Source organism: Parasteatoda tepidariorum, chromosome 4 (assembly GCF_043381705.1).
Source record: "Parasteatoda tepidariorum isolate YZ-2023 chromosome 4, CAS_Ptep_4.0, whole genome shotgun sequence".
Lineage (NCBI taxonomy): Eukaryota > Metazoa > Arthropoda > Arachnida > Araneae > Theridiidae > Parasteatoda > Parasteatoda tepidariorum.
The window spans coordinates 84,362,925-84,507,103 of NC_092207.1; the positions used below are offsets into that span (position 1 = coordinate 84,362,925).

Here is a 144,179-nt window from a genome sequence, read left to right on the forward strand (position 1 = left end):
AAATCTCTAGGTTAAAATTCGCTCATATGGTAAACGATACAACGCATTCATTTGCACTTTTATAGCTGAAAGAGGTATTTTCAAAATTATAAAAAATTTCGCGAATTTCTTATAACAGTTTTTCAATCAAATTAAAGTGAAATGAATTTTTAAAATCAATTTTCAATTGCTCTTTATTTCATCGTACGTTTATTAAATTATTCTTTTATTTAAAAAAAGAAAGGTAATTACATTCAAATACCTCTTTCAATAAAACAGTTAATATAAGTTACACTCAAAATACTTTTATTTTGACAGATTCATAGTTTTTGAAACTTTATCATCTGAAATGCATGTTTCAAATATGTATGTAACGAATATTCGGCCACTATTCGGTATACGGCAAAGTATTTTTTTTTTCTTTCTTTTTTAAAAAAAAATATTTTTCAATTTTTTTTTCCTTTTTTTTTAACAATTTAAATAGCTTTAATTAAAAATAATCTAAAATCATATTTTTTACTATATTAGAAATAGTTTTTGCACTTATTTGTTAAGGTATAAGACTTCGCTGACAAATTTATGTTTTGAAAGACAAATGGAAAAGTGAAATTCAAATAATTGAAACTAGATTAATTTATACTGAACCACAAGTTTTACGATGCTGATTCTTTTTTCTTTAATTTTATTCAAACAAGTCATTTCTTGAACAGTTTTTGTTTTTAGAATAAAAATAACCTTTTTTTTCCTTTTTGGTTTGGCTATTTTTTTTTTTATAACGCGGCATTTTGACGGAGAGTTTCGGATAGACTTAATTCTTTTATTGTAACTTTTTTCCTGTACTGTGAGACATAAGCCGGTAACATAGAAAACCGTGGTTTTCAACGTTAAACTTATATTTTAAGAATAATATATTTTTTCTATTTATCTTTTGCTTTTTAAATTTACTGTTCTTTTTATCAGCGTTTTTAATATGACACAGATTTTTTTAAAGAGTGTTTCTAAGGCACGTTATTCTTTTATCGTCATTTTTTTCTAAAAATACGGCTATGCAAAAAAACTGTAGTGAGATTTTTTGCGCTAAAATTTTCATTTAAAAATTAAGAAATATTTTTGGTTTGGTTTCTAGTTAGCTTTTTACTTTTTAAAAAACTTGTTTTTATCGACGTTTTTATTTCGACGCAAGAGATTTTTTATTAGACTTTTTCTTTTTTCTTGAAAATGCAGTAATTAAAAAATTTAGATGTTCAGCTTTAAAATTTTCTTTCGGGAATTAAGATCGATTTTTATTTTTTCTATTTCGCTTTTGAATGTAATCTTTTGTTTTTATGATAGCGTGGTATTTTTAAAAGTGTTTCTGATAGACTATATTTCTTTTAACGTTTCTTTTCTCTTAAGGAAAAGAATCTTTTTATGTATTAAAGTTTTCTTGTAAGAATTAAGAAGAAAAATAAGTTTTTTTTCCATTTCTCTTTTCAACTTCAGTTTTTTAAAAATTTTTTATAACTGTTAGTCAGCTTTTTATTTATCTTAAATACTTCTTACAGATAACTATTACTGGTTTTTCCCCCCTTTACCCCATACTAGTTTTTATTTTATTTTTTATTTCCAATGGCAAGTTACAAGACACCTGAAATCAGGGCCCGACTTAGACTAATTGGGGCCCCCTCTACTTCATTACTTCAGTTATGAAGAACAGAACTTTATGGAGGTATTCAAATTTTTACCTCATTACAAATACACTCTATAACAAAAAAATCGACGCACCAAGAAGCAATCATCCGATTGCTTTGAAATTTCGAACAGATCAGGCTGGAATGATGCCGACTGGGGACGTATAGTCTTTAGCAACGAATCCCGCTTCCAACTGTGTCCTGACGATCATCGAAGACGCGTTTGGAGACGCACAGGGCAGAGGGGGGATCCTGCCTTAGCTATTGCACGCCACGCCGGCCCTCAACAAGGCATCATGGTCTGGGGTGCCATTTCCTTTGACAGCCGGACCCCTTTGGTCGTCATTAGAGGTACACTTACTGCACAGCGGTACGTCGACGACATCCTAAGACCTGTTTTGCTACCGTTCCTTTTGCAGCGCCCTGGGCTGGTTTTTCAGCAGGACAATGCCAGACCACATACGGCACGTGTTGCTATGAACTGTCTGCAAGCTTGTCAAACTCTTCCTTGGCCTGCCAGATCACCAGATCTCTCTCCCATCGAGCATGTCTGGGATATGATGGGAAGGCGATTGCATCTGGCACGGAATGTTGATGACCTCGTTCGACAATTGGATCGAATTTGGCAGGAAATACCGCAAGAGACCATCCGGGAGCTTTATCGGTCTATGCCCCGCCGTGTGGCAGCTTGTATCCAGGCTAGAGGCGGGTCAACACCTTATTGAACTTGTTACTGCAACTCTGCAATAAATTATTCAATTGTTCTGAAATTTTAATCATTTACTATTCTGTACATTGCCTTCCTATCCACCAATTTTCGTTTCAATCGGACAACTTCTTGTTGCGTCGATTTTTTTGTTATAGAGTGTATATAACAAGAAAATTGAAGAACCTAAAATAGCTGTTAAGTCTCCTCTCCCCCCTCCAATGGTCAGACGAAATATTGTTTTGTCCATTTCACAGATTTTCTGACAATTCTATGTCCATCATGCCGAATGAAGTTTTCTGATTGTTAACTTTGTCATCTATCTGCGAAAAATTTATATCCTTGCTGGCATTAGGGTGGAATTCAGTTAAAGTTTTGAAATTATGATGGCTCAATTAAGCCAATCAGAAGCCTGTATTTTTGTAAATATATTGCATTCTGCGATATGTAAAAATGCAGACTTCTGATTGGCTAAATTTGTCCACTGTCATTGCGAAAATTTAGCTGAATTCCGCTCTAGAAAGTCATGAATTGACGAAATGAAGATTTTTCGTGTTGATACGATAGATTAATAAAGAAGCTAACATAAAACTGACGAATTTTACACTGTACTGATATTTTGTTTAAAAAAGTTTATTAAAGAAGGAAACGTAAAATAAACTTTCTATTCGATTTGGGGGCCCCCTCTGATGTGGGGCCGTGGGTAACTGCCCCGTGTCTTAGTCAGGCTCTGCCTGAAATCACAATCAAAAACATAACAAGAACAACGTGATATCAGTAAATCTATAAGCTTAGGGCGGCTCTCGCCACCCAATAACGCTCCCAAATTGAAATATTAGGAAGAGCAGGGCAGATGCGAAGATGACATAAGTTCGTTTCCTCTTTAAGACCACAAAGATTACATAGAGAGTCCGATGTGACATTGATGGAATGAAGATGTTTACGGAGGCAATCATGCCCAACAACAAGACGAAAAATTACAACAGATTTCTCTCTGGGCCAATCAGGAATTTTATGAATCTATTCAATCCATGGTTTACCACTATTTTTATGCGTAAGATCCGGGAAAAAGAAGGTCCTAAAAACCCTCCTAACAATAGCCTTGACGGGGTGATAAGGGAGACTAGAAATTGTCGTTTGCTGGACAGAAGCTCCTTTCTTAGCCAGGAAATCAGCAGCCTCATTTCCCTGAACACCACAATGGGCAGGGATTACCCCATACTAGTAAAGATAGCTACGTTTTTATTAATTTTTAATAATGATTAAACTTATTTAAACAGGGCCCACGCTAAGCATTCCTAGCCACATGCGATAAAATCATAAATTTAGCGAATAAAATTGTGTTTTGGCGAAAGTATTGACAAATGATTGTTTCCGTTGGAAAGAAAAATATATATTTAACTCGATCCTCTAAACTACATCAAAATGAATTTTTCTAAAAAAATCAGTATTTTTTATTCGATTACAGTAATTTTTGCTAGATGCGCCGCATAACCAATTAGAATTGGATCTAAATAATATAAGCCTGAAACAAACTACCTTAAAATAGTTTTCTACAGGAAAAAATTCAGATTTTCACTTGGCAAGGACTTTCGAAAATTGGCAAATACTTTTGATATTTGGCTAACTATTTACTGGCTAATAATTTGAAATTCTTAGTGTGGGGCCTGTATGTATATATATAATTTATTAATGATTTTTTTACTATGCAATTTGATATGTGCCGATTTTTTTTGGCGGAATATTCTGTATTCGGCCAAATCAGTATTCGTTACATCCCTAGTTTCAAACTTCTAAATATTTCCTACATTTATTTAGAACAAATCATTTTCCCTCTTATAAGAGAATAGAAAACACATTTATTGAATACAAAAAAGAAAAAAATAATAACTTTAACTATTTACTTAAATGACGATAAAAAATCTTTAGAATCATAAAAACATGGAAAGTTTCACGCATGTTAAATTACGCCTTTTAATGTGCCAAACTTTAAATTCTGAAGCAAATCTATCCAATAATTCTGAAACAAACAGAAACACAATAAGACAATTCAAATTTAGCAAGTAAATAGTAGAAAAATTTTTTTGGTGTAAAATGAATCAATCTTTTTCTTTTATGGATACATTTCGCTCTCCCAAGATAGTGAAATTTAACTGTTAATTTATAGATTCGCCATAAGCTTTCATACATTAAAACTTTACCTGGGATTAACTAAGGTTCGATGATTAGATCTTTATTTAGTGTATAGATCATCCAAAATATATTTTGCATGATTCATACTTTCAAAAAAGCTTTTTTTCCTTTATTGTCAAATTCTGCAGGAATTAAAATTCATTTTTAATTAAAATTCATTCAGCTTTCAATTTTATATATTATCATTACAAAAAAAGTAATCCACGCCTATTATTATAGTATAATAATAGGCGGAGAAAATAAATTAGAGAAACATATATTTAGAGCATTTTCTTAAGCTATAAAAAATTTTGACCAATAACTACAGTTGGTTAGCAGAAAATTATTTTCAATTGAATGGAAATATTTTAATTTGCTTCAATAATGTGTTGTTCTCAATTTCATCCATACAAAGTTTCAAAATGCTCGTGAGGTTGCAACAAAAATTGAGGGCATTATGATTCAGAACAATTAATATACAGAAAAAAATTAAGTTCTTTATTAAAATTAAATTTCTCAGGAACTATTCAACTGTTTTTGAGCAAATTTTTCATTTTGCCATGAAAATAACATTCTTAAAAAATGATGTAAGAAATTGCATACCTTACAATTGAAAAAAATTTCTACAATTATTAAATAAAATAATAAAAAATATTAAATTTTTTTTGTTTTGTTGCATGGATTAACTTTTTGGATAAACAAATTTTATAAATGTGTGCAAAAATTTTATATAATTCCCTTAAGTTCTCGAGATATGGTGAAATACGCAAAAAATAAAATTAAGGGGTCAAAACTTTGGACCATTCTCCTGACCAAACTATTTTGACCATATTTCCTAAATTATGGCTACTCCCTATATTTCAGAGGTCAAAAATCAGAATACATCAAAAAATAGGTATGCTTATTCAAAGTAAGTACGTTTTTTTGTCTGATTTTGTAACTTAAAATATGGTCTGCACTAGTTATCATATTTAAGATCACCCCCTGGAGCCATCAAGATTGATTTCTAGAACGGAAAGATCCGATTATTAGAACAAAAATTATTCTAAGTGCTTCATTTTTTTTTCTTTTTGTACTGCACTCTAGTGCTGCAGTCAAATGAAAAAATCTTGCTATATTTTACTGATTGTCTGGCCACATGTCAGGTAACAGAAAGTGAAAATGAAATGTTCCATGTGGGTAAAACATGTACAATCAAATATTTAAAGTGTAAATTTAAAAATAATTACTTCAAGCACAGTTTGAAAATAACTTTTTAAAAAACTGTTTAAAATTTAAGTATTTGATGAAGTAATTAAATACAATAATCATTTTATTATACATTGAACAATTAACTCAACAATAAACTCAAAACTTTCATAAATAAAAAAACAAAATAGTCAGATTGAGCATAAAATTTTATTTGAAGAAAATATATTTTAACAGTGTATATTTCAAAATAAATTAAGTTTAAAAATATCTTTACAGTATTCAAAATAACAAGTGATTTTCTTTAACACTTTAGTACAAAACATAAACATCTCTTTTTACAATTTACAAATGAGTATTTTTCTCTTTGTACACAAAATAATTTATTATAAAAATAAATCAACTATCGAGACCTAAAGCTCGACTAATTTGAAGCATGTATTTTGGCTTAAGTGGTAACAGGTACTGTCGTTCATCAGGTATCCTTTCACACTGTAATATAAAGAAATTATAAGAGTTCCAAAAAACAAACAGAAAGTACCTGGAAAAGAAGCATCCAAAACTATGGCCAGTGTCAGATACTGCAGTGTTGCGGAGGTTCGATCCGGCAGACACATTAAATTCCAACCCAGTAGCCACCCAAAAAGCCTTAACACAATAACACTTGCCTCAGGTACAGATTACTCCCATCCAACCAATTTTGTTTTCGGAGGTGTATAAGCCATTCTAAGTTTTTGGGAACATAGCTAACTTGCTGACAGTTATGCAAAGTGGTTTCATCAGTAGTTAAGATCTTTTTGCCTGAAATGGTACTTCTTTTCTCATCAACTAGAACTTTACGTTGTGCTTAAGCAGCTGCTGATTTTAATTATGTACAGGCTGTACCTTTTTGGTTCATTTTATAAATGATTTTAGATTTATGTAATTTTCTTGAGACTTATTATATAATTTATCTTTAACGAGTCTTCATGATTAGAAGAAATACAGTTGCATGACTAAACTTATAGACTTCAGTAAAATACCATGAAATAACCTTTTAAAATAATACCATGCAAACTAATTGAATGCATCCGTCCTTGACCATTAACTTAGTGGGGTTTCAAACTTTTTGCATTTTGAAGGGCACAATACTTAGAGATAAACTATGTGACTTGGGACAATTCCTCCCAAGAAGAATTTTATTTCATTTCATTTTATAACTGGCGTTGAACAGCTGACCCAATTCTGAGTTTACAACTATCAGTGTTCAACTCCATAGCCTTGTAATTTTGAACAAAACCCAGAAGACAAAGGAACTCTTGGATTAAGCATTGGGGCAAATTAGCCTTTGTGGAAGAAATTTTTAATGAACTAACCCACACTTGTATTGCATGGCAAAGGGATATTAAACCATGATTCACCTACCACTAAGGATATTTTACGTTAGCACTGTGGTCGGAATGAGCCGGGAATAAATTCGTATCCACCAGCCGTCGATTCGAACCTTGGCCACCTCATTAGGAAGTGAATGCTCTATCCCGAGTCACTATAACTCCCACAATAAGAATTAACAGATTTATGTCCAGTTAAAATTATTTCCATGTAAATATTTTCTTGCTCAATTTGTTTCTATAATATTTTATGAGACATTGAATTACATCAGACACCTCTCCTGGTGCCTTTCTTGGCCAAAAAGTTTAATATTTAAGAACTACCCATTAGAATATAGCAAATTATTTCATGGTTTATAAATCTGTTCAAATGTAATTGGCAAAAAACCTGATTCACAGTTTTCCTTATCAGAAAATTATCAATCTTATTTCAGAGCCTTTCATATTCAAATACATATGTTCAGATGAAACTGAGCAGGCACAATTTTGGAAACATCTGGTCATGGACAATTTCAGTTACTTCAAAATATGCATACATGGAACAGCATTGCTAAATCCTCACCAATGAAACCTGTGGAATTGGTTAATTGCCTTTTAAGTCATCCCTTACTAATATACGTACAAAATGGAGGAAAGAGCTAAAAATTGACTCATACTTAAGAAGGGGCAAGAGACCACCCAAAATTATTGTGTGGGCCACAAGTGACCCCTGCTGTAGATACCAATTACTAAAGGATCAAATCTTAGATAAAGATTTTTAGATTAATCTTAGATTTAAGATTATTCGCTTTGTTTAAGTAACAATAATTAGAATATATGCTAATTTAAGAAACATAATAAGATAAATATGCGAAATACAGAATATGTTAGAAGCAGGGCTTGACTTATAAGGCCAAAGAGGTCTTCTAGAGGCCTAGGGACCTAACAAATATGTAATCCCCTAAATGTTACAAATATTTTTGAAAGTGGGATTTTTTTTTTTTAAATCATCAATTAGTCATCATCAGTTTATATTTCAAATACAAAAGTTACTAAAATATGGGTCATTTTCAAACTTTAAAAAAAAAAGAGTAAATAAGGAGTGGTATAAATAAAAAAAATTAAAATAGTCCGAAATTTTGATTTTAATACAGAATTTGAAAACTTTTCATAATCTAAACTAAAATCAGTAGCTATTACAGAAAATCAGTATTAGTTATCACAGATAATCAGTATTAGTATCAGCCATCCATGGAAAATATTTTACTGCCAAGATGGCATGTAATATACTTACATTTGACTGTGTATTGTTGTTCTTTACAGAAGGTGGAATATCAGGAATTAATTCAACTTGGATCTCAGTATGCTCTTTAGTAAAATCCCATGGTTTCTGCCTTGTTTGATGATGTAGAGGAAATATGTGTCCTTCAGTAGTAAAAAGATAATGACTGGCCATTTTGTTCACTGGATTATCAACATCAAATAGCTAAAATAATATCACAAATGGTAAGTATGATTTCATTTCTTTTTAATTTTTAGTTAGCAATAAATATATAGTAAATAAATATAAATCATAAAGTAAAATTTAAATAAAACCATTGTTTATTTATTTTTATTGCCAAATTAATTAGCAATGAGTCGTAATTTTTTTTATAATGCATTTCATTCCTTATGTCTAGTTTTTGTTTCTTTATATTAATTACTTTTGAAATCAAATGGTATATTTATTTTAAGAGATGTTTGAATTAATCAAAACTATTTACTTTGTGAATTAAACTCTTAGTTTAAAATTCAGTTTTAAGATTATGCTTATTATTTTATACTGGCTAAATCTATTTATTTTAAGATTAAGCTTATTAGCCAGTATAAAATATTCGATTGCCAATGATGAGCTAAAAATTTTAATGCCTTGTTTTACATAATAGATCCTTTATTAACGTATGGAAATTTAAATAGAGTTGTAATGAGGAAATTCAGGTGTGGTTGAAGTTATAATGAAGATGAAAACTGGATCATAATTACTAAAACTCTTATTTAGTAGTATTTGTAGAGCTCAATATACAAATAATAAATTTTATCCATAAGACTTTATGTCAAATAAATTTTATATAATAATATTAATAAGGACAGGCCATTAGAGATAAATCCCCCATGACCTGCCTAATCAAAAGCCAAATTAAAAAATAATTGAATTGTTCCCAACAGACAGTTAGAATAATGAGAAGAGATCCATGGTTGGTGATTTATCAAAAAATAACATAGCCAAAAATAAAGCCAACCCCCCATAATCAATATTATAGGTATAGGACTCAATAATTTAAAAAATAATTTTAAATATAAGCATAAATCAAACAAAAAAGCCAAAAATAACTGGATGACTAGTAATATCTTGATTTTAATTCGAAGAAATGAAAAACTATTTTAAAAAAAACAGAAAATATCCATGGGATATTATTTACAAAACAGCATACAACACTATAGTTTCTGAGCTTAAGAACTTAATTAAAACAGCAAAATCAGAATATTTCAAAATCAAATTTTTAAATTGTGATTCAAATAAACAAAAATGGGATCTTGTAAATAGTATTATTGGTAATCAGAGCAAATCACCTACTTTACCTGATATTTTAAACGACTATGAATCTTCTGATCAATTCAATAAATCATTTGCAAATGCCTACAGTACCTCAAACCCAAATTTAAACAGTTTGCAAATATATATTTCACCAAGTTTAACCTCGTTTGTTTTCCTAGAATTGAATGATTGTGAAGTACTTCACTTAATAAATTCTCTTTCTAATAAAAACTCCTTTGACTATGACGGTATTAATGTAAAATTAATTAAACTATTTGCTCTCAATAATATAAATTTTATAACTAATTTCATCAATACCTCAATCAAGTCATCCATATTTCCAACTTCTTTAAAAAGAGCAACCATAACTCCTATTTTTAAAACCGGCGATAAAAATTGCCTATCAAACTATAGACCAATTTCAATATTACCTGTTTTTTCCAAAATCATTGAAAAAGCTCTAGCTGATAAAATGTACAATTATTTAAAACATACAAATTTTTTCTCTGTTAATCAACATGGATTTATTAAAGGCAAAAGTACAGAAAAAGCTCTTTTGGAATTTTCAAAATTTATTCATAATAGTATTGCCGAAAATAAGACAACAGTAGCTATATTTCTTGATATATCAAAAGCTTTCGATAATGTCAATCACAATCTTTTAATTAAAAAATTAGAATTTGCTGGTTTCAGAGGAATTATGTTAAATTGGTTTGTTTCATATCTTTCAAACAGAGAACATAGAGTTAAAATCCGAAGTAATTTTAGTAATTATATTTTTTCAAACCGTGGTGTTCCTCAAGGATCTATTCTAGGACCCTTATTGTTTATTATATTCATCAATGACTTTTGTCAACTCAAACTTTTTGGTAAGATAATAACGTATGCTGATGATTCCGTAATTTTGTATTCTTGCACTGATTTAAATCAACTAATTTTTCAAATTGAATCTGATTTACGCATAATTTCAAAATGGTTTACAATAAATGACTTAAATTTAAATCTAAATAAAACTAAATATATTTATTTCAGTTTAAGAAAATCAGAATTTAACTTAAATTTAAAATTTCACTCTCTCTCCTGCAAAAGTACTAATGAAAATTGTCAATGCTATATTCTACAATCTGTAAACAATATCAAATATTTAGGACTATATATCGATTCTAATTTAAAATGGAAAACACATATTAACAATTTAGTTAAAAAATTGCGTTTCGTTTTAGTTAAATTTTATCACCTTAAGAATAAAATTCATTTTAATTTTGTGAAAGCACTCTATTACTCCTGGTTTTATTCTTTAATTAATTATGGTGCAATAATATATGGCGGTGAATATAAAACTAATTTACTTCCTTTAATCTCAGTTCAGAATAAATGCTTCAAGATTATTAATTCTCTAAATATAAATAATTCAAGTGTAACTACTACCAATATATATACAAGAATTAACCTATTACCATTTCGCCATAATGTATTTTTTCGTATTTTACTCTATTTACACAACAATAAATTAATATGCAAATTAAAAACTAATGTGTCTGAAAGGAGACCAACTGAAATGTATGAGATTCCCTTCTTTACAAAAGAAATTTCACGAAAACAGTTTTTTTACTTAGCACCTAAATTATATAATAAATTACCATTTCAGTTGCAAAACATCAAAATATATTCTTCTTTTAAGCGTGCTTTATTTCAATTTGTGATGAACATTGACGATTTAGATCTCTATTTTTCACTTTAAAGGAAGCATTTGATTTTTTATACCAGTCTTGTGCCAATCCAAATTAATTTCTTATGTTACCTTTGTTATTTTTTTCTATAGTTTCATGCATTTTTTTTTCTATTATTACAGTATTCAACAATATATGACGTCTTATGATTAGCAAAATAATTTATGATTGTAATAACCCCCTTTTTTTTTCTTTTTTTTTAAATTTCTATTTTAAATTTATTGTATTACTTTTCTTTGTCACCTGGACAGGATTTTCCTTTTGACGACGAATATATATTCTTTGTATTTATGTGTTTTTGTTCCCAATAAAGTTATATATATTTGTTTAAAAAAAAAAATACCTTGGCGATCGCGAATTGCCAACAAGACTGTGATAAGTAAGTGTGGAGTTATAAACAGATTTTTTTTCGATTAGACTCGACAGTGAATTAATGAGTTCACATTCGTATTGAAATAAAAAGTTAGCCGTTACATTGATCAATAAGAAAATAATAAAATATTTAATGTTCGCTTTAAATAAAAATTAACTAATTGAATTATTTAATTATAATTCAATTAAAAATTATTAAAAAAAATAAGTTTAAGTAATTAAAGAAATTTTAAAAGCTAGGAAATATGTAGTGCCTATAGTGCAATCACAAGAACACATAAAAGTAGTAAAAAATTTTGGGTTGGAATACTTTATACTTCAGATTTCATATGCCAAACAAGAAAAAACACCTTGATCATTTAGGCAATCATCCCACTGTTTTACTAATTTGAATATACTCATTTGGTAAAACTATATGAACTATATTTAAAATTATATGAAATATATAGCACTTTTAACCATAAACATATATTAGTTTATTAATTAAACATATTAAATCGGATCATAGTTTAAACATTCTGAGTGTATTTTGTAAAAAGAGTTTTAGATAATTTAATAAGTTTATATTAATAAGTTTATATTAATAAGTTTCAGTACTAATAATTTAATAAGTAATAACAAATTAATAATTTAATAATAATTCATACTAGTTAATTAAATAAGTTTTAAATACTAATACTAATATTTGCTATTTACATTACTTTTTTCTATGTTGAACCAAAAATTCAGTGTTGTTTGAAATTTTAATAACAATGTTCAAATAAATAATCCTTTTTAAAAATTTTATTTAAAAACTAATTCTTAGAATATAATCAGCATTAGAAATTTGAAGGGTAATAGAATATTTTAATAATACCATTTTTTAAAAAAAAATTAAGATAGTCAGTCAAAAACATAATAGTTGTAAAAATATTAAAGATCAATAATTCTAAAAATATTAATCAAATATTCTTACTAAATATAAATATTTGCAGGTCTCACTTAAAAAGAAACTTTCCATTCTATCTTCCAGAGTTTTATCTTGTACATTGTGGATAGTAGCATAGCCGCACCTATATTAACATACATTAAGAAATGGAAAACATTTAAACAAATAAATAAACGAATTGTAATTAAATTGGAAGTACTTAACAATAACGAGAAACCAATCAATTGTTTGAAAATGTGCTCCCCAAAAAACCCTTTCAGAATTATTTTTTATTTAGCAATGGAATTTTCCTCAAGCAAGTTTGTTAATTATATCACAGGATAAAGATAACACACAAGTGACCACTGTTTCCCTATGTTTAAGTAATTTAGAACATATTTTTTTCTTAATTTTTAAAATAAATTTTTCCAGGCTAATTCAAGTTCAATGCCAAAATGCCATGAATGAAAAACATGAGCAAATTAGGATTAGAATTGTTTGTTTGTAAATGTTGCACTGGGGCTACACCAATAAGCTTTTGATTTTAGAATCGGAAAACAAATCCTGTAAAAGAAAGGCAGTCTGTAAAAGAATAGTGAATTTAAGCTTTGAAATATTATTTTAAACTTATGTAAACTTATGTATTTCAAAGTTATGTTATTTTAAACTTATTTAAGGAAATGTTTTCAACCATTTCTTCACATAGCTAAATAAGCTAGAAAAATTTTATATCCTTATTAAGTAATTTGAGCAAAAAAAATTTATTTTTAAAAGCAATATATCAGTTTTTTGTTTAATGAATACTAAAATAATAAGATTTAATATTTTAATTGACGAAGAAATGTTTACGATGAAATTTTAAGGTTTTTAAAACATGAACAAAATATGGCCTAATAATAATTCACAAAAAAATTAACTTTTTAAAATTGATATTCATCAAGAGACTTTACTTTCAACTTCTAAATTTTGAACTTCTGAACTTTGCAACGTTATACGTACGAGGATATATTGTTGGATATGTACAATTTTAGTGCATGAATAACTTCTAAACATTTTTAAATACAGTCCTTAAATTAGTTTTAAATATTTTAAAAATACTTACTTAGCTTTTGAGTATTTGTTTAAACTTTCAATAATTTCTTGTCCCACATGAAAATAGAATGGATTTTTAGTAGCTTGGTATAGTAAATAAGTAGATTCAATAAGTTCTGGTCGTAGAGGATAAAAAGCTAAATCTGGACTTATTTTCTGCCAATTGAACCTTTCAGGTAATGCACCAAATCTTCTCCAAATAGAATAATACAGAGCATGAGCACAAATAGCCTCTTCTATATCACCAGTGAGGACCTAGTAATATTTTCGAGGTATTTCAAAAATTCATAAATTTAAAATTGAAACAATATTGAAAATGAAATTAAAAATTAAATTTTTCTATAAATACAGTAAAATCTTGAAAATAAACATGAAACTTTGTTATATGCTTCATACTTTTCAAAAAGTTTTGTATACAGCATACATTCCTTATTTAAATTTGATTACTTTATTAATTGAGAAGATTAAATACTGAAACAGAATTAGAAATGAATTTCAAAGTTAACTTTTTCCTTAAATACAGAAGAATCTTGAAAATAAGCATGAATCATTTAATGTTTTGAGTTATTGGAAGAGTTTTTACTGAATGTAAATATGATATTAAAACCCAAAACATGCAATGATGGAGAAATGTAATGTGAAAATAGTAGTGTTAGTGATTTATTTATGTTATTTCTTTTTAAAATGTAGAGAAAAAATTAAAAAATTTATTTACTCAAAATTTATTTCCTTTTAATCAAGCTTCTTTCATTTATTTAATTATTATAAAAGAATCACTGTCAAATCTGGCAACATTTGACACTAGTTAGTGGTTTCCAAGTGATTGTTTGCAAAAATTACTAATTAAACCACTCTCTTTTTATAAAAGGGTTTTTAAATTATAGAAAATATTTAACCTAAACATTAATTTAGCTTGTTAAAAAATGAAACACAACTTGGTTTCAATAATCTAGAAATCGGTTAGTTATTATTTCTAATTATTATTATTATTAAATCGGTATTATTATCGGCATATTATAATAGACAACATTTTTTGCAATCATACAAATGGCAATTATGTCAGATTTTATAGGCTATTGAAATTGCAGAAAAAATAACACTTCTTGACAGATTTTTATCTTTTTCAAGATGACATTTGGATTCACTTACTTGAACACCAGCAAAAGCAGCCTGTAAAGAATCTATCCAAAGTGTGAGAGTGCTACCATCAATCATATTTACATTAACGTACATGGGATGCCCTCCAAATCCATGATTGCAATGAGGTCGACTAGTAACAATAAAAAAATACTTGTAAATAAATATAACACATTTCAGAGAAATATTCGTTCTCAATTGAATAAAAATAGTTGCATTCTTTTAATTTTCATTAAAGCAAAGAATTTATAAAAACCTATCAAATACGACATATTCTTAACTACCCTGGAAGAGGTGGGGGAAAAAAGATAATCCAAAAGCATCTATATTATAAAATTTGTACACATTAAAGAAATTGATTACATGTAAAGTTAATAAATATTTAGATATGATAATTTCCATTTTGTCCCATAAAGTTAAGAGTGAATAGCAAATAGTTTGATTATCAAGCAAACATGTTCATTCTGTTATCAAATATGCTAATAATTTCATAATTCTATTTTTTTTTTCATTAGAATATGAATATTTACATATGTTACCAGGTAAACAATGATTATTGCACAAATATATTCTTTCCATTAATCAGATGCTATAAGCAACAAAATCAAATCATTATTAAATCTATATTCCTTTTTAATTTATAGAAATTTTCCAAAATTTAATTTTTTTTAATAATACATCAAGCCTAGATAATTCTTAAATTCCATAACCCACATATGGATAATTGAGAGTGCATTGTAAGGTAATTTGTTATTGAAATTGATAAATTTCTTAAATTTTTTTTTATTATTATTTTCAAAAAAATTTTTTAAACTTATCATTCGCAATTTTTTTCTTCTTTTTTTTTCTCCTTAGAATATCTGTAGAAATTTAGAAAGACCTGCAGGTAAACAGTTTTCATGAACAGTTTTATTTTATATCATTATTTTTGTGCAACTACTATAAAAAATTTAGTAAAGCTGAAACAAAAGTAAGAAGCATAAAATGTAGTTATTTCAAAATATAAATAAAGAAAATAATGACTGAAAAAAATAAATTGTAAGTAATATTGGCATTCATTTTCTTAGAATAATATCTTAGAAATTATCTTGAAAAAGAGGGACCTTTTTTAGTGAAATTTCAAAGTAGTTCAGTAATCTTGTACAATGTCCTGCCATGATGTTTTGATCAATGATTAGCAATAGAAAAAATATAAATATATATAAGAAATTCATTTGAAAATATTGAAAAACCATGTAATAAATAACTCCATTTGGTATATTCTGCACTTATTGCATATTTTCTGTAACACATTTTATAACATATAGCATAACCCCTGTAAGTTAAGTTACTTAAATCTGCAGTGTACATAATATACTCCTCAATAATCTACTTATAAATAAGTTGACCGTGAAGTCCAGCTTAAATCCTAATCTGTTGTAAATAAGGGTTTGAATGGTGAAAAATGTGCAGAACAATATTATCAATTTCATAGAACAACTTCAAATAAATCCAAAAAATTTCTCTCAAAGAATATCTCAGATATTGAAATATTAGATAATAATAGGTAAATATTAGATATACAGTACAGAACCCGTTATCCGGAAATCAGAAAACCGGAAAACCAAAAAACCGGAACGAAATTCGATAAATTTTCTTGCTATTTAAAAAAAAAAAATATTTTTTTTTCCTCATAAGATTTTGGGATTTTTTTTTTAAAAATATGTTTACCTTACCATCATTTTATAAATAATCATTAGTGTATTACTTCATCGTTTTTTCTTCTTTTTAAGATTACTTCCAAAAACTTTTTTTTTTTAGTTGGGTTTAACAATAAAAAAAACGGCTTTTTGTAGCGACTCAGAAAACCGGAAAAATCAGTTATCCGGAATAGCGATGGTCCCGATCGTTCCGGATAATCGGTTCCCTACTGTATTAGATAATAGAAACATTACAGAATAGAAATATTAGATGATGATGATTAATATAGATTTTGAAAATATTGGGTAAAAAGAAACTTACCCTTTTCTCATATAACGTTTAATAGTGTAATAAGTTTCATTGAACATTCTGTAATCTTCTTTTTCTCCAAATAGGATATATGACTGTAAAATAAGATATCCTCATAAGCACACTATGATTTTATCTGATCATTAGTACAAGATGCACATTTTCAAAAACTACTTTCGTGGAAGAGGCAGGGTCAGAAGATTCTTTTTTGGAAACAGGATTAAAAATCAATTTAATAGGTAAGTTTTGAAGTAATTGAAATGTTAATTTATAGTTGTAAACTTCAGGTATAAAAGGCAAGCACAAACAAACAAAATATGCAATTTTGTCCTTTTAACTCTTGTATATACCAACTTTGTCATTTAGTAGGTTTTGACTTGTTAATGGAGTTTTTACAAGAGTGGGACAGATTCCTGCCGTCCGTCAGTATTCTCTGTAACTGCAATCTAATGGATATATTATTGGTTTCAACTTCATAAAGGAGTTTTTACTGGAATTCAAGAGATTACTGTTATCAATACTCCCTATTACATACTTAACAAGAAATGGATCTTAATTTTATATTAATTTACAATTTTTATTTTGTGTGTGATGCGCTAGTTTTTAATCTACCATTGAAACATCATGCCTACCTCTACTGCTGCAAGATGTTTGATGCAGAAGTTACCTATCATTATGATTAGCCACAGTTGAATGTTATACATTGATATTAAAGAGTTTTTTTAAAATTAATTATTGGATTATATTGGATTTTTTAAAAAAGAAAATCTTGTTGGTCAAGAGAATTATAAAGTTTAAGGCAAAGAGTATAAAAAGGAGCTCTCCAAATCATTTCAAGCTCTCCAAGTATGAATTGAATGTGAGAAAATGCTCAGAACGGGATGCTATACCAGAAAAACAACTGCCAGATAATTCTTTCATTCCATCTCCAAAAAAAATTACATGGTTGATACAAACAAATTCTCAAGAAATATCTTGATAGTGCAGTGTTGGTAATAAATGTTTTGTTTCTGCCAAAATGTAGCAGACTAGACATAAATAAAATCTAATGAAATTCCTCCTAACCCCAATTCCGAGGGTCAAAACACATTGGAATGATCATTGATTTAAACCGCTGACTTCTAGAAGGTGGTCGGGAAAAAAGTAGGGTACAAACTCCCTTTATACACAAGCCACATCAACTCTTGGGAGACCAAATTACATTATGTTTATGGAAGCTAGCCTTCCTTCTCCATGTATATTCTTTGGTTAAAGTTCTCTGATTTCAAGACCGGCAACATGATAATGACAATGTTGTTAGCATTGTATTGTGCACCAGCTGCTTTTACTTCCCAGACAAGCTAGTACCCATAGATTTAAAGTTGGGTGAGCTGTAAGCTGCCACTGATGACAGAATCCTAGCCCTTCATGGCAACAACTCAGTAGTTTAACCAGTGTGCCATTACAACCATCATTTACAGGCAATAAAAAAAAATTGTACAAGCAATAAAAAATATAAAATTGCAAAAATTATTTGAAGACCTTAAAAGCAATATTAATCGACATCATAAAACTTTTAATGGTATGCAATATTAAACAAAATTATGTATATAGCAATTTTATTATAAAAAAAAGAAAATAGAAATCAAAATTTTTTTTAAAAATGGTTTTAAATAGTACTAATTCTTAATTAATAAATCTCTTATAAGTAAAGGGAAATTAGTTTTAATATAAATATTAAATTTCAATTGAAGTATGAAATTTTTATGGTATTTTTTATATAAACTGAGACAACAATTTTTTCTAATTGTTTAAAAGAAGGCTTTTTGTACTTTGAGGAAGGATCCCACAGTAAATTTTGTTCAGCCTTGGTCATAAATGTTTCATAATAAAGTCTTTGAAAATTGTCAAAATTTAGAGTAGAGATAGAGTGGATAAAAATCTTGCCCATGCAGTGCCATAATAATAGTAACAAAAAGCTACATAAAATATTAAATTAATGATAAGTTATATACTTTCAATAGGTATTCATAAAATGAATCCAAGCCAGCTCCAACACCACTCATTTGTCCTATCCATTCTCCAGATTGAACATCAACAACATTACCTAAAATTGAAGATCGCAAGCTAAATAAAGTACAGTCGTCCCCATTTAATTGCATATCGGATAATCAAATAACCCGCTTATATGAATAAAATTTAATGGAACCAAATAATTTTATATGAAACTAAGGTTAAACTTCCCCGTTTAAACAGATATTTGTTGTTTTTTGTCCCTGCCTAATTGGATAAAGAAGGGATATGGAAATGAAAAAAAAATTATTATTTCTGAGAAATGTTTCACCAGCTAAAATGGAATTTCCATTTTCAGTTAAGATAAGGATACAATAGGTGGTCACTTTAATAGGGACTTCCCGTTCATTAAATAAATCTTGTTGCCAGTTATACATTGAAGAAAACGAAGAGGGTTTTACCCCTCTTTAACTTATTTCATTCACACATCATTTAGAATTTAAAAAAGGTACAGAGTGATTTGTTTTGTGGTGAAGCTTTGTGATCCCCTCCTGGTACGCTATTAGCATTGACAAGAAAAAGTTTCAAAAGCCTAACACACTAGTTTACAGTGTGTCTTTCTCTTAAGTAGAATAACCATTGCTTAATCCAGTGAATACTCTGAGTTGGCTGCAAGTTCAGCTCAAAAAGTTTCGATTTGAATTAATCAAGTAAAGAAAATGAACTTTGGAAACAAAAAATTCCAAACTAAAATAGTGCATTAATTTGGAATTAATTTCTCCAATTTTGAGGATTAGAAAAAAATAAATAAGTGAAAATAAAAAATCTGAATGTATTTTAAAGGAATACACAAGTCATTAAAGTCTTAGTAGAAACTGAAAGAGAAAATCTAATTTTGATAAATTGACGAATTAAAAGGGTATAAAAACAGTCTTCAATTATAGATTTTTTTGGAAGGGATCAAATAATATTTTAGTACCTATATTATACTTTTCAGTAACATTTATTTATTTTAATTTAACTTTAATTAACATTTATATTTTATGATACTAACACATACAGCTTTAATTATAATTCATTATTGATCATTAAACTGAATTTATTTAATCAAAATGCTTTATTATACATTAAATACCATTAAAAAGAAAAATTTTGAAAAAATTTAGAATTTAAATTTGAATATTGTACTCCCCCTTTAATCAAATAACCCGCTTAATTGCATGGATCTGGCTGGAACCCAGGGTATTCCTTTAAGCGTGGTTGATTGTAACAGTAAGTTATCATAAAATACAAACACAATATACAGCAAGATATGATATTAAACACAGAGCTTTTACTTTTCAACAAACTTTAAAAGAAAAAAACTCATAGAATGTAAAAAACACAGAAATAAATACATTTTACAATATAAAAAAAAAATACAATATAGAAAAAAAAATACAATTTAAAAAAAAAAAAAAAAAAACGTTACAACTCTAATGAAAAATTGGTATTATAACAAAAATTAGGTGGGGTTCTCCCATCTACCCATGAACTACCCCAGGAAGAAACTTGCTTATCTTACAAAACCCTTGTTTAAATCCTGTTTAGGAGAATTGGATTCATAGAGTATTCTTTGTGCTAAAGTTTAATGAATAAGATTTTCACAAATTATGTAATTTCAAAGGAAAAAAAGAATCTCAAATTAAACAAATTACAGCATAACATTTCCCCAAAATTTAGCTTTTTTCATGTGATTCTTCATTCTCTAAAGCACTATAGCCTGTCAAATGTCAACGCAAACTCGATTAATTTTTATCGTCTGATTTCAAGCAAAGCACTTCTAATTTTTTTTTTAAATTTTAATATCACCTTCACTGCAAGCCATTTAAGTGATAGTCTTCTTCACCTTTTAGATTTGTAAATATGGGCTGGCGTTTATATGTTTTGTGAAGTTTTAAAAATTTAAAGGAATTTAGTTTTCTCCAGCTTTGCAGAATTTAAGGAACTTACAACTTTCAACAAAAAAAATACAAAAGAATCTTTAAAGAAATACTTCTCACAAAAGAATTCAGCATACCAAAGTATCTGTTTATAACCTAAATGTAACTAACTTAATGTAATTATCTTAATGATTTAAATGTAAGGTATGCCCAAATGTAAAAGAAAACCTTAGCTGTAGCGACAATGCATCAAATTCCAGTGATTTAACGTGTGAGCCAAAAAATACTATGATTTGGTGATATTTCCTATTACGCATGCATAATTAATGGCTTCACCCTAATGTTCTCCTTTTTAAAGAGTTGTTTCTGCAGTTCTTACACTATAGATTTCTTCAGATCAGCACAAAGAGCAACTAACTTAGTTCTTAGTTCAGAAAGAGAACATGATTCACAAATTTATTGCAAGATGGAAGAGATGTGTGAAAGCAGTGTCTTGCATGGTGTATCATACTAGATGATGTCCACTTTCTGAGACTATCTCAAAATAAATTTGTGAAGCATATGCTTCCCTTCATAGTGAAGAAATTAGATGACTGAAAGTTGTGCTAATCTAAGAAAATTCATCATACAATGAACCGTATGAACAATGCTGCACAACAGTTAGCTATGCTTTTAAAACAAAGAAGAACACTACACCATTAAATATCTATCAGTGAAATTTGATTGATACATCTAAAGACTCCTTTACATTTGGGCACCCCTCATACTAACCCAGCAATCCAGTATTATTAGACCTCAATTGCCAAAGAGCTCTCACTGCTCTTCTAGCAACACCTTCATACACAGGATCTTTCAATAGTCTACTAAGCATTCCAAATTCTAAAAGCATTGATCCAGCTCCAGCAGTGCAAGTGTGAGTAGACACATCTTCAGGAACACCATGCCGAAGATTGACCTGAGATTCAAAATAAGATTACGTTTGGAATCGTGGAATATTATAAATTCCTTGCTAACATTTAAAAATCACAGTTTCAAAATAAATAAAATAATTAACTGTAATACAATTAAACCTCAATTCTTCATATTTTGCTCAAGATCTTTTTACTAAGTTCAAGAAAATTCATAAATGGCCTAAGAAAATATGATTTAATGAGTAGAAATGAGTTTGATCATTGAAATGTGGTTAGTAATGAGTAGAATTTTTTAAGTATGAAAATGACAGTGTATATATTTTATTTAGAACCTTTGCTAAGTTAAGGAGAAGCAATTCATATATAGCAAAAGAAAATCTGGTTCATTGATTAGAAGTGAGTTTGATACCAGATACCATTAAAATGTGATTAGTGATAAAAGTGGAATTTATTAATTATGAAAACGAGAGTCATGTGACAGTGTAATGTGAAATGACAGTGGAATTTATTATTGCTTAAGAACCTTTGGCTAAGTTCAAGAGAAACAATTCATAAATGGCCTTAGAAAATCTGATTCATTGATTAAAAGTGAGTCTGAGAATTTGAATGTGATAAAAATGTAATTTTTTAATTTAAAAAAATGATAGTTTGCCTATTTTGTGCAAGAACCTTCAGCTAACTTCAGAGAAACATTCATAAGTGGTCTAAGAAAATCTGATTCATTGATTAAAAATCTGAGCATTAAAATGCAATTAGTGATAAAAGTGGGATTTTTTAAATTATGAAAATGACAGTCGACATATTTTGCTCAAGAACCTATACCTAATTTCAAGAGAAACAATTCATAAATAGCTAAGATGATGTGACATTACAGTGCATATAATCATTGAACTATGGCTGATTAGTAAAAGAGGAATATTTTAATTAAGAGAATTTAATTTTAATCTTGTTGAAATTTTAAGTTAGACATAGTTTTTCTTTCTGATTAGCCCTTTATTTTGACAAAGATAATTAAAATAAAAAATGTTGGTTAAAATGAATAGAAAATGAAAAAAGGGTAAGAAATAATTGCTTACTCTTGGATATGGTAATCCAGTTTGAGTATTTTCAAATGCAGGCAAAAGACGACTAGCTAATTCGTGAGCTAAATCAAGTAAATCATTGTTGTACCCAGAAGGTATTAAATTTCCAAAAGGCTGTTTTTTATCAGTTATTAGAAGATGAGCTGATAGTAAAGATCCTAAAATCCTATGAGGGAAAAAAAAATTTAAATCACAAAATAAGTTTACATTAAGCATCTTTATATAAGAAAAATGCATTTTTATATGAGTTAAAAAAAAATTGCTTATAAGAGAATTTTCAATAAGTTAAAATGTTAATGGCCAAAATGTTAATGTTAAATTACGAGTTAATGGCCTTAAAAGTTTTTTTATACAAGTAGAAAACAATGCTGAAGTTTTCTAAAGCTGAACTAATAGTTTAATTTCTAAAAAATTTAATAAAAAAAACACTCTTATTGGATGTTTTATATCTTGTTTCGTTCTTGTTTCTTTAAACTTTTGATCAAAAATAACAAAATTGATCTAAGATTAACTTTAGTGTATATTTTATTTTAAACAATGGCTAATTGCTATTATGCGAACAAATTTTTTTTCAAGAAATTTTCGGTTCTTTTCTAGTTTTGAAGTTTCTTAAAGATATATAAAGATCTATGTCACCATTATAGGAAATTTGAAAAACCAAAGAATTTTAATATGACTTAATTTTTGATATTAAACTAGAGCTACACTTATAGAGCATTGGCAATGATCCGAGATTTACTCTAGAAAGCATTTAAGGACATTATTGGTGCAATCTACTGTTGGTAGATTGTAGAATTATATCACAACCATTCCCACACCCAAGAAGTTTTTGGCCTTAAAAGTGCTGGAAAATGATATAAGGCTGGATACTTATTCACTAGGAAACAATCAGGAGAAGTGTAATCTGACCAAATACTTTGCCAACGGCCCAGCTTAAACCAGACATTTAATATAAGTTTCAAACTACTAAGCAATTACAGAGTTGCTTTGAAATTTAAAATTAATTTACCAAGCATTTATAAATTTCTATCATTTTTGTAATTTAACAGATAATATTTTGATTTATTGGCTCCATTATAATAAAAAAAAATAAGATAGCTTTAGCAGATATATTTTATTTAAAATAAATATGCTGATTCTCATTTTTATATCAATCAGTTCATTTACACATAAACAATAATGTTAACCTAATAGAAAACTTGCACAAATTACAAAAATAATTATTAAAAAAGTTAGTAGACATCTATAAAAGTTTGGATACTTTTAACCATATCAAAATAAAAATAAAATTTTCTTTTGTTTGCATGAAAAACACAGTTTTTATAAATATATAAATAAAAGTTGTAAGTTATCTCAAATATTGTTCATTAAGTGATATAAAAATATAAATACATATTAAAATGTGAGTGTCCAATGCATTGTGTGGAATTTTTCTACAACTATTTTAGTTTTACTTCCATTCAGATTCCTTTCTAATTCATATAAAAATAATATGACATTAGACAGTATTGGAATAAACTAGTATGACATAGTGAACTTCCTTTTAAATATGCATTGCCAAAACAACTAAAACCATTAACATTAAAACCATTAACATTGCCATTAACAACTAAACTGTATTTAAAAGATAAGTAAACCAAATATTTACCTAATGTTTGCTTCAAACACTTGTATAGTATTATCAGTATCAAATGATACATTATCAATGATCAATTCCACAGCTCTTTTGAATTCACTAGAATTTCCCATAATCTAAAGAGAAGAATAAAATAAATCTCTTAAAGAACTAGACCAAGTCAATATGAAAACATAAGTTCAGTATATAGGCAAATAATTTAAATTCTTAAAATCCGTTTATAAAGAATTTTATACAATAACCACTTTACGAAAACTTAATGACAATTTATTTCAAACTCTTTGCAATGCAATCTTTTAACTAATTTATTTTCCTGCTGTTAGATGTGAATTATGCATAGATTAATTTAAAATAGTAATTTAATTTCAAAGAGACAAACTTATTTTAAAAGAATGTGAATAAACAAAAGCAAAATATTCTAATGAATTCAGTAAATGGATACCGTGACATTTAAAAAACATTTAAAGTTGTTAGCTTTTTGCACTGTTTTATAGAAAGTTTATTCGTTCTTTTCTCCTGTATATTATACTGAATATTTTCTGGTAGCAAATTCTTGTACATTTAACTAACATAATTATCATTCAAACAAAATTATGTGTCATCATTTTTAAAATCCATTAAAAATATGAAACTACGCTAAAAAAAAATTTCATGACTACAGATGAATATATACAAATGTTTTAGTTCTCTCAACAGCTTTTTAATTAAACTTGATGAAAACATTAAATATGTAAACATGAAACATCTTTTTTTAATAACTACATTCTTAACAGACCCTATCCATGACAAAATTTAAACCTTTGAAAACAGTTTCTTCTGATTTGTGATGGATCCTGACCTTTTGGTTCAGAGTCACAAAGGAATGTACTATTTGTCAAAAACAAGCCAAAAATGTTTGTTACTTTTGATGCAATAAATCTATTTGAAACAGGATTTTATACATAAATTAACTTAAAGGGAAAATCTGATCTGATATAAGGCTGAATCTATCAGACAGTGAGCGAAACTCTGAATTTCCTTATTCCACTAGACTGAAATATTTCTCAATAAGAGTTATTCAGATATAATTTATTCTTAACCGAGAACTATTTGATTTGTTGAATGAACTTTGCATTAATTTCATTTTAGCTATTATTTTAATGTTATGAATGAAGAGCTTAGTGGAAGAACCGGCCAAGTGACACTCTAGTGAATTTGAGTAAATGAGTGCTAAAGTTTATATGTTTCTCGTTCTTGTTTTTTTCCATCAATCTTTATGTTTTTAGTATGTTTGTGAAGGCATAACTCATAAAATTTTTGGGGGCTTATTTATTTGATTCTAACTATCTTACAAAGGAAGATTTCAATGATTTATGTGCATAGCATTTGCTGTTAGCATGGTTGATTTATAATATTTTCATCCAATATAATTTTATTTGTAAAGATTAAATAAATATACATATATTTAGGCTTATATTCATAGCATAAAATTTTAACAATCTTAATTTGATACAAACTGGTATCAAATTTTCTCTAAAAAATGAAGCATTTTAATTTATAAAAAGGCATATTAAAAAGTTTTGGGTTTTTTTCTATCAAGGTAAACTACATATTCTTGATTAGTTATGCGATTCTCAGTTTTCAAACTTTAGGTTACCACTTTATGAATTTCTGCTGTTGAACACCAATCCACTCAGTGGATATGCAGCTTTGTTTTTGATTTTCAACTTCTTAACCTAGAACCTTGAAGACAAGAAACGCCTGTTTAAAAAACAATGTCACATTCACCTTCAAGAAGACTTCTAAGTGAAACTAATCAGCATTTGTGCAAAATGGAGGTAAGAACAATGAAAACCTCTTATGGTTAGCCTGATGCTAATGGAGCCCTGATATGTTTCTACCAAATTTGCAATAAAACAGCAATCGCTGCTAACAGGGAGCAAAATAAAGTTTGGCTATCTATCTCTGTGTTTCCATTCATATGTAGACTTCATTTGTCCCCACTCATCCATTCCGATTTTCATGAAAAAGTTACCATTTGTTTTGTCAAACATATAAGTTTGCTCATAGTTTTGGATTTAAAGCTTAATATTTTAAGCGAGCGCACACATCTTAATGATTGTTGATCGGCCCCTTCCTATTTACAATTTAAAAATTATAATCAAAAAAGTAGAAAACTTTTTGGTAACAGATATTATTAATATTAGTTAATTGGTGCTGCTTTAATATGTACTCTATATACTAATGTACACATCACGATACCTACTATGAGTACAGAGGAAATAGATTTCTTACACAGGGTGCACAGCTAAATCATTCAACAAAAAATAAGCACCTTTTAAATACTTTTTAAGCACTCAAAAAATATTTTTATTTACTACATACATTAACAAACTGCAAAATAATTTTCAAATACTTTACATGACCATGATAAAATAACTAGTTACAGACAAATAACTTTTTTCTTGATGATATTAGCCACCATATAAAGATCAAGAGATTTTTCGGTTCGATATCAGAGAGTCGAAAATGACGCCTGAAATTGAGAATATCTTGCAAAATGCTGCACAGTTGCACATGAGAGTGCAAAAATCTCACCAAATCCAGCTCAGTAGACGGACACGAAAGTGTTTCATGAAACATGTAAAATGATTTGAGTTTTCATGTGCTATGGACCGTTAGTACGCTGAAATGGATAGTGGTTGAATGAATTGTGAAAACGTTGAATAGAACGTTGAATGTGCAGTGTTTTCATCATAGAAAAAAAATGGGTGAGAAATTCTCACCCTTTCTCAAAATCAGGGTGAGATTTCTAAAAATTAAAAAAACACAAGCTCTTGAAAAAAAATCATTTCTTTAATTATAATACATTTTTAACGTCTTCTATTTTTGAAAGTATTGAATATTTTTGGTGCATCATCATAGAAGATTTTGCCTTTACAAGGTATTTGTCCATCTTACATAAGTGCATAAAAAATTTGAACGTCTTACATGAAGAAACCTCACCTACGGTAAACCGAGAAATGTGTTCTGAAAGGGGTTACGTGGTTGTGTTCTGTTGTTCGAAAAGGTTCTGAACAATACTGGTAAATAGGGAAGCTAGATAACGGGGCAGATGTTCAAAATAATGAAAGATCCAGGAAGAAAAGTGAAACCGATTTTATTCTAAATGGCGTAATTTGAAACTTTTTCCAAGATGCGAGAAATTAGCGAATTTTTAAATTAATTTATAGAATGAGCGAATTTCTTGCGGTAATCATTTTTTAATGCGAGAAAAGAAGAAAATATGTGAGATTCTCGCGTTCTCGCTCTGTAGTGAAAACACTGATGTGGGAAGCACGGTTTTGTATAATACGGGTCCGCAAATCGACGTGGTAAAGAAAAAAGTATCACTTTCAAAAAGGGAAATTAAGCACTTTTTAAAAACACCCAATGAAAAAAGCACCTTTAAGGGCTTTTAAAAAACGAAAATAAGCATCTTTAATAACTTTTTAAAATCGCTACGCACCCTGTTACAGCCTACTAAATGGGATAAGTATGGAAAAAAAATTGTTGATTATCAGGGCCGGATTAAGACCTCTTGAGGCCCTAAGCACTGAAAATATTTTGGTGCCCCCCTCTAACAATTAAAAATACATCTATTAAGTCACGTGTTAATTCTAAATATAAAATCAAATTTTTTTAAAAGAAAATATTTATTCAAATAAAAAAAATTAAAATATGATCAATTGAAAACTTTTCAATTAATATAAAAAAAACTTCTGTTTGTGCACATGTACCATGTGCAAAAAAGCAAACACTTTGAATTACTTATGATCGAAAGTTTGAACTTTTATATACTAAGACTCAAAATACTTTAGAAAAACAGACACATCTTTTTCTAAAAAAAAGCATAACTTTTTTTTAAATGGTTCGAATTCTTGACTCTCGAAATATATAGCCATACCACGAGAATTTTTTCAAACGAACAGAAAAATTTTAGCGCACAAGAATAAAATTCATTTTCCTAAAAATAGTTCCTTGTCAAAAATAATTTTTAAGAAGTATTAATTATTTTATATTATTTTATTTAAGAGAATAGACGAAAGAACTTTAAATTGAAAATTTAACAAATGTCATTTTAAATGACAAAATACAGAATTTAATGTGTATTAAATCAGTCAATTACAACTGAATTATTCAATTTAAAAAAAGTTATATATTTAACATTTAATTTCTCAAGAGCTATTCGACAGATTTCGTTCAAATTTTGTGTTTTACCATTTACATTTATGTTCTTTAAAATTATATAAAAATTTGTATATTTTTAAATTGAAAATTTTTCTGACCATTAATAATAAATAATTTTAAAAAAAACTATTTTTGTCGGGAAAATATTTTTAGGTAAATGAATTTTATTATTAGGTATAAAATTTTTTCAATTCGTTTCAAAAGTTCTCGAGACATTGCAAAATGCATGAAAACTGAAATTAAATAATGGAGCCCAAACTTTCAACCTAAAAAAAACTTTTGGGACCTTAATTTCCTTATTGCGAATATCATCCATATTTTGAGGGACAAATATCCAAATTTAACAACATACATATAGATATGTGTATATATATAGGTAGAGGAAGCACGTTTGCCTGACTTAAACAAATATTTCTGCACCATCTAATTAGCATATTTTAAGATTGGCCCTTAAACCATTTAGATTGAGATCTAGAACCTAAGTTAAAATCCGATCATTAAATCAAGAGTTATTCAGGTTTTTTACTTTTTTTATTTTACGCACTGTATATAATACAACATACTTTTACAAATAATAATGCTTTTCATTATTTCTTTTTCCTTATTAAACCTAATATATTAATAATGATTGGAAGAGAAATGAGGGGAAAAAATTGTGATGAGAAAATTTATAAATGCAACAATTATCATAAATGATCCTATAAAATCTGGATTAAAAATCATAAATGAACTTATTTCATAATAACAACTCACTCTAGATTGCATCTGTGGAAAACAGAACTAATTACCTAATAAAATTATTACTATTTTGTTTAATATTTTGGACATTCTCTTAATTAGGTAGCCTGTCAAAGGTACAGAAGAGTTTAGGAGCAATAAATAACTAACNGGCTTATTTATTTGATTCTAACTATCTTACAAAGGAAGATTTCAATGATTTATGTGCATAGCATTTGCTGTTAGCATGGTTGATTTATAATATTTTCATCCAATATAATTTTATTTGTAAAGATTAAATAAATATACATATATTTAGGCTTATATTCATAGCATAAAATTTTAACAATCTTAATTTGATACAAACTGGTATCAAATTTTCTCTAAAAAATGAAGCATTTTAATTTATAAAAAGGCATATTAAAAAGTTTTGGGTTTTTTTCTATCAAGGTAAACTACATATTCTTGATTAGTTATGCGATTCACAGTTTTCAAACTTTAGGTTACCACTTTATGAATTTCTACTGTTGAACACCAATCCACTCAGTGGATATGCAGCTTTGTTTTTGATTTTCAACTTCTTAACCTAGAACCTTGAAGACAAGAAATGCCTGTTTAAAAAACAATGTCACATTCACCTTCAAGAAGACTTCTAAGTGAAACTAATCAGCATTTGTGCAAAATGGAGGTAAGAACAATGAAAACCTCTTATGGTTAGCCTGATGCTAATGGAGCCCTGATATGTTTCTACCAAATTTGCAATAAAACAGCAATCGCTGCTAACAGGGAGCAAAATAAAGTTTGGCTATCTATCTCTGTGTTTCCATTCATATGTAGACTTCATTTGTCCCCACTCATCCATTCCGATTTTCATGAAAAAGTTACCATTTGTTTTGTCAAACATATAAGTTTGCTCATAGTTTTGGATTTAAAGCTTAATATTTTAAGCGAGCGCACACATCTTAATGATTGTTGATCGGCCCCTTCCTATTTACAATTTAAAAATTATAATCAAAAAAGTAGAAAACTTTTTGGTAACAGATATTATTAATATTAGTTAATTGGTGCTGCTTTAATATGTACTCTATATACTAATGTACATATCACGATACCTACTGTGAGTACAGAGGAAATAGATTTCTTACACAGGGTGCACAGCTAAATCATTCAACAAAAAATAAGCACCTTTTAAATACTTTTTAAGCACTCAAAAAATATTTTTAATCACTACATACATTAACAAACTGCAAAATAATCTTCAAATACTTTACATGACCATGATAAAATAACTAGTTACAGACAAAAAACTTTTTTCTTGATGATATTAGCCACCATATAAAGATCGAGAGATTTATCGGTTCTATATCAGAGAGTCGAAAATGACGCCTGAAATTGAGAATATCTTGCAAAATGCAGCACAGTTGCACATGAGAGTGCAAAAAGAGTGCTTTTTTCTTGATGATATTAGCCACCATATAAAGATCGAGAGATTTATCGGTTCTATATCAGAGAGTCGAAAATGACGCCTGAAACTGAGAATATCTTGCAAAATGCAGCACAGTTGCACATGAGAGTGCAAAAATCTCACCAAATCCAGCTCAGTAGACAGACACGAAAGTGTTTCATGAAACATGTAAAATGATTTGAGTTTTCATGTGCTATAGACCGTTAGTACGCCGAAATGGATAGTGGTTGAATGAATTGTGAAAACGTTGAATGTGGGAAGTACGGTTTTGTATAATACGGGTCCGCAAATCGACGCGGTAAAGAAAAAAAGTATCACTTTCAAAAAGGGAAATTAAGCACTTTTTAAAAACACCCAATGAAAAAAGCACCTTTAAGGGCTTTTAAAAAATGAAAATAAGCATCTTTAATAACTTTTTAAAATCGCTACGCACCCTGTTACAGCCTACCCAATGGGATAAGTATGGGAAAAAAATTGTTGATTATAGTAATTTTTTACTACCAGGAGTTGATCTAGAGCAGGGGTTTCCAACTTACGTGAGGCCGGGAGCCACAACTAAAAACACAAATCAAATGGCAGGTCGCAACTTTATCAAAATTTTATGTAGGACTCTTTTATGTTTGAAGGAACATTAAATATTACTGTCAGATTTTTACCAAGTTCTATAAAACAAAACTATTGAATTACAAATTAAAACAAGAAGTAGATTTTTAAAATGTTTAATTGTTATTAACAATATTTTTAAAAATATTAAATAAATAATAAAAATTCGGGCTACAATAACTTCAATTTGCACCTATGTATTAAACAATTAATGGGCAACAGATATCTAATTGTTAAGATACAAAACTTTAAAAAGGTTGGTATTAAAGCTTATATATTAGCACACAAAATGTTCAATGAGAAAATTGAGGTTTGTCTGCTGCAGCCACCAGAGAATAGATAGTTGCATTTTAAATTTAAAATTTACAAATGTGTGTGTTAATATTTTAGTGCAAAATTAGTGGTTTCAAAAAGTCAAATTTTAGAATTTCTTCGAGAAAATTTCTGATACACACATGCTAATTTATATTCACAAAATACAAGAAAAGGAAATAAAAAAGAACAATATATACACGATAATTTTTGTATTTGAATAAATATTTTCTTCGATGCAAAACCTGAGAAAAACTTTTTTTTGCGCGGTTGGTATGTTAAATTTCACAGAAACGAAGAAATTAGATTTTTATTAGCGAGAAAAGTATTTTAAACCCATTCAGATTTTTTACAAAAATTGTCCGCAAGAAAATGACAGTAACTAATATATTTTAGCTCATGGGCCACAAAAAAAGGCTTCGTGGGCCTCCAGTTGGAAAGCCCTGATCTAGAGTAACAGAATTATATGGAATGATCGTGTTCGCATATCTCCTTTTTACTTCGTGCATGATTTTGCAATGTTGATCATTACTGATTTATTTATTAGTTAGCTTTATTTCAAAAAGAAAAATGAGTATTGAGCTAGTAACAATAATAATAAACTTAAAAAGTTGCCTAAGTATAAAATAATATCTATTTTTAAAGCAAATTTGCTTTGAAAAAAAATTAGTTGAAAAAAATTACAGGGCAGTGTGTCAGAAACAAACTAATGCAAACCAAATACAAAAAAATTTTATGGTGAAGCTCTTTAAGGGTTGTTTTTTCTGGTCTTTTTTATTTATTTATTCGTAAAAAACATAAATTCCTACTTAATGTATGGAAGCTGCCATTTGAAGTTTTTCATTTTCACCAATTTTAGCGTTCGATGTGAAGCGAAAGATTTTTTAGGTTTGTTTATTGGCTATTTGTTGCCAAGTCACTTAGCCCACTCTTCCATCCACTGAATACTCAAATAATTCCACTTAGCCTGTTCTTCCACCAAGTATCTTCAGAATAAATAGATTTGAAATATAAATGAAGGTTGCATATTTAAATAAAGCAAAAATAAGAACTTTCTCTAAGAAATCTCAATTTTTTTTAAAAATTTAACTTAGCCAGTTCTTTCACTAAGTTCTTCAAATGTTTGTACTGTGGTGATGTTTTATGATTATGTTTCTAGTTTTCAGTTATGAACTATACTGTAACATCAAAAACTAATATTTTATCAAATTTTGTCTTCGTCCTTGTTACACAGAATATAAAAGGGGTTAACCAATTTCTTTGGGATTTTAAAAGGAGTTGTTTGCAAAGAGAAATACATTGGGAACAAATAATATAGATTAAATATCAAATCTTTTTTCTTAAAAAAAAAATAATAATTTTCATAACTTGTCAGAATTTAATAATTTTATACACTTACCGCTAAGGTATCCAATGCATCAATTAGAGTTAAAGAATAATCACCAAGCACATCATTGATATTTATATTGGACCTGTACATAGAAAAACAGTGTTTTTTCACTCACTATTTTTATGTAAAATAACAAAACACGACTATTCAAATTATTACTTAGTATTTAAAACTAACATACATAAGAGTAGAATGCAGAGATGCATGGAACAAACTTAGATGTTCCAGAAAAAGAAGCATATAAAAGCTATTTAAATAAATAAAACACACACACATTGGAAAGATGTTTATTAATAAAATTCTCAAATGATATTTTAAATTCATTTTTAATGTAAATAGCAGTTTGCTCTAAATACTAGTTTAATGCTCTAAAACTTTTTTTTTTTTCTAATTTTAATATTTATTATAAAATATCTTCTTTGAGTCAAATATTTGTGTGTTTAGAAGCTAAATTTCATATAGAAGTTAATAAAAATTGATTAGTGAGTTTTAAAAGTTAAATAGTTTTAGTGTATATAGCTTTAGAGTTACAAGTATCCTTCTTATTATATAAAAACACTTTTGATTATAATTTTTTTTATTTAGTCACAGTAGGTAATGTTGCTTCCATTCCATAATTATTGAAATAAAAAATTGAGGGAAAAAAATAGTTTGACTGACTGATTACATTTATTGCCCAGTAATTATTTCATATTTTATATTTCATATTTATAAAATGATCAATTTAAGTTTCTGATTAAGTATACAGATATTGGAAATTATTTTTGTTGGTTTACTTCATTGCAGAAAAGTCAAGACTACAACTTTTAGTCAAGACTAAAATTTTTCTATGGTAAAATTGTATTACTTTTCGAAATGAAATTTTACCTTAATAATTGGATGCTCCTTTTTGCATGCCGTTAAAGTATTAGAATCAGCTTTTGAATATTGAGTCACTGGATCATTAGAAAGACATTTAATACATATATTTTACAGACAAAAATTTCCTAATTAAAAATTTAAGGTCTAATTTGTTTTATAATTATAAAAAATATAAACAGCAATAATTTATTAGGTTAAAAAAAACTAAAAATTAAAATTTTTATAATTAAAAATAAATGCTGAAATCATCTCATTCAATCATTCTCATTTAGCAGTTCTTGAAAAAAAAAATTTATTTCCCAATTGTTAAGTTTTCAAAATTGCTTGTAGAGATAAAATAGAATTTTTTTTTTTTTTTGGTCTGTCTTATAGTACAAAGTTAATTTTTTTCACAATGAACCTTGGAACAAATAATAAAAGAATCGTTTTTTAATGCTTATACAAACTATTTGTTAATTTTAAAGCTATTTTTTTTTTAAACGGAATAACTTTTTTTTCCTTCTGAAACACATGGCTAAATAAAGAAAAGAAAATATCTATTAGCTGGATACCAGCCTAGATTTAGAGAAAATTTTCTTGCTTCGTGCATTTTGCAACAGCTGGTAATTTATTACTTCTACCAACATTTAATTTACACAAATTTTTATTACATTTAATTTACACAAATAAAATGAAACACATACAATAAAGATTAACTGCTTCATTGTCAGGCAATTGCCAAACTGAGTATTCCGCCTCCTGAATTTATTAATAGTTCAAAGCTTTTTTGTTTGTTTATTTCTAACAATTAAGAAGTGCAAAATTTTGAATCCTTTGCAAATCAAGCTATAATGATAAAAGTAAGTATCACTATTTTCAATAAGTATATTACAATATTTCAGTATGAATGTATATCCTTCTATAAGAATACATGTATATAGGTTGCAAAATCAATAGCAATCATTTACAACATTCATTTATGAAGGCAATTATGTGAAAATAAAATATTGTCCGCTATATGCCATAAATTAAAGAAAACAGTAGGTTTTTGACGGTTTTTACCACTGTCATGTCAAAAACCAGTTTTTGACGGCAAAAACCCAACTTTGATTTAAAATAATATTCAAATTAAAATGCAAAGACTTCCATATCACTACCTCTGTCCGTTAGTCTCCAAGTTTTGGCGATTAGCATTAGTAAACAAAAAAATTTTCAAAATAAAATCACAGGAAGGTACTAACTAAAAAGATTTCCATGTAAAAGCCAACTTTTTGTATCCCTGCAAGAAACAAAACAAAATGGGACCAATTCAAAGGGTATAATTCGTAACTACATTTTTGCCAATCTATATATATTTTTCAAAAAAATTGTGCAAGTTTAAATCCTTTTGGCAATTGTAGTTGTTTCAAAAAGGTACCAATGTAGACATGTTCTCAACAAACTTAAAACTTAGTGATTCCGCTGAAGCACTTCAGCATGGCAAATTCACCTGTGATCATAGACGGAATGCAATAAAAAAGTAATAACATAAGATCGTGTAATTGTGTCCGCATATAGAACCTGTAATTTTCTAAACGCAGAAAAAAATAATGACAGAACCACAGGTTTTTCATTTTTGGTGTGGGGAAATTTAAAAAAGAAAAAAAAATTCTTTTTTACCACTGTATTACCATTAGAAGCATAAAACAATACCCAGAGTATCAATTATATCGTTGCTTTTCCTTGATAATAGTCTTAGAGTGGTGGTATGTAACGTCTTGATTAAAAGTCTTGATTCTTTAAATACAACTCTTTTCTTTGTCTATCAATAGCTGAAAAGCTTATAAATGCACATATTAGTTAGATAGTTAAAGAGACAGAGAATTTATTGACGGTTCCATAATACAGATCATTTGAATCTTTTTTCTTTAAATCTTGAAGTTCTTCCCCCTTTTTTTCTAAGTTTAAGTTTTTAAAAATAACATTTAAAAAATTTAAACATAAAATATTAGCTCTTTATGCATATCTTTAAAACTATACTGTTTATAATTGGGACCTGCTTTTGGTAAAAAAAAATGACTAGAAAGTGACAATTTTTGATTTTGAACTGAAGATTGGTAGTTCCCAGACTCGACTGAAATCACTGACTTGTAACGACCCCAGGCAAGCAACTACAATTTCTTTTAATTTTTTTGCAAGTGCAAAATCACTCTGATGCCTGAGCTATTGCAGTTGGTATAAACAGAAACTGATATGGATGTCTTCAAATAGCAGATTTTAAATATATCAATCATTTCTCTCACATATAACTTAATAAATGCTTTCCCTTACAGCTAAATTTAACATAATAGCTCTAATCACTAAAAAAACAATACCACAAGAAAAATTATTTTATTAAATCATAAAATTAAAATAAAATTACGGATTTTCATAGTCTGGTCCTCTTCCAGTGCAGAAGATAGGATTCAATTCATCTTTAGGAAATGCATATTCCAGATAGCTGTCATAACCAAATTGAAACATTTTTCTAGCTTCTTCTCGCATAAGCAGTCGCTGTGAATTACTAAATGTTCCATACTTTTTAATATACTCATCAGGTGTTTGTAAAAAAATATTATAATTATTTTTCACTTTATCAAGAAGAGTCCAACAGTTTTCAAAATTAACATTTTTGTCAAGACTGCATGAATAAGTTGCATAAGTTCGAAAGGGAATTAAATATAAGCAAATTAAGATCCAAGCTGAAATGTAATTTAGCATCTTCGATCATCATTACTCTTATTCCTTGAAAAACCTGCAACAGATTTTTAAAAATGAGAAAAACAAATGTAAAACTCTTCATTTATAATACGTACGTTAATATTATATTTACTAATTTTATAGCACAAGTAAAGTGAGCAGTATAATTAATTTTAAATTAGATACTCCCAATTTTCTACAATTCAACCTAAAAACAAACAAGACAAAACTAAAAAAAAATTATTTTATTAAAAAAAATTTCTTGTTTTTAAAAATCATGCATCTAAGCTTCGTCCCTCTTCATTTATAAATTTTACTATTCATTAAAATAAAGCAAGTAAAATAAACAGCATTAATATTAAATTTTAATTATAGAGGATTTCATATAAAATATTTAAAAATTCATAAGACAGAACTGCAGAAAAAACATGTATATAAAATATTTAATAAAATATGTATTTATGAAACTGAAAATTATGTTCTTACAAACTAAACATTAGCTATTCTTTAATTTTAAATAAAAATTAATAATCAGACATCAACGATACGTGTGATATGGTTTTATTTATTTTCCTTCTGCTGTTATCGAGAGACAGTGTTGCCAATTTAAGCTTCATTTTTTTATTTTAATTAAAAATATTATTGAAGATGAAGTAAAATAAATTATTTTAGAGTGATAAGAATAATCAAATAGAACATAAAATAAATTAGCCTCATTAAAGTGCTTGGTATATTTTTCCTGTTTTTAAAAAGTTATATCTGGAATTAATTTTGAAAATCGGCTGAAGGGCAACACTTTAAACCGTGCCATCGAGCATCTACGTCCTGTTTAGTACATAAACGATAGTTCAAGTTCTAATATTATTTAAATGTGCTCCTAATTAAAAACCAAAATATTGTGTTTATTTGAACGAATGTTTATTTAAAATTTTACCATTATTTGTTATAAGATATTTATTTCTATCTTTGGTGATTACAATATTCGTTAGTTTAAGTGCATCGATTGTGCAGTGCCTTTTTCTAGTATTTGTGTTATTGTTGATATAATTTTGATATTGAAATATTTTTATGATTGTTTCTACTTATTTGATTATGGTGTGTGCTAATCTAATCTTTGCTGTGCCCAGGTGATTTAAATGATTTCTAATTGTGTTTCTTTATTGTGTGTTAAATACTGCAGAATTGGGAGTTTATGTAAAATTAAGTGATCTGTGATTCATTTTGTTTTTATTATCTGTGTGAAAGTGTAGTTACTGCATTTATAAAATGAAAAGACAACAGGAACGTGATTCCCCTGTTAAAACTAAACGGTCCCATTCATCTATATCGCGATATGATGATAGTCCACGGGACCGATCATCACCGGATCGCAGGGAAAGGCGCGGTTCTAATAAATCGCCAAATGAACGGCGAGGACGAACGAGAGATTCTTCTAATGAGAGGGGCATTACTATTAGCCGCTCTGGCAGTGTTATTGGCAGAGATTCATATGATGATTATCCACGCAATATTAAATCAGAACGAGCTCCACCGCCTATGTCTAAAGTTTTGTGTGTGTCTAATTTAAACCATAAAGTAAATGACGCCTCAATTCGTGATGCATTAACTCGTGAATTTAATCGTTTTGGTGAAGTGAGTGTTAAAGTGTTTCATAGTGGTAGTGAACGTGTTGCATATGTGTATTTCAGAACGTACGAAGATGCCCGTGATGCTCGCCATTCTAAGGCCCGGCTTGTGCTATTTGATAAACCTGTGCAAATCGAACCTGTGTTTGACAGAGGTGCTACAGGTAGGAGAAACAGGAGTGTTAGTCCTGAATTTGGTAGCTTACGTGCTGTTTCTCCTGCTCACTCATCAGCAAGTAATACTAGTTTGGGACGCCATACATTGGGGGGTGGGAGGCAAAATGCTATTGAAAGAAACCCTGCTTATTCCCATCCTCGTGATGGAATAAGACGAGAAATGCATAATGATTTTCACCATCATCCTCCTCACAGACGTGACGACTCTAAAAAAGAAAAATTTCCAAACTATTTACATCATGTGCCCCCTGAAGAAGATGACAAAGCAACTAGGACCTTGTTTGTTGGTAATTTAGAAGTGACCATTTCGGAGGCTGAACTCCGTAGGATATTTGAAAGATACGGTGTAGTTGAAGACATTGATGTAAAACGTCCAGCTCCTGGCCTTGGAAATGCATATGCCTTCATTAAGTTTTTAAATTTAGACATGGCTCATAGAGGCAAGGTTGAAATGTCAGGCCAATATATCGGTAAATTTCAGTGCAAAATAGGATATGGTAAAGCTACTCCAACTACTAGAATATGGGTTGGTGGTTTAGGTCCATGGACATCTCTCTCACACTTAGAAAGAGAATTTGATCGTTTTGGTGCCATCCGTAAAATTGATTTTGTTAAAGGTGAAAATCATGCCTATATTCAATATGACAGCATTGATGCAGCTCAGGCAGCTTGCCAAGAAATGAGGGGTTTTCCTCTTGGTGGACAAGACAAAAGACTGCGTGTTGATTTTGCTGATCCTGGACCATATAGTTATTACCAATCTCCTTCTAGAACTGGATTTCGAGATGAGGAAGGCTATGGCCCACCTCCAACATCAAAAAGATCAAGTTTTAGAGGTGATGGTCCACCTCCTGATGATTACTATTCCGGAATAGAAAATAGTTGGTCTAGAAATAATGTGTATGAAAATCAGCAATATGACCCCGTGTACGATAGGTCACCTAAATTTCAAGGTCGGGATTCGTGGGGACTTACTGAACACGAAGAAAGGCACGATTACCGTGGAGGTTGGAATCGTAATCATCAGGGTTGGTGGGATGACCATTCTAGGGGTGGGAGAAATGATAATTCAGACCGTAGAAAACGTGGTCGTTCACCAGAAGTCGATGAATCCGAACAACTTGGTCATGATATGTATTATAAGAGACCTAGGTCACACAATGCTGATCGCGTTGATTATGATCATCCACCTCTTGGCAAAGATACTCTTTCACCTCGACGCAATCGCAGCAATGGTGGTGTTAATCGCCGTGCATCGAGAGATGGCCATTTGACTTCGGATGGACGAAGTGATTTTCGTAAGGATTATGAATTTGATACAAAAAATGACCGTAACAGACGGCAGGATTTTGATAAAAAGAGACAAGGCCATGATTTAAAAGATGGTGTGACAATTGCGGACAATGTAGATAATCTGCAAGACTTAGCAAAATGTTGCCCTGTTGCTTGGCAAGGGGCACTTGTGTTAAAGAACAGTGCTTTTCCTACACGTATGCATGCATGCAGTGGAGATCCATCATTAGTTGATTATATGATGAAAGATCTAGAACTCCCCATGTTACGTATTACTCAAAGATTGCGCTTAGATCCCCCTAAGCTAGATGATGTGTCTCGGAGAATATCTTCTGCTGGACCTCACGGCCATTGCCTTTTACTAACGTTTCCTGGTCCAATTCAACCAGGAGAAGATCAATCTGCTGCTGTGCAACAACGACCACTCCGGAATCTTGTATCATATCTTAAACAAAAAGAAGCTGCTGGTGTTATATCCTTGCCTTGTAATTCAAAAAAGGATGGCAAAGACGCAAATGGTGTTATGTATGCTTTTCCTCCTTGTGCATTTGCTTTAGAATTGTTAAGACGTGTCGCTTCAAACCTAACTTCTGACTCCTCTAAAGAGGATCATTTGGTAGTGGTGGTAGTTAAGGGTTCATCTTAAATTACAATTCCCAAAGTTTTAGCCATTTCTTATATTAACGAAAAAAAAGTGAAATTGAGTGTTATTGTGATCTTTTTGAATTGATTATTACAAGTGCTTAGTTATTCATCAGAAACATTCAGTGCCACACATATGAAGGTTTATTGTATCTTTGCATTAGTTTCCTTTTCCTTATGAATCAGTTCGTGCAACTTTTCCAGTTACATTATATAGTTTATCGTGAAAATAAAATATGCTGGTTTGATGTATTAATTTTCAATCCTAATCTTATCAGCTCAATTGATTGTGCCTTTTTTTTTTAAATTAAGAAAAGGTAAGAACTTCAATCCTATTAAAGTATGAATTATCAATAATTTAATTTGTTTTTTAACATACTTAATTTGTTTTACTTGTGCTAATACTTATTTTTTATCAGTACAAAACGAATCGTGAATGGTCTCACATAATTAATGTGGCAAATGCTTGTGATTAATAATTGGAGGAAAATATTGTAAATATAACTGTCGAATTGGTTGTTAACCCCATATGTGTTATGCGTTGCTTAAATGACACTAATTAATTTGATGATAGTGATATGTACATATATTTTTAAAATAGGATTGACAATCGTGGTGTGTGAAAATGCTATTGATCATCTGCTGTAAAAAAAAGAAATTTTTTCATGAATTTATTTACATTATTAAAATAATAATTAATATGATTCTAAGTTATATTCTTCATTTTAATGTTCTATTAACATTTCTTATGGAAATTCTTTCTATATTTAGCTGTTTGAACAGTATGATATATGATATCCCTGAATTTCAAACTTAGCAATTTCTTTTATGTGCAGCTTTAAGCTCACACTTTCATGAATAAGGATGTTTAAAATTTCGTCAAATTTTATATTATTACATTTATGTTCTTAGAATTATTGACTTTCTCTATATAATCAGTTAATAATATATCTCCTAAATTAAATTATACAAATATTTAATTGTTTTTGCTGCCTTTTGAAAGCTTGTCTTGAATAGCAGAATTATTAAAAACTAATCTTTCATTATGGTAAATTAACTAATTCTTTAAAATATCAGATCTGTAAAAAGCAATGAATGCTTATAATAATTTAAAGATTGTATATAATTTTTGTCAAATCAAGTTTTTAGTTTTCATGCATTTCTTAATACTAAAACTTAGTTTAATTGAAAATTAAATGTTTTGAAATCGTGATTAGTTATAATTTTATTTTAATCCACTAAGTTATAACTTTCTTTTATTTATAATTACTTTAATTATATCTGAATTAATGAAAGAAAAAAGTTTTTGGGACAGTATTTCTTTTTTCAAACAAAAATTTGTTCTTTCTTCATGGTGTAAAGAAATAATTTCACACTACTTAGTTGGAAAAAAAAACTAATTGTTAACTTAAACATATTAGTTGAAAAACGCTCATATTTGTCATTTGTGAAATTTTCTTAAATTAATGCAGTATGCTCTCAAAGTTGAAGGAATGCTAAAAAAAATTTTAAATACCAAGTTCAAAACTAAATACAAAACAAAAATTCTAAAAAGTAGAAAATTATATTCTGAAATATTACTCTAAAGGGTAGAGTTAGGAAGCATAAGAATAACTACTATTAAATTATAAGTCTAAATAAAACAATGATAATTTTATTTTTAAAAGTAAGACGAAATAATTATGCACTAAATGGAAAAGAATTGGTTTGCAATAAACTTACATTGTGTTTTTTTTTTTTTTTTTTTTCAAATNCAACAGAGGGAGACTCTATTGTAAAAAAAAAAAAAAAAAATCAGCATGACAAGTTTTTTGAGAAAAAACCCTTCGACAAAGAAATTCAAATTAATATTAGATGGATATGTGATATCAAGGGGAAAAATATTTTTTTGACATACCAAGGTTTCATAAAAATTGAGAGTATACTGTGTAACATTTTTCAAAAAGTTTCTGTAAACAAAAAGAAATTTATATGTATATATTTGCAACAAAAAAAAAAGGAACTTAGAGGATCTTACTTTTCAAGAACTTTTTAAACTATTCGGAAAAAAAAATTTGATTAACGTAGTGCAAACAGTTATACACCTTTTAAATGAAAAAAAAAATGTTCATGAATATGAATTGATTTCAATAAAAATTTATTACAGATAAATTGTGATTCGAACATTTTAGCTTACTAGAAAAACATAAGTAATGTTCTGCCTGTGGATTCCAACTAAATTTAAGTTGTTTCATTTTCAAAATTTTGTATCTTTAGATGCACAACTCAAATGCATTAAATATTAAAAGTAGTATTTGTATAAAGTGTGCGCTGTACTTATTATATGTTTAAGAAAAAGATTTGTTACATGTCTATAATGCTACACAATCAAGCAATACAGTTAAAACAATTTTTTATGACAGAATGTATAACTTGTAACCCTTGCATCTCAATTACACGAGGACAGTCTTCTGAAGTCAGGAGTCTGAAAAAAGGCTTATAAAATGTACACCATTCTTGAAATTAAGAACTAGATCGTGTTGTGATATCCTAAAAAGTTACCATGTGATGCGAGGTATCAACCATCATACCCTGAATCGAATGTGAAAAATCAGGTTTTCGCTCCTTTTGTTATGTTACGCGGTTGATGCCTGGCCTGTTTATTCATAGATATTGCACTTTATTTTGATAATTTTTTTTTAAAATAACATAGTGTTTACGCCTGTAGTTCATGTCAAACTTTGGTTGGTCAACTTCAGAAGACCAAAAAGCTGGATTTTTTTCTTAAAAAAAAGAAATATCTGTTACAAACAATGATGTAAAATGATTGCGATTTTAGAGTTAAAATATTCCTTCAAACAGTTTTGTCGCTATGTTAAACCTACATGAATTATATATATTTATTTTATCTTCATTCTATTCAATAACTGTTAAAAGGCAAATTTCAAATTTGGTTTTGCTGTAAAGTTTTTACCACCAATGTTTTTTTATGATATAATTTGAAAAAATGGGAGAGAAAACCCTTAAATTCAAAAACATTTGGGAGGTAGACCCACAATATGTTTGTACTGCCTCTTCAATATAATGGCATTTCCTTTTATGCTTGTCTAGAAATATATTTATACTGTTTAACAAATTGTTAGACAAACAGATTTTAAACTTCTTGTTTTTTTGTTTTTTTTACGCCAACTCACACCAAAGAAACATTTTCAAAAAGACTTCTATAGGCATGTAACTGATCTGTTCCAATTTATTCAATTATTGAGATTATATAGAATTTCTTAAGTAGATCTCCTCACACTATTTAATTAACTTAGTGGATTAAAATGTTTTATGGACCAAAAAATGATTCAAGATTGTTATCGTTTCTTTTGCATAGTTTCTTCATGCTTGAAATTTTTTTTAATACTTTTTAGAATACATTTTTTTTATTTAAATCAGTTTATGACTTAATAACTATAATAATTTAATTAAATATTTGTTATGACAGCATGTAAAAAGATGCCTTTAAATTTATTCTAATGATTGCTTTAAGACATTGATTTGTTAGAATTTTGTTATTATGACAATAATAAATTGTTACCGACTGAAATATTCAGCCATTTGTTGATTTTTAAGTACTATAATTTGATTTTATTGATAATATTTTCTGTCATGTGTTTTGTGAAGTTTAAATTCAATTTTTTGGAAAGAAATATGTTTTTTCTTTAATGAAATTTTTGCATGTTCTGTATCTATTGAAATATGTAATGCCTTGATGTTAGAGTAAAAGTATCTCTACCTATGTTTTCTATTTAAGAATTGTTTATTCAGTGAACATTAATCAATTTTCATATTAATTAATCGATTAAAAATAATCAGTTTTTAAAATCAAGATTTATAACTGAAGAAATTTTAAGTGCATTTTTTTTTTTTTTTTTAAAGTTTTTATCTTCAAAAATTCAATCAATTTTTAAAAAGTTTTTTGCAAACCTTTTTATCTTCATATACAATCCATGGTTTAAATTGCAATGAAAAAATTTCATTGAAAATACTGAGAACAATTTTAATTCATTTATTAATTTTTAGCATTTGTTTGCCAAAATTATTATCTTAATTTTCTTAATTATTATCTTAAATTTCTTTTCTTTAAAAAAAAAAAAAAAAAAGATTATGGTAATGATTTAAGTGGGGAAAAAAAAGTTACTTGGTTAAGGAAGGTTATTTAAAAGCTGGATAATTTGGAATTATGTCCTTTGGCAAATATGCCTTGCATTTGCTAAACATTTATGGAAAATTCAGTATTTCCACATTTTCATGGGCCATCCCATAAATTTGCTTAATGGTTGCCAGTACATAAAATATTTTATAAAATAAAGAAGCAAAATACCAATGCAATATAAACCCTGTGATATATATACAATCATGGAATCAATGTTCTTTATATTCTTAGAATTCCTAGTGCCTAAAATAATCTCAATTTAGTTGTACTCTCCCCCCCCCCNCCCTCTTATTTTTAGCTCAAGGATTATCAGATATTATGGTTCGAAATGTTGTCACTAAATTGGAGGTTAGGACAAGTCTTATTTTTCTGTCTTTTATTATTACTCTTTTCTCAACCATATTAAATCACTTGTAAGCAGGGTTTCTTGATTTAAATCAATTCATTTTTTGTTAAAAACATTATCAATTTAAATTTAAAAACATTTTAAAGAAATTACCAATTTAATAATTTTTTGTATAATTTTAATCTAAGATTATTTAATTTTTTTTATTTATTTTTATAGCATTAAAACTTATTATATATATTGCAATGTTAATAAATTTTGATTATTAATAAAATTACATTAGTTACTTTATGTGAAATAAGCTACAATAATTTTGAAATAATAATGTAAAAAATTTTATAAATCTCAATGGCTTTTCAGAATGTAAAACTAAGAACAGCGTAAAAATAAACTGATGTAGTTCTTAAATTCAGATTTTTTAAGTTGGAAAAAGGAAGATACTGAAATTAATTTTATGATTTGTTTTTTTCTTCCCATTTTATTTTATTTTTAAAAAATTTGAATTATCGATTTGTCTGCATTATGCAATTTTTTTTGCAGTAATATAGCTTGAAATGTATTATGATTTATCTTAAATAATATTTCAAATATAACTATTTTTGTAAAATTATTATAAACTGAAGTTTTTAAAATAACTTTTTTTAAAAATCAAATCAATATGATTTAAGTAATGAATAATCTGTCAATCAAGTAAATCGGAATTTTTTAAAAATTATTTATTTGTTTATATTAAATCACGAACCCTGCTTAGTAGGCAAATTTCTGATAGCAATTTTTTGTTGAAATATTTAATAAGGAAAAGTTAATTTCAGAGATGCTATTTTTAGTTTAATAAAGACATCTCAAAGCTCAATTTTTATTATTTATTTATTTAAAAGAAAAAGGAAGCAAACACTTATTTTTCAGGGTGCATAGCATTTTTGAAAGGTGCTTATTTTCGTTTTTTAAAAGCCTTTTAAGGTGCTTTTTTCATTGGTTGTTTTTAAAAAAGTGCTTAATTTTCCCTTTTCCGAAATGAGATTTTTCCTTTGCATGTTAATTTTTGCTACTAATTATGCAGATAGACGCTGTTCACATTGTTCTATTCAACGTTTTCACAATTAATTCAACCCCAGTTCTATTTCGGCGAGTCGTCAGTCCGTAGCATATAAAAACGCCGTTCGATTTACATTATTCAAAAATTTTGACAATTGTCAAGAGCAATGCTAAATGTTTTTTTTTATTTTTTAAAAGGCAGTTAAAGCCATCAATTGTCAAAAACTTTCCAACCTTGCCTAATTATGATATTTTTAAAGTTCTTAAAAATGTTATTTGAGTGCTTAAAAAGTGCTTATTTTTTCTTGAATAATTTGGCTACGCACCCTGTTTTTATGTGTTCAAGAAATCCTTTATTTTAAATGAGGCTCTTTGTTATGACTTTTTGTAAATTAAATTATGTCATTGATAATACGAAGTCTGCTTTATTATCTCTAGGAATATTTTGGGGGAAAGTGTAAAAAACTTTCCTTACTGTGCACTGTTTATTCATAAATAATATTGAAAAACATTGTTGTTTTGCAAAGAAAGCACTAACTTCCACAAGAAGGGTTCCAACTTCCTGGTGGTAGATAGTTTAATTTCATCCATATATTGCAATAATTCTTTTAATAAAGTTTTACTACTTTCCTACAAAGCAGTCTTAATTTCCCTCAATGAAAGTGTGTACATTCTTGACAAAAGTGTATATGACACCAAACTTACATCATTGAAGACTCTTAAGTGTAACAGATTGCATAAACTTCAGCAATTTGAGATAATGCATTCCTATAGCCTTTTTTTTCCCCTTCTTTTAAAAATGCCAGGTGTCTTTCATATCTAAAATTTATCAATAAGTTCTATTATTCAATTCTAGTATGTATTCATTTCTTTTTCTCTTAACTGGCTCAATGAACTTAAACATGATGGAATTTTTCCACAGATTCTTTTTAGTGCATATTTTATTTCTCCAACATGATCTGAAATTAAATTTACGTACTTTTCTTGCTTGATTTTCAACCTTAATAATATTATTATGCTTTACAATTTTGAGTTGGTCACAATTTCATTTTCTAAATCACCTGGACTCAGGAGACTATGCTGCCCAAAGAAAGAACATTGATTTTATAGATAAAACTTTATAAATTTATTTTTTTGTATATTGAGTAAATTTGAAGAAGATCATTTTAAAATTAATTTAAAATGCGTAACTACTTACAGCTTGTAAATTAGTTTCAATTATGCAATGTTATCAAATGTGAAACATTTCTTTAAAAGTTATGATTTTCTTTTTTTCTTTCAAAAAAATTTATTCTTAGTGAAATTAATATGTAATAATGAATGGCAATAATAATAAAAAGAATAAAACAGTCTAGTGAAGCAGAGTACTCCAATCAATCTAACTTTAAATTTTAAAAAAATAACTTCAGTATGTTAATCTTTATCTGTATAGATTTTTTTTCCTTGTACAGAAAGATTTTTTTTTTAAATGTGACTCTAACTATCAAAAAGTTATGATTATTGTAAACCACGTGTTTCTGACAAGTGGTTTCAACAAGATTCATGTTTCATTTATTGTTCATTGCAGTGGCTTGATATTGCCTTTAAATAAAAAAAAATTTAAGCAATTCTTTCAATTTTAGAGTTATCTCTTATGTATGTAATTACTAATCTGTGTCTTAGTTTATTTTTGAAAATTCTACGTCAACTGACAATGATTTGTAATCAGTTTAAGTTGTAAATAATCTAATTATTTTTGCTTGACACTTTCTTTCTTCAACTTAACATATTGTAGGTTCTATTATTGAATCTTTGTAATTTCCACCAAAAGGGCTCATTACTATCTAGTTGGAAAACATGACTAAGTTACAAAAGGAAAGTAATGTCTTGAAGACTTCATTAACTACTGCAAAATTTTATTTTTTCCAGTGCAAGAATAGGACAGTGTTTATTTTAAAAAAGAAATCAAATTATAAATTATTTATAGTTGGTGAGATCGAAAGAAGTTTTTGATGCTGTTAGTTCGTTATAGACTACTTTTCTGATATACTTTCTATTCACTATTATAATGTTTATAAAACTTTGTCATGATTTGTGTAATAAAGCATTTTATATAATTATATCAATTATAATAAATACCATAATTTTTTTTTTTAAATAAAAAACATAAAATTATTCTATTATTTCATCTTAAAAAAATTTCCAGTGTTCTGTATATAAAAGTTTTTGGTGAAAATTTCTGTAATAATGAAATTGTAATTTATCAATAATGCTTTTCATATTATAAAACAGCAATCTTATTACCATGTCAAATTACATCTTCGTTAAATTAAATTTTTAACTGAATGGATGTTTTTTTCTTAAGCAATAAACTGTTAATAATCTACTCTAAATAATCTTTTATTTGACTTTTCAATGTATATTATTATATCTTTTACAACTTTAACTTCCTAATTTTTGAATCTTAAACAGTCTTGTCAGTATCAGTATTGATAGTTTAAAATATTTGAATATAACCTGCATTAAAAAAATAATAATTCTGGCATTAAATTACCTTTACATTAGTTCTCAGCTGTTTAAAATAAAACACTTAATTGAGATCTAATGCTGGTTGTGCATTCAATGTTATTTATTTCGATAAATTGTTCCCTTCTGCTTGAAAATATGTTTTGAACAAATAAACATTTCATTATTCAGAAGATAATTGTTTCTACCCATCAAACAATTAGAAATGTAATTTTTACAAACAATGTTTTTTCATTCTGTGTAACGATTATCTGTCCAACTCATTGTCATTTCTTATATTTGTCTAAGGATACCAATTCTTGTTACACAATATTTTATTCTGAGAAAATATATGTTAGTTTATTCATGAACTTTTCCAAATTTGATACTCATTTTTTTTTTTCCTTCTAAATTTATTAATTGTTCTATTTATCCTTTTCTATGTGCTTAGCATTGCCTCAATGTTTTTATTTATCTTATTTATTTTAAAATGCATTGTTAACTTCTCTTTTGTATGGCACTAAATGATCATTAGTAAAATGTTATATCAGTCAAATGCTTGTTTATTTATATTAAATTTCACACTTTTTTATTACTCAAAGAAAAATCTAAACAAGAAAACATTTGGTGGGAAAATATCGTTATTTCTCTGAAAACATAAGTTAGCTATTTTGTATTTAACACAAAGCTAATTTTTTTACATGTTCTAATATTTTTTTTTTTTTTTTTTTCAATTTTGAAGTTGGTAGCTATATAATGTTTTCCTTCTCAGGATTCATATAAAGCTTGTTTCATGTTAAAATATGAGCACCATATTTTCCAAAAATTCCTCTCTAACTATACAAATGTCTCTTTCTTAATCGAATTCTTTTTTTTTTTTTTTAATTTTCATACTGTCCAAAACGCTTAAAAGAGAAGCTACAATAAACGTGGATGAACACTTAGTGAAATTTTTACGGATTTTCCGTCTCGGAATTCATTGAAAACTTGTTTCAATACAGACGTCATATTTTCATCATTTAAAAAAAAATTCATGTCATATGGGCTTCATATCTTCCTAAAATACCCATTTATGTCTAAAAAATGTTTAGTTTTTTTCCAAACTGAATTAAAACTAATATATAGCATAACGTTACCCAACATTTTTGACCACGACTCGATACGAAGTTTTAAAATTTTTCGCGGCCCACATTATGAAGAGAAAGAAAAGAACATTTGTTCACAATTTTTTTTTTTTTTTTAATAAAAATCAAATTGTTTGTTTATTTCATACACAAAAATTTCAAAATAATTATACAAGAAAAATATAAGTAATTAAAAAATTAACTATTTTATTCATTTAAAACTTGAGTAAATGAAGTAAACTTTGTTTCCACATATTTTATCCTTATTGCGAAGGATGATGATATCACCACATAACAATTAGGTGGTAATAATGTTAATTTAATTCTCAAATTAAGTTCGACATGCAATCTGTTTTGATACTTACTTTTTAAGTACACCAAGGCTAAGTTGTAGCATCACACGTATAAATGGTGACAAAAGGGTTTAAAAATTATATCTGCATGCTCCTTTCGACAGCGTAACTAAAAATTAATTAGTGGTGGTGTCGTATGAAATTTCAATTCTATTGTCAACTTCTTGTTCAATAAGATTAAACATTTCTTCCTTTTTAATTTCAAAAGAAAAAAGGATCTTTAATCCACGTATTGTTTGAATTAAAACGTTCTTGAATTGAAGCTAATAGTGTTTCTAGAAGTAAATCTCCTTCATCGAAAATTACATGGTTTTCAATTAATTTAAGTAATGTTTCAAAAGATTTAAAATTTCCGTATGAAAGTCTTTGTTTTCACAAAGTCATTTTTTTTTAAAAAAATTATGAATGCGACTTTCTCCGATAATTAGAAAATATTTGAACCCAAAGCCTTGCGAATTCAGTTCATTGGGTGGAATCTATCCTGGAAAAATAGCATTCTGTTTAGATGATGGGCAGAGGTGTATCGTGCTTGTAACAGGGCTGACAGTCGCCAGGGGTGCCGGCATAAATCGGGGCTCAAATATCAGTTGAGCAATGTAGTAGAAATTTTAAACTTGTCGAAAAAAATGGATGGTGAAAGAAATTAATAATTTTTGGAATTTTCTTTCCATCAGTTGCACTCATTTATTGAGAAATACCCTGTTTTTTTCCCCATATGTTATTTACTCCCTTACACACATGCCAAGAAATTAGTTCTGAATAACGTTCTACTTTTCAAACTTATCTTTGATTTGCCCCTCCCTGTGGATGTTTTTATAACACTTTCTCAAGAACACTATTTTGTCTTATGGGAAGTTTAGCACCCCTTATGTAAGCAGTCTCCTGTTTCTTTTTTCCAAGAAAAAAATTCCCCTAGTTTTCATTACAATCTCCTACATTCCTAAGCAGCATAATCATTGCGATGTAAACTATTTTATCAGTTCAAATAGCTTTTTAAGTGTTATCTTTGATCATTTGTTTTAAATGTATTTTGTTTCAAGACACATTATTAAAAGGCAAGCAATGAAATAAAATATATAGCTATGCATGCATTTATATACGTATTAGAGTAATATTACACTTCCCTTTATGGATGTATATTCTCTCACTTTTTAATTTCTCTATACATTTTAAATAGTTTAACAAAATTAAAAATAAAAACAAATTCATTTGAATCCGTTCAAAATTTTGAACTCTGTAGTACGTGACAATACAAAAGGTTGTATACTAGTGCTAATTAAAAAACTGCTTTTAAAAATTATTTTATTGACTCTCAAAGGTGAATTTTTTTCAAGAAAAATGAAAAATGCTCGAGATGAAGTTTTCACTGCTTTGATTGGTTTTTGAATTTAAAATGTGAGTTTTCAAAATTCATTTATTTGTTTAAAATTTTCAAAGGCATCAGATACTGGGTTTCTGAATTTTTCTTCGATTACATAATGTATATCTCAGTATAAATTTACATAGTTTTTTTCACAGTAGTAACTCTGTCTCATTTTATGAAAGAAAGATCTTTAAATTTATAAAAAGTATTTTTAAAAGTTATTATTGGAAGTGTAGGCAAAAAAATTGATCAGATATAGTATTAATCAAATCTCATATCAACCAAATAATGTCGACTGAATAATAGTATTAATATTTACTTCAGTAATTTTTAGGTGATTAAAACTGTTTGAATTATAAGGCTTTAAATAGTTTACATTGTGTCAAGCAAAATCCAATGTTTCAACGAAATCTAATGATACCTTCCGCGAAATTAAAATTTAAAAGAATGATTTATTTTTCCTGAACCACTCAACTGACTTGATTAGAATCAAATTTTCTATGTCGCTATTTAAAATTGCGTAGCGTGACGTAAAAAATATGATATCATTCAAGAAAGTTAGTAATAATAAAAGTTAAATAACAAAAAATTATAATTGTTAAATATTTTTTACATAAAATTTTTTTTACTCAAATGATTTTAATAGCTATATATTTAAAAGATTGAAGAGAAATATTTAAGAGAGTGAAGTTGCGAATATAGTTTCATGAGCAAATTAATTTGTTTTGAAGATAATTTAGGTTATAGAATTAAACACAAAAATGTACTTTCATTGAATAAACATAGCTTTTTTACAATAGATTTTGAATCTTGACTTTTAAATTATGGCGATAGACGCTATCTTAAAAATATGGCCCCAATAGTTAAATCAGAAGAGCGGCCAAAATTTTGAACCCTTTAATGTTAATTTCGATTTTCGCTATTTCAGCTTATCTGTAAATATTTAAGCGAATCAAACAATTTTTACTCATGATTATAAAATACATTTATTCGAAAAAATTTCAACGTAAAAATTAAATCTTCAGTTATATTTAATTTAATGATAGTCAGAAAATTTTAAACGCTACAATGCAAAATTGAAATGAAATCACCTAAAGAGATACTGAGTGTCAAAGAAATTAAAATTTTGGATTTTTATATTAAAATTTGGATATCTCTGAATCTCCGTTTAAGTTTTAAACCTGTCATTCATCAATATTGTATTAGCAAAAATTATGTATAAATGTGTGTATGCCTTATAATACAATTTCCCCCCCCCCCATTCTTAATTTTATTAATAAAAAATAATAATTATAAAAATGATTTTTTTTTAGCTTGAAAATATCTTCGGGTGAAGGAAATTTATAATTATGTTTAAAAAAAATTATTTTTCCTTAAATAGATATAGATTCAGGGGGAAATGCAAAATTACTATTTTTTAGGAAAGTGACGCTCACTTTGAAATCTGAAACAAGTTTCAAAGGAATTACTCATTGCGAAAAATTATAACAAAAATTCACGAAATGTCCTCCATTACTTTAACCATATATGTGCTCTTAAGGTGGCGTGGTTTAGATGGTGGCCTGGTCAAGAAAGGGTCTAATGCTTAAAAATTACCCCCATTAGATATGAAAAAATAAATACCTAAAATTTTTAAGAATGATTTGTTTAGTCCTACGTAAAGTACATATTTATAGTTAAAAAAATGGATGACATTTTGCGAATTCTTTATAATTTTTTCAATGAGGAATTTTTTTAAAACTTTTTTCAGATTAAAAAGTGAGCGTCAACGTTTTCAAAATTAATCATTGATGTGAAGATTATGATGTGATATTACCAAATTTTTTAAGAAGCAATTTTCAGTTCAGACAATGCTACGTTAATAATATGTATATAATTAACGTTACGTTAATAATGGAGAACATTTTGTGACATTTTTGAACTTTTTCCAATGTAAAATTCATTTGAAACTTATTTCAGAATTCAAAGTGAGCGTCACTTTTTTCAAAAATACCAATACGTTTCAAGAAATAAGTACTAAAAATTTTGCAAATTTTTCATAGTTTTTTGCAAAAAGAAATATTCATTTGCAACTTTGTTTCAAATAAAAAGTAAGAGTCATTTTTTTCAAAAAATACCCATAGTCATTTGAAACTTTTTTCAGACTACAAAGGGCGCGTCAAGTCTTTTAAAAATACTCTTGTGTATCAAGAAATAAGTATTTAAAAATTTTAAGAAGCAATTTTTAGTCCAAACAATGCTACGTTGTGGGCACACGTATTAAAAGGCAGGACATTTTGCGTTTTTCTTCTTAATAATTTTTTGTAATAAGGATTTCGTTTTAAACTTGCTTCTGATTACAAAGTAGGCGTCAAATTTTTCAAAAATGCACATAAAGAAATAAGCTCAAAATTTTTAAGAATCAAATATTTAGTCCAAATCATGCTACGTTAAGAGCATTAGTAGTTAACGTAATGAAGGATATATTACGCATTTTGTATAATGTTTTGCAATGAGAAAATCATTTGAAACTTGTTTGAAATTACAATGTGAGTGCCAATTTTCCCAAAAATATCTGTGCGTCAAGAAAAAAGTAATTAAAATTTTTAAGAAAGATTTATTTCTTCTTCTTCAGCACGACAGCTCTTTACAGGTCTTGGCTGCCTCAACTACGCGTAGCCTCCAACGCCTCCTATCCTTGGTGACTTTTTTCCAGTTATTAATTTTTATTACTTTGAGATCTTTAGTAGTGTCATCCAGCCATCTAGTTGGAGGTCTTCCTCTGGCCCGAGAAGGATTTGTTTACTCCAAACATTTATGTGTTAAAAGCATATGAATAATCGACGGAAAAAGCAGAATTTGTGAATTTTTTTATAACTTTTTGCTATAAGGTACTCATTTGAAACTTGATTTAAGATTTTAAAAAAAATAACTTAAAAAATCGATAGATTTAAAAAAAAATAATCATTAATTCCTTCAAAAATACCATGTAATCATGATTACATGTAATCACATATTTTGATTACTCGTAATCATAATAGCCCTTAATCATTTTTGCTGTGATAAAAAGTTTTTTAAAAATTCGTATTTATGTGCAAAAAACGCAATGCTTATGAATGGTGCTTTCTACACTAGGGAACGCTGCAAGATCCATACCGCCTATACTTCCGGGTTACTGTTTCCGGTGTATTTTAAAGCCATTTGGCTCGCAACGTGATCATTGTGTTTTGAGATTCTTGCAAACGTGGTATTTGATCAGTTATTACTTGTGTTTGCAATGCTAACAATACTTGTATTTACAATGCTAAAGCTGCTAACACTAACGTAAGATAGTGCACAGCTTGCAACAGGAACAAACAATAATAAACAAATGAAATTAGGTCCAATCAGGACTGCTAAAAAAGCGAGTTATTCAAAATCTGACAACCATGTCACCTTTTTCAACAACATATCTCTAAAAAACTAAAACAAATTTTCACTTCAAACTCACCAGAATTACATATTAACATTAATATCTCATGAAATATGGCAGATTTGAGCTCAGAAATTATCTAATTTATTTCTTTTATTGAAAACAAAATTATCCGTTTGAAAACATCGCCTATCAGAATAACATGTAGTAAACAGCTGCAAACTTTTTAACCGGAACTAGAGTAGGTGCCGAGTTCGAGATTGCTATGGATGGGTGGTCTAATGTAACAATAACAAGCGTTCTAAAAACCGGAAGAAATTTAGGAAATTTCCGGTGTATATCTCCGCTTATGTTATGATTACGAGGCGATGTGTGAACAAGCCTAATATTCTATGCAGTTTTGTTATTGTAATTTGGGTTCAAATCTAAACATAATTATACCATTCATAAGAGCCTTCAGAAATGTATTGATTCTCAGAGATCGTAAGGCCAAAAAAATTTCTGGAAAGTTAATATCTCATTATGAATAATTCTTAAGGTTTGCCATGTTTTATATTTTATCCCTTATTTGGCTACATTTGAATAAAATGTCGCCAAAAATATCTGTAAAAATATCTTTTTAAGTTAGCCTAATTAGAAAATATTCTAATGATTATAATATTAATATGATAATGCTGAAAGGAAGAACTCGGTACATGTGAAATACTGCAAAAGATATGATGCAATAATATGATGGCGCGTTTTTTCAATCTGCGGCGTAAAAATATATCGGAAGCAGTAACCCGGAAGTCTTGAAAGAGCAATTTTACCACTAGCTCAATACCTGCTCTAGTTCCGGTTGGAAAGTTTGCAACTGCTTATTCTGCGAGGTGATATTTTCAAACGGATAATTTTGTTTTCAATAAAAGAAATAAATTACATAATTTCTGAGCTCAAATCTGCCGTATTTCATAAGATAGTATGCTATCAAATAATTCTGGTGAGTTTGAAGTGAAAATTTGCTTTAGTTATTCATAGATATATTGTTAAAAAGGGTGACATGGTTGCTAAATTTTGAATAACTCGCCTTTTTGGCTGTCTTGATATGGCCTCTTTCCATAAGTCTATTACTGTTTGTTCTTGTTGCAAGCTGTGCACCATCTTACGTTAGTGTTAACACTTTTAGCATTGTAAACACCAGTATTGTTAGCATTGTAAAAACAAGTAATAAGTAATCAAATACATTGTTTGCAAGAATCTCAAAACACAATGATGCCAAATGGCTTCAAAATACAACGGAAACAGTAACTCGGAAATTTAGGTGGTACCGAGCTTGCAGCGTTCCCTAGTGTAGAAAACACAATCCATATTGAAAACACCATCCATAAGCGCTGAAGTAGAATTTATTATTACAATTCTTTTCAACCTGGAATGCATTTAAATATTTGTTTCACATCAAAGCATGGTCCTTTATTTTCCAAAAACGCGTATATATATGATTCGAAATAATTTTATGAAATTTAAAGAGAATTCTCACATCGTCTAAAACATACAACATTCAGAACATACATTGCACTATTATGACGGTGAATATTTCAGGAATTTTTAATAATTTTTCCCTCGAAGGATACGTGATACATTTGAAAATTGTCTTATATTAAAATGTGAGCATCATATTTCCCTAAAATACCTTTAGATTTTTGGATATATATAATCAAATTTTTTAGTTCATAAAAGTGCTTTTGGACGCATTTTTCGTTTTCCACGTCAAATTTCAGAAACAGGAAATATTCAATTGTGATGGCATGTCTTCGGATCATCCTCAGGGATGTTTCCCAGACAGTCGCCAATAGCTTATTGTGCAGCTCTAGTGCGACGGCGACGTAAATGAACAACAACAACGAAACAGGAAATAAATTTCGTCTACTGGGACTGTCTTGTTCATTTACGTCGCACTAGAGCTGCGCAATGGGCTATCTACTGGGACTGTCTAACAACATTGCAGTTCTAATACGCACTAAACTAGAGCGCACCGGCTGGAAACTGTCCAATGACAGGGCTTGCTGATGGTGAGTCTCCCGAAGCACTTTGTAAATGAAGTAAAAATAAATATGGGTATTATTTTCTATATTCGTAATGGCAACTAACTAACGTAGCTTTTGTTTGTAAGGTTTGTTGATAGCGCCGTAGTTTTTTTTTTCAATAATATATTTATATATTTTAATCGAAAGTTGAAATTGTTTTATTAATTTTTTCTAACTAGTATGAATTCTGATGTAAATCGGAAAGGTTTGTACTTCATTTTTTGACAAACTGCTTTACTTTTTTTTTGCTTACTTAGATCTTTATTACAAGAATCATTGTAACTTTTTTTTATTTGATTTTATTTAGTCATGGCCATTCAGGCTAAGAAAAAGCGATCTAAAGGACCAAAATCTAAGTTGAAAAGTCGACCAGAAGTCACTGAGTCACGAAAAGCGTAAGTTACAGTTGAAAGTAAAAATTAATAAAAATGTGTATGTTATCGATTATGCATTTGCGTAACGGATGATCATTTTTAAATATAAGTTGGTTTTTATATCGGTCACTGAGTATCTTAGTTTTATGGTGTTATTCGTCTACAGTGACTTCTTAGTTTCTCATATTAACATCTGACATTGAATGTTAAGATGTTTTATTAATAAAAAATATTATCGTAACGTGACATAGGCGTCACAATATCTCTGATTGTTATGTAAGTGGTGTGTATTTTAAATGTCACTTCAGCTGCACCTTATTAAATGGATATATTTCAAAGCTATTTATTCTGATATATTTATTTATATCTGCAATCGGAGTTAATAAATCTGTGTAACGTGGTTGGTTGATAATTTGAAGGAATTCTTATGAAGTTATCGCTTTTTTAAAGCAGTAAATTACTACTATCAAAATCTTAATGTTCTAAAAAAATATTTTTGGTTCAACATTATTTGCTTATTAAATATTTACATTTAATCTGACGAAAAGTCTTCATGTGCTAAAAGTTATTCTAGAGTTAGTTCAATCCTTTACATAGTTCTGCTCATGCATAGTTCAGTTTGAATTCTAGTAGTTCCATTTTTTCACAGTATTAGCTTTTATTGCTGGGTAAAATTAAGAAGATTCTATTTGTTTTCCATTGTATTATTTTAAATATGAGTTTGAAAATAATTTTATGACCCATTGTTGTAAACCATTTTGTAGAAATGCTGAATGAGAAGAACCTTTTTGCATTACATTGAAAAAAATTTGGCTTTAAAAATGTTTAAATGTTAGTTTGGCGTAACACATATGTTCTATTCTATAATTGTTGGTGAACGTCTGTGGGTGGAGAAGAAACTTAATGAAAATTTAAAAATTAATTTAAATTGAGGAGAGCTCAGGGACAAAATAACATCGCAATTATTATTAAGTTTGCTTCACCAATTACAAAAATAATGGCATTTCATTCTTTTTGCATTGTTTTTTTAAGTAGGTATATTTTCTGTAAGTAATATTTTCTGTAAGTTTTTCCCCAATAAAGATTTTAAAAATGAAGTCATTAATGGTGCAAAACAAAATGTGTTTAACATGTTACATTTAAAATAAAGATTTGACATTTCGATTTTGATAAGAAAATATACTCTGAAAAGTTTAATTTTGTTTAGTTAAAATTTCATTTGCAAGAATTTTATTTTTAAAATAGCATTTTTTTTATTTGTATATCTTTAAGCTTTTAGAGTAGGTAATTTTTTTCTTGTTTAGTAGCACATTATACTTTTCTCCAATATATTAAAAGCATTCTTCAAAGGAATTCTTATATCTCTTCTGCATTATTCATTAAAATGTATTCTGTTGATTTGTTATAAGAAATAAAATGCTGATACATATTTAATTGTCGTATAGAATTAAAAGATGTACCAAAAATATTGGTTTTATATTTTATTTGGTAATAAACTAAGTTCTCATTAATATTTATAAAAAATCTTGATGCTTATTGCATACTTAATTGAAAATAAAAATTGATTCTTTCATTTTTCTACTTTACAAAAGAAAGGACTTATTATATATCATATTTAGAAAATGTGGCATAAGTCTAAGACCATTTCATCAAACCAACTGGGCATAAAAAAATATGGCAGATGGATGCTGATAGCTTGCCAAAATGTTATTTAAAATTAAAACGTTACCCCCCCCGATATGATGCAANCCCCCCCCCCCTCCCGGCTATAAAATTTCCGAGTGGAGTTGTAGTACAGGGCTATATGAAAGGTTGGATAGGTGAGGACAGCACCTTGGAGTTTAGAAAGAACATGGGACCAAAGAAAAGGCACAATGTTAAATAAAAAAAGACCCAGCTATATTGGTTTGGAACTCAATTCTTAACTCACAAAACTGACAAAGTGAAAGATAAGTGTGGTGAATGTAAAACAGAAGTGGCTCTTATCCCAGGAGGCCTCAACCAGTTATGTGTTCTTAAGCTCTTAAAGCACAGAAAAACTGGTAAAAAATGATGGTATTTTTTTCTATATATATACAGAAAAGGAATATATAGGTTTAGTGTAAGTTATTTTTTGAAATTTCAGCTGTAGGAAGTTGGGGTTAGTGTAAGAAATTATATATAGAAAAAATTACTGTACAAACAAAGTTTAAACAATTTGATTACAATGTTTATTTTGAATTTCAAAATATTAAAATCAAATTAAATCAACTCAAGAGTTCATCGCTAAAACTTTTTGATAAATTTGCTTATTCAAAATCGTCAGTCACTCGTTATCAGATAACTTTTTCCAAACAAGTTGCAAAAACACTTGCCCATGTGAGAAACGGGCATGTGCAGATTTTCAGGTAACTTAAAAAAAGTGAAAATTTTAGAAAAGTATATCTAGTAACAGTTGCACAGTGTGTAAAAAAAAGCTTGGATGGATAATTCTTTCAATGTCGTAATCGGATTTTTTTTTAAATATTGCATCAGTAACAAAATAGATGGGAGTGAAGATCATTCAGCCTAGTGGTTCCTAAAGGGAGTTCTGTAGAACCCTGGAGTTCTATAGAACAGTTAAAGGAGTTTCACGAGTTAATCAGTGATGAGTTTTGTAACCTATGTTTGTATTTAGATTGAGCCTATAATTCATAATCTATTTAGTCTTACGGTTGCCTTTATGAAGTTATTTCAAGTAATATACCAATGACATAAAAAAAAGGAAACTATAATATTTCTAATAACAATATATTTGACAAATTCTGAAAAAAACAAGCATTTATAAAATGTTCCATTAGTATTTCCTATCACGCTTTTGAAATCAAAATAACTAAAATCTTTAATGAAGAAATATGTGTAGCATTTTTTTTTTTTTTGAAGTTTTCATTTTGAAATAAACTATAATTTAACTTATTTTAATCATTTTCAGCTTACGTATATATACACTAGAAACAAATTCAGAACTAGTCTAGATATATAACTAGGACTGCAAATTTAACTCTTGGACATAAAATCTAATTTAAGATTATTAATGATAATCAATGGAAAATCCTTGTTTCTCTAATACTTTAAATAAAATCTTTTATAAGTTATAACGTTCAAAATTACCTTAAATTTTGTTAAAAAGTCGGGGTTCAAACGAAATACGGTTGATTATTTAGGGTTCCATAACCGGAAAAAATTGGGAACTGCCGATTAAGTCTATGTAGCCACAAGTGAAGATGAAGACATTGGAAGTGAGGGTGATTAGATAGAAGATTAAAACATAATAGTATTCCTTTCAAATTCTCCTTATTAAGTGTTTCCTTTTAAATTTTTATATTTCAGCATTCTCAACTGTTATCTTATTTATTTTTATTTATGTACGTTTTGTGGTATTAACCAATTATCGCTAATTCTCTAATGGTTGACAAAAGGAAAAGTATTTCTGTTGACGACTTCCTTCAATTTTTAAAAGTTAATGGATCCAATTATAAACTGCTTTGAAAAATTTTCTGGGAATTCTTGGTTTATATTCAGAAATATAGATGTATAAATTGTTACTAAATAGTGTCTGTGCTAGTTAAATGCCATTTTTAAGGTGAGTGTCTCTAGTTAGGTCATCAAGCCCATTCAGATTGAATACTGCTTCATGAAAATTTTATTTTAAAAATTATTCAATGGCTTTTCTGTTAGGCACTGTGGGTACAATAATTTTATTTTTTATTTCTTATAACAGGTTAGTTTTAAATCTAAGCTTAATTTTACTTTTGATTTATTATAAGTGATTGTTAAAAGAATAACATTTACCATGCATTTTTTTTTTTTAAAATTAGATCTAATGTTCGACTAAGTGATTCAGAATTGCATTTTGAAGATGAAGAGGATGAAGAAATTTTAGGTTCAGATGATGATGAGCAGGAAGATCCTCGTGACTATTGTAAAGGTAGTAATAGATATATTTTAACATTATGCATTTTTTTTAAAATATACTTGTAACTTTTTTTTCAATTTAAACTCATTCATTTGAATTATTTATAATCATGTGGATTTTCTTATTTTTCAGGTGGTTATCACCCAGTGAAAATTGGGGATTTGTTTCATAGTCGCTATCATGTGATTCGCAAACTTGGATGGGGTCATTTTTCTACAGTTTGGCTTTGTTGGGATTTAGTGTAAGAATATATTTTTATGCATTCATTTGTAATTTTTTCTTATCTCAGAAAGATGTGAATAAATTTTTTTCTTTCTTGTCTTGAAAATTAGCAACGTGAGATAAAGGGGGAAAAACTGTAATCTTTTTAAAGTAACAATTTAATCTACATCTTGTGTAGCAATTTTAAGCATATTGGTCATACAAATTAAATATTCAAACAAGAAACTGTTTTTACAATTCTTTTAGAGCAGTCTAAAGAAAAATGATAAAATTTTGGACAAGGCAAAGAAATTTGCAAATTTTTTTATTCACAATTTTGCATGCACAAAAATATAGTTATTGCACATATTCAGTTTTATATTTCTCCATCTAAAAACTGTTTAATTATTTTCTAAACAATATACTTTTTTTATTCAAAAATATTAAAATTTAAGGTCTAACAGTGTTTCAATGTATGTACATTCAATTACCGGTCATTTAAATGCTGTTGTGCATTTTCAGTGCTGAATGATACTGAGTATAGTACATTTTTGTTATGAACTTCCGAAAATATGTTTTTCTTAATTTAGCAACATTAAAACTCTAGTTAGGACAGAAAATATAAATTTAAGAAAATTAAAACTATTTAAACAATTTAAATTGTCCTGTTATCATTCAATATTGTGCATATTATTAGTTTGAAATTAGTTTTATGCATAATCATTTATGATTTTTTTTTTTTACTCTGTACAAAGAACAGTACTTAACTAATATAGAAAGAAATATCAAGAATTTCATAAATTATGTTTTTTAATTTAATTACTTCACAAACTTTAATAGTCAATGCCATTTATTATAGAAATTTAATGTAATTTGGTATTCTTTTAACCTACTACCTTTTAACCTACTATTCCTTTAACTAACTACTTTTTACCTTCAGTAGGTTAAAGAAATGTCTTCTTTGGTATTTCTTTAACCTACTTAATTTCGTTTAATAAATTTATATATAAACCAAATATAAAAATACTAATTTTATATATCTTAGGGGCAAGCGATTTGTTGCTTTAAAAGTTGTAAAAAGTGCATCACATTATACTGAAACAGCTCTTGATGAAATTAAACTTCTCCGATCTGTAAGTGCAATTTTTTGCTTTTAAAAAAACTTAATTTCTTAATTGAACACTTTTTAACATGTGTTTTTATATTTTGCAGGTTAGAGATACAGATCCGAATAATTGCTACAGAGAAAAAGTTGTACAATTACTTGATGATTTTAAAATATCGGGTGTGAATGGAACACGTATCCTTTTCTTTTGTTATTAATAATCACAATTTTACTTACTTCTTTTTTAAATTTTTTTTTTTGCAAGCTGTATTTATATTGTAAGATTTACTGTAACTATCATAATATTGAGAGGTATGCTTTTTATTAATATCCAGGCTTTATTGCTAATTAATGGCCGGTATAGTAGGGCGCTGGGCCCATGTCCGAGAGCTCGTGGGTTCAAACCAATAACTCTGGGGGTACTGAATTGGAGATTGATCGTTCTGTGATTCATGTCAAAATTACGATCTGTGGAGTGGGTGTAGCAAAAGTTGAATTCTTGGCCATAGAAGATACCACTGGAAAACAAGAACAGTCGCACCCTTCTGCCTTAACAGGCATACGAAAGCAAGCATTGCTAATTAATAAAAATATTTTCACCTATTAGTCTATTTGTAACATAGGAAATAGTTTATGTTTAAAATGTAATAACAAATGTAATTATTTTTTATTTAAAATTAATTATTACATGTTCTTTGGTTATCATATGTAAAAGAATAAGGTATTCTCAAAAAAATTATTTTCTTTAAATGCACAAAACTAAAAATGATTAATACAATTATTTAAATTTATACTTAAAAAGTAATTTAAATTTTAACAAATAAAATTGAATGTAAGGCAAGAAATTTAAAAGCTTTTCACATTTACTTTTTTGAAATATTAATTACTAGCTGTATGCATGCATTGCAAAGCTTTCAGTTTGAATTGTAATTTTGTATTTAAGTGAGTAAATGAGATTTGTGATTGTGATTTAAAATGAGTATTTTATTTGATGGTGAAAAAACCTGTGATTGTCTCAGCAGTTAATTCTCTGGGATATCGTTTGTGCATGTGAAACATATTTTGGATGATGATCTGAAATAAGTCTGGATAAGTGGTGACATCAGGTATTTCTGCCAATATGAGCTGGCCAATTTGGCATGGTGTGATTTTTTCACTAAGCCAAATCATGTGGCAATCCTCTTTTTTATCATTCAATAGAATATATCAAACACCGTGTCTCTCCAAAATTATGACGCTTCACAATGAAATCAAGTATAGAGCTTAATATTTCAGTGAGGACTATAGTTGGTTGTCTGATCATAGTGAAATGCACTAAGATTCAATTCAGAGTATTGGCAACGTCTTCTGTCTTAATAGCAAAGTGCGTTCTCGATTGGTTTTCATTCTTGCTTCCTGTAGTTCTGATGTTTCAGACGAGCGGGCTTGAGTAGTGCGTTTTTGATCGGTTTTCATTCTTGCTCCCCGTTGCTCTGATGTGTCCGACAAACGGGCTTCAGTAGTGTGTAGTGATTTGTTAAGTCATTTTTCCCTTTGCTCCAATGTTTCTGAAACACGGGTAGTTCTCTTTTTGCACGCTTGAGATGTTGTTTGACTAAAAGCGATTCATTTAGGCGGCATATTTTTGCAAATATTCTCTCACACAAACAAAAAGAAATGTAAAAGTTAACAGTAGTCGTAAATTTGCTATACTGAAAATTAGCATATTTATTTTAAATAGTAAAAAAAGCAATAAAAATGAAATAAATTAAATAAGAAATATAAAAATGATAAAATTTAAAACAAAAATCTATTTTTTAAATGAAAGAAATAAAATGAATGAATTCGAAAACTTTGTGATAATAAACAATCTAATGGTTTTCAAATGACAACTGTCAGCAATGAAATCTTCGAAAACTGTATTTAATTGTGCTAACCTAATATTGCATACTAAATATAAATAATTATTGAAAACGTGCAATTTGAAGGAAATTTGTTTTTACCTTGATTTTTATTAAACAGTTTTCAAAATTCTAAATCTGTGATACTACCAATATGGATGGAACAGGATTAATTTCTTAACTTTCTAAGAAACAATCTGCTATTTATATTGGATTTATTTTTCTATTCTAAAATGACAAGAAATTAGAGTATTATAAATATTTGTGGTGTTAAAGTTACTTTAATTAAAAAAATATTGAGTTACACAAATTTTAAAAAGTTAATACTTAATAAAGAATCTATTTTAATTGAATTAAAAATAATTCATTTTCCTTGTAATATCAAAAGAGTTTCTCTTAACATTTTATTAGATGTTTGCATGGTATTTGAGGTGTTGGGTCATAATTTATTAAAGCTTATCATTCGATCTAACTACCAAGGAATACCATTATCAAATGTGAAGTTAATCATTAGACAGGTGAGTCTTTATTATTTTATAGGCACTTAAAATTCTTTTGCTCTATCAACTTTCACTTGTTTGCTAATTTCTAGAATTTGTGCGAACAACATTTGTACTTTTCTTGAAAATACAATGCTTAAATGTTTAGCTCTAAAATGTTCTTTCAAAGCTTAAGATTGATTTTTATTTTTTCTGTTCTGCTCGTTTATATGATCTGTTTATGGGCTTTTTATGACAATGCAGCATTTTTAAAAGCATTTCTGATAGACTATCTCCTTTAATGTTTTGTGGATACTTTTTTTTCTTTCCTGAAAATGTTATTTTTTGTATAAAGTTTTAAGAATAAGTGGATATTTTTTCTATATCTCTACTTTTTTTCAACTTCAATTTTTTTTTTTTTTTTTTTTTAAATAGCTGTTAGTCAGTTTTTTTTATTTATCTTAAATAATATTTCTATTATAGTTTTTTCCCATTCCCCACACTAATAATATTGCTCAGTTTTGATTATTTTTCAATAATAACTAAACTTATTTGCGCATAAAAAAATAATTATAAATGATTTTTTTTTTTTAAATGTTGCTATTCAGCCAAATCACTATTTGTTAGATCCTTACTGTGAAGTAGATAAATTTTTATGAAGTAAGCTGTTTAATTTTAGTAATTATAAAAATAATATAGTAGTTTTGTTTGATGTGAAGGTTATCATTTCAAATTAATTTAAAACTTTATACTAAATTATTTTATTTTTATTTTAATCAATTTTTTTCACAATAATTTCTCTTTTAAAACTCATTTAAACTCATGCAATCCAAAATTTAATTTCAGGTGCTTGAAGGTTTAGATTACTTGCATCGATATTGTAAGATAATCCATACAGATATTAAACCTGAAAATATCCTAATAGCTGTAGATGAAACATATGTGAGAAAACTAGCATATGAAGCAACTCAGTGGCAAAAATTGGGTCTCAGGCTTCCTGGTTCTTTAGGTAAGTCATCATTTCTAAATCGTTTTCAGCCTCTTCCTTTTTTGATATACATAAATACTTATGCATATAATTTTTTTCTATCTATGTTTTACTAGTTATTTTAGCAAAATTGAATCATAAATTATTATTTACAGTAGACTGTAGAAAAATAACAATTTCGTAAATATATTGCAACCATTTAAAAAGAAAATTTTAAAAACTATACAAACAAACTCGAACTGAGCATTTTTAAAGGCAGGTTTGGTTTCCTAGCTCTCCTTCTATTTATTACTACTTATATATTTATATGACATTACATATTTCTTATCTTTTTAATTTTTTATATTTCTTAAATTTATATTCATATTTATTTATTTGTAATCTCTTTCTTAAATATAAGAGTCTATAAATAATTTCTATTCAATTTTATAAAATGCAACTGTAAATCTTTCCATTTTTTTTCCTTCCTTTTTTAATAAATGTAACCCTTAACTTTATATTCCAGTGCAGGTACAACTAATAATAATTTATTCAATGTCTTGACAACAGGATGTCAAAAATCTATTTTTAATCCTTCTATCTTCAATCTGCTTGAAATATCAGTTTAAAAATGTATTTCGTAACGTAATTGCTATAATCTTTTAAAAACATTTTGGAGTTAATTTGTTTGCTAATATACACATTAAACATTGTTGGGTTGTAGCAACTTGTTACTTATTTGGCAGTGTTCATTTTTGATAAAGCGCCAATGATGAATTTTTATCTATATTTCAAAATGTCAGTTAATACTTTAATTTATTAACTTTTGATTCTTCATCTGAGAAGTTGGGATTTTGCCTCCCCTTTAGTCTCACCCCTAAAAGGGCTAAATATCTTAAAAGCATCTGATTGAATGTGAAGTATCACAACAATTCATTAATAAGATGTTAACTAAAGTGATATAGTGCATGGGTGCCCTGTTACTTTTGAGTCCCTGCCTTGGGACTCGAAACTAATGAAACATTTTATTTACTCATTCCTACTAATGAAGTGAAACAGATTTTTTTTATTTTATTGTAATGACTGAAAAGAGATAAACATGTTTCATGAAAACTGTGCTATGTAATTTTGAGTTACAAATTCAACAATAAAATTTTATGATGTAGAAGGAATCTTATTAGAATACTTTAAAAAAAATTCTGGCATTTGTTTTAATTTATATTTTCAATGCCAATTAATTGGTAGTAAGTGATAGATTAATTAACTGATAGATTTAATACTGTACTGAAAATATGTAATTTAAAATTGCACTGAAAATATAAAGAATAGTGATATGTTATGTTGTTTCAAAATTTTGTTCATATAATGCATAATTTGCTTATACTTATAAATATAATAAAATTGATAAAATTATTTCATAGTGAGTACAGCTCCTAAAGAGTTTAGAGGTCCTAACCCAAATATTAAAATGTCTAAAAATAAAAAGAAGAAAATGCGCAAAAAAGCTAAGCGGCAACAAGAGCTATTGGAAATGCAAATGCAACAACTTGAAGAATTAGAAATGGAGGAAAATTTAAACCAGGTAATTTGTCAAAATTAAGTATATTGATATATAGTACTGTACAACATCCCATATCTAGACATTTGTATTCTGGAAATGTCTATTTTCTGGACAATTTTGAACAATTAAAACAAACAAACAGATCTTATTTCCTTTTTCCAGGTTTTGATTTAAAAAAAAAAAATTTATGATCACAATCTATAAGAACATTATGTATCATAAATATATTTTTCTGGATACTAGGTCAGGTTAGAGACTTATTATCTGGAAAAATCTATTTTGCAGACCTGAAGAACTCCTTATGTTTCTAGATATGAGACTTCCAACAGTAATAGCTTTGATTAATGTTAGAAAGTATTTAAAACATCCTTTTAATTTTTGTTTAATATATTGCTTGTTTTAAATTTCTCTTAAATATTTTTTCTTTACTGGTTGAATGTATCAGTTTAATTCTTTTTTCATGTCTGCACTTTAAACACATAATTTAAGCACTAATTTTGCACATAGTGAAGTGCCAATTTAAGGAGTTTCTAGAATATTAAAATGCATGAAACTGCAAGTTTTATTTCGAAATTACATTGACTTGCTTCTCTTCTGTTGTCATACATTTTGTTTTGTAACAAAAAATGAAATTAGTGCTGTGTTAGTAAAAGTAAAATGTTTAGATTTGTTTTTATTTCAATTTTGTCTCATTAGTTTAGTTGATTGCTTCTTTAGTGATAAAATTTATTGTTACTCCAACTAGAAAAATAATTTTACTGTGGATGTTTTCTTGCTTGCCTGGTAAATCATTTTGAATTACATTTTGGTTTTTAGTCACATAGTCTTCTTTTTAAAATGTATTATTCTTAGAACATTAATTTGTTTGAGGATGCAAATTTAAAGTTGAATTCTGATCATTTAAGTAAGATATGGGTGTCCATATTCTTAATGTTGTGTAAACTTAGCTATTTATATATACATCAAAATTAATTTATAGAGCCTGGATTTTAATGCCCTTAAATAGCAACAAAAAAAAAATGCCATTAAAAACATTAAAACATACTCTACGAAGAAATAAAATATTATCAGAATTAAATTTAATGTATTTTGATATTTTCAAATGTGAAAGAACGTCTTTTGTCTGAAATTAAATTTTTATACTTGAAAAAGCTTCTTTTAACATTTACAGTGCATATTGGGGGGTGGGACTCTTTTATCTTAATAGGTTAGTTGTCACTTCACCTATTAAGTTAAGGGAGATCATGAGTCAATCCGGAGAGGCTCCCTCACGAAAAACGCTAATAAAACAGCCCTTTCACAAAATTTAAATTTTTTTATAAAAAACATCCTCTTTGCAAAATTCTAATTCCTAAAGGCAGCCCCTTCGGCAAGTTTTACTTAATAAAAATTGTGTATATTGTGTGTTGTTTATATCATGAATGGATACAGTGTGTTTATAGTTTTGATATAAAAACAATTAAATGCTTGTAACTGATCAGATTTGCTGTTAATTAATTTCTGATTCTCTGCATTTAGGAAAGACCAGGTGATTGTGATAATGCAGAAGATGATTCCGAAACAATCGACAATGAGAGATGCAATGGCAGCTCAGATGACAATTGTGGTGGTATGCATTTTTGTTTTCTCTTTATTATTATATAATAAAACCTCAAATTAAAACAAGTCTCAAACATTTGAGTTTGAAATTGTTTATTTCAAATAACTGCTGTGAAATATTTTTTTGTTTCACATAAGTTTTAGTTTAGACTCTTATTAAATCATTATTTTTGCTTCATTTCATAAAATCAGGGATGTTAGTGTTTCAGTTTTTTTTATTTTCTGTAACTGAAAATGTGTTAATTTTTGCCTTGATTACTTTTTGATTCTTACGAAAAATATAATATTATTATTTTTTAAATAAAAATCCTTTTTTTAGTACATAATTTTTAGTACATTATTATTTATTTTTTGCCCACAGTAAATAAAGGAAAACAAAGTATATGTTATAGGGAGGGAAAGTGAATTTTTCTTTTTAGGGTTGCCACAATGCAACTGAATTCTTAGAAATGCATGTTATGAATAACATTTGTCACGTTCCTGATTCAACTTTTCTGAACATATTTCTGGATAAGTCATTACAAGTGTAGTTGATTGAGCCTACTAAAACAAACTGTTATTATGAAATATTTTAAGCGAATCTATATAGAGGTTATTCATATAAGTGTGCATTTAAATTGTGTGTTTAGGAATTTCCAATTTAAAATTAAATTTATCATAAATAAAACTAAAATTGAAGATCTTAAGATATGTTTTTATTTTTATTAGTGCTCTTTTTAAGTTTTAATTTTTCTTCCCTTCAAGTTCAAATTAAAAGAGTATTTTCAGCAAATACAATAACAAATCTTAAAGGATTGAGTTCTGCTGTTCCATAGTCATTGATCCATCTTTATCATCTGATTTTAAAATCAATACTACAGTAGAATATCATATCATATAACTTTTTTTAAATTGTGATATCATCCATAAATTACTATGTACAAAATATTAATGATATATTCCTTGTGCTTTCATTTCAAGGTTATTGAAGTCCTACTTTAAAATTATTTGAAATCTGGAACTGGATTACAAATTTTAATTAAATATTGGTATCGGGGGAATATTAATTAATTGATGCTAGTTTTTTTTTAATGCTACAGGTGTATGAAAGTTTTCTATCTATTGATCTCGAAACTGTTATGAGTTCAGTGCTCTGTTGATAATTTTTATTTTGTTGTAAAACTTGTTCTAAAAAAAGTAATTCTGAAATTAAAAATATGTAGCTTATTTTATCATTCTTTTGCAATAATTTTTCTTTATTAAACTTGAGTAAAGCAAATTATACTTTTTTTAGTTTGTTATTTGTCTTTTCAAAAGTAGCTGATATTATGTGTGCCATTTTTAAATAAAATGTCATAATTTTTTTTTTTTTTAACAATTTGACCGATTTGCACAAATTTTGTATTTTGTCTTGTAAAATTGCATATTTTAAGTGATATAAAAAGTTTTATGCCTGAAAAAAATTTTGACGATTATAAAATAAAATAATAGATATTTGTTAAAAATCTGTTTTTTTTTTTTTTTTTTTTTTTTTTTTTNTACGGTTTTTTTTTTTTTTTTTTTTTTGGGGGGGGGGTATAGATTTTAGCATGCAAAAAAATTTTGAACAAAAGGATTTTTAGGTCAAAAGTTATTCTGGGTGATCCTTTTTATAATTTAGATAAAAATTATGCTCAAAAAAATTAAATAATTTAAGTTAAAAAATTCATGAATGGAATAATTACAATTTTAAAAATGGAATAAGTCCTTCTGTCTATAAGCAAGTAATTCAAGTTTTGGGGAATTAAAAATTTATTTTTTAAATTTTTTTTATTTTTCAAAATTATAGTTAATTAAAGAACATTATTTGGAATTTTTAAAAAGCATCAATTTTCTTTTTCTTATATATCTGTAGATTGGCAAATAAATTTTGTTAAAACCTAAAACAAATTGAATTAAAAATAATTTTTCTGTTTCTCTTTTCACTAATATTTTAGGCAGATGCTCTAATATTTTTTGAGGTGAGAAATATCCGCAGATTCTCTGTGCCAATTATATCTGTTAAAAACTTGGTAGTTCTTTGTAGATATATATGTTCTTTGTAGTTAGATCAAAGTATCTTTGTTTATACATTTCTTATTTATACATCTTTTTCATTTATACATCATTTTATTACAATCCCAGTTCATTATTAATCTTTGCAGCATTAAAATATTTCATTTATATGGCAGGGAAAAAAAGTATCGGTTATTCAGTTACACTATGTCATTTTTTTTTTTTTAATGTATCCATATTTGTTCTGGATTCAAGAAACTCTTAAGTGAGGTTCTAAAAAAAATAAAAATCCTTTCTTAACTTCATATTTTTAAAAAGTGAAAAATGTCTTCAAAATTCATAGCAATTTCATTAAAAGATATTTGTAACATGTTTTGTTTTTAATTTTTATTACTACCTCTATTGTTTTCTATCTCAATAATATTGAGTGCAAAATTATTATGGTTAATTTCTATTATTTATTTGATTTATATGTACTATATACCTCAAACTATTAATTTAAATTATATGTACTATACGTCTTTACATTTACATCTCAATTGACATCAATCCTTTAAAAGGCACATTAACAATGTTTTACTGTGCTTTGAATTTGGTGGGGAAAAATTGGCTTCTTTAGCAAACTATGTATTTCTATTTTCATTTTTCTTTCATTGATTTTTCAAACTGTTGGGAACCACTTTATTTTTATTGTCAAAATCACTTACTAATTTTGAAATGATGCTTTGAAATTTTTGAAGGACAAAGCATCTGCATCACTAAATCATCATATGGGCATTCACCTAGTACATCTGTTTCCCCTTCAAAAGAAGAATATTGTGAAAATGTGCCTAGAATTGGGAGTGTGGAAAGACCAAGACTATCAGTTTCTGCCGAAGGTCTGTGCAATGGTCATGAAGATAATGTAGATGATTCTTATTTATCATCAAGGGGCAGGCTTGAAAGGTCTGAAAGTACACTTGCTCCTTCTTCTCATCAAAAATCTAAAGAGCCGGAAATAAGAAGAGTTGCTTCTTGTCCTGGTAAGTGAAAAATTTTTTTTACATATATCTTTAGTACATCTTCATTCGTAATTTATCTGTTAAGCTCTCTATTATTTCAAATCAGGGTTGGCAAGTTTTTGACACATGACGGTTTATACCATGGTTTTTACCGTCATGTCAAAAAAACCTCTGTCAAAAACCCATAGCTTTGGTAAAGCTGTATTTTTATTTGAGTTTAACTGCTTGTAATTTAAAATTAATTCATTTTAGGCAATAAAATTAGAAAAAAAGTTGTTAAAAGATATTTAAGAACAGATTCTTGCATTTTCCCAACATGATTATATTAAAGCATACTATTTGAAGTAAAATATTAGGATACTAAACAAAATTTTCAACATTTCCGAGCATCATTTTGTTTGGCATATTACATTACTGAAGAATGTCAAGTCATTCTTGACTTAGAGTTTGTTAGTAGTTACAAGTTTTGAAAGTTTTGTTTAGCTTATTTCTAATATTTAAGAAATGCCAAATTTTAAATTCTTCTTTTTAGTTCTTGAATTTATTAATAGTTCCAAGCTTTTTTGTTTGTTTGTTTATTTCTAACAATTAAGAAGTGCAAAATTTTGAATCCTTTGCAAATCAAGCTATAATGATAAAAGTAAGTATCACTATTTTCAATAAGTATATTACAATATTTCTGTATGAATGTATATCCTTCCATAAGAATACGTGTATGTAGTTGCAAAATCAATAGCAATCATTTACAACATTAATTTATAAAGGCAATTATGTGAAAATAATATATTGTCCACCATATGCCATAAATAAAAGAAAACAGTAGGTTTTTGACTGTTTTTACCGGTAAAAACACGGTTTTTACCACTGTCATGTCAAAAACCAGTTTTTGACGGCAAAAACCCAACTCTGTTTCAAATTAGTGGTATGTTTATATGAATGGGTAAGCTAAGTGAAAAAAGGCTCTAAGCACAGTTGGCTTTTCATTTGAAGGAAGCCTATTTCTTCTATAAAAAAAAAAAACTGGAAGTATTTGGACAAATGTAAGAAATTGAAGGAAATGAAAAAACAAAAGAGTAATTTAAATATTTAGAAGTCTCATAAAAATAGCTTAAATTTAAATAAATTTAGTTTAATATAATACCAGAAAGTTATAAGTTTTCCACTCTTACTGTTAAAAAACAATAAGTGTAAATAAAAACAGAATTTTAAAAATTAATATACCATATTAGTGAAGAATCTGTTGTTATATGTTAAAAAATATGTTAATTTGTTAATATTAATAAATTTATAGCAGCTCTTTATATAATTATGAAATTCAGTTTTACTATACTCATTTGCCTAAAGAATATTAAACTTATAATTCTTTTATTTTTTAGGAAATTCATGAAACATTTTCTTTTCAATTTTCACTTATTCAAAAATATCTTAAAAATTAATACTATTATTTAAAATAGATTGCATTAAAAGTTTGTATTAATTTTTGATATTTCTTTTTGTAAAAAGAATTTCTACCACTTGGTTGAAAGTAACCTATTTCTAATGGAACCTTTTTTCCCCACTGTTGAAAAAACTTGCCATCCATTGAAATGTGTCGATATACGTATCATCAACTTTGGAAGATCTTCAGCCATGCAAAACCGAAAAGCTAGCTTTATTAAACTCAATTGTAATACATTTTAGTAGACACTGTCGAATGCCATAGAAATCTAATTGGAAGCTTTCAGAACATTTATTTTTGCTTTAGAAGCATCTTGCAGATCCATGGAATCAAGAAAACAAAATGAATTCCTAACCAGTTGTTTAGTGTAACATCCTTTAAATCAGTGTTTCTTAACCTTTTTGATACAATGGACCCCTTTTAATTTTTTTTAAGAAGTCACGGACTACCCCCCTGAGAAAAAAATTGCAAAAAACATCAATTTTTAGTATTTAATTTATTTCAGATTTTAATTTTATGATTTCAATAGTATACAAAATATTTAAAATTAAATTTTTTAGTCTGAAGGTTGTTGCTGNAGCTTCCATATTTCCTTTACTACCTGTCCTTTTGCTTTTGCTCATCCCACCACACTTTTGATTCTAGGAGAAAATCCCCTCTCACTGAAAAAAAGACCATAAAATCCAAAGAATGTCAGAACTGCTCAAGCTCTCTTTTTTTTAAAAAATAAGAGAAATGAAAAGAAAGAAAGAACTTAGAAAAAATTTGTGCAAACTTTGTAGAGAAAAAATAATAACTTTGACTTGATTTCTTAGAAAACATATAAAGTGGGTTTTTCTTGGAAAAAGGTAACATAAAATCTGGGATAATTTAACATTATTGGTATAGGCAATTTTTCTACAACAGTTCATAATTTTTTTTTTTTTTTTGGTTATTGAGTACCTTTGAAATCTTTACTTGAAGTAAGAATTGTTATTTTTAACTATAAATGCTTTTTACACATTTAATAAAGCTATGCTGTGAAAATGTTTTTTGAATTTTTGTATATTCAAATAAAATTGTAATTTCATATAGTTTCTTTATAATACTTATTCAAATATACTAAGCAAGAAAATAATGATGATTTCTTATGTTTGTGTAACTTTGCTTATGGCCAAATATTGTATGGCTGAATTTTATTCTAAAATATCTGCTAATATTGTAACTATTCTGTTATTTCAAGATGTGTAATGCATTAAATATGCTTTTTTGTTTTGTTCATTGTTAGAAAACGACAAACCGATGGACCATAAGCCTGATCCAGTTCATGAAGTTTGTGATATATCTGTAAAAATAGCTGATTTGGGCAATGCGTGTTGGGTTGTAAGTATATGTTATTTCAAATACCTAAAAAATTTTGATAATAAATATTATGGTTTACAATGTATTAAAAATAAATGAAAATCTCATGTTAATGCCACCATCATATCATCCATCATTTAACTCAGAAAAAGTGTATTTCAGTGTTGGTGGAAAAAATATTTTCTTCTAATTATTAGGCAACATTTATTGTGCACATTATAACTTAGTTTTTTTATATTGACATTAGAAGGCTTTTCTCCCTGTTCACTGTTTTTCGTCTGATCCCATGATTGCTCCTTGGTCAGTTTTATTTCTTTGCTATTAAAAGATTTAAAAATCAAAATTAAGAACTAAGCAATTGAAAGATCTTAAAATGCTTTATTCTATTCATAGAGATTGGGATCTACAAATTTATTTTTTAAATATTAACTCAAGTTTCACTTACTTCAAAAACTTATTAAGTGTTTTTTGCCGGAATCAAATTCATCAGTAATGTGAAAAGTTAATTTCTAGTATTCCTTTGCAATTTTAAATAATTATTTAAAAAGTATATGTTGTCTGTTCACGATTTTACATAAAATATTTAATAAAAATAAATTAAGATTTTTACTTGATTGTGGAATGGTAATTCAATATGTTTACTATAAAGTATTGCATTTTTGGGTATTATTATGGAATTACTTTAAAAAAACACAATTTTTAGTTTTAAGCTCTCAATTTTCAATGAGAAGTTAAGAAAGGAAGATAACTTCATGAAACGTCTTTTAAATACGACTTTTATGAAATTAAAACTGATGAAAATACCATTAAATTAGGTATGAATAAATAATATACACCGCCATAACATTTATTAACTTTATTTGATGGTAGCCAAAAATTTCTCAGTTTGTTTATTAACAGTGTCATTTGAAATTCTTTTGCTAAGGAAAGTTAAAAAGCCACGGTTTAACTTACGGCAAATCTATAATTTTGAACTGTATAATGCAACCGTCTAATCCTTCTACTACCTTTAGCCATTCAATTCATTTAAGTACTACAGATTGAGTTTCTTTTTTATTTTTAATTTGGCTCTACATTTTATGAATCCTTTTGTAAATTGATATCATTTTCATTTCCTTTATATTTAGTTAACTACTATGATATAGTAACTCAATAAAGCAGAAATTAGAAACAATGCTTTAATGTATTATAAGAAATTTTAGTGCCATTTTGTATATTAGTTATTAAAAAGTATATAAATAAGGATTACATGTAAAAAAGAAAAGTATTTTATTACACATAATTACGGTTAGCTGCATTGCTTAGATGGTAAGAGGAAGAGATATTTTCAGGAATTTAAAATATTATATAATAAAAGAAAGCAGAAAAAGGATTACTTATTTTCTTTAACCTATGCTATACATCAAAATATACTTAATTTAGCTGGAATATTTAAATGTTTTTTCCCCCTTCAATAAAATCATTTATAGTAATTGGTCTTGCTGCATATTTTTTAATGTGTTTACGTGAAAAAGGAAAATTTGGTGATCACTTTTTTCAAAATTTTGTATTAAAATTACGTAAAAGTGTTAACTGTTTGTGTATTTTATTTTACTTTTTTGTCTATTAATTATTTTTTTCAATTTAGCATCACCATTTCACAGAAGATATTCAAACTAGACAATATAGGTGCTTAGAAGTTTTGTTAGGTGCCGGGTATGGACCACCTGCAGATATTTGGAGTACCGCTTGTATGGTAATAAAATTGTATTTGTTTTTAATTTTTGCTTGCTCACATTTGCAAATCTGACTTGCTTTCTGAAAATAAAGATTATTGTTGTATACTATATATTGTGACCTGTAGTTGCTGCCCTTATAGTATATTTGTGGAATTCTTGTCAAGAATACATTTTTATGCCATTCAAACCAGCACATATTTAAGTGCGAAAAAAGTAAAATGCTATCAAATCTGAAATAAGTATTTATTAAACTGAAATATAAAAATAGAAGTATTCTTCAAAACTCTTTATCTTTCAGATAACACTTAAACATATTTTTTTCTAATTTCTCTTGGCAAGAATAATTCAGTGGGGAATACATGGAAAGCTGCAGAGCATTAAATTGATTTAATTTATTCCAGTGTTCTCCCTAAGCGTTTTTAGAAGGGCTACCTGCCCTTTGACCTACCTAAATGCATCCTTGTAAAAATAAGCCCTCCTCCCTTAAAGCTCTTCCTTTTTTCTTTTTCTTTTTTTCAGGAAAGATTGTTTTCGTAACTGCCTGTTTTAGTGAAAAGTCTTAAGAAAAAAATCCTCCCCCTTCATACCATGTAACCTGATATGCCAGCTATCTTATTTACTCTCCATCAACAGATTCTCCACAAAAAAATAAATATCGTTCCAGAGTTAAGCAACCCTATCTTTTTCAAGGTTTTTGAACTTGTAATAGAAGTTTCTGTGTTTTTACTGTTCTAAATTTGAATACTGTTTCAGACATATTGATTCGTTAGATTTGCGTCTTTCTGTTTTTAAAGATCAATAAATAAAAGAAAATGAAACACAAAAAAGATTTTACAAAAAGCAGCTTAAACTGTTAATAGTTGAGTACTTTGATAAATAAAAACAAGGTAAGTGTTCAATATAAGAACATTATAATTTTAATTACCATTTTATTAAATATCACTTTAAAAAACAAAGAACATTTTTCATTTGTACTAAACATTTGGTGAGTGTGTGCATCTCTCCATGCATGACCACTTGCATCTTATATTTGCAAATAAGAATAGGCAGCCCTTTGAAACTAAATAAATCAGGCTATATCTGTATAACCTACCACATTTTGATGTATTTCAACAGTGTTAAATGAGTGTCCTTTTGAAACTCTTTAAGTGCCCCTTTCTGTGTGGAAGCACTCTGCCCTTTTATTCCTAAGGAGAATTCTGGAATTATTTCTTTGCTTGTTTTTTTCATAAATTCTGTACGTATTTAATGATAAGTTAATATTCTTCAGGGTGTAAGTTATTTTTTCAAGTTCAACAGAGATGTTAAAAATGCGTGGGAAAGACAGTGTTTAAAGAATGTCATTAATTTATTTATTAAATTTACATTGCTATTAAATGAAAAAGTAATAGTTTTGTTGTTACTTAATCATTATATATTTTATTTATTCAAGGCATTTGAGCTAGCAACTGGTGATTACCTGTTTGAACCTCATTCTGGTGAAGATTACTCCAGAGATGAAGATCACTTAGCACATATAATTGAACTTTTAGGTGATATACCAAAGTATATTTCATTTTCTGGGAAATATTCTCGTGACTNCAAAGATCCTATATATTTCAAAATTATATCTTTTCCTCCAGTTGTCTTTATCGAGTATAGGGCCAAAGATGGTTCGTAGGACCTTCCTTTATAACTCTTATCATATATATATATATATATTTACAATTCATTGAGAACTATATACTTTTCAAATTTAATTAGCACTTGTTGAGAACAAATTGTTTTGATGAAATGAAATATACCTAAGCCTATTTTTACGTACCATTTCTGAAAAGGAAAGTATTTTCCTGACTTTTTTTTTTTTAAATGTTTGGTGAGTACATTTATTTTCAATACCCTATTTCAGTGTTATTTTCACTTTTTTCTTCTTGTAATTAACTCATTGAATACTGAATATTTTAATAATTTATATATAGTTACGTATATAAGTTTTAATTCATACTCATTAAGTACTAATTGTTATAAATTGTGTGTTATTTTTATAATAGAATTATAATTATGATTTATGGTTAATATTCTTAACTTTACCAATGAGTTTTAATTGAAGCTGTAAATAAACTTTCATAATTGTGGATAGTTAATATTTTCATTTTTTAGGTTTTCATAATTGAATTGTAGTGATTGTGAATGTTTTTTTTTTATCACAATATTAGTTTCAAAAGTTTCTAAGAACTGCTGTTTGTTTTTTATCTATTATTTTTTCATAAATGTACTAATAACATGAAACATTTTTTTTAGACAAACAAATCATGAAAACACAAATCACATTGTATAAATTATTTTCTGAAATATACTTGTAATTTATTATATTAATATAAATCCACAGTCACAATTATTTTAAATTTCGTTTTACTATTCATGAACAGGAGTTATTGCTGAACTGATCTTTCATTATTATATAAAATTTCCAAGCTAACAAGACCTATCTCTGAAGTGATAACAATCAGAAAACAAAATTATTTTATGTTGCATTTTTTGATTAATATAAATATTTTATGGGGAGGGTATTAAAAATTAACGTAAAAAGGTTGCAGATTGAATGGCTGAAAAGATAAAATGGAACAATTAAATTTAAATTATAGCGTAGAAACAAAGCGTGTTCCACGAGGTCCAGCCGAACACATCCATTAAAAAACGAAACGTAAATACTTAAGTTAACCTATTTTTGNTCAGAAAACATTATTTTATGTTGCATTTTTTGATTAATATAAATATTTTATGGGGAGGGTATAAAAAATTAATGTAAAAAGGTTGCAGATTGAATGGCTGAAAAGATAAAATGGAAAACTTTAAAATTCAGAACAATTAAATTTAAATTATAGCGTAGAAACAAAGCGTGTTCCACGAGGTCCAGCCGAACACATCCATTAAAAAACGAAACGTAAATACTTAAGTTAACCTATTTTTGGCCAAAGATGCGCAAACACCTCATTTCAATAAATATTTTTACATAAACACTGTGACGTATTTTTTTCACTTATTTTATTTTTCTGCTGTTGTCAAGGGTTTTGAAGCCATCCATAAATTATTATTTATTCAATTGGAACTTTCTGTTGAGAAATTTTTAAACTATTCAAATTTTTTAATTTAAAACGGTTATTGACAAATAAAATTTTTTGAAAATGTATAATTATTCCTTTTGCGATTTATCATATGTTTTTATGATGGATTAAAGTTGCAAGTCAGTAAATTAAAAAAACAAAACAAAAAAAAAACAATCGTTCAACTAAATGGCTTGCTCATTAATTTGGTAAATAGTTCCTATATGCAGCATTTTGTCTTGATGAATGTAATGTAAGCATATTTCAATGAAAATAATACCACATTTTTGGAGAATGTTTTACAGAAATAAAAACATTTATTTAGTAGACTTTATCACTCACAACACAAATCAACATAAATATAACAAAAAAATTTAAAAGCAACATTAGTTGCCAGCATATTCCCAGAGAGGGAATGAAATTTATCGAGAAATGAATTTTATTCTTGATGACATCACATATCCTCACTTTTTATGTTATCTTTCGTAAAAACGGTTGGTTTGTGGAACAAATATGCACCCAATGAGAGTTTAAGTTTTAAGTTAATTAAGCAATATTTGGCAAGGAAAGGGGTAAAAACTAATGACAAAATTGGGTCGGCTAAAGAGATGCAAAACGAAAAAGAATGTTCTAGAAACTTCAGTTTCTACCGACAAAGGATTTGAGTTACCTAAAGGTCAGAGATGGACTGCAGGTGTTAACATTTTAGGGGGATCTGTTGACAGCTAAATTATAGTTAGTCTTAAACAGGTGATGAGAGGATTCTCATACACAAAAGAACATACAGTTATTCCCACGAAAAAAGGAAACTTGGTTTAAGATGGTAACAATACAAAAGCAAAATCTAAGAAAACCATTAACAAATAGAAAATTGCCAGGGGAAAAAATTTTGAAATAAAATATGAATATTGTTACATTTTTTTAATCAAAATTAAACTAAGAATTATTCCAAATAGATATTACCCATTCAAAGTAAAATTGATATTCTAATGTACAATTATTTAAGTAATAAACTATTCTTTAAAATATTTAAACCTAATATTGTGGAAGTAATATATAAAACAAAACAACTTAGTTTACACAATATAAATTACATTAAATAGGTAGTAATTAAATCATAACCATTAGCTTGGTGAAGTGGGAAATGTTTTAAATACAATAAAGTCTTGATAATTTATTTTACAGTCTATCTGTGTTTGTGACAAATAATTAAAAGACAATTTGCTAAGATAAATAATGTTTTTAAATTGCTCTAACATTCTGTTCAAAATAGTTTATTTTTTATTCATTTGAGATTCCAATTGGCAATGTTTTTTTCCAGATAACGTCCTATCCCACAATATTTTGTCCTAATGTCGTGTTATCCTATGATATTTTGACAGCAGGAGATTCTATCTCACAACAATATTTTTTCATCTAGAAAGTCAGAAATACAATTCCCTGTGTGTTGGGAGGCAGTGTGTCCCCTGATGAAGTGCTGTCTTGCTAACACACTATATCTTAAAATCTTCTTCATTTTCTGCTAGAATTGTGTTTCTGACTTTCTAAATTCAAATTAAGACAGATTTGGTTTTAGCTGCTTTTAGTACTTTTCCATTTTGATTTAATATTTTAAATGTTATTTACCTATTTTGTCTTTTTCTGAATTTGTATAAATCAGTTTCGTTTTTTGATTAAATATTTTCCAATTTTAACGTATGATTCCACAGTATTCTGTCTGAATGGGATTTTAATACATAGTATTTTGTTGCAATGAGATTCTATACCACCCTGTTTTTTTTATGCGTGATTCAATTGATATGTTTTCTGAGTTGGATTCTGACCCATTTAATCTTTTCTTTAGTACTACCATTTAAATGTGATGCATATTTTATTTAATTTTATGGTGATTTTAATATCAAATGGCTCTCTATACATAAGCATAAAGTTCTCTTTCTACTTTTGATTTTTTATAAAACTTGAAATGAAGTGTATTTGTATTAATATTTTTTATTTCTTTTTCCACCTTGATTTTGTTTTGTTATAATAATTCTTTTATTTCCAGGTGAACTGCGACATATTACAAAACTGAAGCCTTGGGGTCTGTATGCAGTGCTAGTTGAAAAATATGAATGGGATGCCGGTGAAGCGCAGGCGTTCACTGACTTTTTACTTCCTATGTTAGCTTTTGATCCAGCTGACCGTGCTAAAGCTTCAGACTGCTTAAAGCATCCGTGGTTAGTTTCATGACTGAAAATAAATTTAATTTAGCTCCTTTTACCTCTTAAGAAACACCAAGAACTCATGACAGTCATGCATTTTCTTGGAAATAAATCCAGCTAAATCATTTGTACATGTTTTGTCATAGCTCTTCTTAATTTTTGAAGCAATAAAAGAAAAAAAAATCTAGATCTGGATGCATTAATCTGTCATCTTAGGTGGTCACAGTTAAATAAAATTAACCAACTGTGAAATGAGCTGCTTGATCTCTACTATCAAAGAACTTATAAGTAGGAGTGAAAAAAAATGACATTTACAAGAATATTATCTGCCTTTGCAGTAATGTTAACTTTTTTACGATTCTATTCCCTTTTTTTTTTGTCGTTTGTAAATGTTATATGTTTATTTATTCGTTATTGAATGATAATGTGATCTTTGTAACATATGCATACTCATCAAAGTGGGTGTTTACCTTAGCTGAAAATATTCTTTTAATGGAAAATTTTTTTAATGTCTTTATTTATCATTATATATTTAACTAAAAATATTGCATTTACATCCTGACTGCATGAATTAAATTTTTGCTTACTTATATTTTAACGTAATCCTCTAATATTATAGCAATTAGTGCATTTGTCTATGTCATTTGGATGAACTAAAAAGTATTTACAATATGAATTAATGACGCGAGGCTATTTAATCATAGTGCAATAGTCAGCATTGTCTTACAGTAAGGTAAAGTTCAGTTTTTCAAATCAAGTTTCAACTTATAAAATTCATTAAAATAAATGTTTGTGAAAATAAATTAATCAGATTTTTTGAAATCGTAAACAAATCGCTAGTGTGCCTAAAATCGTTGTGATAGACAGAATTTGTTTGTTTGCACTTGTAAGTTTTACAAAATTCAAGACATTGATGAAAATAGACCAACCACTTCATAGGTCTCAGTTTCACTAATGATTTAACATCTAGCATATGTTATTGTGCTGGTGTCTGTCTTGAGTAAAAATGTGCAGATATATTTGTACTATATACTGGCATAACATTTGATTTTAATTTTGTACAAAATAAAGTTCATGTAAATGGATTTTTCTTTCTGTCATTAGTTAAATTTTCCTCCTTTATATGTCTTGTCTAAAATAATGACATCTTTGTTAATTTAAAAGTTGAAAATTCTCTTTTCTGATTCCCCGTGACCTGTTGTAAAAAAAAATAAATTAAGAGAGTTCTATTTGTACTCAAGGTTTGTTTAATAAAGTAATGTAGCTTTAAAGTATGATGTAACATTGATTTAGAATTATGGATTCAATAAAAAGGGGAATTCAACACTATTTTAGCAATTTGGTTTTATTTTCTTACAAAAGGTTGCTCTAAGTTAGGAGTATACTTCCTTTTTCAGAAAGCAGTCTAAAAAAACTTAATTATTCTTTAGTATAATAATGAAATTGTCTTAATTAAAAGACAAAGTACAGCAAGTTGTATATGTCGTTAGCTAATTTGAAAATCTGGGTCTTTGCTATCAACCTCATTTTGCATTTGTTAGGTTAATTGGAACTTTCTAATATTTTTCTAATCAGTCTTAACTCTTTTTAGGGATATTGTAAAAAAAGCTAATAAGAAAAAAATATCATTTGTTGCTAAATCTGCTTGATCTATTTCAGTCAGTTTGCTGTGAGCTTCTGCAAATACTTTTGGGCTATTTAAAAAATAAATATCATTAATTGCTCAGACTGGTTTACCATACAAAGTGCCGCCACAGTACAAGACTCATTGCAATAAACCTAAGCAAATTCAGCTTCAATGTTTACATTTGCATGAAATTATATGGGCTGATCGCAATAAATCTGAAAATCAGATTGACTAGCTGATATCAGATCATATTGGCTGATAGAAAGTAGTAGAAACTTTTACAATTAGCCTGGTGCATTGTGAAATAATGGTAACATTTACAAAAGATTGGCAACCTTTGCAAACAGTCTGATTTTTCAATAAGCAAATAACATGTCATAATTACAGGGTAGCACACATGTAATATTTTAAAATTAAAGAACATATAAAGTCTTGCATGCTTTATCATCTTTAAAAAAATTGAATTGTAACAGGTTTTTAACATTATTTGTTAAAAGATTTATAATTTTTTAACATGTTTTGGTTAAAAAAAAAAGTTTTTTAAGAAGAAATAATTGTAAGAAAAATTAAAAAGACAGTTTTTTTTAATGCTTTAAATAACGACTTCTAATGCAAAGGCCACATTTATCATACAGGCTGTTGATTGTGCATTCATAATCTATATATATATTATTTGTTATTAACTTTGCAATATTTTTTTAAATTTAATATTTAAGTTCTAGGTTTCTATATAATACACTTACAAACATGTGTTAAATTTTAACAAGCATGTCTAGTGAAGATTGAATAATCTTTGATATGAAGATGTGATATTCATGGTATGATAAATTTATCAAAGAGAGTCTAAGTTACACAAAATCAGGTGCTCAAAGATAAAGTTTTACTGAATATGTGTTTTATTTATTGTTGTTATTTTGATGCATTCAAATAAACGTGTGATTGTAAATACTTGGATGGATTCAAATAACCGTTTAAAAAATTTCTTACTTGAGGGCATAAATCTTTCTCTGGGAAATCAAAAATTTATTCCTTTTTGTTTTTATCCTCTATATATTCTAAGGCAAACTGCACAAATCAAAAATCCTTGCACCTATCCTTGTTTATCCGAACTATTTTTTATGCAAAAAAAAAAAGGGAAGGAAGGGAGAAATAATAATAATTTAGTAATTCTAGAAACAATTTTAAATTGAAATGCATAATATTTTTAAATCCTCTTGATGTAGGTAATTTTAAATAACAAAATTGGTTAATGGGTCTCATTTTTAAATTTTATTTATTGGAAACTATTTAAATAGTTATCTTCAAATTTTAGATTTGTCATTTAATATTGCACATTGTTTCTAATATCTAATAGTCTTTCTAAAACTAATTTAATGTGTTTGAATAAAAAATTAAAAAATTTTTTTTAGTTAATATTAATTAGTTTTTGTTTTGCTTGAAGTTATCTTCTGGTATTAGATGTATGGTAAAAACTGTAAAAAGTATAAATAACATTAAGACACCATAATGACATTTTTCTTAGCTAAACTACTATTAAGACTAAATCTTTCAGATTGCTTATTTTTTAAATGCAAAAATTCTAGTCTTCAAATTAAAAGTTTGTGGAAATTAATGATATGCATATAAGGAACAAACTTGCTGATCTGCAGAGCAGTGTCCTATGATCCTGAGATTACTCGAACTCTATTGACAGGCTGTGAGTTATGTCACTAAGAAGTCCCCAATATTGCATTAAAGACAACTCATTAGCTTAGTAGGTCATATAAAGAAAAACAAGTGTGCTGATGCAATCTAGCTAAGTGAGAATCTGAATTTAAAGCTAATTAGCAACATAATGAAGTTTGTACAATCATTGGACTGGGTCACATAAGAAAAGGTCTAATATATATATGGCAAAAACAAATGATGACCACTGAATTCGTAGGTCTGCTCAGCAGTGTATTGTTTTTTAACTAAAATGATCAGCCTCAAAAGATATATTACATTAAGTATTACCATTCGTTTTTGTGACCTATTATGTAACTTACGAAATAATTAGCATATTACTTTGAAATAATTAATCCTTTGAGCATTATTTCCGAATTTTTCAAGTCTTTTTAATTGTTTTCACAATATTATTCAATGGGAAAGTAGAGTGTAGCAGGAAATTTTAGTACAATTCAAGTCTCAATGCTTTAAAAGATAATGAGCTTTTCAACCTATAATGATTGCACACGCCACCCTAACATGATCAAGCATCAAGCCTCCTTTTTCACAGCTCTAACCTTAATGGACATGGAATTAATGCCATATAATTTTAATGCTAGCCAGACAACATGGATAGCATCTGGGCTGATACCTCTATTTCCAAACTTCCCCATCAACAAGAGTCAGAACATTACAATCACTACTAATTTAAAGTGCCCCACACTGCATTTACATGTTGGTTGTTAGCCATCTTCCACGGTCGAACTCTGGATCAATAGTGTGAATGACGCCCTAACGGACTGCGTCATCAGAGACAGGGTGCTCCATGTACATTGAATTTGTATTTGCATAAAAATCTTATTTGGTCAAAGGTTATTCAAGTTCTAATATTTTTATAGTTTGTGCATATTACATAAAGCGAAAATTTTTAAATTAATCCATGAAAATCTAAATACCATCTGTACCTTATTTTACCAGATATGTTAAATAATGTATTAGTAATGGCGATGCTCAATATGATGACCATTGTGGCCCATACAAAACAAAACTTTAGAACATGAGGTCGCTTTACCATGAGTACTCAAAACTATTGCAGATAATTACTCATAAATTACTGGACTTATTTTAGCAGAAACATTCTTCTATCCATTTTCTTTAAAATTTTTAATTTCTGTTCAAAGCATGTCATTACACTGGTTACGAGCAATAACATATTTTGATAAATAATATACATCCAGACAACTGCGCAGTCCAAGCAAATATAAAATCAAGAAGAGTGTGAATACCTTGTATTTTATGTCTAAAATAAACCACCTATTACTAAACTTCACTGAAAGAGTGAATAAAATTATCAAACAAGGAAGTTATGATCAAGCAGATAACAATAACCACTCAAAAATTTTGTTGCGGCAGAAATACCTTATTTGGTTCATGATGTTTGTTATGGTAGTGCCATTACCAGGGCCGGATTAACCTATAGGCACACTAAGCACGTGCCTAGGGCCTACGAAAAACTTGGGAGAAAAAAATTTAGCTTTATAAACAACAAGTGTATTTTGCACAAAATTATGAAGCTACAAATAAAAATATAATATTTTTCGGTAATAAATTATTTTGCAAGTTCGATAAACAAATTTGTAAATTAAAATCCATATTAATAAAAATTTTAAAAAAAATATGCAATTAAATTTTAGCACATATTTTGAAAAGAGGGGAGGGCCCAAAAACGGCTATGCCTAGAGCCTACGAAAGGTATAATCCGGCTCTGGCCGTTTCTGTTGCTAGGTTCAAAGGAAACTGTACTCATAATTTTCTCACCAATTTGGCTCTGTCTAATATGATCTATAAAAATCTAGAGAATAGGTGCATTTATTTGAATCTCTTATTAGTAGGTTATAAATATTTTAAGGGTTATTAATTATAGTGCCTTTTCTTAAGGGCATAGTTTAAATAAAATATAAAAAAAGCATTGTTTCAAGATAAAATTTTGTGCACGCATTTCAAAAAATTTTAATGAAAGATTTATCTTTTTAATTTTGTAAAAAGCTGTCAAAATCTAGAAATTAGAGTTACTGGTGTGATATGAAATCATTAACATTGACATGACTTTAAATTGAAAATTTCTAACAATTTTGAACTTGGAACAATGAACTTAATATAGTAGATAAGCCAGTCACCATGTAAATGATAAAGATATAAAAAATAAACACAACTATATAAAAAATAAATACAAAATCATAAAAAAAAATAATTTTTTATTTTACTGGAGAATGTATATATACATAATTAATATCAGTTGCTACCTTCTGGCTGATATTTATTTCTAAGAAAAATTAGTAATTTTAAATACAAATATTTAGCTTTTCTATAAATTTACAATGGAAAGTTACTCGCAGAAAAGATATTAGTAATTTATACCAATCTAATTATAATTCATGCCATGTAATGTAATTAAACTTACGATAAAAACTATACAAAGGAAAAAAGGATTGTGATAAACTAGCATATTTATTTTTGGAAAAATTAAATATGATGTATATCTGAAATAAATGGTTTGAAATCAAAAGTTCAAAGTAAGTAAAATTTTTATATGCATTTAAAACACTTGCAGGAATAACAAGCCAATCTGCTATAAAATAACCTTTTTAATCATGTAATAATATCAAAAAAAGCTGAAGATGGAATTATCATGCGAAATAAATTTCCCCCCTCTCAGTTACTCAATAGTCTGAAAGGACCATAATTTATTGCAGGCCATATTTTATTTTTATATTATAACCGTCGTTGAACAGCCAACCCAATTTTATGGGTTTACGACTAATAATGTTCAACTCTGTAGCCTTGTAATTTTGAAACCAATCCAGAAGACAAGGGAACTCCTGGATCAAGTATTGGGAGAAATTTGCCTTCGTGGAGGACTTTTTGATGGAACTAACCAGTAATTGCGTTACAAGGAAAGGTAGACCATGAGAACCTCCCACAGTTAGCCTGATGGCAAGGGAACTCTGACCCATGACCCATACCACTGAGGATATTTCACATCAGCACTGCTGTAGGTGCAAGCCGGATGCGAAATTCGTATCGACTGGGATTCGAACCCGGTTCGCCTCATTGGAAGGCGAATGCTCTATCCCCTGAGCCATCGCGGTTCTGCAGGCCATATTTAAAAAAAAAAATTGAAAAATTGTTTCACTAAGGACAAATCAAAAATATGGTTCCCAATAGATCACAGAAATCAAGCATCAGTAGCAACGCTCTGTGAGCAGGCAGGTGACCACTTTGATCTACCAGTGAAGGACCAATCAAAGAGCACAGTATCATTCTTTGTTAAACTGTTCTATCTCAAAGTGCTAAACCTCATGTGGAGATCGTCAGGTTACTGAAAAGAAAAGTCTTCTCCTTCACAGAGGATCAAGATAGTGGTGGTATGTCTGCTGATTAATAAGTCGCCAATAATTCATTGTGCAGTTCTAATGAGAAGTAAATAAAGTACTACTACTCAAAAAATCTATAACTACCAATTATCCTCTTGAGTATATAAAGTGAGTGTTGTGAAATGAAGATTATCATGTTTTCAGCCTGGAACCAATAATTTTACAGCAATGACAATATGAATTATAGCAAAGAGTAATAATTACTGCAATGCAAATGTTATTATAAGTAATTTTCGCTTGTATTTTTAAAATAGCAATTGTTAATTAAAAAATTTAGTTATTCTTATTAACTAGTTTTTAAAAAATGTATAATAACATTAAGCCTGACTCATTTTGATTTCAGAGAAATTTAGGGTTTTTAAATCAGGGGGAAAACCTGGAACACTCAGAAGATTTAAAATTAGCTTAAAAAGTTGGCAAAAAAATCTGTTAAAAATTGAATTTTTTTTTATAAGAATTTCTTTTTAAAATCAATATATAATTATTTTTAAATCCCCATGAAATGTATTAGTTTTCCAAATCAAATGTGCCGTGAGGCCATTTTTATGGATGCAACAATTTGATTTCAGCGTAGAAGTTTGATTGAAATTTAGTAAATGTCCTTTCTGTAGAATTTGAATAATTCTATTAAGGTGTAATAATTACTTTAAGGAAGATTTTGATTTATGCTTTAAACTGAAGCTAAGAGAATATAAATTTTCCAAGTATTTTGGGTAATTAATAATTTGATTTTTTTTAAGACATTGGGAAATATTTAAACTCAAGATCTCAATATGTAGGTGCATGCAACCAGATATTATACAAGCTTACATATTAACTAGTGGTAGTGAGTGCCTAGAACCCATTGAGCTATGTTGGCAGTAGCTTGGCTACTGGTAGGGCTTTTCAAGCTGCGGAGATCACTAGTGTGGCATCAGATAAAAAAATAACACCCTGGTACACCAGGCCAAAAATTGGGCATGGAGTTGACTAATCCATTCTCTAATAAACTAACTGTTGTGAAATCAAATGAATTTTCTGAACTGTTAAAGCGGAGGTGACCTGAAAAAGATATAAAGTATTTGAGATTTGGAACATTGTACTTATGATCTATTTATTGAGGTATTCAGCTAATTAAATAGGCTGGTTATCAGGCAATAATGTACGAAGATCGATGCTCCAAGTAAGTCTTTATGGTAAAGCTCGTGATGAGGATATCACCCATCTAAGATGAGTGACTGTTACAAATGACCTAAAAACCTTTAAGATAAAAAAATTAGTGTAGTCGCAAATGTAAAAGTGCTGGCAGAAAGTTAAGGCCCACCCAGGGCTGGCAAGTCATTGAAGAAAAACATAGTAACTTATAGTTTTTCTTAATTTTAAGATTTTGTTGCTATTTCTTATTTACCTATATAAATCTCACATGTCCTTAACTGATATATTGTGTTACTACATGTTTTAGTGTACTATGCATGCCATAGGAATTTTTTCTAGAAATTGAGTTTGAACCCTGCTTCATAATTTGAAAAAAATTTTAATTATTATAAATGTCAAAAAAGAGGATAGGGTATACTTTATACTACACGTAAACTAAAACAAAATGTGAATAAAGCTCAAAAAAGAAATGGAAAAATGAACTTTGGTAATAAAGTACAAGTATTTTTTAATATAGAACATTAAAAGTAAAAACTACATTTCAATTTTTTCAAATGACATCTTTTAATCTAGTGTGCAACTTTTAGCCAGTCATTCAGTGCCTTTCTAGATTTTGAAAACAATATTTTATTGAAAATTACCTTTAAAATTACATCACAATTTTTTATTGTTGCAAACAAAGCGGTTTTGGGGATTTTGAATAATTTAACAATTTGTTATTTTTTTAAAATGTTTAACTTCCGTTCTAAGCATATAGCATTACACTGGTTAGATAGGTAGATATTTTATTTAATTTGAACTAAAGCTTCACAAGGGCTATTGGCCTTTTGCCACGATCTGGGATACATCCCTGAGGATGATCTGAAGACCTGCCATCACAATTTTGATCATCTGAAGAGGGAATGACTCCCCCACTAGGTAGCCCAACAAACTGCACTCGAAATAGAGCACTTTACAATAGAACAGTTTAACGAGGGCCGATACCTCACACCCGCGATCCCTACACAAGCTGATCAAAGTGATTACCCACCCGCTTACCGACTGCAGCCAGTGATGCTTGACTTCTAAGTTCTACTGGGAACTGTGGGACTGCACTGGTTTGAAGAAGCCGTTTTTGTTAAATAATATATGAACAAAGAACTGAGCAAAACTAAAATCAAGAAGAATGTGAGTAATACCACATGTATTAACTCCAAAATAAACTATTTCTAACAACATTTTGCAAAAAGAGTAAATGGAATTTTCAAACAAGAAAAATATGATTGGTGGATATATTAAACCCTTTTAAAAGAAATTTTGAAAAGTTATGATTACACAGAAAACTTGTATTTCTTGAAGGTGCAATATACATTTCAAATTCTCAGTAATTTACTGTATGTAATATTCACAATTCTTTTGACTCTCAGGATCTTCTAGGTCGAGAATAGACAGTCCTTTCATTATTTCTTCACTGATAGAGAATTTCAGATGTTTCTTGTTTATTAAGCGGTAACACCAAAAGAAATAATTGTGCAATAGTTTTCTCAAGACTTTTGTTACCTAATGACTTGTTGTCAACAGTAAATTCTGAAAGAGCAAAAATGTCTAACACCTGTATTTTGGATAATTTTCTAGCAATAAAAAAAAAAAAAAATTTGGTCGCTAGATTGAAATGAACAGTTAACGTTCACTTTCGACGTTCTAATGGGCATTAAAATAACATTGCATCAAGCAGCAAACTTCAAATATTGGTCATTATAATGGGAAAGTCATATTAAAAAGCATAGACTGTATATGCATATAATATCTCAATTTAAGTAAGAGGGCTAAATTTTTATTCAATAGTGGAAAATATTTACAACTAGAATTTTTTTTATCATATAAAATAGTATAAAACTCACAACAAACATAAATTCAAAATAAATAGTTATATTACAAAATCTTATTAATTCCACAAAAGGACTAGAGCTTCATCAAGAAATGTTTTGAAAATTCTGAGGAAATGTTGTTGCATTAGTAAGTATATTAATTGCAGTTAATACTCCTATTCCATTTGGAACCAAGTTATTTTCTTCTAGTCCAGAATTCAAGAATGACACAGCTTGGTTTAGTTCATCTCCCAATTCATTTGGATGTTTAGCATTTAGAACCACAGCAATATAAGAAGGAGGTTCAGTCACGTCTGGTGTCTTATTTTCTACAACATTTTGATCGGTAGATATACTGGAGTCTTGAGCACAGGAATTTACTGTGATTTGCTGTAATTCAGTTGGTTCAACCTCCGGTTCATTGTCTTGCTCCTTGATGCTGTCTTCCATTTCTTTAGCTTTCTCGTGGACTTTCATGTGCTGAAATAATGTATTTAATATTAATAATTGTGACAACTTTAATAATTTTACAACATAATCAGTTTATATATCTGTGATGCCAGAATTGGCATACACATATTTATTTTCTNTTAATAATTTTACAATGTAATCAGTTTATATATCACCAAAACTACAATAGTAAATTGAATGAAATATATGACCCACAAAGTAAATTTTTTAAGCAAAAATGTTAAATATGTATGCTATAGATGCAATCATATGTTCTTAAATGAAATAAAATTGTATTTTCTTAAAATATGTCCCACTTTCCCCACCCCCAATATTTTTGACCCCAGTCCAGTCTTTAACACTAAGAGCCATGATCAGAAATAGCACACTACAAGCAGTGAAACTACTGTAATCGCTACTGTTTTCTTTTTAGTTTGTGGTGTAGTGCCCTACTTTTTAAAAGAAGTAGTGTAGCGGGTAGCAGGATACAAAAAAAAAAAAAACAGTAGTTTGTAGCAATTCCTGGCAACTACTTTAAAGGATAATTTAGAAATGAAATAATTCTCAAACATAACTACTTTTTTGAATTAGATTAAGTACAAATCTTCGCAGTCAATGGAAACAATGAGAATGCCCCAGTTTCGGAACGTTAATAAAAGTGGCACCTGATGCTGCGAAGCAGCATGTTTTTCTCTTTAATATAGCCATGATATATGATGACTAAACTACCCGTTAAGAAAAATAGCTAATTGCACTTTAGTCATACTTTAAATGTAAATATCAACTCGTGGAACTCTAAAAGCATACTTGATGTTATTTTATTGGAAGAAAGCACATTTTCTCTGTACTTCTATTTCTTAGAGGAAATAAAAGACCAGTAACCACCTAACAAAATCAGAAATATTTAATAGACTCCTAGCATTTCCTAAATTAAATATTCGTTGTCAAGAAAGTCATGAAAAGTTAGAGAAGGGCTAAAAAAAAAATTTCTTAAAAAATAATTTGCATAACAAACTGGCTCATGCAAATATGAATAAATTTGCTAAATAATTCCTTCTGTTTAGGCAAATTTTTTATTCAAAACCATTTAGAAATTGAGTGTAAATTAAGTTTTCCAACAAAGTTTTTCTCTTACAGACAAAACAAAGAGAGATTAAACGTGATTGTGAGAAATGCATCTCAGTTTTATTAAGTAATTCAAACTTATTATTAATCAAACTTATTGATTATTATCACTTACAATTCATCAAATTCTCTACCTTTTCTTTATTACTTAAATATTACTTTGTTACTCCTGAAGTGTACATGTTTAGCAATGATTGTAAAATATATATCAAGGGTAGTGATTTTTGATATATTAAGGGTGATTCTTTTTTTAGGGGCATCTTCTAATTGAAAAGATTGCCCTGAACATCCACAAACAACATTAATTAAAACTAAATTTCATAAAGCTGAACAATTTATGGTAGATGACTATATTTTCTCTTCTTAATTTATGTTTCAATCATTTGTACTAGTTAAATTTAGTTGGATTTAGCAAGTGTCTGGATTTAACAAGCATTCTTCGGTTTCAAAAACTCCAATTCAAATATACTACTGTATAGTTAATAAGAATAAGTTTAAAAATAAATTATTCTTATTACTAACAAGCTCTTTGGATTATTTATTAAATCACATAGTTAGGCAGAAGTTTGTTTTGAAGGAGAGCAACTTACTGCAAAATAAACAGGTTTTTAATGTAGCCCCAAACAGAATAAGCATTAACACTTAATTACAAAAAGGCAGTGATACTCCTAGATTTAATTAAAAAAATATAGTTTTAAATCTCTAAATAATTTCAAATCTTACTTTGTAGCAGCCGGACATTTCTGGAAAGGCCTTGCCACAATGTTTACATTTGTAAGGTTTGATACCATAATGGCGATTTTTATGCTCATTCAAAGACTGTTGTCGAGTAAATCCCTTCGGACAAACATCACATTTATAAGGCTTTTCCGTAGTGTGAGTTTTTTCATGCCTTAATAAATCTCCTACAAAATATAACATAATTTTAATCAGTCACTGCTAAAACATGGCACAAAAATAATATTGATAAATCTTATAAGATAAGAAATGTATAAATTTTTTACAATATAATTAAAAAATCGTTAGATTCTAGTTAATATTTAGTCTAACCAAAATGTGACAAATATTTTATTGTAGTGATTACTTTTAGTGGTCCCATCTAAACTGCTGTTTAATTAATGCTATTTCATACGCTCATTGATAAATTGGCTGTTCGTTTAGCGTGGATAAAAAATTTCTTTTTGTAGGTATTTAAATAATTGCTACAGAATGTTAAGCCTCTGTGATACGTTCAAAGGTATATAATTATGACTTACAATTAAAAATGAAGTAATGCACATCTCAAAGGGGGGTTTAAAGGAATTATTTTGCTGAAATGAATTATGAGAGTCGTTCCGAAAAACAGGCATGAAGAGGAATTAAGCAGTTGAACAGAGAGTCAAACAATTTTGCAATTTTTGGAAATAAAAAAGACAAACATCTAAAAAATTCTAAAAATAATGAAAATTAAATGATAAACATCTTAAAAATATTTTATAGAGACAATCACTTCATTATATGGAGAGAATTTTAGATATTTTTAACATTTATATAAAGAATTTCGTTATAGTCACTCACTAAAAGGAAACTATATTATGAAGAGACTCTATATATTTAGTTTAGTTAATAATTCATAAAGCAAATCAGGTGCATTGCAACCATTATGTCTAACAATACAACCACAATACGCTAAAAAGTAATTTTTCAAATATTTTGGATATAGTGAACCATAATTTATAATTAGATGGAGTGAACCATCGTTTATAGTGAAATTATTCCTGGGTGAGCTAACGGTTCTCAATAGCTAGATAGTTTGTTTTTTTCCCCACATTTGTTTAATCAAGAACAAATGTAATACAGAACAAAGTACAGTAGTACTAAACTTGATTTAAGTTCACTTTCAGTTTATCAAAAAATGAATAATATGCTTAAAAAGAACTGATATTTAAAAAGTTTAACATAAATAGAATATACTTACAGAATTATATTAGTACATTACAAATAATTTAGATGTGAATTAGTGCGTCATTAATAAGTTCTTTTTTCTTCATCTAAAAGTTTTCTTTATCTAAAAATCACTATTTTTCAATCTAATAATTTAAATTCATTGTTTTTATTTACCAACTGATCTACGTACAAATGAAATGAGTAAAAATATATGGTTCCTTTTAACTACTTTATTACAGCAAAAGCTAAAAATTATTACAAATTAATAACATGTTTCTCCTAGATAACTAAACATTCGTGTATTAAGCGTCTACAGAAGATATTTCCACAGCTAACTTATGTAGTCCAAAATTAAGACAATTCAGGCAACATTATACAAAAAATCGAGGACATTTTTTGGTACAATACACACACTATATGATTTTTAAGAAACATTACAAAGAATTGAAACTTTTATTTCAATAGAAATTAGAATTTTTAGAAATATGCGGTACGACCGCATATTTCTAAAAATGGGCAAAAGGAAACATTTAACATTTTCAAACAAACAACAAAGCTAGAAACAAGTTGATCAGACATGAATTAAAAAAACAGTGCGATTTTGCGCATGCGTAGATAAAGAGAGAAATATCGCAACCTAAAATTTTTACTTCGGATATATAATTCTTAATATCAAAATAGTGCTTTAAAGAAAATTAATAATTATAGTTATGTTCATGCAATAATTACTTCAAAAATAAATTGTTTATAATCTACATGCTAATAAATGGCAACAAAGGGTAACACAACGTAACATGGAATCAAAAATAATTTTAAAAAAATAAGAAATTGAACCATCACTTAAAGTTAATGGACATTAAAAAGTAATTGTGATTTGAGATTTTATGGAGATTCATATTTAAAAATTGACGATGGCTGAAACCAAGATAAAAAAAACTAATTAAAATAACTAATTTAAAAAAATAAAGTTAGTTTGAGTTTAAAAAAATTATAAATATCTGTTTAAAATATATCAGAGGAAAAAAACCCAAAATAAGCATAAGAAAAAATGCTGAAATTGAAACTTCATATTTAAAAAAAATATAGCACAAAACCCTTTTATTTTTTAAATATAGGACACTTCATGGTATTTTTTATTTTCAAAAATGTAGGACAACTGTGATTACTGGTAAAACACAAATGTAATAAAAAAAAGCTCTTAATAATTTTAGTAATAATTTTTTTTTTTGTAATTTAAGTCATTATCTAATGTTTATACAATTAAAAATTGATTTGAAAAAATTCTTCAGCTATCGTTTTATTTCGATTTTCTGATATAATCCTAGTCTAGCGGGTATCGTATAATTGGGGTAAGGAACAAAATCAAACCGTACTACAACGAATGTAGAAAATGACTATTTTTATTATCTCTAACTTAAGTTACTAGTTAATGCACAGTATTTAGAGAAATCAATAAGACAGTTATAACATATTGCAGCAAATGTAGAAAAGAACTTTTTTATTATTACCTCTAGTTATGTATGCTAAGGAACAAATTGAACAGTTGAATGGTCGAATGTTATCATGCCTTAATCTGTGAACCCTCAGTTGGGATTTCTGCCTAAAAGACTTTCCGCATACCTCACAAAGATGCATTTTTGTTTCAGAATGCATTGACATGTGTGTCTGCAATATGCTAGTTTGAGAAAAACGTTTCCCACATTCTTTACACCTGAAATGAGTTTCTTTTTTAATGTATGGAATCAGATAATCAAGAGTAAAAACAAATTTTTAGAATTTTTAATCTAAATAGAAATAATTCATACAAAACAAGGATCATAATTTTTTTTAAAAGTAAAAACGAAAAAAAATCCAAATGAATAAGATTAAATCATAAAAAATTTCTTTAGAGATACTTCAATACTTCAGTTTATAATTAGTTAAATAGTTTAAATAAATTTATAATTAAAATGTTATTAAAAATAAATCATAACAATACATTTCAAAGTATAAAACAGCACTACACATTGTTTAATACTTACAAATGCTTCATTCACATTTATTGAAAATGGCATAAAAATATATCATTAACTACTGAAAAACAATCTAAAAAATAAAAAATTATTTTACAGATTGCTTTTTAAGTTAAAAAATCCATATTCAAAAACAGCATTTAATTTTCATTTTGTTTTTAGTTTGCAGTATGAAAAATTCACAAGAATTTTTAAAATTCTATTTGAAGAGATTTTTACACTAAGTACTTCTGTTATTTTGCTAATAAAAACTTACTAGCATAACTATAGTTTTCCAATAAATATGCAAGCTATGTAAATTAATAAAAGCTGGAACTATCTAACATTAAAAGGCTTTTTAAATGGATGATTTCTAAGCAAAAAATCATCTGATTTAAATCAATGTGATGTTTTAAAAAAACAATTAGTTTAAATTGCAAATCATATCATGATTGAAATCAACAAACACTGATTCAAAGCAAATCATGAGACATGATTCTTCATAAATAGAAAATGTCTTGAGCTGTCAATAGAATGAAATTATAGTCCATGGGTCTCAAATGCAGTTCTTAACTAATTTCCGTTCCAACAACTGAAATTCAATTTTATTCTATCAAAGTAGAACACAATCTTGACTGAGAAACATAAATTCATAAAGTGCTCCAAAATATGACTGTCAATTACTTGATAGCTATCAAAACATTGAGGAACAATTTTGTTTTCACAAATTCGGAATTTAATTCATGAATATACGAAGGGAAACGTAATGTGACGTGACTTGAAAATAAATTGACCAAGCAGAACAAAAGCAGCTTTCTGTTTGCTTCAATTGCTTTCATTCCCGTTTCTTTTGCAACTAAAATGCTTTGCAATTTTTATATTAACTCGATGAAATTTTTAAACAATTTTATTATATGTAACTATATACTCTTATTATTTCATAGAATTAAAACAATTTCCTTCTGAAATTAACATATTTCATACACATATATAAATTATTTGATAAGCTTACTGATATGGTCTTTCACCAGTATGTCGCCGCATATGTATAGTCAAACTTTTCTTTTCAGTAAAACAAGTTCCACACTTATTGCACTGCCATGGTTTTGCACCGCTATGCGTTCTTATGTGTCTTTGTAAATTTCCATTAGTTGTGAAGTGGGCAGAACATTTGTGGCAGCAAAATGGTTTTTCACCAGTATGTCTTCTCATGTGAACTTCAGGAAAAAAAAATCTGCTTAGTTACATAAATTTTGATAAAATTTTTACAAGCATCAGAATGAAAATGAATAAAATATTTTAAATAAATTTAATTTTATTATGTCAAACTCTACTTTTATACATAACACATTTTCCATTTAACACATGCTTCAGGAGTAGCAAAAATTATGATTATTAAGAAATATTTTTTATTTTATTTATTTCTTCACAATTACCAATTACAGCTCTAAAAAATATATAAATAATGTTAAAGAATATACATACAAAATTAAAAACAATGTAAAAATATATATATACAGCTCTAGAAAATATATAAACATTATATTGTTAAAAAAAACTATATACAGTAGACGCCGCTTAATGTGATCACATCGGGACGAACATGATTTGATAACAATAACCGATTGATTACAATAAACAAAAAAAAAATTAAGCTAAAAAATGATTTTTTTACATACGTATTAAAATAAAAATTATTTTAAATTCGGAGTTGTTGCTGTGAAACTCTAAAGTATTTAATAGAAATTAATTTTCACTAAAGAAAAAGAATTAGTTAGTATAGTTACATATTTAATGATGAACTGCAGAAAACGATACAAAATACAAAAGGTTAATTATTAACTGAAAAAGAAATCATCAATTGTCGATTGTTTAGCATTCTTTCGAAGCAAGTCATTTACGAATCGCTCATAATCATAATGTTTATGAAAGTGTTCCGCGTCGGCTTTGTTTTGCACACCTAGCCGTAAGACTCGAAGTGCCTCCCTCATCTGAGCAGGCGTCGGAATTTTGTCCTCGATAGCACTTTCGGGTTCATCATCGGCATCAGAATCTTGTGACGAAGCTGGATCTTTGACACATACGGCTTCGCAAATGTCCTCATCAGTTAACGAAGTAGAAGTCTCAACCTTCTCGTCGATCTCCATCCATGCTTCAAAATCCTCAGCATTCATATCGGGCGGGGGATTGAAAACGTCTTCCATTTCTTTCATTACAGCAGCATTGTTGTCCTCTGGTTGACAAAATCCTCCATGACTAAAACAATTTCGAATTGTTTTTTCCGAGACATTATTCCATGACATTGTTAACAAATGTATGGCATCCAAAACATTTGTTTTTTTGGCTAGAGCGTTCGCATTAAGATCTTCAGCGTCTTGGTCTTCCATATTTTCTAAGATCCTTGAACGCATTTCCTTTCTGTAATATGCCTTCAAGGTGCGGATAATTCCCTGGTCACACGGTTGAATTAAAGAAGTGGTGTTTGGTGGTAAGAACACGACATTTATCTTCTCCTAATAACACGTGTTTAAAAGATAATATACGAGCCCCGTTTGGACTTTTGGTAAGTTTCAGGAAACACTTCACAAAACACAAAAAAAAGTTTTCCTTCTTGTTTTTATTGATTTCAATTTACCTCTAAACTGATAACAATAAACGAACATTTGATTACAATAAACGAGGATTTTTCAATGTATTTTGATCTAAGCGGACGGGACTAAGCGATTTTGATAACGTTAAACGTTTGATAACATTAACCGTGATCACATTAAGCGGCGTCTACTGTAATTAAAATTAGTAATATTTCTATAACTTACAATGGTTAATTATTAATATATTATTAAAACTACTGAATAAAAAAAATATGGTTATTTTTATTCAAGCTCTATACTTTCATGAATTCCGAAGACAAATATTCAATTTGTCAGTTGAAATCAAATAAAAAATAAATAAATTAAAATCGGGAAACATAGAAATAATTCTATATTACTCTTGTAGAAAAATTTCACTATTTATGTACACAAACTACAAATTTAATAAGTTTTAAAAATACTTGAATTTAAGTCTAAAACTAAATGGATGTAATTAAATATGTTTATGAAACAGCAAATTATTTTAGACTCAGTTATGCGAAATTATAATTTTAAAGTTTAATACCACTTTTATCAACATCTAGTTTCTTTTTTATTTATTAATCTGCTTTGAACTTCTAATAATTTATAAAATTCTCGGTCAAGGTTGAGCTTCTGATGACAAAAACTGTTTTTTTAACGTAGCAAGAATCAAAACTAGTTAAAATTGCAAAGAAAATATGATGATATTCAGGAAATCATAATTCTTGGGGAGACTTCTGTAGTATATTTGAAACATTAAACTTACAAATAAATATATTTTAATTTTCATAAATACTAATAAATAAATATATATTTAACAATAATTACACTAAAACAGAAATTGTAATTCAAAATATAAGTAAGTCATAAATCATAGTTGATAATTTTAGAAATATAGAGCTCTTAGAGAATTTTTTGTTAGCATTAAGAGATCCATGCTTGAAGTACAAATTTAAAATATCAGTCCATTTATATTAAAAGTAAAACGTTTCCTCGTCACTTAAAATAACGTATCAAACTAAAAGTCGAATTAGTAGAAATAGATAGCTATATATTGGGAATTTCAAAAAGTCTACACTTAATATGTATTTTTTAGAATTGTTTTAAAGAATAAAAACAAAAAAGTACGCATATTGGAAATCACAAATGAATATTTAATGGACGAAAAAACTAAACCATTCTTTAAATCTAGCAGATGACTGTATAGGAAGGTGGCTGTATAGGAACTGTATAGGAATGACTGTATAGGCTGTATAGGATGACTGTATAGGAATAAACTACAGGTCTGTTTGTAAGAGGAAACCAAGAGGAATTTTAATTATTATTAAAAACATTTTAAAGTATTAGCCTTCAGTTAAACATGTTTTAATATTAATTACATGCATTTGTTATATTGTTATTCAGTTGTCTGACTTTGATAGCATTTTTATTTCCTTGTTTAAAAGTAGATTTTTAACACCCTATGAGTACTCTTTTTCGCTTACATTTTTGATAAGAATTCTTAAAATACTCTTTAAGGGTGGTCTTTATCAAACACCCTATATTTGAATTAGACAGCAGAAACTCTTACCCAGCAGATTTGATTTGGTTGAAAACTTTGCTTTACATTCTGAACAGCTATAGTGTCGTTCATGAGCTCTTAGATGGTGCCCTAAAAATTAATAAGATATATTAAAAGAAGATTTCATATAAAAAAGTAGTAGTTCAAAGTTAAGATTCCGTAGAAAAAGCATGTGAAACTTCTTATAATAGTGCAAATAAAGATTTTAAGAATAATAAAAAAGTTTATTTATTTGTACCTATTCCAAATAACTGTAGGTTCCTTCAAAATTTTTTAATGATTGCTCACAAATTTTATGAGCTTTGCAGTAAAAAAATATGGAATTTAATGTACACGTGCAATTAATAATTTAGTGAAAGCAAATAACAAAACAATAAAATAAACAAAGTTTTTTTAAAACCAAAACACATAACAAGTATTATTTCATTCTGAACAAGAGTGTCTTCAGAAATAAAATGCCTAAATAATGCTTCAAATACAAAATTCTATTAAACTATTACAACAAGATATCAAGAATAAAGTAAAATATAAACAATTTGCATTTAAAACATAAGAACAGATCAAAAAAATAACAGAAAAAAGTTTTCATTAAAAAAAAATTTTATACACATAATTTAAAAAAAATAAATAGTGTGAAATAATAACTTACTTGTTAAAGAATCTTCATCAGGAAAAGATTTAGAACATACTTTACAAACCAAGCTGTCATCGGCATTTTTAAATGCATCACTGATGAGCTTGTTCTCTTCATCTTTATTAAATATTTCCTTAGAAAAAGTAAATGTAAGTAATGAATAAAGCTAACCATGAAATAAATAAAAGTGAATTAAAACTTTCAGTTAAAAATTTTCTTACTGTATGTTAATAATATAAAAACAGTAAAAGTAATTATTATTAAGAATTGCTATTTAATACTAATCTAGAAAATCTTAACAAATATTACAATTATACTAATTCTGAGAAACCATATGCTATAATCAAACGGTTTATTGCACATTATTTGTAAGAAACTGTAGGGTCAACATTTTGATTGCTAAAAGAATATAAACAGAAATGTTTTAACATAATTGCCCAAGGATCTTTACTTTTAGAAATTTTAAATATAAACTTTTCAACAAAACTTCCAATAAACAACAAATTAAATAAATGAACTAGGCTCTATCCCACTAAGAGATTGGCATTTTAGCCAAACAAAATTGGATGGACAATGTCAGTTTTATTCTAAAGAACAATACAAAAGTGTATTGTTTAAAAATCCCTTTAAATTAGTTCAAATAAACATTAAGAGTCTCCTAATTAAAATAATCTAAAAATATATATATTTTTTAATGAAAATATAATGAAAAATATATTCTATGTAAAAAATGTATGTTATGTAAAAAATGAGAAAAATAGAACTTTTTCATAAACTTTTCTAAATTATATAAATAATGAACTTCATTTAAAAAAAATAATAATAAAGTTAAATTACTCCAAAACAAAATAAATTTTTTCTTAAAAAAAAAAAAAAAAGCCAAGATGTTTTTTTTAATCTTCAAACCTAAGAATATATGGTTGCAAAAAAAAGTATAACTTTATTGTGATCAATTTTTCCTTTACATTACAGAAAAATATAAAAAAAACTTAACTCTCTACAACAGGGATGTCAAACTCGCGGCGTGAGATGAACATTTTTGTGGCCCTGTCAATATATCCGAATCAAAAAAAAAATAAAATAGAAATGTGAATTAGAAACGAAGCCAGCATATAAAATTATAATATACTTTATTTATAAACTATACGGATCATTTTAAATCGTACGCGCGAAAATGTAAAATTCTAATTGGCTGAAATGGAGTCCTTTTCACACTAAGTACGTTTCAGGTTTATCCTACTATAGGTTGGTTGGTTGGTTATCTTGCTCCAAGGTTCTCAAACAATTCTGGGATTTGACAGAAGAAATATGTAAGTTTTTACAAACTAAAAATCAAGATATAAGCTTGTTCTCCGATCAAATATGGTTGCAAGATTTATCTTTTATGGCTGATATAACCAAATACTTATCCGATTTTAATTTATTGTTAGAATGCAAGGATCAGTTCATTACGAACATGTTTGACATAATTAAAGCATTCAAATGTAAACTATTTCTTTGGGAAAGGCAACAGAAAAATGAAGATTTAATGCACTTCCCAACGTGCAACAAGAGCAAATCTAGTTTAGATGATACTGCATCGCATCAAAAATTCGCAGAAAAAAAATTCAAATCTTAGAACAGAATTTGAAACAAGTTTTGAAGATTTTAATTCTTTGGAAGACAAATTTCCATGTTTGGAAGTACTTATCAGTGAGAGCAATTATTTTCTGTTATGAATGTAAATAAATCTCCTGTCCGAAACCGTATTAATTACGCTCACGTCGGGTCAATTTTGAAAGTAGTCTCGGCCAGTAAAATTTCTCCCGAAATAGAAAAGATAGTAGCAGAGAAGAAATGTTAAGTATCAGGACGTAAACAATAATTTAACTTTATATATGTTTATTGCAATTCAAAATAAAAATATTTGTTTTCTATGAACATTGATTTCTTTTTTTTTGCGGCCCACCTAAAGTTAAGTATTGTTTATTTGGCCCAAGTTAGCTTTTGAGTTTGACACCCCTGCTCCACAACTTATTAGATATTTAAACAACATAAAACAAAAAGCTCATTTCCAGATATAAAAAAAAATGTGGCTGCAAAAAAATCAGAATTACATTTTTGTTAATGTTTTTTATTCGTAGTTTTTTAGAAAATTATCAGCAAAAAAATAGACGTCAAATAAAACAGAAACATTTCTTAAGAATTTGTCAAGATATGCAAAACTAATGATTTTTTTTTTCATACTATAATTTTTGCATTATAAACATGATGATGCAGAAATGCTCTCTAATGTAGAACTTACTTTAGAATGTGACGTATCCATTTCAGGTATACTTTCCAAACTAGGCTCACTAGTTTCATCTACATTTTGAGTCGTAGGAGCAATTTGTTCTCTTGTTATATCACTAGAGCTAACATTTGAAGTTTTAGAGTCAGAATTTCTGTCGCTATGAGACAATGATTCTTGATGAAATGAATTAGTTTTTTCACTATTCATGGAATTTCTTTCCATTATGACAGAATAAGAATTTACATTAGATTCTATAACTTCTATTTTGTCTTTAAACAAGGAGTGAGAATGAAATAAATTTTTCTTCGGACTTAGAAATTTATCACTGTTTTTATTGCTATCTCTTTTAATTTCAGTAAATGGTACATCATTCAAGGTTTGGTTATCTTTGCTTGAATTATCACAACTATTTATAGAAATGTTTTCAATGACGGTGCTTTGATCAGTTTGTACATTGGAATTAGAAAGATCAGAATTCCCAGTAAGAAGCTGATGACTAGAAGAAAATGTAGTAACTTCACTGAATGAAGATTGTTTATTACTATTTGAAAATAGGAGGGATTCAGTAGTAAATGGTTTCAACTGACTGTTTGAAATGCTTGAATGATATTGAACACTTGTATCTGAAATTATAAGTATCGAAAATCAATAAATATTGAAACATATAATAAATCTCGATGTACATAAAGAGATTGAAATAAATATCTAGAAATACATACCAGAAGATATTTGATAGATTGTTGATAAATTTGTAAATTCAGAATTTGAAACAGAACTCTCTGTGACCAGGGGACCAGTTTCAGTGTTAATGCCTAAATTCATCTTTTTTTTATAAAAGAAAAAAAGAAACATAATAGTTATAATTTATGTAAAATAAAACAACAAATATTGCAATATTAATAAACTAATTTTAATTTGTTTATCTTAAAACCTTTACTTCTTCAAGCCCCGATAGTTGAAGCTGTCCAGCACAGCAGCAAGTGCTAGAAATCATCACACATTCTGCATATTATTTTTAATATCATACTTCTAAAACATAATAATAAACTGCTACCAAGACAATGTTCTTTTTTTTCCTTTTTAAAGTAAATTGCCAAATAAAATAGAGATGAAGTGAAAAAGTAAGGTAGAAGCTGTCCAGCACAGCAGCAAGTGCAACAAATCATTAAACAATATGCAGATTATTTTTTTATCTTAGATTTCAATAACATAATCAGGGGTAATTGTGAGCCCAACTCAAAAATCCTGAACATTTCTTGAGTAAAATCATTAATGACGCATTTCAAAAAATCAATGTCTTTATAAATTTAAATCCTTGATATTTTCACAACATGAAGATTTATATAAATTATACACAGCATAATTTAAATTAATAATTATGTATAAGTTTGCGACTAATCACATTTATCTCTAATCACGCTTATTATTCTACTAGAAAAATATTTACAAATGAAAGAGATGCTAAGTATAAATTTTAGTTCGAATATTTTTAAATAAAATATACACGAATTCTCATACATAAATGTGATCGATGATTTCATGAAACTTCTGGACCTTGGATTTCCGGTTCACGCTTAGCGAAAAATATGGAAATCCGGATTTTTTCCAGAACACAATCATCTCAGCATAATAATAAACTGCTATCAAGAAAATTTTCGTTTTAAAAGTAAACTACCAAATAAAATGGAGATCAAGTGAAAAAGTAAAGATTTTCATTTTGTTATCCTTAATGATGAACAATAAAGAACCATTTCTCACTCCTTTGAAATCATTATGAAATAAGTTTCTAATCTAATTTAACCATGTGTTTCATAGATTCAACTTGTATCTACTATTTCTAAACTAAAATTCTGCTATAAATTTGGGTGAGCCTCATTTTAACAATATTAGTCACCACCTGATTGCATTTGAGTCGCATACAACTTTTTGATTTATGAAGATGGTACGGCAGAGTGGCTTAGTTATTATCAGGCTTCAAACTAACCCAAACTTCTTGGAAGGGAGTCAAATTTGGTGCCATTACATATGCTTTTAAAATTATCAAAGAAGCTCATTTTTATTTTTTTGGATCTGACATTAATTTCTTGAGATAGCTCTGTTTTAATTTTTTTTTTATTTCATCTATTTTCATTTGGCAATAACAATACAAATATAAGAACCAAAATGCAATAACATTTATGTCAAAAAAGGTACTTCTTTTCTGAAAAATCCAAATCTACAATAAAAAATAAAAGTGCCTATTTAAGATTTTAAAAATGTCACTGCTGCAACCTCAGAAGGAGAGATTGGGGGCACAATTTGGTATCATTGTCTGCATTTTTTGGAAAATATTTCATAAGTGTAATTTGACCCAATGTGTATTTCTCTATATATTTGACTATTTCCATACTGTTTGGTCAACCTGTATTATCTAAATGATTGTAAAATTGTAACAACAATCTATTCAGATCAAGAATCATTTTTAAGTATATTACAACTAAATTAATAGAAAATGGCTGGAAATAAAAATTAAAAAAAAAGCTAGAAATTTCATAATTTTAGAAAGAAACTTTTTTATAAATAAAAGTAAATAGTTAGTAAGACAAAATTTTAAACTTAACAAGAATTAAAAATAAAAAGGCTTAGTAAAAAGCAAATTAAAAGCAACAAGAACTTAATAAGATGCCCAAATATCTAGAAATAGAAAAATTTATCCATCTAGATGTAGAAAAATGCATCATTTTTTCATTATGACTAGAGAATTCGGAAGTTCACCATTTTAGAGAATATCACACTAAGAAAAAACCTGTAATTTTAGTTCATCTAAAATGTGGCAACTTGCTAGTTTTATTAATGACACCTAAAAGGAAAGTTAGCATACATAACTCAGAGCTCATTCTAGGCAGGGTAAACAGGGCGCAGCACCCTGCTGCCCTTTTAGTCAAAAGAATCCACCCTGTTGCCCCTGAAGTAAATTAGTGCCCTGATGTAATAGACTCCATACTCTTTTTGCCCTTTTTTTCCTCAGTCCTTCTTTATTCCCCCCCAAACTCTGCAATGGATTTCCTAAACTTTTGTTATTTTCAACTCTTTATTTAGTTTGTCATTGCTGTCAATACATAGATTTATATGGGAAAGGAAAAATAGCCATCACACCCCCTTGTTGCACTTGTCTTTGAAAGTTTGCAGTTCCACCATCATTAAACCATAATTATTATTAATCATTTTAATTATTAAATCATAACTACAGACACTTAAAAACATACATTTATTATTTTATCAATATATGCATGCATTTTAAATAAATTACTAAGCTAATTAGCTCATTAACTTGATATATATGTTAATTTATTGATACAAATTAATAATTTATATGATTTGCTTTTCTACTTTTAGTAAAGTAAAAAAAAAAAAAAATTCTTTTACTAATTGACAATGTTTTTTAATTGAACGTGTAATGCCCACAGAAAGAAATTATTGCCTTTTTAGAATAATAATGCCCTTTTTTTAAACTTTTGCGCCCTGCCCTTTTTTCTGTCTAGAATGAGCTCTGCATAACTGTACACTTAATTAAAATAATAAATTTATTGATTACAAAAACAAATATAAATTGCTATCAATTTATAATAAAATTTAATCAATTCTCTGTCATAAAAATACAAGAATACCTTTGCACTTTCTACCTCTTCCATTGTAAGTGCAACAGCATTAATATCTGCAGCACTACTGTTCACTATGTCTTGAAGTTTTTCAGAAACTATGTTCCAAAAGTGAACTGCTTTTAACTTATCTTCAGCACACATGGCAGGTACAAGATTGAGAGCTTCTTCAACCTAATTAAATAATTGTTAAAATTAAATCTAAGTCAAAGCTTATTCTAAAAAATCTCTTTGAAGAGGATGCTATATCATCGAATAAAACTTTCATAGCAAATTCTCTTTCACTAGCCTAAGTTATTTAAAGTATAGAAAAGTGAATTAAGATTAACCTGCAGAAAACCAGAAAGTTTGAAATGCTGAAATTTTTTTTCACTATACCTAAATGCAAACAAATTATGGCACGATTACTTAGGATAAAACTATAGGAAAGTTTTTCAATTTTATTTTTAATGGCAAGGCAAATATACACACAAATCGCTAACAAAAACTTGTAAAAATACAATTAAAAATACTGAGAAAGTTATCCTGGAATAATTTGTATACATTTTAATATTTTAAAAATATTTTTTCAGTATTCGAAACTTTATGGGTTTATTCTATCTAGATTTACAACTTACATCTCATAAAAATATAAATTTTAACCCCTTGCCTGTGATGTCCGAACTCAGTTCAGGCAACACAAATGCACTAATTTTGAAATGCAGTTCAGGCCAGAAAAAAAATCAGTGCTTCGTTTCGTCGAAGCTCGAACTCAGTTCGTCTAATGTATAATATGTAATTTATCATTTTCCTAATAGATGATGATAAAACTTTTAAATTTTCTTGCAAAAAGTTTGGCAGTTTTGCACCATTTGTCAAATTTTTGCAATTTACACTGCAAAGGAATCTGAGAGACATGCAATTCATGACAGTTGAAATAAATAATAAGATCTATTGTTTTATTGGTTTATTTTACTCATCTTGAAGATCAAGACATTCGATTATTTTTGCTATATTTTGAGTAAAAATTAATGTAATTTATTAACATTTCTCATGTATGTAAAAATATTGAATATAGTGGTTATTTGGTTTAAAAAAATTTTTTTCGAGAAAATAATCTATTTTTCACATTTTAATGATAATAACGAATAAAATTAATGAGAGTTTTTCTCACCATTTATGGCACGTTTTTCTCAATTATGCATGTGCAAGTGGACATGCAATTAATATGCACATGTAACCAATGGAAATGAAACAGAATTCGCTAGGAGAAGTTAGAAGGTATAGCATCCTTTCAAAGTGTTTAGAAAGAATTTATCAAATAATTTTTTATAATTTTTGTGCAATATTTTATAGACAAGAAACAAACACTGCTTTCATTTAATATTTTTAACATAATGTTACCAGAGCAAAATAAAACCTTAAATTAATTATCTTAACTTGCTCTATAATGATGTACTATTGCACAATACAAAAAAACTCTTGATCCCAAGAACATTATTATAATAGTTATAGCTGAACAATATCGTTTATACATCAAAAAATTTTTCAACCTAACTGTTTTAGAATTCTCACCAATTCTTCGTCTTTATTCAAAACTCAAATATCATAGTAGAGTTTATACAAATTTTATTTAATTTGTTACTTTATCATCCACCCTTTTACTTAACTAAGAGGATACCTTTTTTTATACTCTGTATTGTGTCTCAAACAAAATGAATTATATTTAGAATATTTAAAAATAAAACATATGTGAATATAATCATGACACGCTTCCTTGCCACAGGTCCTGGATTCGATCCTCGGGTCGAGCAAGGTTGACTCAGCCTTTCATCCCTTAAGTGGGTCTACAAATGAGTACCAAGCACTGGGGGTTCCGCGTTCGGCTGACCACCTGACCGGAACATCTGCTCCTGCACTCCAGAGCCCAAGGTCAAGAAAACTGAGATGGGCACAGTAGGCCTTGGCCCTCTACGGGCTGTCGCACCACAGAGTTAGAGTTTTAGAACATAATTATATATAAAAAATAAAAAAAACCAGAATGAACAGATATCACATATAGTCTAATTTTTTTTCAAACTACTTAAAATTGTAAAATTATGTTAAAATTGATTATTTAAAAATTGTTTTCTTCTGGTAAACACTTCTTTACTTAACTTCCTTTTTACTTTTGCTATGGCGAAACAATTTAAGGAAGTATCCTGATCTGTTACGCCAACTTCAACCACCAAATGGATTCTAAAATTGCGAATTTTTTTCAAAGAACACTAATATTAAAACAATTGATCGCTTTGTTCAAATCAGAAAGTTTGCATTGATTTCTTTAGGTTTCAATATTTAAAAATAATATATAACATTTAAAATATTTATTAATTTTTCGTATTTGTACATAACTACAATCTAAATATTCTCTAAAACCAAGACTTAGCATTAAGAATGAAGCATATGCATATCTTTTTCGCTTTTGGTTTCTTTTCCGAAAAAGGTCTCTGTCAAAGGTTTGGTCACTTTTATTTAATATCTATATTTTTTATAGCTCGGTTCGTTTTATCCCGTTACAGTTTTGCACTCTAGATCTGTATATGCATGAACAATTAAAATTTATCTAATTATAGATATATTATTGAAAAACCACAAACTTTGGATTGAAATATGTTGAGAGATGAAAGAGGTCTTGAAACAGTCATGATTGTTGTATCAATATTACAACTTTTTACGTTTAAAGAATAAAAATAAATTTTCCACAATAATAATATGATTATTATATAAAAAACAAAATTTTAAATAGAAAGTATTCCCTCATTTCTATGCTTCATTTGCCTGACAGAAAATTAAGACACTTTCAAAACAAAAATATAAACAATAACATCGTTGCCACTTTTGTAAAAATATGTGATTAATTCCTTATCAACATTGCGATTGTAGCGTCATCTAGTGAAGTTAAATCAAGAGAAAAACATAACCAAGCATTTTTCATTAATTACCGCTCAAAAAAAATTTATGTGCTGCAGTTTACGACTTTTTCTGTTCAACTACGAAACAGAAATTAAGAGTCGCATAAGAACTATAACACAATATTAGAAACCTGTCAGTAAGAGCAAGAATATCTGCAATGAATATGATCACAAAACGCCGAAACGAGTTGACTAATCGAGGCGGACTACTGAATTTTTATTATCCATTTTGTTAATTTAAAAAATTATTTCTCAAAAAAAAAATTATGCGAAATTCGCTCCCGATGGAAGATACGTCAGAACAGAAGGAAATGTGCTCATTCTTTTGATCACCCTGTCGTGCAGAATAATAATAATATTAATAATTAAAACGGAAAAAACGGTTACATATATGTAATGGTACACTTTGTGATGCATCTCCGAAATAATTTGAAACATTGTAGTCTCCTTTATTTTAAAGCTATCCCCTTTCGGTAGCCAACTGGTCTTTTTTTCTAGTTGAGACCCTTAGCCACAATAAAGCACGGTTCCCAGAAGAACAGCCAGTAGTAAAGCATCACTGGCTATGGTCAGTAAGTGGGTGGGTAATTACTTTGATCAGCATGCATAGGCCGAGGGCCATTAAACTGTTCTACCGTGAAGTGCTCATTTTCACTCGTAGGTCATCGGGCTATCAAAGTAGGGCAGCCATCCCCTCTACAGAGGATCAAAACTGTGATGGCATGCATTCGGATCATCCTTAGGCATGTTTCCAAGACAGTCGCCAACAGCCCATTGTGCAGCTCTAGTGCGACGAAATTAAAGTACCTACCTACCTACCATTTCAATAATAACTTCAATTATGCTATCTTTGAAAGGCATTTCCCACTGTTTAAGAGTTCTTAAATCAAACCTTTTAAATATTACTTAACTTATTTATTCATCATATTAAAGGCCCACAATTGCTCGTTCTTTGCCAGGGGAGGCGTGGACGTTAAGGTTCCGTAATTTCGAAATCAAAGTATAAAGTTGACATTTCTCACTGCCTGCTTTTGCACCATCAATATGAAGCTACTTGAAATTCAGGTCTTTACTAGAGGCAGACCCCAGTACTCACAGCGCCTGCTCAGCATTAGAAAATTCGAGATGGCTCTTTGGATGTTTAAATCATGACTCATAAGCGATCGTGACTTTCCTAATGATGAGCCTCTTCATTCATTGACATGCTTAATAATTCATACCCATGGACCACAAGCCTCATGCTTATTTCACTAAAGTCTACTGCCCTTAAAAACCAATTTTACTTCCTGCCAGCAAACCAGTTATTCAACTTGAGTTTTAATTATAACTTAATTAATATAATTATAACTTAAGTTGTAAAATATGCTAAGCTATTAAGTTAATGTTGCTCAAAATCATTCATCTGTACCTCAATTTAGGTCTCCCTCTTAATCTTTTTTCTTTGGGCGTCTAGGTAAGTGTTGACGATGGTTTCTTGTTAATCTGGGTTTAAAACATGCCCAAGTACACGCCATCTGCGCTTAAAAATTTTAAAGCGAAATTTTTCGACTCTACCTCAATTTTTAAGAATTTCATCGATTATTTCGATGGGTCAAAAAAATTTTAATATGTATCTCAGACATTTATTTTGAAAAGTCTCTACAATTTGACTGTTGTTTAAACACTGTGCCATGCAAAAGAACTGCATAATATTCTACATAATTGCGTGTGGCTTTTTCTCCCCTCTTCCAGACGCCTTTTAATTTCAAAACAGATCTTTTCTTAACTTTACTTTTCAAAAGGGTTTAATCGTCATAAATCAAAAATGCTCTGCAACTTTTTACCCATCGTTGTCGAACTTTTTTTTTATGGTCACCAACTCGAAATGAGTTTCTAAGAAAATTGATATAAAATTTAATTCCGTCTTTCAAATGAATTTTTTTTTTTTTTTTTAAGAATAAAATAATGGATCCAATAGTCCCATAATCTGATGTCGTCAATTTTCCTAGATCACTTATCACACGTTTCTGAATTAATCTTCCTTGTAAGGACATTATATGCCAACATTTGTTATTGCGCAGTTGTCATGGATCCTATAAATTTATAAAAGTGGCGTTTAAAATTTGCTCTGTACGAATTAAGATTTTTAAAAACTGAATAAGAATTTAAGTTCCGAATACAAAGGGATCACTTGAAAAGTTACATCCGTAATCCAGCCATCTCGATCCCGAAGTCTGGGATTTTGTCCCGTAATCATTTTGCTTGGCGCTTCAAAAAATAAGGAAAAATTAGAGTGAGAAATTCCTCGTTTACTTATTAAATTTAAGTTGAATATTGAAAATGTGTGTTTTGAGATGCGTTTAAACATGCATTTGAGCTTCTTCCATTTTTTCAAACACGCATTTGTTGCTGTGCCCATTTTCTTAAATACGGATTTCAAGCAGTGTCCACCTTTTTAAGCACACATTTTGAGTTGTGTCTAAATTAAAAAGCTCACCGATGACATGCGTTGTACCATTTTCGAAATAGAAACGTAAAACGCAGCAGTTTTTCGTAAGCCAATATCATCTTACACCGTATAGTCACTTAAATTCATCCTAGACACCTATTTCATATCTATAACTAGCTGCAACCATTCGCACTTTAGGAAGGTAGTTACAGACTTAAGTGAGCACCCTTTATACATAAACTTAATGCGTAAAAAAAAACCAAAAAAAACACGTTTTAATGTTAACTATTTGGCAAAACAAATGAAAAAAAAACAGCAAGGAAAATAAAAAATAAAATTTGCACCATAAATATTCAGAATGATGTGATGGTGGGCTGATAATTTGTTTCACACATTATTTGCTTTATTTTCGAAGAGTGGTTTCAGTTTTTTCCAAATTGGATGTACACATAAAGTATCGCCATAATGAAATTGATTGTCTCAAGTTGAAAAAATAATTTTTAATTAAAGATTAAGTTCATAAATATTCTTTTTTAGTCCCATTTCCCATTGGCATTAATTTATCTAAACAATAAATTTTTATTATATAACATAAACTATGTGAAAAAAATTTTGAAAACAAAAGGATATAGGTCTGAAAAGTTCATTATAGGACCAGTTTGTAATATCAAGAATTTTTCGGATATTATTAATTGTATCCATTAAAAGTTTCATTACAGTGCAGTGATACCCAACTCATTTTGATTCATTTCCTTTTTTTTTTCTTCACTATTCTTCGAAGCTTATGCTCACATGATAAAACATATATATTATGGGACAAAATTTGGAAATTTTGATATGGGCCAGTTGTGGCATTTTTGATAGTGGCCACTTCTAAAAACATGTGGTCATTTTTTTCAAAAATTGAAAACTTTAAATGATTAAAAGGCTGTAGATATTAATTTTATAAGACATTTCTATTGAAAATGTTTTAAAATATGGTAAATATTACTCGGTTCATTTTTAAAATGAAACATTAAAAAAAAACGAACCATGAAATAAAATATTCACAATTCCATATTTATTAAAAAATAATAATAAAATGCAGTTGAAGTGCATGAGGTAAGCGAAGATAGCTCCTTTGAGATACTAATATTTTATTAAACATATTTACATTTATATACAAGTTGGTTTGATTTAGAAGAAGCATCATCACGGCAGGTGATGAGAGAAATTACTGACAGGCTGTCATGTGCGTGCTGGTATTTNAAAAACGAACCATGAAATAAAATATTCACAATTCCATATTTATTAAAAAATAATAATAAAATGCAGTTGAAGTGCACATTGATCGGATGGTGATTGTCTGAAAATTTTTAATCCCTATTTGTTATATTTTTCATCCATACATACATCCTCCATTGTGGCAACCAGTAATTTTGCCCTAGAATACAGATACAGTTGAACCTGTTTATCTCGAACTCCCCTACATTTACTATCTAAAATCAATGTATTTTCCATATTTATGTCGAAATTTTTTTTTCAAAACCTCCGTTTCTCGAATTTCTAAAAATAGAACACAAATGTCCAAACACAACTTTCTTTATCAGTAAAACTTGCAAAATGATATGAATTTTGTGAACTCACAGGAAATAGAGATGAAGAGGTTAGTGGCGTTTCTTGGAATTTCGATCACTGTCCCTGCACTTCCTTAACTTGATTGAAAAGAATACAATGATTCTGGCAGTAAGTGAGGAGTTGATGAGTAGGATGGAGTGGCTACCAGGGGTGATCTTTTCAACATAGATAAGAAAGCTAGGAATAGAAATTCATTTTCACCTTCAATTGCAACCAATGGATCAAAGGATAATTAGGAGTTTTAAATTGAACTATAGAAAACAGTTGGTACGCTAACTTTTAAGATGAAATCGATGAAAAAAGTTCTCTTCCAAATTAATAAAGCATGTCATCAAAACAAAAGAGGTTAAAGGAAGCTGATTGATTGAAAGAATTGAAAGAGACATAAAACAATTTATATATCATATTATTTTAACATTGAAGGAAAGCCATATTTTTATCAAGTAGCAAACTAAAGATATCAAAGAAAGAACACACTTCATATTGCAACAGCCAACACATTATTGTTTAATAATAACACAGTATAGGATACACTATTTTTACATTAGTCACCCATAACTTAAAATAATGGACATAAATAAATTTTAACGTTTTTTAAAAATATGTACATGATGCATATACTATAAGCAATTGTTCAGCTATTAGAGTCAGATGAATCATAATCCAGAGCAACCAAAGAAGGTGCATTATCCATGGAATTTTTTGAACTTTGGGAAACATTGGTAGATGATAGTTCATTCTGCGAGATTTTGCTTTTGACAGTGATCCCCAACTCAGTTTTTTTTAAAGGTTTCAGCAGAGATTGTACTTTTGCTTCTCGGATTAAATTTGATAAGCCATACGCTTCTTTAGATTGTGGAAAAATTGGACTTGAAATCATTTCCGTTCTTCTCAATTTCTGTCTTTCTTCAAGAGCTAAAGAAAGAACAAACAAAATATGAAGACTGGAGTTACTATTATTGTTTGGTTTATCATAAACTATTAAAACATAAAAATACATTTTGTCTCTTAATGCTTTTAAATTTACATGACTGAAGGTCAGTTTTACATAGAAGGTTACGCTGAAGGTTACGTGAATAACTCACAGCAATTTTAAGTGGTTTGTAAAGTGAAACCCCAGTCCATTCTACCTGTGTCTTTTGTTTTGGTGTTTGTATTGTCTTGTTTTAATGGTCCTGTCACAAACGCTATTCCTATAATGTTTATAATACCACTCTAGATCATTTTTGAAACTAGCAGATTCCCCCACCAAAAATTCTATCAATATTATTTCACTTAAAAATACTCATAATTCTAATTATGGAGAAGAAAAGGAGGATACATAAGCGTTTGGGATGAATACCTGAAACATCAGGTTTTATTGATGAAAATGTTGAAACCAATGATGTCACTGGTTCAATAAATGGTTTCAAAGTTTGAAGAATTATAAAGTAATACTGATAAAAACAGTGAAACAAAACAACAACCAGTGTCAAGATTTGTGGGAGGCCTCAAAACATCTTAAACATTGAGGAACTTTTAGTATTCACCTGAACTTACAGAAAATTAACAGCTATCTGTTACAATTGTTGGATATTTATTGTTTGTGCTAAAAAGAAAAAGAATGTGTGTTAAAATCAAAAGTTTTAAATATTTTATAATTCACTTTTTTATTCAACTTTCTTTTGTATTCAGAATTTCTCCAAGCGCAGCACAAATATTAAGAAACATCTAATTAATTACGTTAAAACTGTGATGTGTGAACTCCTGAATAATTTGAAAATGTAACTTATCATATTGAAATAAGCTCTTTGTATGAATTTAAGGGTTCCATTCAATGCAGTAAAAACTCAATAGTAATTTATGTTACGGAACCATATGAACAATATTTAAGTTTTATATCCATAAAAATTATAATTAGTAAAAAAGTAAATTGTGCAAACATTCACTATGTGAAGGAAGTGATCACACATTTGCTTGATTCAACAAGAATAATAAAAATAAAGGTAACATTAAACGATGGGGTGCTTCGCACCAAACAATGACACCTAACAGCAAGTAGACACAGGACAGGTTCATGTACTAAAGTTCAATATTTGCCAGAGGAAATTTTAAAATTTTAGCCAGAGGAAAAATATTAATTTTACTATCACTTTAATTCTAGTGCCATTGTTGATGGGAGAAGAAACAATTTATGTACTTATCATATTGATAATTATAGTCAAGGTAGTCAGTATTGATAATGATAGTACAGGGATTAAATTTTAAATAAACTCACTTTGCAAAGGTGTAAATTTCAACAGGCTTGCTAACTTTCTGTCTTCATCTGTCTCAGGCAAAAGTTTGATTTCTAAAGAGGACTTCTGTCTAATAGCATTGTCTTTTGCATCAGTGTTCATTTGCTCCTTTTTACGTTCCTTAAATGTAAGAAATATAAATATTCTTAATTCAAGTTCAAGAATAGGATAAAGAACTTTATAAAATTGTTTGACAAGAAATAAACTCAATTATTATCTATCTGAAATCCATAGACGCATGGTTACACAGAAAACAAATTATAAAGGATAAGAAGAAAAAAAAACATGGTTCTTTACTCTAACTTAAAACTTTATATTGTTAATCTCAGGAACCTAATTGAACTCTGAGAAAATTTTAAAATAGTAAAATTATAGGTGTTTAAGTAAAATGAAATTATGTTACAATGCTAAATGTTGCACTATGAATAATCAAAATAATCTGACAACAAATAATATTTAAATGACAAATATTTTAGATTTCAAAAATCAAAAGGTATAGGAAACTTAACGTTAATGTGATATGAGAAATATAGTTATAGTACAAGAAGTTCAATATTTTTCATAGTAATTGCCTGAGTGTTTTACTTTAAATAGTCCATTCCTGTAAATCTTTTTATTTTAAATATATTTTACAACTTATATTATAAATATTTTTCGTATATAAAAGTAAGATGTTTTTTATTCTTACTGAAAGTAACTAGAAATATTTGTCATTTGAATATTAGCTATTGCTGGGTAGTTTTGGCAAAGAATAAAAAATAATGCTTAAATATTTATCAATTCAAGAATCCATTAAATCAAATTATAGTAAATGTAGCTTGTTTTGAAGCATTGACTTACATAAAATAAGAAGTTACATATAAAAATGTTTTCTAAGAAGTTATGCATTCATTTTAATTATAATCTGAATTCCCCCCTCCAACAATTAAACAAATTATGAGTCTTATGTGCCTAAAAATCAAAATATTTTTTTTTTAAACTTTTCTCAAAACTTAATTCTTCACACATTTAAATAACAAACAAATAACACTGATGAATAAAATTGATCAGTTTATGCAGCAATTTAAAACAAATATAGTAATTAAAATGATATATTTTAATACTTAAGTTAACCAAAAGGTCAACTTATAACATAATTTAACATAGTTGTGAAAAGAAATACCCTAAATTGTTGGCGGAGTGCTTTGTTCAAAAGATAATCATCCTTCCATTTTTCTTTATATTCCTCAAGTTCTGAAATGGTTGGTGCAACACTTTTTTGCTTTTCTTTATCTTTCACGCCATGTTCCAAGGAAAACATGCTATCTGTCATTAACTTTTTACTCACATCCTTATCTAGAAGACAGAATATGATAGTTAATAAGCATTAAAAAAGGTTCAATGATAAAAGAAGAAATATTACATTAAATGTTTACAACCTTCAGGAACAATTTGTTCATTTTGAGTAGGATCCCATCTTCTTTCTTGGCGTCTAGCTCCTTCTAATATCACATAATCCAAGTTCTAAAAAAGATAGAATAATTGTAATATTTTTTAAAATAAATAATTTAATAGAAAGTTTCTTAATCTGTTACTTGAAGTAACCTACTTTAACGCATGGAATAAACTGAATAATGTAGATTCATGACTAAAATTAATTACTAAAAAAGTTAGAGACAAAAACTTTCTAAAAAAAAAATAATAACTTCATTAAATGTGCTATGCTAAATTTGAGCTAGAATCTACAGGGAATTAAGAACAAAGAAGGAGTGCTAAGCAGTTTTTAACATACATTCTCAGAAAATATGAAAAAAAAAAAAAAAAAAAACTACAAATTTTCAGAATAGTTAATTTTTTTAAAAAAAAGAGTGATATAAAATAGTTAAACCTATTTTTAAAGAAACTTACTTGAGGATCTGTTTGAATTTCAAAATGATTAGGGCACAGATGACATTTCATCCTAAACTTATAAATCGGTGTAGAATAGTACATCCCAACTTTAGTTTTTTCAGCATTATACCGTACACCCATTCCAATGTGATTCTCACAGCCATTGCACCAAATATTGTAAGGCATTTCAAACCTGAGAGAAACATTAAAAAAATATTTTTATTTATTCTTAATTTTCAGTTAATTAATTAAAGTAATGAAATTAATTAAAGAATTAGAATAGAAAATTAATTAAAGAAATGAAAATTAAAAAAAGTTGCAAAATTGTAGATTTAATTATCTTTGATAATATTTTTATTTAAGCATAACTTATGGTAGTTTAGAAAATGCATCAAGTTATATCAAAACACCACAAGAATAATTTAAAAACCAAATAATTTAAATATTAATTATCATATGATATTTTTAATATGTTAGGTTTTTTAAAAAAAAATTATTTGTTCCTATGGTATGAACATAAATATGAAATGCTATCTTAAAAATATGAAAGAATAAAAAAAAGGAGAATGAGTTTGAGAAACAATTAAGAAGAGTATTTTATGTACAGTCTTAACTAACGTTATTTTTGTTTAAATGCAGCTTTATGAGTGGAAAAGTATATCAAATACAATAGTACATCATTTATAGAATTTTATTGAAACTTTTAACAAGAGTATTGATACATCACAGTGTATTCATTGCAGAAAAAAAATGGGAGAGAATTTCTCACCCTTTCTCAAAAACAGGGTGAGATTTCAAAAAGTTAAGTGAGATTTCTAAAAATTAAAAAAACACGAATCGACTGGGAAAAAAATGATTTCTTTAATTATAATACATCTTTCACATCTTCTAATTGAATATTTTTGCTGCATCATCATATGGAAAATGTTCTATATCTACTTTTTCATCGGCTATTACATTTATTTGGCTGAAAAATATCCGCATTTGTTTCGGTTTGACCGTTTCTACCGACATTCGTTTCATTTTCATTTGTGCATTACAGAGTAGAAGATGTCGCCTTAACAAGGTATTTGTCCATCTTACATTCATGCACAAAAAATGCAAACGTCTTACATGAAGAAACCTTATCTACGGTGAACACGTGGTTGCAGAGAAATGTGTTCTGAACGGGGTTCCGTGGTTCAGGGGGGGGGGTTCTGCTGTTCGCACCGATTCTGAACAATACTGATAAATAGGGAAGCTAGATAACAAGAACCGATGTTCAAAATAATGAAAGATCAAGAAAGAAAAGTGAAGCGGATTTTATTCAAAATGGCAAAAGACGAATTTTTTTCCAAAATCCGTGCATTTTGAAATTGATTAATAGAGTGTGCGAACTTCTCGCGTTAATCATTTTTTATTGCGAGAAAAGAAAAATATATGCGAGATTCTCGTGTTCTCGCGCTGTAGTGAAAACACTGCATCACTAATAGATCAAGAGGCCAGAAAATATAGCATTTAAAAAGTGTTTCAACTATTTTGGTATAATAGACTATTTGTAACATAAAATTTCAATTAAATAAGATTGATAAAACCATCATAAATAAAAAAAGAATTAGGTAGCAAAACTGACAGAAGAAACCTTAGTTTGATTGACAAATTAGACTAATCCTCTAATAAGCAACATTGAAAATTCAAAATTGCTGGAGCCTGATTTCAATCCTTATTAATCAATATATTTAAAGTTTTATATAATTATTTTTACATATTTTAAAAAGTATGTGATAAAATATTTTGGGCAAAACAGTTATTTTTAAGCATTATCAGAAATGTATTAAAAAAAGAAAGGAAAATTATATACAAAAAAAAAAAGAAGAAAAAAAAGAGGAAAATCATGAATTTGAGGAAATCTTTAATGTCTGAATATTAAAGGTATTGTGTTACTGAACAAATTAACTTGGCATCAAATCTTAAAAATCCTTCTAATAGACTAACAACTTTTGCCAGTTTTAGGAGTAACACTTTAACATGCTCAAAGATTACGAATTTTAAGTTTTGTCACTTAGCATTATTTAAATAAGTATTTTCCAGTACCTTCCCTACTTCGATAAATAAAAGAAATATAATAATAAATAAGCCTGTTTTTAGTTTACAGTCTATGAGTCAAATGATCAGTTACAGAAGAATGCTTAAAGTAAAAATCTTATAATCATGGTAAAACCAAACACATTTATGAAAATGAAACAAAATATTTCTCATTTTTTGATTTCCCTGAGAACATTTGAAAACTAAGCAACTTTTTGGAATCAAGTTGAAAGTATACCTAATGATAAGAATGCCCAGGTGCAATTTTCGAGCTCTTTCACGTAAGGCATGTGTCCCCCGAAATTTGTTGATGGATCCTTTAGAGGGTGTCCAGTCTGGTGGATAATATTTATTAACTGCTTTTCGTTCAGCCTATGAAAAAACTTGAAATTAATAACAGTTCAAAAATTAATTACAGATCAACCTCTATTTAAATAGCTAAAACAACTAACAACTTTATTAACAAAATGTATCAATACAACATATTTCAGTACAATAGAAATTGAAATAGGAAATTTTTATTATATAATATAAATTTGTGATTTCATCAAAATAATTTAAACATTTTACATTCTTCAGCACAAAATGAAGTATTAGAGATGACTGGAGTTCAATCCTCAGTGGAATAGAGGTGGAGCCAGCTTGTCTGGAAAATAAAGGCCGCTTGTGCACAATGCTGATCACATTTCCACAAATAGGCTGTTAAACACAAAATTGTGAATTCTTAACTTCCACAACTACCTAGGCTATGACTTCCAGTTTTGTTGCGAGAACGCCTTGTTTTACTTTAATTTTACTAAGTTTAAAGTTTTTGAAGATTTGATTGTAGAAGTAGAGAAATTTTCTTATAAAAATAGACAATTTATAATTCTTTACATTCTTTTTAGTTTTGCGATTTTTTAAAGCAAAGTTCTGATTCAGAGATATCAGACTAATTTAAACATTTGTATGATTGGTAAGGAAAATTAAGGTACTTTTTCCTATTCCACTACAAAAGTCATTAAATTTTTCTTTAATCGTTTAGTTTTAAAAATAATTAGTAAATGTCTGAACTTTTTCTTGGAATACAAGACTGTAAAAGAGACCAGATATTATTTGACAAGAAATATTTTAAGGGATACAAGTGATTATAATGACAGATTCAAAGATTGTAATAATTAAGGGTATACTTATTCCTTCAATATTTATTGAGAAGAATTTAATAGAATAATTTCGTTTTTTTTAATGCTTCATTAATTTTAGCATACAATTTTGAAATTGCATATTATGATATCAATACAAATGTAGTAAAGAATCGCATAAACCAAAAAAAATTGCATTCAACATGTAAAAGTATCTCTATTTATACACATATCAATTCTTGTTTTAACTATAATCTATTTCTTAAAAGTCGTTATTAAAAATAAATAAGTTAAAATTAATGAAATATTTTTTGTCGATTTTTGTCTCAAATTCAAATATAAAATTATAGAGCAAAGGCATAAATAGAAACTATCTACACTTTTCTTTCAAAGTCAACACATTTTTTCGTTCGTGAAGAACTGTGATAAAAATAAACTAATGGAAGTGTTTATTATTCTAATGTAAGAAACACAAAATAATATAATTCAGTCATACATTTAAGTGTCATTTGGTCAATGATGTTTATAATCATTATTATTTTTTAAAACATTGAGTAACATTAATAAAAAGTAAAATATTTTATGCTCTATGAATATCATATTTATTTGATGCAAGCTGGATTTATCTAGATTCTAAACTTTATGCACTTGTATTTTTATTTATTAATTTACACTGATAAAATAAAACAAACTGCTTGTTATTCTGATTATGAATAATTATAACAAAAATAGCTTTTTATAATTTTTTTTACATTTAATCATTTTTGTTGTTGATATTAATGTACAGTAGAGTCTCGTAAGTTCGAGTCTCAGAAGTCCGAGGTTCCGCTAAATTCGAGGTGCCAAATTTTCCCCCTAGCAACCAAAAGCGTGGCAAAGGTACTCCTATAAGTAGCCCTATCCTTCAGGAAAAAGCTGCGTTTTTCAGAAATCAGTTCAAAGAAGGAGAAGAAGATTTCGCAGCAAGCGTTGGTTGGTTAGACCGTTGGAAAAAACGATATGGTGTACGTCAACTAAATATTTGCAGTGAAATACTCTCGGCAGATACGTCAGCTGTGCAGGCATTTCAAAAACGGATTGAAGACATTATATTGACGGAAAAGCTCACACCTGACCAGTTATATAACTGTGACGAAACAGGTTTGAACTTTAAGATGTTGCCCTCAAAATCCCTTGCTTCAAAAGAGGAAAATTCAGCTCCAGGTCACAAAAAACGGAAGGAACGATTAACCATTTTAGCATGCGCCAATGCATCTGGAAATCATAAAATGAAACTGACTGTGATTGGGAAATCTGCCAAACCTAGAGCCTTAAAAAACATCACTAAAGAAGCCTTACCAGTACATTACCCAAATCAGAAAAGTGCATGGATGAATCGAGAAATTTTCAAACAATGGTTTTCAGAACATTTTGTTCCAGAAACACGGAAGGCATTGAGAAAAAAAAATTTGCCTTGCAAAGCAATTTTGTTTTTAGATAACGCTCCATCTCATCCCTTAAAACATGTAGAACAGCAAACTGAAGCCACCCCTGCAGATGTTTTGCTTTTGAAGCGTTGGCTGACTATCGCATCAACAAAGAGAAGTAATATACTGAAGCAACAAAAAATTGACAATTTTTTTAAATTGTAAAGAATCTTTTACGTCATTATACTAAAGAATAAAGGATTTTAAGGTAATATGATCATTTTATTTAATTTCATTTGTAGTAATTAAAAATTTTCTTTTTCGGAAAATCCGAGTTTTCAGTAATCCGAGGTAGTGTCAGCCCCAATTACCTCGGATTTTCGAGACTCTACTGTATATGTAAATATGAATATGACATTGCTCAAATATTATTTATTCATTTTAAGAGAACGATTTTATTTTAATTCACACTACTTAAAATCTCATGGAAAACATAGCAAATTACATATATTTTATATATTAACTTTTGAAAAAAAAATAATAACATTAACAGTTACTCAGATACAAACAACAAAGCTGTTTGCTTATTATTTTTATAAATAAAATGTCAGTAATAACTGTGAACAAAAATGAAAAAAAAAAAAGATTACCATTTTTGATTATTTAAGGAGAAGCACAACAGCGATGAACCTTATTTCATTTGCTGAAAAATAAATAAACATGGGAATGATTACATGCAATAAGAAAAATTAAATTTTCAAGGACTTAATTTAATTTTGTATCATCTTAATAAATAAACTTTTGTTGATTACATAGATTTAAATTTTATTCATTTCAAAATCAATTATTTCATAGTAAGTACTACCCACTTTATTGCTAAGATGAGAGCTCATTGAACTGATTTTTTAATTTTTAAAACAAATTGTAAAATTAGCTTCATTTAAAAAAAAATATGATTAAAGAGCAATATTGGCTAATTTCTAATTTGCCTAGAATCATAAAAGTTCTAATAAGCTGTAGGCAACAAATGCACAATGGGTGTATGTAAGTGCTCTGACAGGCATCCAGAATATCTGATGGTACATGGTTCCTAACTTTAGGTAACACATTTTTGTATTAAGCTTGGAAAACACTGTAACATGTATTTTTTTAAAATTGATTAAAAACAGAGTTATTTTTAATAAATAACTATAGCAATAAGACTTTGTAACAGGCAATATTTTATTACTCTGAATGCTTTAATAATACTTTAAAACAAACAGCAGCTTTTCAATGAAAAATTGATTTTTTTTTTATCTATTACACATAAAGAAATTAACATCATTGCTTACATCAAAACAAAAAAAAAAGGTTGTATATACAGAAATGATCAGTCATTTGTCAAAAAAAAACCTTCAATAGCAAATTTGAAAAAAAGCTACTGTACTAAAAAAGAGCATTAAAAACCTTATATATTTTAGAAGAAAAAAAAACACTAGTTCTAAGAAAATAAATCAGAAGTGAAAATTATCTGTAGTTTGTTTCGTGTTTGCGTTAATGAAAACGTATGGTCATTTATAACGCATGGTATTATGGTCATCTGCTCAGGAAGTTTGCTTCCATATTTCTGACTTAATTTAAGATTAATATTATAATAAGTTACTTCAATAACTATTGCTAGTTATTGATGCTTTGAAAAATGAAAAAGATGTTGCAATAAAATATTTTATTTTTATTTTTAAAGGAGACAAAAAGTGAAACTTTCTTCCAGGCAAGGAGGTTTTTATTTTGGGGATATTTTAGGAAATGTAAAAAATATTAATGCATCAAAATAAATAAAATGAAAACAAGTAAAAACCTACGATTTCATATTATGGTAAAAATTTAAAGAAATACAACGTAATCTGTAACAAATTGTAAATAAATCAAATAATGATAGTTGCTGATTGAACTGATGGATTGATTGCATCTTTTTCAAAAGAACTTAATTTCATTTTGAAAGCACTAAAGTTTATCGCTTAACCTAACTATATTGTTGCAAATTGGCCAGCCAATAAAAAGGCTCAAAAAGAGCAGAAGGCGTGTTCAGAACGAAAAAGTGGAACATCACGAACGCAAAAATTTCTTTTTGTTAACGTTTGCAACACCGCATGTGTTGTTTAGGAAAATCATAAATATTTATTCGACTGTAGTTTATTTACAATTAAATAAAAATGCCTAAAAAGAAATCGAAGCCAACAAAGAAAGACACCGATCAAAATTCAAAAGCCAGTTCCAAGGATAATGATATTGATGACGACTTCGAACAATTAGATCTAAATAACGATGACACATTAGATGATGGTATATAATCCACTCATTATTAAGCTTTTTTTATTGTTTATTCTTTATAACTTTGTATATCCGTGTACTTTTATTACTAGTAAAACTTGTGTATTTGATAAATCATTAAAAATTCTTTAAAAAAATTACGTAAAAACATATCAACGATGTTAACAAATTTTTTTCATCTGTATGTTACACTAAATAACGACTTATACAAGGTAAAAAATGTATTTTTTAAATAATTGACTGTCCGAAGTTTTAAAAAATTCGTTTTCTTTAATTTTACCTGTAAGTATGTAAAAGATCAATGATTCGTAACCTAAATAGATTGGTGACACCAAATTTCATTGTTTAAATTGTGAATTGCAATCTATTTTATTAAGGTAAAAATAAATAAATAGCTCTCACTGTTAAGTGTAATTTAATGATAAAATTTGGTCTAAGCTATTTAAAGTAATGTTTCAATGGCTTTTAATGTAGTAAAAATGTTCACATTGCTTAGTAGAAAAGTTGTCAGAGTGCCAAACACTCATTTTGCATACAACATTTATTTATTTCGTATAGGAGTTTCCATATTAAATACCTACTTCAAAAGAGTCAGCTAATTTTGACAACAACCAGACAGTGGCAAATAATAAACTAAAAGAAAATATTACAGAAAGAGTGAATTCTAAAAGTATTACTCATTGTCTCCCCTGGCAAATCACTGTGCATTTTATTTAGATTTTATCCAAGTGTAGAAGATTTTTGGCTTTGGTAATTAGCTTTAACAGGTACTGTTGTAGAAATGCCACTATTTTGGGCAATGAAAATTCACTGATTTGGTTAATTATAGCGTTTTTCAGTAAAATTATAATTGTTTTTGAAAGCAATATTTTTTTATTGCTGGTAATATAGCTTATGAATGAGTACTTGAGTGGCACAATTATTTTAAAGTACCCAAAGACATTTTTTAGATTCAGCAGGCTATTTGACACATTTAAAAGTTCTAAATTTCTTTTTAATTAAGTGTTATTAGTAATAGAAACTGACAAAACAATTGTTAAATTTTTTTGTGTGTTGTTGGTAGCCAAAACCCCGCAACAGGGCAGTGGGCCAGATTAATTTTCATTAAGTTTTCTTTTCATGCAAATCATATCATACAAATAGAGATGTTGACTAGTTTAAATCAACTTGTCTTTGTTATCGCCATTTTAACTTTAAGTAAGTGTGGTTTTATAGAATCAAGCTTTATAACAAAACTTCCATCTACCATTGTGGATTGTTATAACTGACCTTTACTATATTTAGGGTAAAGAAACCTGTTATGACGCAGCAGGAGAGGAAAAATTTATCTAAAATTCAACTTTTATAGGAAATTTCAGATTTATTGATTTATCTTATATTTTTATAAATTACAGTATATATATGTCTATATATATATATATTTAATTTAGGTGATGGAGATGTTATTCCTTCTTCAAAAGATAAAAAGAAGTCAAAATCAAAAACTTCGAAGAAAAAAACTCCTGAAGTCGTGAAAAGTCCTGTTTCCAATAATCAAAGTGATGATGAGGAAAATTTAGACAGTGATGTTGAAGAAACTGGCTCTCAATCTAGTCAGGATGCTGATTCTCAAAAAGGTTACTAGTTTTACAGAAATTTCTATATTTTTTTAATAAAAATACTATCTAAATTGATGAAACTGTGCATATAATAACTTGAGTTATAGGATAATTGAGAAAAAATATTTGTTTACAAAACTAGGGTTAACAGTACTAGTTTTTTTTTTTTAAAAAAAATTTAGAAACAAAGTTTTAATACCCTGAACACTACTGGTTTTTTCTAAACTTTAAGCTAGTGCTGATGATTCTCGTCTCGAAAAACTGGTTTCCTCATAGTTGTTTTACTGGAAAATAGTACATAGCAAGAAAATTTCAGTCCAATTTTGCTAAGATCCCTTAAAGAGTTTAATGATAAACAATTTTGAGGATACAGAGAAAAAACCTTCTAGTACATTTTCTTAAGATTAATTTTTTATGTAACTAACTTTTATATTTTGCAAGAACTTGGTACCATTTGATATGCATTAATTCATGCACTTTCAAAAAAACATTTTTATGTGTATCATCCATACCCAAAATAATGTGCATTTTGGTCTTTGACAGATTAAGCATTTTTAAAGTTTCTAAGTTGACTGATAGCACTCAAAGCTAAAATGTTCTTAAACGGTATGCACATTTTCAATACACAGACAAACCCACAACTATCTAACGTTTTAAGTTTTATTTTAAGAAAGGATTGGAAGTCTTCTTTCCATTTAAAAACGTTATAATTTTCTTGGAATATCTTGTTTATAAACTGAAATATTGATTTAAATTTTACAGAGGAAGAGCAGAAGCCTAAAGTTAAACTTTCTCATAAAGAAAAGAAAAAGTTGAAGAAACAAGTAAGAAATATCAATTTGAATTATTATACATTGTTAATTAATGTAACTCAGCATTGCATAAGCTTGCATAAAATATTTATATTTTATGGTATAACATACCTTGATTATCTTTATTTCTTCTGTATTATTCGTTTTCTGCTGGACATTTAAATGCAATGTTAACTATCTCAGATATTTTTAAATTCAGATGCACGTTAGTCTAAAAATCAAACCGAAATCGGCAACTAAGTATATCGGGGAGGGTTGATATGTTTCTAAGGCGGGTGCGTGATATCTGATATCACAAATACCATTATATTAGGAGTGCACGACCTTTTTAAGTGAAGGGTCACTTGCACAGCGGGTAGATTAACGAAGGGTCGCATGCATATTTAGTCATGTTAGCGGCATATATGAGGATTTTTATAGAAACGTTAGTGTTCGAAGCAGTAAGTTTTTTTTATCAGTAAACTTAATAACAAATAAGCAGAAAATTAAATACTTTTAATAAAATAAAATAAATTTCTTTTTTTCACAATAATTGTATATATAAATATATATTTAATTAAATATAAAGGAGGGAGGTATGAATTCTAACCAAGGAAATAATAATGTAGAGCTTACAGAGTGAAAGTGAAAAAAAATATATGTACATATTTTCTAGAGTAATATAAATTTGAATGAAGTATTTTTATGAAAGAAAATTTATAATGTTTAAGCAAAAGTCAAAAATTGAAACAAATCCATTATAGCACAAAATTAAATTCAGTATTTTTCTAAAAAAAAAAATTCCTTGCATTCAGAAGCTTCCGCGGGTAGCATATCAACAGTCAATGGGCTGCATGTGGCCCACGGTTGGCAGGTTGAGCACCCCTACCCTATATGACTTGTGCAAATTTTAGTTAAATGATACCACAACATATTTTATTGACTGTAGAAAATTTTCTAGCTGTCGAAAAGATAAGGAGTGAAGATATTGTAAATAACATGCCCAAGGCAGGAATAGCCTGATTGGTAGGGCACTAGTCCAACAGTTTGTGGGTTCGATCCCCGCTGACCGAAGACTCCTCATGTAGTAAATGCTGACTGTTGCACATTAAATCTGTCGAGTCGCAAAGCCCTCCATGTTCCCGTAACAAATCAATACCTCTGGGGGTACTGATCCAGGAGTTTCCTTGTCTTCTGGATTGGTTCAAAATTACAAGGCTACGGAGTTGAATATTAGTAGTCGTAAACCCCTAAAAAAATTGGGTTGACTTTTCAAGGACATATATATAAAATAAAATAACATGCACGTGCCTTAGAGTTGTATTACTTAACCCCTAAGACAATCCAGTGCCATACCATCACTTCAAGCTTCCATGACACTGGTCGGTAGCCGACGCCGGGAAATTTTGTTTTAAATTATATAAAAATCTTTTATGTTATTTATCAATTAATAATTTTTTTTTAAATTTACTTTTTTCAAAGAAAAATTATGACCTGAGATTACCTATTAGCATTCCTTTAATTATTTTCACAAACTGCAATTTTTTTTCTTATTCTGGTAATGAGAGAGAACCATTTTTTGAAATATACACATAAAATTGTATAAGAATTAATTTAAAAATTGTGGAAGATAAAATTCAGTTATTACATAATATTACAAGGGGTGATCAAATGAAAAGGTACAAAACGACACGGTGGGTACAAATGTAGACTTTATTCAAAATATACACCATAGGCCTGAGCACCAACGATCCCCACTGATGAACAAGCCGCAGGATTCCTTGTTCCCGGTATTCCTGTGGCGGTGACGAGCCCAGTCCTTCACAGCGTCCTTGAGTACGTCGTCTGAGTTGAAGCCCTTCCCTTACAGGTGTTTCTTCAGTCGCCCAAACGCATGGAAATCGCAAGGCGACATGTCTGGACTGTAGGGCGGATGTTCCAACGTCTCCCACTTGAACTTGGCCAGATCCATGCGTGTGGCTCTGGAGACGCGTGAGCACGCGCTATCATGGAGCAGAACCACACGCTCCGTGAGCAGCCTCGGTCTTTTGTTCTTGATGGACCTGCGTAGTGGTCGGCGCTGTTTGAAATTGGATAACACCTCTCTGCTCCTCGAATTTTGCAACGCGAACGCCGTCCTGTCTTTATGCGCACTGCCGCTTTTGATAAGAGATTCCAATCGCATCCCTAGATGTCTCGCTATGTTCTCCCATGGCGAAATATGCAAATATTTAACTGTTACATTTTTACATCGTTTCATACCTTTTCATTTGAACACTCCTTGTACATATTTTGATAAATGTTTGCAGTGTTGAATGAGTGCCTTTTTAAAACTTATGTGTCCTTTTTGAGAGGCAATGCCCTGCCCTTTTTTTATTCCTAGGGAGAACTATATATATAATTAAAACTATTCATTAGGTCTAATTTTCCAAATAAAGGCTTTAAGGGAATACAAATCTCTACCATAAATAATTATGTATTCCATGACTGTATGACCTGTCAGATTCATGAGTAAATTACTGATAATTTTTTTAAAAATTAAATTGTTTATTTCTATTATTTTGTTTTGATGTTTTATATTTTGTAGCTTTATATGATGTTGAAATAAAAATAGTATGATTAAAAAGTATTTTTAAAATTTTTTTTTCTTGCAGACATTTTATACTATAGTTTCTAAAATTTCAGTATTGTATAAGTTATAAGTGCTTATCTATTTTTAATAGAGTGAGTATCAAAGACAGATTGAAGCATTGGGTAGTGGCGGAGTAGATGATCAATTTACAGTTTCCCAGGCTGAAAAATCGGCAGCTCAGCAACTGCAATTAGAAAATGCTATAGATATTAAGGTAATTCCATATGTATAATTTTTTTCTAGTATTTTATCAATGCATTGTTCTAATTATTTAAGAAACCTGGAAGTCTTCTTAGTATAAGTAAGAAATAAAATAAGGCAATGTACTGAAGCTTTACAAAAATTACTTATGTTGAAATATTTTGCAAAGTTATTAAATATGAAGAGGAAACATGTTCTTGAATATCAGGTGTCACATGAATTACTGCCACGGATAATCATGCTGACAGTACTATCATTTATACATTTAAAATAAATAAGAATCTAATGCACTTTATATTTCATACCTTTGTCAGTTTATGCTAAATAATTATTTTATTTATGTCATTATGTTAAAAATATCAAAACAGATTAAACTAGATTAGATTAGAATGTTTTGTTTCAATCTGTTATAATTTTTCTATTTTCCCATGTTATATCAAGTTTTAAATTTTAATATTTATTTGGTAGTTTTTGAATATTATTTGTTATATTCACATTATTCTTCATTCATATTGGTATCTCTGAGGTTTTCAAGAAGTAGAAAGTAAGTAAAGTTTTTCATGAAATCAATTGTGTGAGTCAAGATCTGTTAAACTATATTGTTCTATGATTTTTATGCATTGTGAGTTGCTCTTACTGTGATTAGTTTATAAGTATGTCAGTTAAAAGTTAAAATATAGATGTTATGTTTAAATAAAATATAGATGTTTATAGTCTACTTTGTTTCATTTTACTCTTATTTTATTAAAATAAACCTTTTTCTTTGTTTTTCGTAAAAATCATGGGTGTGCTCTTACTATGTTAGAAAAAAATAGGAAAAAAATTTTCACAACTGATTCAAGAGTTTCATTTTTGTTTTAAAATACTGTATGTCTTGCTTTTAAACTTTTAGTAGTAAAATATAATTATTCCTTTACAATTTAGATTAAAGTGATTAAATTTTTAAATCTTTTCTTATTTTATTTTTATTACTCCTTATTTTTTTCCTTGTTTTGATACATAATTGTATAAGCATTCTTATGTTTCTTTAAATATAACAATTCTTAAACCAGAATGTATGTGGTTTCTCATTAAAAGCTAAAATCAGAATTTTTAAAAAGAGGTTTTCTAAAGTTGATGTCGAAATATTCTAAGTGTTTATATTTTCCCCTCATTTATGATTATTTTAAATGGTTGCTTTTTGCCAATTATTCAATTAGAAATGGATACAAAGCTATTTGTACATTATAATTCAGTATCATTGACATACCTTCCAAGTCTCCTGTTTTTTAATGAAGAATCCTGTATTTTACAACTATCTCCTGTTTACCTGTATATTCTCAAATTTCTCTGTATTTGTAAAAGAAATTTTTAAAAAAAAGTTTTGCCAATAAAATAATTGATGATGGCAAAAATACTTCTCTCATTCCTCAACAGATGGTGCTATTGCCAGGCAGTATGTTGAGTGTTTATATTTTAAGTAATTATAAATAATGCTTAAAAAAATCTTATTTAGAGATTAAAAATTATATACATGTTTTTTTCTTCACTATCTGTAAGTGCTTATAATATTTCCAATTTTTAATTTCTCTTTTTGACTTACTTGATTATGCGTGATGTATCCAAACCTTACTTGTAGCCTAAAATACGTCGCTAGTAAAATCTCCATTATTTTATTTCTCCAATGTTGGCAGGTATGCATTGATTAAATTGTGTATTGTAATGTATGCAATCAATATATGAATATCTTGTTAAGTTGAGTGGTATAAAACAAGTTTCAAATTAACTAAATTTCTTTTCAGAAGTAATGAAATCAGAATTTTTTTAAAATTAATATTATAATGAACTTAAGTAATTAATGTCATAATGCCAGGTAGTTGCCTTCATGCATTTGTTTTTGTAAACGGCAATTCTTTGAAATAGAACATGTAGTAACAGTAGTTCAATTTTCATGGATTTATAAGCAAAACAAAAGAAGAGAAAAATAATGTTAAAAAACTTTTATTTGAAAAAAAAATCTGTAATGTAAACAAACAATTTCAGGCCAGTCAACCGCACTCATTGTTAGTCAGAATTAACTCTTTTTAAGAATTAGGTGATTCCCAAGAGAACTACGATTTCAGTACCACCTAAGAATTAATATACATTATAAACAAAATAATAAATTCTGATATAACAGAAAATTTCCTCAGCGCTAACTTATACCTACCACAAATATTTTGCCTTTCTCATTATTTTAAAGTTAAAATATATAACTTCAATGTTCCTAATCCTTCAGTGTTTCCTAATATCAAAATTTGTTTGTCTAGGTGGATAATTTTTCAATATCTGCTAGAGGAAAAGACCTTTTTATTAATGCTGGTTTACATATCACTAATGGACGAAGATACGGTCTTGTAGGACCTAATGGGTAAGATGTTTATTCTTACATGTTAAATAAATACATTTATTTTTATTATTAGTATTGCTAACTATTTTTTATTTATTTTTAGTCATGGCAAAACAACTTTATTGAAACACATTGCTAACAGATCTTTAAACATTCCACCTACAATTGATGTTCTGTTGTGTGAACAAGGTATGCTTATAACTTGAGATATTGTTCAAATTGGACTTTTTTAATCAGAACATGGTTTATGAAAACTAATTATAATTCCTCTAGAATTTTCGGTTGGTTACAATGTCAAAATTCTGTCATTAATTCATTTTTTATATTTTCTGTGTGCACCTTTTTTTTAAGAAATTTAGTGTAAAATTATCTTATTAATTTCAGTGGGTTACAGAATTTTTTTACTTCTTCCTATCTATGTAACTTCAATACTCATGCCTACTCCATTTTTTTTCTCCAAGCCAATTGAGTGCTTGCATTTTAAATAATCATGAACTTTATGGTAATTATTTATTCCTGAATAGAATAGCTCAAATAACAAAAGAAAAAAAAGTTGCTGAAGAATAAGGGATTTTGTTTAGTTATCATAATTGTAATTTTTTTTATTATAAAGAATTAGAAAATGATGTATTGAAAAAAGTATGATTTGAAATTATGTTATTTAATTTTTTTTTTGAGACATTCATAACTTAAAAGAAAATGGAGTTAATATTAAATAGGGCTTTTGTTGGATGTTTAACTCTTTTCTACATTACAGCATTCATAGCTGTTTTTTTACATAATATTTTTTTGTCAACTCAAAATTACAGATAATTTAATCAATTATACAATTCCAAATCAAGTATGAGTAATAAAGAATGAATTGAACTTCTGAAACTGATCTTTGAGTCTACATTTTTAATTTGTTTCTGAAAAATATTATTTTCAATGCATTTATAGATTAGAATTACACTTTAAAATTTTAAAAATAATGGCAACTAGTTCCTATAGAGACTTTCCGATAGAAAAAGTTTTAAAAAATTTTATGTAAGTAATTTTTACTAGTTTGGGCAATGTGTTGGAATTACATTATTTTATTTATTATTATCTTTTTATGTTTTCATATAAAAAAGTTGAGTATTTATTTATTTTTGTTTTAATTTAATTTTAATTGTTGCAATTGATTGTTATTAAATGATTCCATTAAAGCCTTATACAGAATAGTTTTCAACTTGTTGCCTCATTTGCAAATATTTTATGTGTTCAAAATATATTTTATATGTTGTTCAAATTATATGTTGTTGTACAATATATTTTGTAATATGTTAAATTTTACAATTAAATTAATGAGTCTAAAAGCAGGTAACCTCTATACGAATTCATCTGTTGATGACATGTTGTTAAACTAATTTATTCAATTATAAATATTAAGATATAACAACTGTTTTGTAGCTTTAACATTGCACTCCTAAACTGTGTATGCAGTTATATAAAATAGCTATCATAAAACGGATTGGATTTATAAAAATATTAAAGGGAATATATTAAAATTGAGTTGTTTTTTTTCTAAAATCTGTCAACCAATTGGTGACATTTTGCTTCAAATCTAATAGAATCAAAAATTTTTGTATTGCTGTTTTAAAAAAATGTTGATTAATATGATAATACATCAGAATCATATCTGTAGATGGTTTTTTTCATTCTTTACAGGTATAACATTTTTTCTGTGTAAATGTTCACATATTGTGCGATTTTGCTGTACTGTATTTTTACTGCACTATATTACTTTATATTTTTTTTTAAATACTTTATCAGGACTCCCACTGGTCAGGGAAACCTGGAATTTTATTTTCACACCAAAAATTGGGTAAGAATAGTCAAAAATAGTCAGAGAAAGTTACAATTTTTTGCAAAATAACTTGAAAATTTATTATATCATGTCTGGAAAATAACCAGTTTTGCCAGTAACTGTAATCAGTTATTGAGATTCGAGTTAAATAATTCTTACGTCTATTACAGTTATTTGTTGTAAAAATTTCACAGTTTAGTCTAGTTGAAATGTTTCCATCCTCATTCAAAGNTTTGTCAATTATTAAAACAAAAGATAAGGCCAAAAGGACTACCTAAATATATATATCAATATTTTTTTTTCTTACAAAATATAATACTTGGCATTACAAATAAAAATATAAAAATTTTCTGATAAAAAATTGTATGGTATATATAAAATATGATCTGGATTTTCCGTGATATACCAGGAAATATCTGAGAATTTTTCTTCTTCTTTTTTTTCTGAAATTGAGAGGGAACCCTTTTTATAAAAATTAGCTTGTATTGTACAAATAAAACTAAAAAAAAAAAAAAAACATTATTTAGAGGTTGTGGCTGATGACACCCCTGCTGTTGAAGTTGTTTTAAAGTCAGACACCAAACGAAGTGAACTCTTGGATGAAATGAATGCTCTTGAAGCAGAACTAAATAAAGGATCTTTAAAAAAACAGGAACGACTAAATGAGGTATGTTCTAAACATATATTAAATTTTGATAATTTTAATTGTAGCAATAATTTTTGTCGCTGATTGGGTATATGGAGAGTGTGTGCTCTATTATTATTTTCTTAGGTATATGAAGAGTTACGAATCATTGGTGCTGATTCTGCGGAAGCTAGAGCAAGGCGAATTCTTGCTGGTTTAGGATTTGATCGAGAAATGCAAGATCGAGCTACAAAACATTTCTCTGGGGGTTGGAGAATGAGAGTTTCTTTGGCTAGGTAAGTACCTATATTAATCATTTTATTTATTGGATTAAAGGCAATGTAATTATTTCCCTATTTTATAATATAATTTCTGTTTCTAGAGCATTGTTTATGGAACCAACTTTGCTTCTTCTTGATGAACCTACTAATCATTTAGATTTAAATGCTGTTATTTGGCTTGACAAGTGAGTATTTACTGATGAAATGATTCATTATGTGTATCTGTGTCTTAGTTCTGATTATTTATAGTTTGGTTATATTTCTCTGAAAGCTTGACCGCCATTAGAGTTTTGTAAGTGTTAGTGTTAACTAACTGTTCAATTCTCTTCAGTCATAAGATGTATGTCTTTTTCAGTAAATACTGCATTCTCAATTTTTCTAGTGAGTATTCCCCTTTTTATTTCCTCATGTACAGTGAAATTGTTTTTCCCTCTATCCGTTATGATAGGGGTTTCAGAATCAGATTTTTATTGGTTTGAAGGTGTTTTAAAATTAATATTGATTAGAGACTTACAGTTTTGATTTCCACAAATCAAATTTACCCCAAATTGTATTTAAAACTGACCACAATATTAAGACAGTATTATTTGTCTTATTTAAGATATGGCATGCCTTATATTAGACATAAAATTTAAATAAAAACAGATAACATTTACTTTATATTTCTGAAATCCCAACAGTATACATTTTCTTGGAATGTTTATCCAAAATTCAAAGTCTATATGTATAAGTTGTCTATGTATGGTGAAATAAGACAAGATACCTTTGTAAGTAACTTGCAACTTCTCCTTATAACTATCTGGTGATCTTAGTTAATTTGTTTTCCTTTGTTCAGATGTATGAAGAAAAAAAACCCATAGAAAGTCTGAATTTTGTTCTTGCTTATGTTTCCCCCCTCTATTCTTCTTAAACCTTTCAATTTCCCAAACCAGATAGAGGTTACGAGGAGTTAAACTTGGCAAAAAGCAAAATAAATCAGTCACAGTTAAAGCTGTCTAAATTCCGAAGCTAGTATGTTTGACTTTTTCTGTTAATTTGCTCTTTTATGAAGAAAAATGAACAGTCAAAGAAAATCTTACTAAAAAATTTTTTTTTCTTCCTGTTGTCATTATGCGTTTTCTTTTGTATATATATTTATATATATTTTTTTTGGCATTTTATTTTCAACTGTAATTTTATAGATTTATTTAATTTATTAGTGCCATTTTGCAATCTACCTTCTTATACTTAAACTGAACTATACTTGACTGAAACGTTTTTGTTGTTCATGTTCGTGTGGAATTTAGAAAAATTAATGAATTCGATTATGAATTTTCAAAAGCTCATATTACGTCCCACTTTAGCTTTCATCCTGTACTTGGTTATATATAGTATCAGCGTCTTAAAGAAATTAAAACAACACATGATTGAGTTGAGTCTCTGACTAACCAACTCAAATTTGCCATAAAATTTTTTTTTTTTAATACTTGTATACTCTTAGAGTCACTAGAATTTTATGAGTGTCTAATATTTATCACCTTTTTTTTTAGTTACTTACAAGCTTGGAAAAAGACTTTGCTGGTTGTTTCTCACGACCAAAGTTTCTTAGATAATGTTTGCACTGATATTATTCATTTAGATAATTTGAAATTGTATTACTATCGTGGAAATTATAGTAAGTATAATGCCACAGTTTAAATGTAATTAAGAACAAAGTTTAATTACTTGGATTTTTAAAATTATTTTTTACATGATTTGGGGAATATTGCTGTTAAATGCATTAATAATTGTCATCAATGTATGCTAAACTTTTATGATTCTTTTTACAAACTTGTTTTTTACGACAGATCAGTATTTTTATTGAATTCAATATTTTTTTAGTTGTGTGCAATTGTGCATTAATATCTCAAAATATGCTGGAAAATAGGCATCTTTTTCCTAATTCAGTATTTTTCATTTAGATTCGGTCATGTGTTTAACTCGGTCATAATGAACAAATATTATTGTCCTTTCGCACTTGTTGCTAGCGAGTTCAGCAGGGGAGAGTTTTTGAAAACATCAAAATGAAATTTTTGCCTAGTGATAAATAATAGCCTCTTTTTAAGGGAAAAAAATAATTTTATACAATTAGTTCTTTAAAATTATAATTAAATATATATTATTTTAGAATTTTTGATTAAAAAAAATACAATTACATTATAATATTAATGATATGATTAATTTATTAAGGACTATCTGATTAATTTTAATTTCGTTTTATTTTTTTCATTTACTAAATTATATTCCAAAACTCTATTTTTATTTTATATTAGTTTTGCATTTCAGAATTAACATGATATTAAATAAATTTTTCTTTTGATACTTGGTTAGCATTTTAGGCATGGTTTTATACATTATATACCTCAGGAACAATATATTTTCTGGATGGAATTCACCATTTCATTTCTACTTATTTTCATTCAGGTAAATTCAAAAAAATGTACGTTCAAAAGCGCAAGGAACTTGTTAAAGAATATGAGAAACAAGAAAAACGATTAAAAGAGATGAAAGCATCTGGTAAATCAACTAAAGTTGCTGTAAGTATTTATTTTAAGTTGATTCATTTCTACGATAAGGATTTTCTTTAATGTAAAACATGTTACAATTTATTTACTACACCTTTTTATTATATACAGTAGAGTCTCAATAATTTGAGTCTTGGTTGTTTGAGTTTCCCGTAAATCAGAGCTTTTGAAAAAAAGCCAGTCTTGCTCCCAAAAAATGACACACATATGTATATGTAATTTATTTAGTTTTTCTACAAAATTTCTAACTCGACAATTTTCATCCCCCCCCCTGCAATTAAGTTTTACTTATTTATTTTTAAAAAATAAAAATTTTGAGAACTGAAATCTGTAGAAGTTCACAGTATAAAATAAAATTGTAATGCCCGTAATGCTAAAAATAATCAAATTTTTTCATTCAATGAGCAAAATTTTTTCATTCAATGAGCATTTAAAAAGTAATAATTTTTTTTTTTTTTTTTTTTTTTTTCTTTTTTTNTTTTTTTTTTTTTTTGTATTTGTCACCCATTAAGTTTTTATGAAATTACATTTGTCAATTATTAAAACAAAAGATAAGGCCAAAAGGACTACCTAACTTGTTTGCATAATAACACTCTGTTATGAATTCATTCTTTAATAGTATACAAGGTTGCTATTCCACAGGGAGAAGAGGTAAAAAACCTGGAAAATACAGGAAATTAAAAAATCACCTAAAATAACAAGGAGAATGAAAGGAGTTTTGAGTTTTTCTTTTCAAGCTGGAAAAATACAGGGAATTTTGTTTCTTATTTTAGTCTTTTGAGAAATGATGATTACTCAAAATGCAATCTGTGAGATCAATCTTAAGAAATGGGGATTAATCTTTTTTTTCATATAGTTTTTTCAGTAATTAAAAATATTTTAGTTACCCCAATAAAGCTCACACAAGAGTGCAGTAATTGTGTTATCTCTTATAATTGTGTGCAAGGATTTTTTTTCCTGATTTGAGTTACAAACCTGAGTATAGCTTAACTGCTCGACTTAAAAATTGTCATCAGCATAAGAATGAATAAAATTCACTATCTTCAAAACAAGATATTTTTTTATTATTATATATATGTGTATTTTTTTATTACTATACTTTTCTTGAAAATTATTGTTTTTACAATTGCTTTATAAATGATTCATTTAATTAATTCTCATATTAATGCAGTTTAACATTAAAATAAAATAAAAATTTCAGGAAAAAGCTACTAAAGAGGCCTATACACGTAAACAACAGAAAAATCTACAAAAACGTTCAAATGACTCAGAGTCTGGACCTTCTGAGCTTATTCGGCGTCCTAAGGAGTATTTTGTTAAATTTAATTTTCCAAATCCCCCTCCTTTGAATCCACCTATATTGGGTCTTCATAGTAAGTATATTATAATTATAAAATAGATTAATATAAAAAATTTATCAAGTCTTGATTTTTATGTTTTTGTTATTGTTTGAATAAGTAATTTTAACTTTGCATTTTTCTTAATATTTCTTTTCAATATATATGTAAACAGTGCAAAGTCCCATATCCGAATGTCCATTTACCGGAAGGGTCTTTTTTCCGGAAACTTTTTAACAATCAAAGTAAACAAACTCTTTTTCCCTTATAAAAAAAATATTATTATTATTTTACAATTGCGATTTGTTGAAAAAAAGTATGCAGAGATGAGAATCCTCCGTTTTCTGCTTCCTTTTGATTTTTACTTCTGTATTTTGTTCGATTTTAATCCGATTTCCGCTACTATATGAAGAAAAATTGGATTTCATGGAATCAAAATTTAGCATTTCTATCACAACTAAAAGATGATGTCTATTCAAATTTCATGCCTGGCATATAAGTTTGGGTCTAGTAGCGCCATTGTGCACCCGCAAATCAGAGTTTCTTTTTAAAAACGTGTTCTGCAGTTCGTATGCATTATTTTTCTTTAAATTTTGACATAGTGAATTGCTGCTAGTCAAGAATGCGAAGTAGAAGCCATTATTAAAAACAGCTCACTGACTTTGAACTTGGTGGTGTAATAGGACTGCAAGAAGGTGGATTTACACTCCTCGATATTGTAGAAACAGGAGAAATTTATCTACTGAGCATGATTTTATTTTATTTCATAACCGTCGTTGAACCACTGACCCAAGATGTGGGTTTACGATTACTAATGTTCAACTCTGTAGCCTTGTAATTTTAAACCCAATCCAGAAGACAAGAAAACTCCAAGTATCAAGAGAAATTTGCCTTCATGGAGGAATTTTTGATGAAACTGACTAGCCTTTGCATAACATGGAGAGGACAACCATGAAAACATCCCACGGTTAGCCCGAAGGCAAGGGGACTATAACCCATCTGTATTACACAATGCATGCTTGCATTTAAAATTCTAGTGCAGACCTCGCAGTACTCCTATATTTCCTATTAACCTGGAAAAATTGCTATAGTTCCTATTTTTTTTCTTAATTTTCCCTTATAATTCTTTCTCTACTTTTTTTCCATCAGTGTAGTTTAAAGTTAGATTATTTGTTCTTTTAAAAAATCTAAAAACATTTTAAAGTATACAAAATCTTATTTTACCTATGCTCACATGAATGTAAAATGCACGGATCTTTCACATTTGCATGAGTTTTTCACACATTTGCATGAGAGTCAAGTCTTCTAGTATCTGCATGCTATTGAATTGTATAGAACTGTTAAAACTGATTGTTTGAAAATTTTATAGCTATGCTCATTAAACAAGTTATAGCTTATTTTAGGATTTAAGAAAACTTAAAATGTTTTGAATTTTGATTAACAGTTTTATTTTATATTTAAAGAATACCAGTGATAAAAAGACACTATGCAATTAAGAAAAAAATATTTACGTGAAAAAATATAATTCTGTTTTTCTAAAAGATATTTAGTAAAATATTTCCTTCAAAATATAATGGCCTCTCAAATAAGTGGGTTGATTAACTCGAAGAAACAAAGAATCTTAAAAAACATTGCTTTGTATTCACTTGAACACTATACACCCACATTCTGTGTTGAATTACAATTTAAGTTTATTTTTTCTCCTAGATGTATGTTTTGCTTATCCAAATCAACCTAAACTTTTTAAAAATGTGGATTTTGGAATAGATATGTCTTCTAGAGGTAAATATACTGAAATTTTGCTTTTTTAAAACAAGGCTAGCTTTTGTGCTATTAGAAATTTTATGTATTCAATGATTTTTTTTGTCCTGCCTCCTTAATGCAATATTTTACTTTTAAATAAAAGTTGGATGCACTTTTTTTATGATCTTTTTATCCTACTATTTTTCCCCATTGTTATTTCCTTCTTTTCAAAGATATTCTTAATGTTTCTTTCGTCCTCTCGTAAATTTGCTTGATTCAAATTCTTTCATTCTAATTCAAATTCTTTTTAACTAATTCAATTATAACCAGAGTTAGTGGTGGAATTTAAGTGACCTAATTTGAGAATTTATTGTCAATTTTATTACTTTAAATATATTTATTTTTTATTTGTTAATAAATATTTAAACATGATAATTAAAATTTTTAGAGTAGCAAAATGTAAACAAGCCACATTGGAATAATCTCGCAGGTTCTCCCTCAATCCTAATGGTTTGAAGGGGTGACCTCGAATATGCTAATTAAGTACTGCAGGCGATATTTTAAGTTATGGAATCAGAAACAAAAATATACTTTCTCTGAATACCTTTTTTTTTTGAACGGATTCGCATTTTTACCCCTAAAATATAGGGGGTAGCCGCAGTCTGGCGAATATCGTCACACTAGTTTAGTCAGGAGAAGACTAAAGTTTGGAACCTTTAATGTAAATGTTATTTTTTGTGCATTTCGCCACATCTCGAGAACTTTCTGAGCAAATTGAAAAATATTTTCACGCAATTATCGAAAGATAATTCTATGCCTAAAATAACTTGTAATAAAATTTTTTTTATATTTTATTTAATAATATTTGAAAAAATTGTGAATTGTAAGATGTTAATTTCTTTGCATCATTTTTAAAGAGTGTAATTTAACATAGTAAAATACAAAATTTGAGTGAAATCATTTGAATAGTTCCTGAGAAATCGAATTTTATGTATACGACTTTTTAGAATTAGATTTCTCAGGAACTTTTTGGCTAATTTTGTATTTTCCCACAAAAATTAGATACTATAAAATAATATCAAAAATTGTAAACCTACCAATTCAAAATATTTTTGACTATTATTAAATAAAATAATAATCAATATTTACTAAAATTTAATTTTTTACTTGAAATCTTTAGATAAATGAATGTTATAATCTTGTTTGAAAATTTTTCACTTAGAAAGTTCTCGGTGGCAGATTACGCAAAAAGTAAAATTAAGGGGCCCTAACTTTAGACCGCTCTCCTGACCAAATAACTGTGACCATATTCCCTGTATTGCGACTACCCTCTATATTGTGGGGGTCAAAAATCTGAATCCGTTGAAAAAAGGTGTGTCTGTTTAGAGAAAGTACGTTTTTGTGTTTGATTTTGAAACTTAAAATATCGTTTACACTAATTATTTAACATATTTGAAGTCTCCCACTCAAACTATTAAGATTGAGTTCTAGAACGTGAAAGGTCTGATCATTAGATCAAAAGTTATTCAGGAAGAGGTCTATCTTTTTTTTTATGCACTGTACTTTTTTTTTATTCATTGCATTAAAGAAATTCTGAACCAAGTAACAAATTTTCATACAAATTTATTAGGGCCATTTACGAATTTACATTCGTAATATAAATTTATTGAAGTTTTCTTAGTTTGCTTAATTCTTTACATATCTTTATAAATAATTTTTATTTAAATCTAAAATATGCACTCGATAATCTTTTAAAATAATAGGTTAATTAATTCTAATTTTGAATTTAATTTTTTTTCTGTAGAACTAATGAAAGGATTCAAAAACTTGTTTTTCCAAACACACGATTATAAAACTTGTTTATCCAAAGATAATTCCATGTAAAAAATTTTTTTATTATTATTTATAATTTAATTTATTGATGATTAAAAAAAGTTTTGAATTGTAAAATCAAATTGGTGCATCTATTTGTGGAATTTTAATTGATGAAATCCAAAATTTAAAAGGAATTGGTTAAATAGCTCTTTAGAAATAAAAAATACAATTTCTTTTGAGATGGGAAAGAATGCAAAAAGAAAGTGAAATTACCAATAAGGGGTAAAAAAATCTTTTGAGTGTTCTTCTGCCTAAATTATTGGGCCCATATTTTTTAGAGTGCAATGGCAAATATTAAAGAAAGGAAAATAATTAAAATAAAATATTTATGTAGTATAAAATTGTATGCATGACAAATATTTATTTTTATTCCTAGTGGCTATAGTAGGTCCTAATGGTGTTGGAAAAACTACTTTTTTGAGACTACTTACTGCAGAGTTATCCCCGGTAACTATCCTTTTATTTTTACTTTTCCTGTCAATTTTTTTGGATTTTCCAATTTTCTCCTAATCTCTTGGTTTAATTGTAATTTTTATTTGAAGTGTGCTAAGATTGAAAAAAGCTTTTTTTTTTAAAAAAAAAAAGAAAAAAGAGAGAAAAGTTTATTGTTTGATTGAGTATATAAATGAGTGTTACTACCAAATATTACAAAATAAGCTTCATTTATATTAAGCTTTTTGTGAAGCTTTTTTGTTTGTTTGTAAGCATTAAGTTTTAATTTAGAACTCTTGATTTTAAATTTATTAAGTAATATAATGCACA

The 144,179-nt window shown here is 28.0% G+C and overlaps 6 protein-coding genes across 6 annotated transcripts in view; 3 read left to right on the top strand and 3 right to left on the bottom strand.

Moving 5' to 3' along the window:
• Positions 1–5,906: 5,906 nt before the first annotated feature.
• LOC107452142 (ER degradation-enhancing alpha-mannosidase-like protein 1) lies at positions 5,907–37,266 on the bottom strand. Its single transcript, XM_016068455.3, has 13 exons — positions 37,150–37,266; positions 36,347–36,718; positions 33,115–33,187; positions 24,422–24,525; positions 22,768–22,939; positions 21,552–21,735; positions 18,861–18,952; positions 16,879–16,961; positions 14,890–15,010; positions 13,751–13,995; positions 12,697–12,793; positions 8,359–8,550; positions 5,907–6,207 (listed from the first exon to the last, which is right to left on the bottom strand). The coding sequence occupies exons 2-13, from the start codon at positions 36,682–36,684 to the stop codon at positions 6,115–6,117; spliced, it is 1,794 nt and encodes a 597-aa protein (XP_015923941.1). The 5' UTR covers positions 36,685–36,718; positions 37,150–37,266; the 3' UTR covers positions 5,907–6,114.
• A 189-nt stretch (positions 37,267–37,455) lies between these two features.
• LOC107452146 (RNA-binding protein spenito-like) lies at positions 37,456–49,001 on the top strand. Its single transcript, XM_016068459.3, has one exon. It carries the CDS (start codon positions 37,930–37,932, stop codon positions 40,402–40,404), a length of 2,475 nt encoding a protein of 824 aa, XP_015923945.2. The 5' UTR covers positions 37,456–37,929; the 3' UTR covers positions 40,405–49,001.
• Positions 49,002–56,773: 7,772 nt separating this feature from the next.
• Positions 56,774–82,963, top strand: LOC107452137 (SRSF protein kinase 3). The gene is made up of 16 exons (XM_043039152.2): positions 56,774–56,944; positions 57,047–57,134; positions 60,950–61,059; positions 61,180–61,288; positions 62,294–62,381; positions 62,461–62,548; positions 64,645–64,751; positions 65,559–65,721; positions 67,101–67,261; positions 68,759–68,849; positions 71,593–71,874; positions 74,559–74,653; positions 76,260–76,367; positions 77,783–77,930; positions 79,913–79,927; positions 81,478–82,963. Exons 1-16 carry the CDS (start codon positions 56,920–56,922, stop codon positions 81,660–81,662), a joined length of 1,863 nt encoding a protein of 620 aa, XP_042895086.1. The 5' UTR covers positions 56,774–56,919; the 3' UTR covers positions 81,663–82,963.
• An 8,343-nt stretch (positions 82,964–91,306) lies between these two features.
• Positions 91,307–110,429, bottom strand: LOC107452127 (zinc finger protein 570). Its single transcript, XM_043039150.2, has 10 exons — positions 110,190–110,429; positions 107,581–107,745; positions 104,653–104,755; positions 103,946–104,556; positions 101,677–101,794; positions 101,037–101,117; positions 97,867–98,071; positions 96,372–96,574; positions 93,661–93,842; positions 91,307–91,842 (listed from the first exon to the last, which is right to left on the bottom strand). Exons 1-10 carry the CDS (start codon positions 110,235–110,237, stop codon positions 91,468–91,470), a joined length of 2,091 nt encoding a protein of 696 aa, XP_042895084.1. The 5' UTR covers positions 110,238–110,429; the 3' UTR covers positions 91,307–91,467.
• Positions 110,430–115,032: 4,603 nt separating this feature from the next.
• On the bottom strand, positions 115,033–125,289 carry LOC107452133 (coiled-coil domain-containing protein 130 homolog). The gene is made up of 8 exons (XM_043039149.2): positions 125,127–125,289; positions 123,936–123,988; positions 120,997–121,130; positions 118,713–118,887; positions 118,244–118,328; positions 117,988–118,160; positions 116,807–116,945; positions 115,033–115,464 (listed from the first exon to the last, which is right to left on the bottom strand). Exons 2-8 carry the CDS (start codon positions 123,936–123,938, stop codon positions 115,184–115,186), a joined length of 990 nt encoding a protein of 329 aa, XP_042895083.1. The 5' UTR covers positions 123,939–123,988; positions 125,127–125,289; the 3' UTR covers positions 115,033–115,183.
• The window catches only part of LOC107452141 (ATP-binding cassette sub-family F member 1), a 25,941-nt gene continuing 6,593 nt past the window's right edge, over positions 124,832–144,179 (top strand). Inside the window, exons 1-14 of the mRNA XM_016068453.3 lie at positions 124,832–125,607; positions 127,026–127,211; positions 127,956–128,017; positions 130,708–130,830; positions 133,106–133,206; positions 133,289–133,374; positions 135,541–135,680; positions 135,786–135,934; positions 136,021–136,104; positions 137,449–137,573; positions 138,362–138,474; positions 139,664–139,835; positions 141,507–141,581; positions 143,794–143,864. Coding sequence (XP_015923939.1) covers positions 125,478–125,607; positions 127,026–127,211; positions 127,956–128,017; positions 130,708–130,830; positions 133,106–133,206; positions 133,289–133,374; positions 135,541–135,680; positions 135,786–135,934; positions 136,021–136,104; positions 137,449–137,573; positions 138,362–138,474; positions 139,664–139,835; positions 141,507–141,581; positions 143,794–143,864 — 1,617 coding nt within the window. The 5' untranslated portion in view covers positions 124,832–125,477. The remainder of the gene's footprint in view (positions 125,608–127,025; positions 127,212–127,955; positions 128,018–130,707; positions 130,831–133,105; positions 133,207–133,288; positions 133,375–135,540; positions 135,681–135,785; positions 135,935–136,020; positions 136,105–137,448; positions 137,574–138,361; positions 138,475–139,663; positions 139,836–141,506; positions 141,582–143,793; positions 143,865–144,179) is intronic.

Bases quoted from the DNA above. Each gene is read 5' to 3' on its own strand.
- LOC107452142 (XM_016068455.3), bottom strand. From the start codon at position 36,684: ATGCTAAATTACATTTCAGCTTGGATCTTAATTTGCTTATATTTAATT. The intron at 33,188-36,346 runs GTAATTTTATTT...TTCTATGTACAG, and splicing joins GGACCAGACTATGAAAATCC to GTCCAATATAAATATCAATG. The intron at 12,794-13,750 runs GTAAGTATTTTT...ATGTTAATATAG, and splicing joins AACAAATACTCAAAAGCTAA to GTGCGGCTATGCTACTATCC.
- LOC107452146 (XM_016068459.3), top strand. From the start codon at position 37,930: ATGAAAAGACAACAGGAACGTGATTCCCCTGTTAAAACTAAACGGTCC.
- LOC107452137 (XM_043039152.2), top strand. From the start codon at position 56,920: ATGAATTCTGATGTAAATCGGAAAG. The intron at 57,135-60,949 runs GTAAGTTACAGT...TTTTAAAATTAG, and splicing joins GTCACTGAGTCACGAAAAGC to ATCTAATGTTCGACTAAGTG. The intron at 76,368-77,782 runs GTAATAAAATTG...TATTTATTCAAG, and splicing joins TTTGGAGTACCGCTTGTATG to GCATTTGAGCTAGCAACTGG.
- LOC107452127 (XM_043039150.2), bottom strand. From the start codon at position 110,237: ATGACTGTTTCAAGACCTCTTTCATCTCTCAACATATTTCAATCCAAA. The intron at 101,795-103,945 runs GTAAGTTCTACA...ACTTTTTCTAAG, and splicing joins TGGATACGTCACATTCTAAA to GAAATATTTAATAAAGATGA. The intron at 93,843-96,371 runs GTAATAATAAAA...TATATTTTGTAG, and splicing joins CTTAGCATACATAACTAGAG to GAGATTTATTAAGGCATGAA.
- LOC107452133 (XM_043039149.2), bottom strand. The intron at 118,329-118,712 runs GTAAGTTTCTTT...TATCTTTTTTAG, and splicing joins AAATTCAAACAGATCCTCAA to AACTTGGATTATGTGATATT. The intron at 118,161-118,243 runs GTTGTAAACATT...TCTGTCTTCTAG, and splicing joins TGAACAAATTGTTCCTGAAG to ATAAGGATGTGAGTAAAAAG.